Below are 142822 nucleotides of genomic sequence, written 5' to 3'. Positions count from 1 at the left end.
TGTGTGAGTGTGTATTGTGTGTTTGAGCGTATGTAGTGTGTGTTGGAGTGCCAGTGTATTATGTGTGAGTGTGTGGGTAGAGTCTAGTGAGTGTGCATAGAGCCAGTGCAAGAGCGATTAGAGTGAGCTATGTCAACAATCCAGTATATAAATACATATGCTGCGTGTACAATACAGTTTAACTAAAATACAATGTAAAGTAGTAGAAATACACTAAACAAATATATCAATGCAACTTGTAAAGTGTTAGTCCCATGTTTCATGGGCTGAAATAAAAGATCCCAGAAATGCTCCATACACAGAAAAATATAATTTCTCTGAAATTTTGTGCACAAATGTGTTTACATCCCTGTTAGTGATCATCTCTCATTTGCCAAGATAATCCATCCACCTGACAGGTGTGGCATATAAAGAAGCTGATTAAACAGTCATGATCATTACACAGGTGCACATTGTGTCGGTGAGAATAGAAGGCCCCTCTAAAATGTGTAGTTTTGCCACACAACACAATGCCACAGATGTCTCAAATTTTGAAGGAGTGTGCAATTGGCATGCTGACTGCAGGAATGTCCATCAGAGCTGTTTCCAGACAATTTAATGTTAATTTTTCTACCATAAGCCTCCGTCATTTTAGAGAATTTGGCAGTACATCCAAGCGGCCTCACAACCGCAGACCATGTGTAACCACACCACATCGGGCTTCTTCACCTACTGGATCGTCTGAGACCAGCCACCCAGACAGTTGATGAAACTGTGGGTTTGCACAACTGAAACATTTCCGCAGAAACCTTTTCAAGGAAAGCTGCATGCTCAACAGGGTCTTAACCTAAATGCAGTTTGGCGTTGTAACCGACTTCAGTGGGCAAATGCTCACCTTTGATGGTCACTAGCATGCTGTAGAAGTGTGCTCTTCACAGATGTATCCCGGGTTTCAACTGTACCGGGCAGGTGGCAGACAGCATGTATGGCGTCGTGTGGGAGAGCGGTTTGCTAATGTCAATGTTGTGAATAGACTGCTCTCTGGCCGTGCCGCTGCTCCAGTTTCAACAGTTCTGCCTGGGGCTATGGAACCCTGACCTGTTCACCGGACATGCTACCTGTCCCAGACCTGCTGTTTTCAACTCTCAAGAGACAGCAGGTAGAGACACTCTCAATGATTGGCTATGAAAAGCCAACTGACATTTACTCCTGAGGTGCTAACCTGTTGCACCCTCGACAACTACTGTGATTATTATTATTTGACCATGCTGGTCATTTATGAACATTTGAACATCTTGGCCATGTTCTGTTATAATCTCCACCCGGCACAGCCAGAAGAGGACTGGCCACCCCTCATAGCCTGGTTCCTCTCTAGGTTTCTTCATAGGTTTTGGCCTTTCTAGGGAGTTTTTCCTAGCCACTGTGCTTCTACACCTGCATTGCTTGCTGTTTGGGGTTTTAGGCTGGGTTTCTATACAGCACTTTGATATCAGCTGATGTAAGAAGGGCTATATAATTTTGGTGGCGGTGGGGTTATGGTATGGGCAGACATAAGCTATGGACAACAAACACAATTGCATTTTATTGATGGCAATTTGAATGCACAGAGATACCGTGACAAGATCCTGAGGCCCATTGTCATGCCATTCATCCGCCATCATCACTTTATGATAATGTACGGCCCCATGTCGCAAGGATCTGTTCACAGTTCCTGGAAGCTGAAAATGCCCCAGTTCTTCCATGGCCTGCATACTCACCAGGCATGTCACCCATTGAGCATGTTTGGGATGCTCTGGATTGATGTGTATGACAGCGTGTTCCAGTTCCCGCAAATATCCAGCAATTTCGCACAGCCATTGAAGAGGAGTGGGACAACATTCCACAAGCCACATTTAACAGCCTGACGAATTTTATGGAAGGAGATGTGTCGTGATGCATGAGACAAATGGTGGTCATACCAGATACTGACTGGTTTTCTGATCCACGCCCCTACCTTTGAGTTCAGGTATCTGTTGCATATCTGTACTCCCAGTCATGTGACCTTGACTTATTTCCCTCATAACTCCACCACCTTTAGACATGGAGGGACCATGAATAAGTTTGAGCAGACATGCCTGTTCTAAGTGGGAAAAGTATCTACTTTATTTTTTATGATAGAAATAATAGCATTCTTCATGAACTGTAAATATGTTGATAAGAACTATTGATAAGAGCTAGGTAAATTAGTAATCCATTTGGGGAAGGCGTTTCTAAATGCACATAGCAATGGCTTTAGATACTTTTTCCTTATGATCCCTGGTCAGGAATGTGAGACCAGCCATATGGACGCAAACTGAAAATCATATATCATATCAACGTGATATGTAATTGCTGCCCATTTTACACAGTGAAGTAGGCTATAAATAGTTGTGCCATTATTCCCGAATATGAATTGTCTCCCCTGATCATTTGCGTTGATGACAATTGGAGACCCAAGCTATAGGCTTCTTTAGAGCTGAACCTGCCAAATTGATGTTTGTGCTTCAGAACGTTTTATGTTCAGTATTAACCATTATCGGGAACCACCGTCAGTAGTACCCACACACATTTATAGCTGTCACTTTAATGTTAGTATTCTTCCATTTGTAGCTTACATTCGCCATCATTCCATTCCGTTAACCTTTCTTTCCTCTGTCAAGTCTGTGTAGTTGTTCCTGAGGGTTGCTAGCATTAGTGGATCATATTAGGCTAATGTTGTGCAATAATTTGTCGCCTTATTTGAATCATGGAACTCAGACCATATGTAGCACGTTTCATGATGACTGGACCGTTGTCATTCAACTGATGATTAGAAAGGATTCGGGTAGATTCCGACCAACCTCACTTCACTTTTCATTTTCTTAAACATGAGACACCAAACGCGTTCACTGGGACGGTTAACTCGGGGTTCCGATCTAGGTAATCGGCCTTCAGTTTTAGTGCCCCGCATTTTTGGAATAGCCTACAAAACTCACTACATCTTGACGCGCTGGTGCCTTTAGGGCAGTTTAGTACTCAAATGTTGAATTCAATGAATGAGAATCACAAATGTTTGGAATTTAATGTAAATAATTGTATTTGTGGTGTTAGAATCTGTATGGTTGAATCTGTAATTTGTAGTTTATTTTATTTGTATTGATCGTTTAGATTATGTTTGCATTGTTGTCTTCATGGCATCATTTTAAATGAGACCCTGGTCTCCTGAATTAATAAAACTGAAGTAAAAAAATCCCACTTGTGACATTGTAACGTGGCTCATCAAATCAAATCAAATTTTATAAATCACATACAAGTGATTAGCAGATGTTATTGCGGGTGTAGCAAAATGCTTGTGCTTCTAGCTCCAACAGTGCAGTAATATCTAGAAGTACTATCTAACAAATTACACAACATATACCCAATACACACAAGACTAAGATACAGTAGAATAGTAATGCGAGGTATGTCAACATTATTAAGTGAATGAGATACCGTGAATAGTATAGAAAACAGTATATACATAAACTCAGCAAAAAAATAAACATCTTTCAAAGATAATTCGTAAAAATCCAAATAACTACATTGTAAATGGTTTAAACACTGTTTCCCATGCTTGTTCAATGAACCATAAACATTTAATGAACATGCACCTGTGGAACGTCGTTAAGACACTAACAGCTTACAGATGGTAGGCAATTAAGGTCACAGTTATGAAAACTTTGGACACTAAAGAGACCTTTCTACTGACTCTGAAAAACACCAAAATAAAGATGCCCAGGGTCCCTGCTCATCTGCGTGAACGTGCCTTAGGCATGCTGCAAGGAGGCATGAGGACTGCAGACGTGGCCAGGGAAATAAATGGTCTGGGGCGGTGTGTCACAGCATCATCGGACTGATCTTGTTGTCATTGCAGGCAATCTCAACACTGTGCGTTACAGGGAAGACATACTCCTCCCTCATGTGGTACCCTTCCTGCAGGCTCATCCTGACATGACCCTCCAGCATGACAATGCCACCAGCCATACTGCTCATTCTGTGCATGATTTCCTGCATGACAGGAATATCAGTGTTCTGCCATGGCAAGTGAAGAGCCCAGATCTCAACCCCATTGAGCACATCTGGGACCCCTTGGATCGGAGGGTGAGGGCTAGGGCCATTCCCCCAGAGATGTCCGGGAACTTGCAGGTGCCTTGGTGGAAGAGTGGGGTAGCATCTCACGGCAAGAACTGGCAAATCTGGTGCAGTCCATGAGGAGAAGATGCACTGCAGTACTTAATGCAGATGGTGGCCACACCAGATACTGACTGTTACTTTTGATTTTGACCCCCCCCAAATATTTACATGTTAAATTTGCTGAAAATAAACACAGTTGACAGTGAGAGGTTTATGAGATGTGTTTTGCTGAGTTTATGAGATGAGTAACGCCAGATATGTAAATATTAAGTGGCTAGGATACCGAGAATAGCCTATAATACAGTATATACATATGAGATGAGTAATGCAAGATATGTAAACATTGCTAATTAAAGTGACAAATATAGCGAGGATCGTTACAATATGCTTTACATTCTATACCTATATCGTGAACAATCATTCACAATCCAATGCAATAGCCTAGTGATGTAAGCACCCAATTATATATGCTACATTTGTGCCTTCCTGACACATGCGCAGACAGAACCCCACAAACTCTACTGGATGTGGGTGCGTGCACGTCTCCTTCCTCTCATCCACCACAGCAGTGGCACCGTACTGCGCTTTAATGTGTGTGTCTGTTTGTCTCCAATGCGGTACTTCAAAGGTTAGCTAACGGGAAGATCATGCTCAACAATTAGTTCTAATTAAGCCGGTCATTGATGAGTCTACCACATGAGCCATAGGGACCGGATCCATAGAGTCTGGGGTTTTGTGTTCTGCAGAGCCAGATCTCGGGTTTGATGTTCAGCCCGAGGACACACTTTGATTATGTGATATGATTGCTGAGCCCCTGTGCCTTGAAATGGGGAATTGATAGGACACCTTTGTCTATATAAATGAATGTGAAAACCAGTCATTGTCTAGTTGACCATGAACGGATCAATTAAAGTGTGTTCATTTTAAGGATCACAAAACCACCCATACAGATAAATACTGACATATAGCTAAAATGTGGAGGGCAAATACAGTAGGCTATATCATGCAATTATGAAACATTATAGTGATTTTGGTCTCCTGATGAGACCGGCGATTAATTAAATTTAGGAACTGCATTAAATCCTGCTATGGAACATGGTCACCAGTTTCACGATGTGCCAGGGGCTTATAGCAAATGCCTATTCAAGTTCACAAGTAAACAGAGATCAAATGTCGTTCTCTCACTTTCCGTTTAGGCGTGCTGCTAGCAATCACACCCCCTTTGTCAGACTTTGTCAATTGGTCTTCATCGGCAATCAGCTTCACGTTGTGGCGAGCATACCGCTGAGCGCTTCTGTCTACATCTGGAACAATGGTCTCACAAATTATAGTTACAGTGGCCTGGTCCCATAGAATATCAGTCGCAACAGAGAATTTAACGTATAGAAAAAAAGTCAATATGGCAGCATAAGGGTATGTCACATGAATCAATGCATTTTAGGTGATATTTGCATGGCATGGGTATACCTTCCCTATAAAAACAAGATGAATGTAGCCTATCAATAAGTCGCAAAAAATGATATTGACATATTTTATTTACTTTTTCCAAATAAAACAATATATTATAATCACATACAGCTTGGTTCACCCCAGTCTACTCTAATCTCGTATAGACCTATAATGAAGTCATACTCTTCAATAAATGATTGACATACATAAATAATGTAATTACCGGATTGGCAACTAAGAGGCCATACCTGCAAGACGGAGTTTGATAGCCTACTCGGACATGGTGGCGCCGGGACATATCAACGAGGCTATTGAACATGTGAAAAAACACAACTGCAACATCTATTCATTTCAATTACACCGACTAAGTTTGTATCGTTCCGTTGAGGCCCCTTTACTTATGCAAATACAGTGGGGTGTCTCCTATATAGAGCGAAGTCCCGAGTCTAGAGGCCTACAACAGACCACCTGCGAGCTAACTAGAGCGCACGCCGCACACCATGGCGAAATTCTCAGTGGAATGGCTATCTCAACGTTTTTACACTTCAATGGAACAAGTGGACATCGAAGAAGGAAGACAACATGGCAGACATGGCATAACAAGGTCTCGAATGCCTTGTGTAGTTGTTCCTCGGCCTCATGTTCAGAAGTTATTTTCGTTCATAAGAGACGGTAGCAGCAACATTATGTACAAAATAAGTTAAAAAGTTACAAACAACGCAACGAAACTAACAAAAAACACAGAAGTGGTTAGGAATAGGCAAAATGTCAACCTTGTTCTCCGATGCCATCTTGCATACATCTGGGCTGTCTTGAAGAGACAGATTCTCCACAGAAAAGACACTAACCTTCACACATCTAGATGGCCGTGCGGGGTGGGTGTGGAGCCAGAGACAGCAGTGGGGTCAAACTGTAGAACACAGTTCCTACATTTGAATATACAAATGGATTTAAAAAAAACAGAACTACACTACATTTTATCTCTGGGACCCTCTGTCATGCCCTGGTCTATATCACCTGTCCTTGTGATTGTCTCCACCACCTCCAGGTGTCGCTTATTTCCCCCAGTGTTTTTTATCCTTGTGTTTCCTGCCTCTCTGTGCCAGTTCGTCTTGTATGTTTCCAAGTCAACCAGCGTTTTTCCCTTTCTCCTGCTTTTTGTATTCTCCTTTTTCTTGTCCTCCTGTTTTTGACCCTTGCCTGTTTCTGGACTTTGTACCCGCCTGCCTGACCATTCTGCCTGCCTTGACCATGAGCTTGTCTGCCACTCTGTACCTCCTGGACTCTTATCTGGTTTTGACCTTTTTTTGCCTGTTCATGACCATTCTCTTGTCTACCCCTTTGGATTAATAAACATTGTAAGACTTCAACCATCTGCCTCCTGTTTCTACATTTGGGTCTCGCCTTGTGCCTTGATACCCTCAGAGCAAGATTACTGAATTACATATTCAAGTACATTATTTACCTTCAGAGGTGAATATATCAAACCAGTTTCCATGATAAAAGTGATTTGTTGTTCTGCATTATCCTCATACAATAGCTTGGTATTCCTTTGCTGTAATAGCTAATGTAAATTAGACACTGCACTTAGATTAGCAAGGATTTATGCTTTCTGCCCATAAAATACATGTCTATTTCCCGTAAAGTTGGCTGTTGTTTACAATATCATTCTAGTCTCATTATCACATATTGAGCAACAACTGTCCCAGGTTAGGGACACCAATCCCGTAGAGTATAAGTATTCATACCCTTTACTCAGTACTTTGAAGCACCTTTGGCAGCGATTACAGCTTTGAGTCTTATTGGGTATAACGCTACAAGCTTGGCACACCTGTATTTGGGGAGTTTATCCCATTCTTCTCTGCAGTTCCACTCAAGCTTTGTCAGGTTGGATGGGGAGCGTTGTTGCACAGCTATTTTCAGGTCTCTCCAGAGATGGTCGATTGGGTTCAAGTCTGACTATGGCTGCGCCACCCAAGGATATTGATACTTGTCCTGAGCCTGCATTGTCTTGGCTGTGTGGTTAGGGTCGTTGTCCTGTTGGGAGGTGAACCTTTGCCCCGGTCTGAGATCCTGAGTGTTCTGGAGCAGGTTTTCATCAAGGATCTCTCTTACTTTGCTCCGTTCATCATTCACTCGATCCTTACTAGTCTCCCAGTCCCTGGCACTGAAAAACATCCCCACAGCATGATGCTGCCACCACCATGCAATCCTGTCTCGGAGCTCTACCGACAATTCCTTCGACCTCATGGCTTGGTTTTTGCACTGACATGCACTGTCAACTGTGGGACCTTGTATAGACAGGTGTGTGCCTTTCCAAATCATGTCCCATCAATGGAATTTACCACAGGTGGACTCCAATCCAGTTGTAGAAACATCTTAAGGATGATCAATGGAAACGGGATACACCTGAGCTCAATTTCGAGTCTCACAACAAAGGGTCTGAGTACTTGTGTAAATAATATATTTAAGTTTTTTGTATTTTTAATAACTGCAAACATTTCTAAAAATCTGTTTTCGCTTTGACGTTATGGGGTATTATGTGTAGATTGATGAGGTTTTAAAAATATATATTTTGGAATATGGCTGTAATGTAGTGAAATGTGGAAAAAGGGAAGTGGTAGAATACTTTCCGAATGCACTGTGCATATTGTAGTCTACATATGATGATATGGACAAGTGGGCAATCCTGCAAAATCACAGCTCTGGTATTGAGTCCCTGACTGTGCACTCAGTTAAACAAAGACACGTTGAGTTTCATGTTTCCAAACAATAGGCCTAAATTATATTTTTTGCATAAACCATTGATGGATCTGAGGGATACTGACACCTATTGCTGTTGGATATTGGGCCATTAAAGACAAGACTGGTATTGGGCTCTGCAAAAAAATCTCCTAAACAGTTTTCTATAGTTCAGCTTCTTGCATTCGTTTGGACTGGCACAGATAACAACCAATGAGTCAATCTTTTGTTCCTTTTCCCTTGTCTGTCGACAGAGTAACTATTTTTGTACATGACTAAAATGGCAATTGTGATCTGCAGATGAGAGTGGTGTTGCGGCACTCAAGGAATGGCTAGTTACTGAAAGTAACTTTGATTGACATTCATTCTCAGCCATAAAATATCATAGTATTGTATAGGCTAAATGGAAAGTGTAGGCCTTTATGTTAAAATAAAAGTGACTGTATTTGTATTGTTAGTTTTGATAAAATTGATTAGATACAATTGTGTTACGCACACATGCAGGGTTGGGTAGGTTACTTTCTAAATGTAATTCGTTACAGTACTAGTTACCTGTCCAAAATTGTAATCAGTAACCTAACTTTCAGATCACCCAAACTCAGTAACATAATCTGATTACATTCAGTTACTTTTGGATTACATTACCCTTAAGAGGAATTAGAAGACAAAAATGTATGTTATCAATTGACCGACATCTATTGCAGGATAAATCAATGTTAAAGTTCACATAGCTGGCCATGTATGGATGTACAATTTTACTTTATGGGCTGGTTATGTAGGCTTCTTCTAACTCATCGCTTTCTACTAAATATAATAATACGATTAAATTATATATTCACATTAAAAAACAGAATTCCCGACATCCCAATACATGTTATACCCCTTGATCTTCAAGAATTGGACTTGGAAATATGGAAGTATAGATTAGCCAAATTGTTTTACCTGAGCATAACCCCTAAACTAAGGGTTTATTAGCCAGCCCTACTTTGTTGTTTATGATTTTGTTGTCATGAATGACTAATTAGGCTCATTGATTCGAGTTGAAAAATAAATGCTGCGCTCATGGAATGGCAAGAAAAGTGCTATTTACATGTGAAAAATGAATGCTATATGCTGCATTTGCTATAGGCCCAGTGGCGACCCGTCATTCAGGGCCCCACCTATTTTGAGCCCCACAATTGTAGGTAAAGATTATACAAAAAATATATACTTTTTAATATATGTCACATATCAGTTTGCAAACAATGTAAAAAATAAAATGCCATTGAGTTAATAAAGCTTCATACAAACATGGTCTCTTTTTTTTGCTTTCTTGAGTAAGGCAGGTTTTTCAGCCTAGCTCAGTGCTTTCTGTGGTGGGGCTGGCCAGCAGAAAATACAGAGCGTTGTTTTTTGTCATGATTGGGTCAGTTTTTTGTCATGATTGGCTCTGTTTTCTGTCACCCCATTGTCTAAGGTTAGAGCTCAAAGAGTTAAATTAGAAGTGCCCATCCAAGAAGGCTCAAGGTCATTGGCCACAGAATGACATCAAATCACGTTATATCTACAGTAGCTTTGATTGGACTGGACATGTCAACATCACACTTTCACTATCTTAGCTAGCAAGCTAGCAGTCGTCACCATGAATCAAGTCGACAATCTACTGGAAAATAATTTTCAATCCTTGTCATATGAATAGAAATTAGAGATACTTCCAACTTCAACTGTGTGTGTGTATATATATATAAGTCCAATAATGGACTTATAATTGCAGATTGCCCCTTTTAAGTCTATCAAAAGTGTGTGGTTTGAGCATTGTCCATTAGGCCTATGGATTTTTTTATTTTATCAGCATTAATTAGATTGAGCAATAAAATCCCCACTTTTATTCCATATGCTGGGATCCGCACTATGCAGCTGTTGCAAGAGCGCATTTTTCACTGGCTGTCCACTGGTTTCAAAAACAACAATTGATAGGCAGCTTAAACTACTTGAATTCAACCATCATTGGGTTCAAATACACATTAAGATTTGTGAATAGCCGTCCACAACAACCACAATCCGTAAAGCGCAAATAGCTAAATGAGAGAGCAGCAGTGTGATTCAGATCCATGTGCTATGTAGACATCAATAATAAGTGATTTCCGTATCGACGTAGACCACACCACTGCTGTCATCCTCTCCTCCAAGCGTTAATTCAAGTTGGATAATCTTTGGAGGCCGACAGCAGTCACACCATTGGAAGACATAGCTTGGACTGTACCTTACAAAAGTCTATTCCTGCTCTTTTCCCATGATCCATCAAACACATTTGGTGTGTCATCATAGTGGTCTCTGACTTGTGGTAAGACTCGCTCAGGTGAAACTAATCTAAACTTCTGGATTTTTTCAATGCTGATTTGAATGTCACTGAGAAAACACAGAAGTGTCAAAGATTTTTTCCCCCAAACATCCTTTCTGAAGTTAAAAGTAATCCTCGAAATAATCAAGTTTTTCTAAAGTATCTGTAATCTGATTACAACATTATGCTGGTAACGTAACGGATACAGTTACCGTATTTTTCTATCAATCAATCAATCAATCAATCAAATGTATTTGTAAAGCCCTTTTACATCAGCCGATGTCACAAAGTCACTGTACAGAAGTGCTGTACAGAAACCCAGCCTAAAACCGCAAGCAATGCAGATGTAGAAGCACGTTGGCTAGGAATAACTCCCTAGAAAGGCCAGAACCTAGGAAGAAACCTAGAGAGGAACTAGGCTCTGAGGGGTGGCCAATCCTCTTCTGGCTGTGCCAGGTAGAGATTATAACAGAACATGGCCAAGATGTTCAAACGTTCAAAATAGATGCCAGCAGGGTCAAATAATAATAATCACAGTGGTTGTAGAGGGTGCAATATGTCAGCACGTCAGGAGTAAATGTCAGTTGGCTTTTCATAGCCGATCATTTAGAGCTAGAGACAGCAGCTGTGGTAGAGAGAATCCAAAACAGCAGGTCCGGGACAAGGTAGCACGTCCAGTGAATAGGTCAGGGTTCCATAGCCGCAGGCAGAACAGTTGAAACTGGAGCAGCAGCATGACCAGGTGGACTGGGGATGGCAAGGAGTCATCAGGCCAGGTAGTCCCGGGGCATGGTCCTAGGGTTCAGGTCCTCCAAGAGAAAGAATCAGAAAGAGAAAGAGAGAGAAAAGTAGAGGAAGCATACTTAAATTCACACAGGACCCCGGATAAGACTGGAGAAATACTCCAGATATAACAGACTGACTCTAGCCCCCCCGACACAAACTATTGCAGAATAAATAATCCCTTACACATAATCCATTACTCCCCAACCCTGCACACACGTTACAATATAGTAATGACAGATACTACAAACTGCCCTTCACCCCCCCAAGCAGGGACATGTTGACCACAATTTTACATAACTCATTGACAGATTAGTGCACAGCATTACACTGAATAAAATATATGGCAGTCCGTACTTCCCATCCACATGTATGAAGGCGTGCATTGGGCATGTTCGAATAACAACTATTTCAGGGATCCATAGTTAGGGAGTAATCAGACAATACATTGTAGTTAAAATACCACCATACCACCTTTGTACTTAAAGCATGCAGAAATGACCTTAAGGTTTTTAACATTGACATATTATTTGAGATTTCGAGGAATGGCAAGCCTTTTAAGGTCAAGGGCTTCGCAAAAGATGGTTTAGAGCCCAGTAAAGTCCCCCAGTTGTTATTCAAACATGCCTAATGTATGCCTTCATACATGTGGACGGGAAATAGGGATTACTGTACCTTTTTTTTCTTCAGGGAACAGTGAGTGGCAATCAGGTGAGGATGTGATAACTGCCCTGCTAAGAGCTCTGTGGCTGAGTGGCTGCAGACAGAGTGGAGCTGACAGGACTGAGGAGGGGCAAAATAAAAAGCCCAATGGCTCTTTGCTGCATAATGTGCACTTTTGTCCTTTTTCCATCATTCACTCTTCGATCTTATCCTAGGCTACAGATGCTCTGATACAGGAGACATTCTTCAAGTACAATCAAGTAGTTCCATCGGAATTATCAGAATCAAAAGGCAAGATTATTAGAACCCATGCATAGTTCTTAGGGCCTCGCATAGTTTTTAGAACTTCACATCATTTTGGCAAATCACTGAAATTCCTGTTTTGTGGGAAATGTGACTGATAAGATCAGAACCACACTATTTCAAACGTGTCTCTTTACCATTATCTCTTTATGTGGATATGCTTCCTAAAATCTCATAGGATTGAGGAAAAATGTTTCATTATTCAAGTGTAACCTTTCCATAGCTAAGCTAATGGGGGACTTTACTGGGATCTAAACCATCTTTTGCCAAGCCCTTGACCTTAAAAGGGTTGCCATTCTTTGAAATCTTGTTCGGTGAAATGTTCTCTTAAAAACCTCATATCGTAATTCCTGCATGCTTTAAATACAAGGTCGTATGGTGGTATTTAATTTTAAGTCATAGAATAACTTCAATGTAAATCTTTTAAAGATGTTATTATCACCAACTATTCATGGTCATTCAGTGTAAGGGATACATTTGTCCTATAATAGAAAGTAAGACAAACATTTGAAGATCATTAATGTTTATTTTTTTGATTTTTTTTACACACTTTGTTACTGAACAACAACAGACAGACAATTCCACCCGCTAGGTGGACAACAAACACTGCAAAACATGAATCAATATCAAAAGCCAGCAATACAGCAACAGCTTGGACAGCTACGAAATGTACATTATCATCATGCATTATGCATTATCATCATAAATAAAGGAGCCATCGGGACATTGTAAAATCCAGTCTCTCCTTACGAGGTATGGTCTCTCCACTGAGTTCAGGGTGTGGTCTTGTTGAGGTCCTCTAGATCGAGGTCCAAAATGGGGAAACAGGGAGAACTCAGGGCTGTGGTAGTTGAACAACCAGGGGTAGTTTGGTCGGTGAAATACCTCTGCAGCCCCATTTTCCCATGCCTTATGCCTCTTTAAAGCTAGATCTCAAAGCGGTATATGCATAGGAAAAAGGAACAGCGAGTGCAGATACCCCTCTCGAGTCCACTGCTCTGTGGACCTGGAAGGGAGAGACACGGACAACCTCACAGAATGAACACTTTGAATATTAAACCTTACACAATGGTATTTAAAGAAAAACATAAAAACAAGTGATTCCTATTTTATCATGTACAGCTGATTTTGCACAAGTAACATACTTTAGAATACACTAAACAATATTTTCAGGACTTCAATCATTTGGCTAAGACAATAACTGCAATTGACAAATTCTTACTTAAAAAAATGATTTGCTAAACAGAAAATGTGAAAAACATGAAAGAGACTTTATATTCTGCGTGAGCCTGTTTGAGGTTTTAGTTCTATAAAATGTATCATGTGAAGATCCTGTAAAAAAAAACGGACTTACCCTGTACAGCTCCAGAGTTGTCTCCCTAAACCCATCACCTACTGAGGGGCATTTATTCCTCCCCAGAGACCTTGAAGATGTTTGAGAAAGACGGAGTATCTGTTTTTTCGTTCTCTGTCAGCACTCAGCCCACCTCCTTGGTTTCAGGCCATGGCATAACATGCACTTGCAGGGGCCGGCGCAAAACCCTCTAAAAAAAACACAAAAAAAACATTAAAGTAACCAGCAACAGGCATGACAAAGCCTCAGTGTCTTGGCTAAGGTTGATTGGCTGTCGTTGCTCACTATTGTAGCGTAGGGTGAACTCGCTACATAATAAGCTGCCATCTTCTTCTCAGATGTCAACAGCACAGCGAGGAAAGAGGGAAAAAGTTAGTACACCTAGTTCCTACCGCGGAAAAGTTTCTTATCGGTTCAGGGTCTCTTTCTCTCCCTCTCCCAGGAGGGGCCCCATGCTTTAGCCTCCTCAAGGTCTTCAGACAAGGACTCTCAGGGTGTGCTGAAGTGAGACATTCACAAACACATGAGTGTGTGTTCACGCACCAACTTAGTACACACAAGCGTACACAGACACACACAGACAAATGTACACTCCAGCATACACAGACACACATGCATTGCACACGCACTGAGGCTCTCACGCACACACTGTAAAAGTGGGATGTTCTGGCACGCCAAGGCCAGAGGCCGGTACAAACCAGCTAGAAATTAAACTGTGTGAAACCACACGCCTCTTCTGATTTTCCACTAAGGGAGGTAGTCATGTATCATAGGAGTAAGTAAAGGAAGTCCTGTCATACATGGCCATATCCTTACATGACCATACACTTGCCTAACCAGTCCAGTAAAGTATGTCCAAGTTTAGCTTCTGAATCGCAGTGTGGGGAACTCTTTAGAATGAACTCTGTCAGACTAAGAACAGGGTTTAAACAGTTATGGGCATATCATGACTTGAAGTCAATATATTAAGGCCTATTGTAGTGATGTGTAGATTTATTTGATTTCACGGTGGACATTTGTGTGTATCATGACAAGCTGGGAAAATATCCCCATATAGAATAATACACCTACATTGTATCTGAACTTGTCAGATATGAATGTATCAGTCTACTCAGGAACTTAATAAGACCCATGATAAGACACATATACCATGTTGTGAAAACCAGTTGGCTGAACTCAATCTCCACCATCCGCAATGTTCAACCTTTGACACAGCTTTCCACAATCACCACTGGGGGGCAGCAGTTTCAAGCCCTGGATAACAGCATTGCTCTTATGCCGAGTGTTAAATTCTCTGGAAAAACTGCAGCGTTCCAGTTTTTTTTTTTTTTTTTTTTTTTAATCGCTAGGACCCATTTCTCAATACTTATGTCACTTTTTCAAAACTCTTCACACAGCGAGCACAACAGCAGTCTATCTGAGCTAAACTGTGGATCCTTTTTCATTGCACAAAATGCTTTCAATGACTACATCTTTCAAATTTCATGAATTCTTCTCTGATTCAGACACAACCACCACAAAAACTCTATGTACCTACATGCTAATTTGCACATGTTTACATACTCTTTTCAAAACTGTTAAACTTAAGTTCAAAACCTAACATAACACAACATTGAATAAGACAGCAATCTGCTACATTACATCTGCTCCAAACCCACTTGTGTGTAATTGTTTTTGCATTTAGGCTTAGGACCCAACGGTTACCTCCCATAAGCGGGAGAGGTAGGATTTTCACTGCTGTGCAGGAAACTGCAATCGTTGATATGGTCATCAGAAACAGTGGCATAAAACTCACAGAGAATCGGGACAGAGTGATGGCAGACAACATTACATTTGGAAATATTCACAATAATAAGCATAACAACTATTTCTAGAGTCCTGAAACAAAATCAGGTCAGGATGAAGCAGTTGTACACTGTCCCCTTTGACAGGAACTCTGAACGAGTCAAGCAACTCAGGAACCAATATGTCCAGGTAAGATGACTATAAAATACAGAACTGGTTTTGAACAAAACCAAACAGGGCAGAGGCACACAATGGCATGTTTTTAGGTATAATGTAAACTACTATAATAGCCTAACGCTTATGTTGCCTTGTGGATTTATTTTAGAGAGTCACGGAGATTGAAGCCAGGCAAACACCCCACATATTCATCTTTGTGGATGAGGCTGGTTTCAACTTGGCCAAAACATGGTGGCGAGGAATGAATGTGACTGGGAAAAGGAGCCACAGTGGATGTCCCGGGCCAGAAGGGTGCCAACATCACAATGTGTGCAGTAATATCCTCTGATGGATTGCTGTTACACAAACCGCTAATTGGGCCACCGAGTGTCTCATTTCATTCCTAGATGACCTCTATGGAAGGGTTGTGCCAGGTGAGGAAAGGGTTGCAGTGAGGCGAAATTGGCAAACGTTTGTAATTGTATGGGACAATGTGGCATTTCACCACTCCCGTGCAGTCACAGAATGGTATGCAGCCCATCCTAGGATGGTGTCACTTTTCCTCATGGTGGTGAAAGGTTTCTGGCCACCATCCACATGATCAAATGTACTCCTGGGCACAATGAATGCTGGATGCCTGGACATATCTGCAAAAGATTGCCAAGGAATGACCAGGCACGCCAAAAGATTATTTCCTAGGTGTATTGCCCAAGATGACATGTGATGTGGATGAGAACTTGTGGCCAAATGCAGAAGACAGGGTTGACTAGCATTGCTACTGTATCTGTATCGGTAGATGGTGTATATACAAATTCTTGTATTTTGGAATCCGTCAATGACAAAAAATGCCATAAAACATATTGAAGCATATTGCATCATGTCTGATTCATTCCTGTAACATATACTGCAGTGAATTCTAAACAGTAGAGAGGTTTCATTCTTGTTTTGTAAAGACATTTGACAAAAGAAAATATTGTGTATTGCTACCTGTTAGTGTTTTTTAGGTCATTGTTTTATGAGTGACAAAGTGTGCCTGTTGGGTGACAACCTTTGCTAGTGTTGTGGAAGAGTGTGTTGATTTGAGACATGTATGAAGTGTTTTGGTAGTTTTAGTGCATTTTGGATGTGAAATTAATTCCTGTGCCAAGCTGAAAGAGGTACACACCTTACCCTGCCTGCTCTGGGGAGTGAGCCACAAGGTAGGCCCCCCAGTGGGGTGGAGGGCAAGGTAGCCTAGAGGTTAGAGCATTGGACTAGTAACCGGAACGTTGCAAGTTCAAATCCCTGAGCTGACAAGGTACAAGTCTGTCATTCTGACCCTGAACAGGCAGTTAACCCACTGTTCCTAGGCTGTCCTTTAAAATAAGAATTTGTTCTTAACTGACTTGCCTAGTTAAATAAAGGTAAAAAAAGGAGACACCTGCAATAGCGCTTAGAGGGAAAAGTTGAGTGGACAGGGCCTAGGGTGCCTGAGTCAAACATTGTTCTTCTTGAAGTCTTGTTCAGAGAGAGAGAAATTGTACTCAGGTCAAAGATCAATAGGAGAACATTTCAACCTCTAACTTTAGGCTAAGCTTCTGTGATTAAGCTGAAACTCATGACCTCATGAAATTAAGTAAATTAGGGGTGGTAATGGGTTATAGCACAGTGTTCTCATAGCTCGGCCTTTCGAGTGAACCGTTCTTAAACTCATTATAGAGTCTGATGAATGGGTCACTGACTTAATATATTAATAATGTAGCTGCTTTCTTATAAATAATTGTCCTTTTTCATGACACTTCTCTGTTGGCCTCATTGTAGTTCATTGAATTTATGCCGCTAGCAGAAGCTTTTATCCAAAGCTACTTCCAGGAAAGTACATTTTTAATTTGTTATGTGATCCCGTGGGAATTGAACCGACAACCTTGCTAGGCCATGCTCTTACCAACTGAGCCACATTAGTTCACTTCATGTTGAAGTCAAAATAAGGCAATGTCTAACCCCTGGCTGTGTTCATGATATCAGCAACACTGTGATACTGTATACTCCCCTTGCTAACATTGCAGACAAGACATCCTTTCTTCCTGGCTGAGTTAATGTTACTACTTCTCACCCACAATACCCCTATTCCTTTTTCCTTCTCCTCCTCCGTTCCTCTCTTTCTTTACTTAACAAACATTGTTACCCAAGGCTGTAAGACACATTACATGTAATATTAATTTAACCAAAGGCCTTGCCTGAGGGCAAAATATTTGCAGGCCCTCATTTAGAAATGTCATGGTCAAGTTTGGTTTCTGGCTCATTCACTTGACCTTGGTCCTCACCACCACTACCAGACTAAACCAATTCCCTGTCTGTAGCCTATCGGTCCAACTGTGTTCAATTTGGTGGAGGATGTTGTGAAAGCAGCTCGGCGGCTTGCCTTTCTCATACTTCCTGCCCAAAGGTGGTTCAGACAGACAACACTTGTCAGTCACCAGTCAGACATTTAAATTTAGCCGCCTCCCTCCCGGGCAAATTAATTCTTCAAAAGGCAGTGGGTCCCCAGGTTTCACCTGGAGCACAAGGCTCGGTACACTGTCTATCTCCTCCCACTGTTCAACAATGCTGAGGAGTGCCTTGGCACCCCTGTGGCACATCAATCGGTCCCCATCCAAAACAAAAGACTCTCAGATGGAAACAGGAGCACACCGAATTATTCTGTATGACTTGAATAACATCTCAATTGTACTGTTCCGCATGGAATATGTCTGACGTTTTACAGCAAGAAATAAAATGTGGAGACAATTTGAATAGTCAACATCTTTATTATGTGATTGATAGCGGTGATTGCTGTATAAAAGTCACGTTGACCATAAAGTACATGTGAGGTTTTAGTCTCTTATCTAATGTATTATTCAATCAAAACTTGTGACCAGATTTCTGGAAGAACTCAATAGCATCGTCCTTCCTGTGCAGTGAGAAATTTTTTCAATTACACGACAGTTTTTGCTTCACACAGTAGACATATTTTTGAGGAGATTTAATCCAACATGCCTTTTTGCGATTGAACAAGAGCCTCCTATGCTATAGGGTGAGAGACGGGAACAACCTTGTCATGAGTGTAGCGAAGTGTGAACATGTGACTACTTGGTGTAAAATGATAGACAGTAGCCGGTCTACACCATCCCTTGGTTTACACAAGAGCAAAGGGAAGCTCCAAAATGCTTATACATTTTTATTTAACTAGGCAAGTTAGTTACAAATTCCTATTTACAATGGCGGTCTACCCGGGCCAAACCAGGACGACGCTGGGCCAATTGTGCACCGCCCTATGGAACTCCCAATCACTGCCGGATGTGATACAGCCTTGACGCTAACGCTAATGCTAATCCATAAGGTTCCCAACACAGGCCTACGAAATGAATGAGAACACAAACATACAAAAAACATACAATTACTCATCCCTTTTATTTGGGATGAGTAATTGTATGCCTACCTTCAAGAAGACACATTCATTCAACAAACAATTCTGGCACATGGCACCACAGGAGGCTCCCATATGAAAAGGCTTTCTTCCACTTCCCTTATAAAGGCTGGCCCAATACCTGAAACAGTGCCACCGCTGGTAGACCGCTCATGGTTCAACATGCTACATTGGCGTACTATCTAACTGAACGATAGATAGTTTGTGAAGGTATCCTATTACATCAGATTCACCATGACACCTGTGGGCCTGTGTTCCATCCTGTTCAACTAGACGAAATGGGTTGATCTTTGCTAGTAGCACTGTAATGCTACAATTAAAGCAAAAACACTAATTAATGAAATAGTGTTCATAAATCCTACAGTTAAGCTTGCTCTTTCCGCCTGTAAGCCTTTGACTAAGCGACATCATATTGCAAACACCCCTGTCCTTTGAGCGCTCATTTCCCTCTCCAACATCATTTTAATAGTACATTATTTAAATGTGTTCCGTTTCAGATGTGTTCAGTGCACTAAATGTATGTGAATTAAGACAACAGAACAATCAAGTGGTTGTTGGAAATATTTATCTCTCGGAGTGTATCCCTCTCTTCCCTCCTGCGCTGGGGTTGAAGAGGGGAGATGTGAAGCTCTCTCTCTCTCTCTCTATGAAATGCTTCCATCATTGGTGGGAACCTGGAGGTGGCAGAGATAAGGTGGTGCGGCTGGGTGGTCTCCAGGGAACAGGGCATCCTGGGACTCTGATACTGGTGGTGCATAGAGGTAGGCAGGCCCGGCTGGGTGGTGATACCATTCCCAAGTGTGTGCCTGTGTGTCTATGCGTGTGGGTACATAACATTATCAGGGCTGTTTCACAAAATAAGAGAGATCACTCTTGCAGTTCAGTTCATAACATGATTCCCTCCGCTTTCTGCGGCGCTGCACAGACTTGACATTGCCTTTCAAATCTGCTTTTGGATTGAGAAATTCAGTCCCATATCCTTGAAAATACACAACTGGCAGCAACTTGTGAACTTACATAACCAATCAAGGCTCGTCAAAGCATAGGTCAGGAAGACCCTGTACAGAGCAACCTCTCGAGGCCGGCCTCAGTGTGATGTTCTCTTTCAGTCTTTCTCAATAGCCTCGTTTATACCTGGCACTAACATATGTAGTGTCACTTGATCTTGTCCACATTGTGATTTTGCAAATGATTTGACAGATATTCTAAGACACATATTGATGCCATAAGTCAGTAGTGCTACCTGTCAATGATTTTGTAGGACGGGATAAAACGGTTTCACTGTCCAAATCCATCTACACTTAAGATATCCCAACACAACGGCTGCATTTACACAGGCAGCCCAATTCAGTTTTTTTGCCCAATCATTGGCAAAAGAGCTGATCTGATTTGTCAAAAAACTATTGATAGAAAAATATTTGAATTTAATTGTCTACACCTGTCCAAATATTTGGGCACAATTAGATTGTGGACAAAATCAGGATGCATGTTAGAACCAGGTATACATGGGGATAATGTTTAGTTCTTCACTGTGTCCACCACCTGTAAGGCATCTGAAAACCTGTCAAAAAACATTACTTTGATTTCAGATGCTTTCTCCCTTTCCAATGTTGTTAATGAGCTGTCAAATTACCACGTTTGAGCCACAGGCTACAGTTTCAGGCATGTGTGTGTTATTGCTCTACTACAGGGATAATCTAGTAAATTGAGCCGCGTGCTGATTTTGTCTTGAGCGGATTGTCAGGGGGGCGAAACATAATTACAAATAATTAGTTGACTGCAAATTCACCCCAAGAAGCCCAAAAAGGATTTAATATCTGACTAAAACATAATCATTTCAAACCTTGCTTACATTTGTATACGGTCACATATGTCTACCAAAACCTGCAACTGGAATGACTTCTTGCTTTGTTCATGAAAACCAACAAAAGTGTGCCTGTCTGTTTAGTTGATCTCGTATATCATATCCACAGTGTACTGTAGGTGGGAGGGCATCCACAGTGTAGGTGGGAGGCATTCACAGTGTAGGTGAAAGGCTTGGTGGAATTAACACCCTCCGTTGGAGGCTTCCTCTCTCTGACACATCCTCTCATTATTACATACAAGGCCTCCTGCTGGGGAGGCCAGGTGTTACTAGGGCTGTCACAGAGACACATCAAACAGAGGTACCCTCATCACTCACACACACACACACACACACACACACACACACACACACACACACACACACACACACACACACACACACACACTAATAGTATGAGGTGCTGGTAAGGACAGCTGCCATATCTTACTTATTCCATCAGTTCCCTTGGTTGGAGAAAAATGCAGTCTTCAACCAGCACATCCTAAAATAGGACCACAGATAATACTATTTTTTCTGTGTGTGCGTGCATGTGCGTGTTTTAGTGAGCGTGCATGCATGTGTACATGCAGACGTGCACATATGTATGTGCGTGTGTAACTTCTCAACCTGGCTGGATCAGGTTGAGAAGTCAGCAGCCTGCCAAGCGTATCTATTAATCAGAGGAGAGTAAAACAGAGGCTAACTTCAAACTCCCCGGCTGTCAGATGGGATAGGGCCCTGGATCAATGGTGTGATAAGCACAATTCTCTCCTCTTCTCAGCTCATAAAGAAGGGGAACAGCCTGTTTAACCACAGCTCAGCAATAAACAGTAAAGTCAGGCAGTGAGCTGTTTTTCTGTCTGAGCTCTCTTTTCTGGATTTTGATCATTAGCGGGTATCGTATTCTCGCTCTCTCTTGTTAAGGGAAAATAAATAAACATGAATATGGGTTGTAATTACAATGGTGTTTGTTCTTCATGGTTTGCCCTTTTCTTGTGGCAACCGGTCACAAATCTTGCTGCAATGATTGCACACTGATATTTCACCCAAATGATATGGGAGTTTATCAAAATTGGAATTGTTTTCCCAAATTCTTTGTGGGTCTGTGTAATCGGGGGGGGGAATATTTTGTCTCTAATATGGTCATACATTTGGCAGGAGGTTAGTAAATGCAGCTCAGTTTCCACCTCATTTTGTGGGCAGTGTGCACAGTCTGTCTTCTCTTTAGAGCCAGGTCTGCCTACAGCAGCCTTTCTCAATAGCAAGGCTATGCTCACTGAGTCTGTACATAGTTAAAGCTTTCCTTATTTTTCGGTTAGGCATAGTGTTTAGGGCCAAATAGCATTCTAGTTTGCTTAGTTTATTTGTTCATTTCTTCCAATGTGTCCAGTAATTATCTTTTGGCTTTCTCATGATTTGGTTGGGTCTAATTGTGTTGCTATCCTGGGGCTCTGTGGGGTCTCTGTGTTTAGGGGAGTCTTCTCCAAGTTCATCTCTCTGTAGGTGATGGCTTTGTTATGGAAGGATTGGGACTCACTTCCTTTTAGGTGGTTGTAGAAATTAATGTCTCTTTTCTGGATTTGGATAATTAACGGGTATTGGCTTGTCTCTCAGATCGTTCAGCTTTGTGGAACCTGTGGTGCTGATGTTTATGTATCATTTTGTGTGTGCTCTAGGGCAACAGTGTCTAGATTAAATTTGTATTTGTGGTCCTGGCCACTGGATCTTTTTTTGGAACACCATTATTTTTTGTCTAACTGAGATTGACTTAATCAGGGCCCAGGTCTGACAGAATATGTGCAGAAGATCTAGGTGCTGCTGTAGGCCCTCTTTGGCTGGGGACAGAAGCACCAGATCAGCAGGAAACAGTAGACATTTGACTTCAGATTCTAGTAGGGTGAGGCCCCCTGGCTCTGTAGACTGTTCTAGTGCCTTTGCCAATTCGTTGATATACTGTACCTGTCAAAATTTGACACACATACTCATTGCAGGGTTTTTCATTGACTGGTACTGTATATGTTGAAGAGGGTGGGGCTTAAACTCTGTTCCTGTCTCACCACAGCCAAGTGGAAAGAAATGTGTTTTTTTTGTTGCCAATTTTAACCGCACACTTGTTTGTGTACATGGATTTTATAATGTATGTTTTCCCCCCCCAACACCACTTTCCATCAATAAGTATGGCAGACCCTCATGCCAAATTGAGTCCAAAGCTTTTTTTAAATCAACAAAGCATGGGAAGACTTTGCCTTTGTCAATTAGGGTGTGCATGTTGAATACAGTATGTGCTCTGTCGTACAGTAATTTGGTAAAAAGCCCAATTGACATTTGCTCAGTACATTGTTTTCATTGAGGAAATGTACGAGTCTGCTTTTAATGATAATGCAGACGATCTTCCCAAGGATGCCGTTGACCCATATCCCCCGGTAGTTATTGGGGTCAAAGAAGTCCTTGATTCCAAATATTGGGAAATGCCAGAGCTAAGGACGATGTTAAAGAGTTTAAGTATAGCCAATTGGAATTTATGGTCTGTATATTTTATCATTTAATTTAGGAGACCATCAACACCACAGGCCTTCTTGGGTTGGAGGGTTAGTATTTTGTCATGTAGTTCATTCAATGTAATATTTACAATTCTATTTCTAAGAATTGTATTTGATCATGCATATGTGTTTGCTGTTTATTCTTTGTTATAGGGCTAAAAAGACTGGAGAAGTGGTTTATCAATACATCTACATTTGGATAGATAACTTTGAGTTGTTAGTTTAGTGTTTAGGTCAAATAAAGGACAGTGCTTCACTGGTTGCCCTTTTCTTGTGGCAGCAGGTTACAAATATTGCTGAAGCGATAGCACACTGTGGTATTTCACACAATAGATATGGAAGTTTATAAAAATATGAGTTTCTCAAATTCTTTGTGGATCTGTGTAATATGAGGGAAATAACCTCAGCAAAAAAGAAAACGTCCGTTTTTCAGGACCCTATCTTTCAAAGATAATTCGTAAAATCCAAATAACTTCACAGATCTTCATTCTAAAGGGTTTAAACACTGTTTGCTATGTATGTACCTCTGAAACAGTCGTTAAGACACTAGCAGCTTACAGACGCTAGGCAATTAAGGTCACAATTATGAAAATTTAGGACACTAAAGAGGCCTTTCTACTGACTCTGAAAAACACCAAAAGAAAGATGCCCAGGGTCCCTGCTCATCTGCATGAACGTGCCTTAGGCATGCTGCAAGGAGGCATGGGAACTGCAGATGTGGCCAGGGCAACGAATTGCAATGTCCGTACTGTGAGGAGCCTAAGACAGCGCTACAGGGAGACACGACAGACAGCTGATCGTACTCGTAGTGGCAGACCACGTGTAACAACACCTGCACAGAATCGGTACATCCGAACATCACACCTGCGGGACAGGTACTCGATGGCAACAAAAACTGCCCGAGTTAAACCAGACTGTCCGCAATAGGCAGAGAGAGGCTGGACTGAGGGCTTGTAGGCCTGTTGTAAAGGCAGGTCCTCACCAGACATCACCAGAACAACGTTGCCTAAGTGAAGAAATCTACCATTGCTGGACCAGACAGGACTGGCAAAAAGTGGTCTTTACTGACGAATCGCGTTTTTGTCTCACCATGGGTGATGGTTGGATTCGTGTTTATCTTCGAAGGAATGAGCGTTACACCGAGGCCTGTACTCTGGAGCGGGATCGATTTGGAGGTGGAGGGTCTGTCATGGTCTGGGGCGGTGTGTCACAGCATCATCGGACTGAGCTTGTCGTCATCGCAGGCAATCAACGCTGTGCATTACAGGGAAGACATCCTCCTCCCTCATGTGGTACCCTTCCTGCAGGCTCATCCTGACATGACCCTCCAGCATGACAATGCCACCAGCCATACTGCTCGTTCTGTGCATGATTTCCTGCAAGACAGGAGTCAGTGTTCTGCCATGGCCAGTGAAGAGCCTGGATCTCAATCCCAATGAGCACGTCTGGGACCAGTTGGATTGGAGGGTGAGTGCTAGGGCCATTCCCCCCAGAAATGTTTGGGAACTTGCCTTGGTGGAAGAGTGGGGTAACATCTCACAGCAAGAACTGTCAAATCTGGTGCAGTCCATGAGGAGGAGATGCACTGCAGTACTCAATGTAGCTGGTGGCCACTTGTTATGTTCATACAAATATTTACATATGTTAAGTTTGCTGAAAATAAACGCAGTTGACAGTGAGAGGACGTTTCTTTTTTTGCTGAGTGTATGTGTCTCTATGGTCATACATTTGACCATTTAATTTTGTTACTTTTCATTCTGATGAGCCAATGCAGAAAATTATATTTTGTAACATTCTCAAAATGTGTATGTGTGTGTGTGTGTGTGCGCACACACACTACGTTTAGTAACATAAAATGACAGCCTCCTTCTCCATGGTCTGACAAAACAACAGGGCAAATCAGTTTGTTTTGACAACACTCATGTCACTGGACACATTTTGGGCAATTTATTTTGGTCCTGTGTGGGTCAGTTGGTGGAGCATGGTGCTTGCAATGCTATGGTTGTGGTTTTGATTCCCACGGGGAAACAGTACAAAATAGTATATGAAAAAGCTATGCATGAGTGGAGATCTGAGAGCAGCAGGGTAGTAATCTGAAATGCAGTGGAAAAAAGGAAATCATACCTCTCGCATGAGAATGTTTCAACTTAATCAAGTGACTCCGTTCTAATAACGAAGCCAGCTCAGAACTCCCTTGATTTCTAGTCCAATACCAAAAGGTTGCAGTTGTAAATGAGAACTTGTTGTCAACTGGCCTACCTGGTTTAATAAAAGGTGAAATAAAAAAAATAAAAAAAAGTTAGAGGGCCCTCCTGTCCTGACTATAATTGCATCTACTACTGCATAATTAATGCCTCACTCCATAGGAATAGATACTTAGTCCAGCAAAGTAAAAAAGTATCCCCCGAATCCCTTTTACTTGTAGGTCTAACTCAAGGATTGTCAACCCGCTAATGTAAGTCACTCTGGATAAAAGTGTCTGCTAAATGACTGAACATTGAAACTGTTATTTTGTCATAGGAACAACAACGGGTGGCTTTGATGGCTACTGGCCCAGTTATAAAAGCAAACTGAGTTCCTTTCCTCCCATCAAGTTCAACATGTTCATCTTTTAGATGACCAATGTGGTCAATCAATGCTGGGTTGTGTTGACAGTGAAACCCACACTGAGATTCATTGTTGGTTGAAAACATGTCAGGGTACGTTTGATGTGTATGAGACCAAACTAGTGGGGGTTTGTTTGTATGATGTAAGTCCATGAATATCTAGATGTTTGTCTCATGTGCTTTAGTGGTTGTGTAATACAGTAGTCTTCTGTACTGAACTATTCTGCGCTGATCATTGCTAGGTTAATGCTAGGACACCCTCTTGTCATTTTAACCCTGATACATGGCTGTAGACTCCCATGGCTTCTAACAGGAGCGTCCATGGAGTCTACAGCCAGGTGTCAGTATTAGTGTTCTTTATGCCTGTGTAACACCTTTTATTTCCCTCCCTTTCTGTGAGAGTATAACCTTTTGTTCACTTGCCAATTTCCTGTCTCAAAACGTAGCGCTATGCCAACTAGTCCAGTGGATAAGTGACCAGCCTAGGAAAAACACTGACAGTTCACTTTAAAAATAAAAAGACTACATGGAGCCAAAAATGTTATCATATCATCCAAAAAGCATTGATGTTTCCTTTTGAACATAGTATATCTTCATACATTCGTACAAGAAGCAGGGGTCCACGTTTCTGGATAAGCTTAGTAATTGGAAAAACAACCATACAGAATCAGATATAAACAGAAAGCCGACCACATCTGACCCTGTTTACACCCAAGACGGTGTAATATCCAGACAGTGACTAACTAAATGTCATAAGGATGAAAATCGCAACCTAACCCTCACAGGCTTCAGCCAAAGAACCTAAAGAAAAGGAGAGTAGGAAAGAGATAGAAAACATATATATTGACAGAAAGGGAGGTAGAACTGGGGAGTGTCAGAGTAGAAGTGCTGAAATAGGATCAGGTCCCCCTTGTCCATGTAACCTTATTAATTGTGATCTTAAAAGAAAAACTGATCCTAAATCAGCTCTCCTACTCTGAGATACTTGATTCATAGGACCCTTGTTCTTCCCTACCCCTAAACCCATCATTCCCCTAGAACTCACTTCCCCTACCAGCTCAAAAAATAGGGTGTTTCTCAATATGCACACTACCGTGCTCCACACTCTCATGCTCCGAGTGCATTCTCCGGCCACATTCTCTTGAGCATGTTCTTGTCAGGACGAGTGTGTGGAGAATGATTCCTATGTTGTCGATGCAAAGAATAATTTGTTGGTCCGTGGTGTGTAAAGAGAAGCAACCAGACGCTGCTCTTGACACATTTACAAAATTGCTTATCCCAGTTACTAATAAGCATACACCCATTAAGAAAATGACTATAAAAAAGGTTAAATCCCCATGGATTGATGAGGAATTACATTTTTATGGTTGATAGGGATGAGGCAAAATAAATAGCAAATAAGTCTGGCTGCACAACCGTGCAAACATACTACAAATTGAGAAATCATGTGACTAAACTGAATAAAAAGAGGAAGAAATGACACTATGAAACAAAGAATGATTTTTTAAAAAGCTTTCGAGCACCTTAAAATGGAAATTTGGGAAATTCTTTTGAATTCTGTAAAGTGAGTGTGGAAGAAAAATATTGTTGTCTATCAATAATGACAAGCCACCGGGGTCTGAGAACTTGGATGGAAAATTACTGAGGATAATAGGGGACAATATTTCCACTCCTATTTTCCATATCTTCAATTTAAGCATACTAGAAAGTGTGTGCCCTCAAGCCTGGAGGAAAGCAAAATTCATTACCATACCTAAGAATAGTAAAGCCCCCTTTACTGGCTCAAATAGCCGACCAATCAGACTTAACAACCCTTAGTAAACTTTTTGAAAAAATTGTGTTTGACCAGATACAATGCTATTTTACGGTAAGTAAATTGACAGACTTTCAGCACGCTTATAGGGAAGGACATTCAATAAGCACAGCACTTACACAAATGACTTATGATTGGCTGAGAGAAATGAATGATAAAAAGATTGCCGGGGCTGTTTTGTTAGACTTCAGTGCAGCATTTGACATTATCGATCAGTTTGCTGCTGTATATATGTGTTATGTATGTGTTATGGCTTTACACCTGCTGCTATATTGTGGATAAAGAGTTACCAGTCAAACAAAACACAGAGGGTGTTCTTTAATGAAAGCCTATCCAACATAATCCAGGTAGAATCAGGAATTCCCCAGGGCAGCTGTCTAGGCCCTTTACATTTTTCAATCTTTACTAACGACATCTCACTGGCTTTGAGTAAAGCCACTGTGTATGTATGCGGATGACTCATCACTATACACATCAGCAACTACAGCGACTGAATTGACTGCAAAACTTAACCAACAGCTGCAGTTAGTTACAGAATGGGTGGCAAGAAATAAGTTAGTCCTAAATATTACAAGAACTAAAAACATTGTATTTGGGACAAATCCTTCATTAAACTGCATAATGTGGAAATTGAGCAAGTTGAGGTGACTAAACTGCTTGGAGCAACCCTGGATTGTAAACTGTCATGGTCAAAACATATTGATACAACAGTAGCTAAGATTGGGAGAAGTCTGTCCATAATAAAGCACTGTTTTGCCTTCTTAACAGCACTATCAACAAGGCAGGTCCTACAGGCCCTAGTTTTGTTGCACCTGGATTACTGTTCAGTTGTTTAGTCAGGTGCCACAAAGAGGGACTAAGGAAAATTGCAATTGGCTCAGAACAGGCCAGCACAACTGGCTCTTGGATGTACAGAGAGCTAACATTAATAATATGCATGTCAATCTCTCCTGGCTCAAAGTAAAGGAGAGTCTGACTTCATCACTACTTGTATTTGTGAGAGGTATTGACATGTTGAATGTACCGAGCTGTCTGTTTGAACTACTAGCACACAGTTTAGACACCCATGCATACCCCACAAGACATGCCACCAGCAGTCTCTTCACAGTCCCCAAGTCCAGAACAGACAATGGGAGGCGCACAGTACTACATAGAGCCATGACTACATGGAACTCTATTCCACATACGTAACTCATGCAAGCAGTAAAATTAGATGGGAAAAACCCATTAAAATACACCTTATGGAACAGCGGGGACTGTGAAACAACACAAACATATAGTATGCACAGACACATGCATACAAACACACAAAAATACGCACTATACACACACAAATTGATTTTGTATTGTAGATATGTGGTAGTAGAGTAAGGGCCTTAGGGCACACACTTAATGTGTTGTGAATGTATTGTAATGTTTCTACATTTTCTAACTGTCTTAATTTTGCTGGACCCCAGGAAGAGAAACTGCTGCCTTGGCAGCAGCTAATGGGGATCCATAATACATACAAATTCATAAAACAATACATTTGAGAAGCACTCACCTCTCCCTACTGTATTACCTCATGCTTCACCTTCCCATTCACAGAACCTTCTTCCAAGATATACACAAAGCAAACATTTTACTTCAGAATTATCAGTAAGATATGTGAATTCTAATAATCTAGCAAGCCAGTTAGTTAAACAGGCAAAAATAAGAACTAAATGTTATGCAAGGTAGATGTACATTTTCATGGGATAGCTACCATTTCTTTGTGGCTAGCTAGCCAGTTAGCCCTATTGACTTACTATGGACTTACCCAGTCGCTGAACCGTCTTCCAGCCAGGACAACAAAGCAAGATATACACAAAGCAACCGTTTTACTTCATAACTATCAGCTAGCTGTATGTGAATCATAACAATGTAGCTAACCAGACAATTTAACATGCAAAAATGACCTAAAACTGATATTATGCAAAATAGATGTCAATTCTTCGTTCTTCTTACAAATCTTTGTGGCTATCTGGCTAGCTAACAGTACTCGCAGCTAGCCCTATTGACTTATTATGGGCTTGCGATCTATAGTAGGCAGGTAAACATGCCAAAATAAACAGCATATTTTTATTAATGTATCAGAACAAAATATTGCAGTCAGGCAACAGATGTGTATAGGAAACATTTCGAAGTCGGAGTGTTTTTTCTCTCTTCAGCTCAAATAATGGGCACCTATGATTTTTTTTAATGTGGTTGCATCATATTTGTTTGCATACTTTCCGTTGAAGCTTGCATCGATGCATGCTTCAAAATATGAACAAAACGAGTACACATTCGAGAAGTGCCCTCCGTTTCACATACTTTGAATTGGACTTACAGTACCAGTCAAAAGTTGACATACTCAAAGGTTTTTCTTTATTTTTACTATTTTCTACATTGTAGAATAATAGTGAAGACATCAACAACTATGAAATAACACATATGCACACTCTTGGCATTCTCTCAACCAGATCTCCACACGCTATCAGTACACCCTTCCTGTTTGGAGTTCGCTCCGGTTATGTCCTAATGCAGATGTTGCTCCCAAAGTTTATGCCTGTCTTACAGGTCCCTGGCTTCTGAGCTGTTCCCCTTTCACACCTCCATTTCCTTTGCAACTGAGGTTGCATGGCCTTTGTCCGGTGTGCGCTTTACTTACATACACTACCATTCAAAAGTTTGGGGTCACTGTGAAATATCCTTGTTTTTTTAAAGAAAAGCACATTTTTTGTCCATTAAAATAACATCAAATTGATCAGAAATACAGTGTAGACATTGTTAATGCTGGAATATCTGGAATATCTACATTGGCGTACAGAGGCCCATTATCAACTCCTGTGTTCCAATGGCACAATGTGTTAACCAATCCAAGTTTATCACTTTTAAAGGCTAATTGATCATTAGAACATTGCAAAAAAGTTGTTAGCACAGCTGAAAACTGTTGTCCTGATTAAAGAAGCAATAAAACTGGCTTTATTTAGACTAGTTGAGTATCTGGAGTATAAGCCTTTGAGTTCGATTGCAAGCTCAAAATGGCCAGAAACAAAGTACTTTCTTCTGAAACTCGACAGTCTATTCTTGTTCTGAGAAATGAAGGTATTCCATGCAAGAAATTTCCAAGAAACTGAAGATCTTGTACAACGCTGTGTACCACTCCCTTCACACAACAGCGCAAACTGGCTATAACCAGAATAGGAAGAGTGGGAGGCCCTGGTGCACAACTGAGCAAGAGCCCATGAGCTCATGTTGGGCAACATTGAAGAGGGTGGCATTTTCTTAGCTAAAATGACCAAGATGCACCTCCAACAACATAAAAAACCTCACAATTCTACCCAAATACAATGAGAATTTCTCTCAACCAGTGACATATGGGCTTAAGTTGAACGCTGATGCCGTCCTGTGATAAGCAGTGCCCACCTCGTCAAAGGCACGGCCGCAAAAAAATACAGTATATACACACACAAAAGGTATGTGGACACCCCTTCAAATTAGTGGATTCATCTATTCCAGCCACACTTGTTGTTGACAGGTGTATACAATTAGAGGCACACAGCCATGAAATCTCCATAGACAAACATTAGCAGTAGAATGGCCTTAGTGAAGAGCTGAGTGACTTTCAACGTGGCACGGTCATAGGATGCCACCTTTCCAATAAGTCAGTTCGTCAAATTTCTGCCCTGCTAGAGCTGCCCCGGTGAACTGCGAGTGCTGTTATTGTGAAGTGGAAACTTCTAGGAGCAACAACAGCTTAGCCACAAAGTGGTAGGCCACACAACCTCACAGAATTGGACCGGTGTGTGCTGAAGTGCGTAGCGCATTAAAATCATCTGTCCTTGGTTACAAAGCTCACTCCCGAGTTCCATACTGCCTCTGGAAGCAACTTCAGCACAATAACTGTTCGTCGGGAGCTTCAATTAAATGGGTTTCCATGGCCAAGTAGTCGCACGCAAGCCTAAGATCACCATGCGCAATGCCAAGCGTTGGCTGGAGTGGTGTAAAGCTCGCCACCATTGAACTCTGGAGCAGTGGAAACACATTCTCTGGAGTGATGAATCATGTTTCACTATCTGGCAGTCCAACTGACAAATCAGGGTTTGGCAGATGCCAGGAAAACGCAACCTGGCTGAATGCATAGTGCCAACTGTAAAGTTTGGAGGAGGAATAATGTTTCTGTGCCTGTTTTTCATGGTTTGGGCTAGGCCCGTTATTTCCATTGAAGGGGAAAAACGCTACAGCATACAATGACATTCTAGATGATTCTGTGCTTGCAACTTTGTGGCAACAGTTTGGGGAAGGCCCTTTCCTGTTTCAGCATGACAATGCCCCCGTGGACAAAGCAAGGTCCATACAGAAATGGTTTGTCCAGGTCGGTGTGGAAGAACTAAACTGGCCTGCATAGAGCCCTGACCTCAACCCCATCGAACAGCTTTGGGATGAATTGGAACGCCGACTTTGAGCCAGGCCTAATAGCCCAGATCAGTGCCCGACTTCACGAATGCTCATGTAATGTATTTCGCTTGTCCATTCCCAGCGTGCCTTACAAGGGTGCTGTTGGAGAGACACATTGCTGCCACGATCCACCTGTTTTACAAACAGTGGGCCTAACGTGGATGGGAATTCAGGCAGACATGGTATGTAGGCAGACATGGTAGGCAACACCCCAGTAAGCACGCACTGAATGACGCCGACGTATTTTGGACATCTTTTTTTGGTACTGTCAGGACCAGCAGTTTTTTTTTTATGTAGTCCAGACTGTTCTGACATACTGCTCGTTCTGTGCATTATTTCCTGCCATGGCCAGCGAAGAGCCCAGATCTCAATCCCATTGAGCAAAGTCTGGGACCTGTTGGATCGGAGGGTGAAGGCTAGGGCCAGGGCCATTCCCCCCAGAAATGTCCAGGAACTTGCAGGTGCCTTGGTGGAATAGTGGGGTAACATCTCACAGCAAGAACCTGCAAATTTGGTGCAGTCCACGAGGAGGAGATGCACTGCAGTACTTAATGCAGCTGGTGGCCACACCAGATACTGACTGTTTCTTTTGATTTTGACCCCCCCCCCCTCCTCCTTTGTTCAGGGACACATTATTCCATTTCTGTTGGTCACGTCTGTGGAACTTGTTCAGTTTATGTTTGTTGTTGAATCGTATGTTCATAAATATTTCCACATGTTAAGTTTACTGAAAATAAATGCAGTTGACAGTGAGAGGACGGGATGTTTCTTTTTTTGCTGAGTTTAGTAACATCGACAGGGCTGTAGTGGAGCGGGTCGAGAGTTTCAAGTTCCTTGGTGTCCACATCACCAACGAACTATCATGGTCCAAACATACCAAGACAGTCGTGAAGAGGGCACGACAAAACCTTTTTCCTCTCAGGAGACACAGGATTTGGCATGGGTCCCCAGATCCTCAAAAGGTTCTACAACTGCACCATTGAGAGCAGCCTGACAGGTTGCATCACCGCCTGGTATGGCAACTGCTCGGCATCTGACCGTAAGGCGCTACAGAGGGTAGTGCGGATGGCCCAGTAAATCACTGGGAACAAGCAACCTATATAATAGGCAGTGTCAGAGGAAAGCCCATAAAATTCCAGTCACCCAAGTTATAGACTGTTTTCTCTGCTACTGCACGGCAAGCAGTACCGGAGCGCCATGTCTAGGACCAAAAGGCTCCTCAACAGCTTCTACCCCCAAGCCATAAGACTGCTGAACAATTAATAAAATCGCCACTGTACATTTTACATCGACCCCCCCATCATTTTGTACACTGCTGGTACTCACTGTTTATAATCTATACATAGTCACTTCACCCCCACCTACATGTACACATTACATCACCTAACCTGTACCCCCGCACACTGACTCGGTACCGGTGCCCCCTGTATATAGCCTCGGTATTATTATGCCTCGTTATTATTATGCCTCGTTATTGTTAATCCTATTGTGTCACTTTTTATTTGAGTCTACTTGGTAAATCTTTTCTTAACCAACAGTGCAGTTCAAGAAGAGTTAAGGGCTTGTAAGTAGGCATTTCACAGTAAAGTGTACACTTGTTGTATTTGGCACGTGAAAAATAAAATTAGATTTGATTGACATGGAGGTCATTCATTCACATGAAGGACACGGCACTATTAGACTTGTATCATGCATTTACAGTGTGGCGGTAGGTGTGCAAACAGCTTAGCTAGCAGTGAACGCTACCTTGCCGTTGATTCAATGGTAAGTACTATACATGCATCACAATTCAGGAACCTCTAATTACACTGGCGGTGGACAGTGGAAGGTATAGATTTATTTTAAACATCCAGTGCTAATTAATTTGCATCAATAACTTTTGTACCTTTTCATGTCACCCGGATTTACCAAGCATTTGCAACAGGTAAAAAGTTTAGAACAAAATTAAGAACAAAAAAAGTACATTTAAAAAGTTAGAATAAAGAATACTAGATTAAACATGTAAATATAGTTTCATGTTTAAGATTTGTTTAGGTGTTAAATCCCTTCCAAAAACCAGACACGTTCTATATCTGGACCTTAGTATTGAACGACTACAGACCTCGTACAGTAGCATTTTGCTGTGAGACATCACAAAAAAAATGGTCTGTTAAAAGTGATCTTCACACTCTGGAACCAGTATATTCCCTAAGTGTGACACAGCGAGTGTGTGTCTACAGTCAGAAATGGGGGTGCTGCGCCGGTGCTGGAAGGTCTGGAAGCATGTACACACGGCTGAGATGGCTCTGTGACCTGGACAGCACATCCCTGTAAGGAAGGATGGGGATTTTCTGGCAGGTGACCAGACACATGACACACACAGGATGGGGCAGGACTTGGCAATGGTCACATCCCTGTCACAGCCTCTTAACCTGCACATACTTATAAAGGTAGAAACCTCGAAAGAGCATGTCCAGACACATCGCCTCATGTTATTCTTGAAGGACCTATATGCCCCCTAGTGAATACAAAACAAAGGGTATTAACAGACCTGGGCCTGTCACGCTAAATAGTGTCCACTTGCCAAAATGTGTCCACCCCTGCATCACAATGGGATTAGATTAGCGTCCGTTGCTAGAATTTGGCAAATTCTGCCTGGGCTATGTAATGACAGAAAAAAATCTATAGTATTCGTTGCCATGTTCTGAGGTGCATGGAGACCGAGGCACATGCAGTCAAAAGACAACGGTAAAATGTATGCGATCAAAGTTACAGGTTATTTACGAGTTGTTTTAGCTTTCAATCTTACCGATTATTGTTGGATGAAGTACTAAACATGATCCATGCGTTGTTATTGATGTTTGGAAAAGTGGTCTTACCTCAACCTTCAAATCATCAAATCAAATTTTATTTGTCACATACACATGGTTAGCAGATGTTAATGCGAGTGTAGCGAAATGCTTGTGCTTCTAGTTCCGACAATGCAGTAATAACGAGCAAGTAATCTAACTAACAATTCCAAAAAAACTACTGTCTTATACACAGTGTAAGGGGATAAAGAATATGTACATAAGGATATATGAATGAGTGATGGTACAGAGCAGCATAGGCAAGATACAGTAGATGATATCGAGTACAGTATATACATATGAGATAAGTATGTAAACCAAGTGGCATAGTTAAAGTGGCTAGTGATACATGTATTACATAAGGATGTAGTCGATGATATAGAGTACAGTATCAACGTATGCATATGAGATGAACAATGTAGGGTAAGTAACATTATATAAGGTAGCATTGTTTAAAGTGGCTAGTGATATATTTACATAATTTCCCATCAATTCCCATGATTAAAGTGGCTGGAGTAGAGTCAGTGTCATTGACAGTGTGTTGGCAGTAGCCACTCAATGTTAGTGGTGGCTGTTTAACAGTCTGATGGCCTTGAGATAGAAGCTGTTTTTCAGTCTCTCGGTCCCAGCTTTGATGCACCTGTACTGACCTCGCCTTCTGGATGACAGCGGGGTGAACAGGCAGTGGCTCGGGTGGTTGATGTCCTTGATGATCTTTATGGCCTTCCTGTAGCATCGGGTGGTGTAGGTGTCCTGGAGGGCAGGTAGTTTGCCCCCGGTGATGCGTTGTGCAGACCTCACTACCCTCTGGAGAGCCTTACGGTTGAGGGCGGTGCAGTTGCCATACCAGGCGGTGATACAGCCCGCCAGGATGCTCTCGATTGTGCATCTGTAGAAGTTTGTGAGTGCTTTTGGTGACAAGCCGAATTTCTTCAGCCTCCTGAGGTTGAAGAGGCGCTGCTGCGCCTTCCTCACGATGCTGTCTGTGTGAGTGGACCAATTCAGTTTGTCTGTGATGTGTATGCCGAGGAACTTAAAACTTGCTACCCTCTCCACTACTGTTCCATCGATGTGGATGGGGGTGTTCCCTCTGCTGTTTCCTGAAGTCCACAATCATCTCCTTAGTTTTGTTGACGTTGAGTGTGAGGTTATTTTCCTGACACCACACTCCGAGGGCCCTCACCTCCTCCCTGTAGGCCGTCTCGTCGTTGTTGGTAATCAAGCCTACCACTGTTGTGTCGTCCGCAAACTTGATGATTGAGTTGGAGGCGTGCATGGCCACGCAGTCGTGTGTGAACAGGGAGTACAGGAGAGGGCTCAGAACGCACCCTTGTGGGGCCCCAGTGTTGAGGATCAGCGGGGAGGAGATGTTGTTGCCTACCCTCACCACCTGGGGGCGGCCCGTCAGGAAGTCCAGTACCCAGTTGCACAGGGCGGGGTCGAGACCCAGGGTCTCGAGCTTGATGACGAGCTTGGAGGGTACTATGGTGTTGAATGCCGAGCTGTAGTCAATGAACAGCATTCTCACATAGGTATTCCTCTTGTCCAGATGGGTTAGGGCAGTGTGCAGTGTGGTTGAGATTGCATCGTCTGTGGACCTATTTGGGCGGTAAGCAAATTGGAGTGGGTCAAGGGTGTCAGGTAGGGTGGAGGTGATATGGTCCTTGACTAGTCTCTCAAAGCACTTCATGATGACGGATGTGAGTGCTACGGGCGGTAGTCGTTTAGCTCAGTTACCTTAGCTTTCTTGGGAACAGGAACAATGGTGGCCCTCTTGAAGCATGTGGGAACAGCAGACTGGTATAGGGATTGATTGAATATGTCCGTAAACACACCGGCCAGCTGGTCTGCGCATGCTCTGAGGGCGCGGCTGGGGATGCCGTCTGGGCCTGCAGCCTTGCGAGGGTTAACACGTCTAAATGTCTTACTCACTTCGGCTGCAGTGAAGGAGAGACCGCATGTTTCCGTTGCAGGCCGTGTCAGTGGCACTGTATTGTCCTCAAAGCGGGCAAAAAGTTATTTAGTAGCCTGGGAGCAAGACATCCTGGTCCGTGACTGGGCTGGATTTCTTCCTGTAGTCCGTGATTGACTGTAGACCCTGCCACATGCCTCTTGTGTCTGAGCCGTTGAATTGAGATTCTACTTTGTCTCTGTACTGGCGCTTAGCTTGTTTGATAGCCTTGCGGAGGGAATAGCTGCACTGTTTGTATTCAGTCATGTTACCAGACACCTTGCCCTGATTAAAAGCAGTGGTTCGTGCCTTCAGTTTCACACGAATGCTGCCATCAATCCACGGTTTCTGGTTAGGGAATGTTTTAATCGTTGCTATGGGAACGACATCTTCAACGCACGTTCTAATGAACTCGCACACCGAATCAGCGTATTCGTCAATGTTGTTGTCTGACGCAATATGAAACATCTCCCAGTCCACGTGATGGAAGCAGTCTTGGAGTGTGGAGTCAGCTTGGTCGGACCAGCGTTGGACAGACCTCAGCGTGGGAGCTTCTTGTTTTAGTTTCTGTCTGTAGGCAGGGATCAACAAAATGGAGTCGTGGTCAGCTTTTCGAAAGGGGGCGGGGCAGGGCCTTATATGCGTCGCGGAAGTTAGAGTAACAATGATCCAGGGTCTTTCCACCCCTGGTTGCGCAATCGATATGCTGATAAAATTTAGGGAGTCTTGTTTTCAGATTAGCCTTGTTAAAATCCCCAGCTACAATGAATGCAGCCTCCGGATAAATCGTTTCCAGTTTGCAGAGAGTTAAATAAAGTTCGTTCAGAGCCATCGATGTGTCTGCTTGGGGGGGATATATACGGCTGTGATTATAATCGAAGAGAATTCTCTTGGTAGATAATGCAGTCTACATTTGATTGTGAGGAATTCTAAATCAGGTGAACAGAAGGATTTGAGTTCCTGTATGTTTCTTTCATCACACCATGTCACGTTGGCCATAAGGCATACGCCCCCGCCCGTCTTCTTACCAGAAAGATGTTTGTTTCTGTCGGCGCGATGCGTGGAGAAACCCGCTGGCTGCACCGTTTCAGATTGCGTCTCTCCAGTTAGCCATGTTTCCGTGAAGCAGAGAACGTTACAGTCTCTGATGTCCCTCTGGAATGCTACCCTTGCTCGGATTTCATCAACCTTGTTGTCAAGAGACTGGACATTGGCAAGAAGAATGCTAGGGAGTGGTGCACGATGTGCCCGTCTCCGGAGTCTGACCAGAAGACCGCTTCGTTTCCCTCTTTTTCTGAGTCGTTTTTTTTTTGGTCGCTGCATGTGATCCACTCCGTTACACTGGTTGTAAGGCAGAACACAGGATCCGCATCGCGAAAAACATATTCTTGGTCGTACTGATGGTGAGTTGACGCTGATCTTATATTCAGTAGTTCTTCTCGGCTGTATGTAATGAAACCTAAGATGACCTGGGGTACTAGTGTGAGAAATAACACGTAAAAAAACAAAAAACTGCATAGTTTCCTAGGAACGCGAAGCGAGGCGGCCATCTCTGTCGGCGCCGGATGTGATATAGGTAGTATGAGCATGCTGCAAACGTTGGATGCAAACACTACTGCGAGGTAAGACCACTTTTCCAAATCTCTTTATTTAGCTCGCTAACGAGCTACCATCTATTTTGTATTGTGTTATTTGTTTTTGTAGAAAATCAGTTGAGTTAAATAGCTAAGGCTCATTACTGTAATAAATTACTTTAGTAACACTACCATCTCCTCTAAAACAAAAGAGCATGCATCATTACACCTTATAACAGTCAAAACAGCTGACATAACTTGTCAATATTGTCATAACACTATCATGACACACATTCAGAAGTGTGACATTCGCATTATTTTATGACTGTTATGGCACCTACATAAGCACAACCATATAATTAGGAATTAGAATACTAGAATGGACATGAACCTTCTTATGGGATAAAGATCAGCCATTTTTGTCAGGGAGTTGGTCAAACCATGGTTTGCCCGTGCTGTGATAAGATCGTGTAAAATAATGAATTTGAGGAATTTATCTGCACTGTATGTTTGTTAGGCAGCAAGCTCCATACATTTTTCAAGTGAACTGCCAATATGCCAACATTCCACTCAAACAATGCAGTCAATCCACAGCCATACACTGGCTGAAATCAGTTGATGATTGACAGGACTTAAACAAGTTGTAAATGCAACAAGTTCTGATATCGTATCATATAATAGCACCTACAGCTTTACAAGAAAACACCTTGATATTTATGGTCTGTTTACACATATTTTAGAGGCCATTTATACAGAACGTGAATAAAACCTGTATAAACTATGTTTAGAATTATATGACAATATTTTAGGTTGACAATAATTATATTACACCATTTCTGATAAATCACATGCCTTTTATTTTCCTGCATAAGTCAAATCAGGATTCTGCCTCTACTGCCATTCATTCCAATTAGACTTGTTTGGATTTCTCTTCGACCAATGTGGCTGACATTTTTCACTTCATTCTGGAACTTTGAGGGTTTGTTGATGACATAGTTTGGGAGGTAGCCTAGTGGTTAGTGCGTTGGGCCAGTAACCGAAAGGTTGCTAGATCGAATCCCTGAGCTGACAAGTTAAAAATCTGTCGTTCTGCCCCTGAACAAGGTTGTTAACCCACTGTTCCTAGGCCGTCGCTGTAATTAAGAATTTGTTCTTTACTTAACTAGGCAAGTAAGTTAAGGTTAAATAAATGTAATAGGATCTCTATGGTCAAAACCCACATGAACACCACCCACTAAAAAAGGCTTCCGAAAAGGTGTTTCAGGAAACCGATCCACAAAGTTTCAACATCATTATGTAGATCATTTTATGAACATGAACACTGATTTCAAATTTGCACATTACATATTATAAATCAAAGGTAACATTTCTAAATCATACCGCATTTTGGGTAATTCCCCTAGCAACAGAGGTTGCTAGGTTACATCTTGGTTACAATTTTTACACAGATTCCATTCTCTATGCGTGCAGAAAGCAACATGTAGTAGGTGACAGTGATATATTTGTGGTTTTGGCTCTGTACACCAGCACTGTCATTTCAAATCCATTCTATTCTTATTGTAAATAAAAGTAGAATATGTTTCTAAATACTTCTACGTTTAATGTGGATTTTACCATGACTACGGATACTCCTGAATGAACTGTGAATAATGATGAGAGGAAGTTAGACGCACAAATATCATACACCCCAAAAATGCTAACCTCCCCTGTCATTGTAGTGGTGAGAAGTTAACATGTCTTGGGGGTATGATATTTGTGCGTCTAACTTTCTCATCATTATTCACGATTCATTCAGGACTATACGTAATCATGATCGCATCCACAGTAATATAGAGGTTTTTAGAAACATACTGGATTCTTCTTTAGAAAAAAAAAGTGACTCAAATGACACACTACATTATTTACCATGAGTTTCTATTAGGCACAAAATAATCTGAAACAACCAAAAGAGCAAATGCATCCAACAGACGTGAAGATTCACGTGTAGATTAACCTCATTGTGTAATTTCAAATCCAAAGTGACGTAGTACAGCGCCAAAACAACAAAACATTTTCACTGTCCAAATACTTGGAGCTCGCTGTATGTACCGGACGAATCCTGAAATAATACACGATAAGAAGCTATTGACACGTGCTAAATAGATTTTTCTCAGATGCTAGAACAGCGCTTTATGTAGCTGTCGGGAATGTTTTGAGCGCTGTGTTAGCTAGCAAAGTTGTGCTGTCTTTAGTTTGGCAAGCTATAGGCTAATTACATCTGCCAAAACATCTTCTATTAACTGAGAAAACCACTACAAAAGGTTCAAACATATTTCCTCGTTGAGGGGCTCATCTGGATCAATGAAAGACCGATAAAAAGGCAAGGACGAAAATCAAAACGCACAAATCGTTTTGTGTTCTGTACGTCAGTGTACGTCAAAAAGTAACCGACGTGCAACGTTGGAACGTTTATATTAACCATCGAAATTACAGCGCATTTTTAGGTGGTTTCGAAAACAGAAAGTAACCAAGGTGAAACTACCTCAAATGCGCTGTTATTTCGATGCTTAATATCATGACTTTGATTAAAGATTTTTTTAAATGTTAAACTTTTACAAGTTTGGAATCAGACAGTGTTACTGTTCATAACATTATCTACATAATGTTGTTTAAATTTCGCAGTTCCGTTTTTTGGGTCATGGAAAAACACAGTTTTGGTAGGTGGCCCTTGGACTATTGTGTCAGTCATCATCAGTCACAAAGAGGGTGTCTTGTCCTGCTCCCAAATACTTCTCCTGCATTCATCCCAATCATCAGCAACAGAGCATTGGGTAGGTACAATTCTGACACCAATGTGTGTGCAACTGCAATGGTAATAATATGGCTAATGGTTTGCCTTGAGTGGTGGGTTTTGACACCCTTATGTAGGTGTCATAACTAGCCATAAAATAACTCAATACATGTAACAGGTCTAAATGTAGGTGTCATGACAGTGTTATGACAAGTTATGTCAGCTCTTATGACATGGTTATGACATGGTTATTAGATGTTATGACACTATAATTAAAGTAAAGTGCTACCGCTGAGTTTATAGAGTATTCTGATAGCCTGTGCTAGATGGAGCCGTAGAACAAAAGTACGGTTGAATAAACTACTATGAGACATCAATAAAACATAATACAGTATCAGTAAATAGGATATGGTAAGACGGAGTGTGAAAACATTGCTTGTATCGAACTTCATATTTTAGTGTGGACAGACCAACACACCCCTACTGCTGGCAAGGGATAAAGCCGGCAGCATTGGTGTCTGTCCCCCCCAGGAGAACGGGAGCACTCTTTTAGCATCTGACAGAGCCACCAGACAGAAGGGAGATCACATAAGCACCAGTGGTCTCTCCAGACAGGCAGCCTTGGCTGCTGTTTAAAGCCTAATCAATGAGGAAACATGACCTGTGACAATCTGAAATGTGCCGATCTCTGTGGCATGGAATGGCAAGTGATCTGACAGAAAGGTTCTAAGAAAACACAAAGTGTCCATCCATAATAACCAGAGATAATCATGATGAAAATAGTAATGTGTTTCTCTGCTGTTTATGTTGAATAATCACACTTGTGAAACGGCATCTTACATACAGCACAACTCCTGTGAGAACTGCTACAGTAAGCATATGATTTACTGGCTGCTTCTACAGCCTAATCAAACCGTTGAACACTGAACAGTGGGAAAATACAGGAAGAGCTCTTTGACTTCAGCTTGCTGACTCTTGTGATTCGGCCCCTTTTGCTGCAGGCACTACCTTCAACGTCCAAATCCATTAGTGATTTCTGTACTACTAAAGCGGCGCTCGAGGGAAACCATTTCCCTGCATTAATGTCCTTCTTCCACCGCAGCGAATCAAACTCTTAGCCTAATGCCTCAGTCTACCTTAGCATGCTCTCTAAATAACTCAGGTTAGGAGCTGGAGAGCAGCACAAAGAACCAAGGTAGAAAAAGATCCCATTCCAGCGTTACATTTTTAAAGCAAAACAATTTATTATCAAGTACAGTAATATCAAACAAAAGTTAAAATCAGGTTCACAAATGAGTTTTTCCACAATCCGCATCGCTTCACTTTTGGCAGGTACAGTACAGAGAATGACTTCAATCTTGGGGATTTTTCCATGTTAGTTTGTAAGTTCTTGCTTTGTAAATGTGGAACTGCTCTGCTGACACCAGAGCAGAGTAAAAGGCGATTGACAGGGGTGTTTGGGTGTCAGAGTTCGTAAAGTGCTTCTCCCCCTATAACACTGGTCATTCAGTCCTTGAACAGTCATATGTGGGCCAGGGAGAACTAGTCCTCATAGGTAGAGGGGTGAACTGCCTTACTGCCAGTCAAAGGAGCGCTTCACCAGCCGGTAGAAGTTATGGTTGTGCTCCCGGAGGTAGGAGCGTAGCTGCTGCAGCACGGTACCATTGACGGCAGGGTGGGGACGCCCTTTGGACTCGTGCAGGCAGCGCTCTCGCCCTTCACTCCGGATGCAGTAGAACCCCTTGGTCTGGTTGAAGTAGAAGTTGGAGGACATTATCCTGGGGGGCAGGTTGAGAAAACGCTCCACCTTCTGTAGCTCAGGTAACGGGTCCCGGATCAAAGTATCCCCATCCACGATGTGGATCTGCTCTAGGGGGAAATAGCGCAACCAGTTGCTCATGTGCATGTCGTAGAGGCTCCGCTGGATGGCCTTATAGCGGGTATTGAGGGCTCCGCTGCGCACCAGCAGGTTCTCAATGGCCTGCACTGGCTTGTGGTTCTCCAGGCGGTTGAAGTAGACCTGGGTGTAGTCTGAGATGACACGTTCAGTTGGGTCCCGCAAGATCAGCAGCAGCTTGATGGAGGAGTTCATGGCACGGATGCGTTTTGGCGCCAAGGCAGAGGTGAAGTAGCCTGGTGTCTTCTCAACTGTGATCTGGTGTGGGTAGGAATATGGCATCAGCTCACGGTACCAGTCAAATCCCTTAGCGTAGTTCTCGTCCCAGTCAAAAAAGTGTACCTCTGTGGCAGCGGCAGCGACCTCAGGGTGGATGTCTAGCATTTCCAGCAGGGCTCGTGTGCCGCCTTTACGCACCCCAATGATGATGCTGTGGGGGGCACATTTACTAGTCCCCAGGGGTGGAGACAGAGTGTCATTAGCTGTGAATCCAGGGCCTAGATCCAAACTCTGAACAAAATCTGGTGGGGCAGCATATGCTTGGAGAACCAGGAGGAGCACTGCTACCAGCAAGCAGGCCATGGTGAGGGAGGGTGATGAGAAGATGGTCAGAGAGGGAGGAGATCAGAGAGGGATGTCCTGTTGTTTAGCTGTGGATCAGAGCCATCTCTCGGAGATCAAAAGATGACAGGAAAGGAGAAGGGAGCGGTTTTCGTCTGCCATTGAACATCAGAAGAAGGATGAGGAGGAGAAACCACAGCCAGTCCGAAGCACATCTGGAGAGACAGAAGACAAGAAGAAAAGAAATGGACTTAGATTTGCCCATCTGAATAGCTAACATAGGCCCAAAGCACGTTCTTATTTTATCTGACAAAGCTTTCTAGTAATTCATAGAATGTATGTCTGACTCAAGTGTTTCGTCTCCTTCGGTTGTCATTATTCGTCTCTCATTTTGTCCTTCTATCTCCCTCTCAGATCTCTCCTTCCCATATGAAGAATCACTTACGTTTAATTCTATGCTGTAATTTCACAGGAATATACTTTTTTTTGCTCATTACAAAATGTGTGCCAGATATGTGAGAGCGGGCCAAAACAGAGGTCACACTACTTCATCTTGTTTTACCGGGTCATAATCCTCACTCAAATCAATACAGTTAACATCCACCCTGGAACATTTCAATCCAAAACAGCAGAGGTATGTTTTAAGGACACAGTGTGGCTGTAGAAATAAGAGGAGTTTTCCGTTCTGGATAACTTAGATTTCCATTACACGTGAAGCAAGATCAAAAGCAAGGCCAAGTGAAGGACGTTATGTATTGGGACAAAGTAGCCTTAGTGGGTTTCCGTAGCCTTAGTTCTAACGCTAAGTACCATGGGCATTGAAGTGGGCTGTTGAGAGTAGACTTCCTGAAGTAATGTAAGATGCACAACTCCAGTACATACCCTCGTTGCATCTAAAACGATTTCTCCATCCCCATTCCCGCATGAGTCTAAAGTTAATCTGAAGAGTCAATATACAAAAGGTAGGACTAGGATTTAAAATACTGGATATACTGAACAGTTGAATCCTTCTGACCTTAAGTCATCTCAAATAGTTAAGAGGAAAACATTTCTCCATGACAGTCAAAATAACTGCTCTGCTGCATAAACATCCAACAAAAACCAAAAAGGTCAAGGTAAGGCTCTATAAATATGACTTTATTATTTCCACTTTGCTGTTTCCCAATATTAAATCAACCACTACCATGATTGAATAAACAGAAAGCTATTGCTAAGGAACAACAGTAGTCACAGCTCACTCTGGATGAAGCCTCCCACTCCCTAAACAGCAGAGGACAAATCTGTTCCCCACTTCCCAGAGGGTTGTCTGTTCCCACGGTGCCACTACCAGCCTCCCCCGCTCTCTAATCAGGTCTTCCCATTGCGACTGAAGGGAGTGATACCTGGACCGCCATAAAGCTCTAATCTCTGGCCAGGGGGTCCAGGGGGCTGTGGATGTTAAGTATGGGGCTAAGGATGGGGATAGAGGGGCTAGGTAGCTGTGGGTATGGGAATAAGGCTGGGGGCTCGGCCAAGATGTGGAGTTGAGGGCTTGGTATAAGGTCTGGGGCTGGGGTCAAGTATGAGGGCTGGGGCATGGACTAGGTATGGGGGCTAGGGCTATAGGGGATGCAGCCCTGGGGGCTGGACCATACCAGAAGCACTGTGGATAAAGAAAAGGTGCTCTACTGTGAATGTCTGCGCAGGGAGCCACTTACGCGCTGTGACAGGCACTCCTGCCTGTCAGCGCTTCCATGGCAGAGAGCTGCCAAGTCCAATGCTAACAGCTAGGCAGCCAGGCGACCTTCCTGTCTTATCCAATTCCCCTCACTCCCTCAGCACACCGCCACCTGGAATGAGCCATTGTTTCACATCCCGCTGAGCCGCATTGCTTTATTCAAAGGTTTGATGCATATCTTCAGGTTTTCATTCATCACACAGCCAGCCCGGCACAGTATCTCAGCATCTGGCAGAGCCTTTAACTAAAAATATTGGACTATTGGAGATAGAAACGGAATACCGACAGATTACAGACAAGAGACTGGCAATATATTTAGTCCAGAACTAAGTAAGAGGTCACATTGCAGTTGGCTGAATAAAACAAGATATTGAATACACTTACCATTTTTTATTTTTTTATTTTTACAAAGACATGAAATCAGAATGCCCATTAACACCTGCATGCTTTACATCTGCAATCATTTAGCTATGCCTACCTACGACTATCACAATCGTGGCGCTGCGCTGATCTTCTGTGATGACATTTTACAGTTTGTCAGTGGCTGCAGAGACTGTGGCTTATTACCTCATAGCATTATCACGGAGAGCCTGAGCCAGTGTAGCTCATGGTTCGACCAGATTATTCATCATCCTAGGAGGCACAGAGGGAGAAGCCACAGATTTCCTGTTCCACAGGAACCCAACTCCCACTAATTACAGCCAGCTATATCTAACGCATGGTCTAGAATAGATCCCGACCGATATGTGATTTTGGGGTTCAATACCAATTTTAGGGAGTCAAAAGTCACCTCTATTTTTACATAAATTGAGCTCCAAATGATTAAAATACATATACATGATTAGGCCCGGCTCACAGTCAGCGTTCCAGTACATCCCAAAGGTGTTGAGGTCAGGGCTCTGCAGGCCAGTCAAGTTCTTCCACACCATTTCTGTATGGACCTCTGTGCACAGGGGCACTGCCAAGCTGAAACAGGAAAGGGCCTTCCCCAAACTGTTGCCACCAAGTTGGAAGCACAGAACCGTCTAGAATGTCACTAATTTGAAGGGGTGTCCACATACTTTTGCATGTACAGTATAGTGTACTCTAAATGATGATTTCAATAATATCATTATTTAAAACATTTTATTTGTGGTTTACAGGATATACACCAAAAATAAACTACATCCTCTATAAATATGACAGTTCAAGTTTAGTGCACCTTCTTAGGTACAACTTAAAGATGTGTCTTTCTGTGGTAGTGGATAAGAAATATCCAAAAGTCTTTGTGCTAAACCACCACAAGGGTTGGTTGGCTGAATGAATTAAACTTTGTCTCAAAGTAAATCTGCACTGCTCACAAATAAGCATAAGCATTGAAATGCAGTAACATGGCGTTCATAACAGGTGTCAGCATTTGCCTTGAGTAGATCTCCTACAGTTTTCAAAACAGCCAAAGGTCATGTAAACACAGTGGCGTGTATTCACATGAATGCCAAGGGAAGCCAGGCTTCTCCAAAAAAATTGACCAAGAAAAACAAAAGAAACATACAAAATAATGTATTTCGTCTATCTGTGTTTCATACATTTCATTCAATTTGCAAGAGGCTGAATGTACCCCACTGGAGAAAGCATCCAGGCTAACGAAACAACACCCCTCTGTCTCAGTATGTGTAGCATATGTATCTGATGCTGTCTGGCCAAAAAGAGTATGACATTGTTGCCGTCCATAGCATTGAATTCAAGGGAAGCCAGCGAGCATTTGACCTCCCTTGATAAAAAAATAAAATAAAATAACAGCCAATCAGCGTTGGGGCAAACAGAGTGTGAATTCAGCTGTGAATGGTCCTGGCGCACAAAAAAAAAGAAACTGTCAAGGGAAGCCAGTTTGGATTCAGACCAATGACATATCAGAAGTCAAATGTCATTAACAGAAAAAAACGTGAATTGTTGCATCTCGTTGTGTCTTTGTCCACCGGTGGCTAGCTAGAAAAAAATTGTCCCTTTCCTAAATTTGGCATGGATGGAGATACGGATTTGGACTTGTGGTTCTACTTAATTCTCCGTACTTGAACTTATGTTGATTGGACTAAATTGTTTTTGGTATCTTTTATTTGTCACTGTATGAGACTAAGCAATAGTTGTTTAGTAGTCTGAAAGTGTTGGAAACATTACCTTACTTGACCTCCAGCATGGTCAAGCAACTGTTTGTTACATGCAAAATGTTTTGTGGACTTCACCAGACAGATGTTTCTCTCCAGTTTTGTAATGAAACACATGTGTGGTTGAATTTATTCTGCCACTGTGTCTTCTTATTGTCTCCACCTTAGGCCTGTATATCACGGTGTCAAGGCATATGAACAAATAGCTTGTACTATGGCTTTTTTATGGCTTGGCTTCCCCAGTGATTTTACCCATGCTCCGCCACTGTGTAAACTGTGTAAACAAAGACTTTATGGCAACCTTGCAATGAGAGGGTCAGTGCGATGCGGGATCCTTGGGATGAACCAGAAACCCTTACCCTAAACTCTAAACTTAACGCCTACACTAAACTTAACCCTTACCTAACCTTAACTATTTTAAAAAGTAAACTTAAAATGGGGTAACGTTACGAACGTCCCAAGGATTCCACATAGCACAGACCATGAGAGTATGCTATGACAAGCTAGCGGTTCATTACGACAATGTTTTCTTACAGAACCCATATTTACTGTACATTACACTGTTATTCAACACAAAATGTATTGGCTATACATTTTAACTTCAAATGAAGTGTTGATGACTGAAAATATTTATGCAGGCAAATGCTTGCCACACTCCTTTAAGTCACATGTTCTAATTATGCTAGCTAATTTCCGCCCAACATCGGAATAACTTCGGACACTCTAGCAGTTAGAGGTTTAAATCATTTATGCATGTTAGGTTTTGAAAAAAGTTATATATATATATACACATTTTGTGGGAAACGCTGTATATTGTCAAATTCGACTGCATGACAGACCACACATTTAATATCCAACTTTTTACCTCTGAAATATATTTTTTCTAAACCGCTTATCAAAAAGCTGATAGTAGTATTTCCACTGAAATGTCAAAACATGCTAATTGCTAACCCGTTGATGGCTTGATCACAAGATAACACTGTTGAAAGTAATATATTTCTTAAATATGCCGATAATATTAGGTGCAATGCTAGCTAGCTACTTGTCTCATCCTGAATGCAAGCACATGGCCTCAATAATAGATCTGCGCCAACTGCTTTTTGCAGATTGCATATTTTGGAACAAACTAAATAAGCACACTAGCTATATGTCCAAACAGTGCTCTTTTTGTATCATGGTCGAGTGTTCACTTTGGCGCCAGTTCAGTGTTGGCACATAAGGAGCACAGATTGCTAGCTAGCGAAGCTAACTACCTTGCTGGCTAGCTAGCCAGTTAACGTTAACTAAGTGAGAATGTGATGAGGACAGGGCTGCTTGCTTGGTGAAGTGTACTTTTCACTATTTACTTAATGGCTGTGGCAAGCTACTCACCGTCAAACCACCATGCCTAATCTCTCTCACGCTGTGACCTAGTGCTGAATGATGTTCAATGAGCAGCTCGTAGAGCGCCATTTTCGGGCAACCATTGAAAATGTCAAAAAATTACCGCAAATGAGCAAACATTTGTTTATTCTATGTATATTGGTGCTTTTTCTGTGGAATAAAGCGGGATACAAATATGTCTCATTCATATTATGAATGAACCAACACAAAAACATCCTATGGCGTTCTGCATTAGCATCAAACAGCCCCCGTGATATGCAGCTGTTCAGGGAAGCTAGAAACCATTATACACAGGCAGTTAGAAAAGCCAAGGCTAGCTTTTTCAAGCAGAAATTTGCTTCCTGCAACACTAACTCAAAAAAGTTCTGGGACACTGTAAAGTCCATGGAGAATAAGAACACCTCCTCCCAGCTGCCCACTGCACTGAAGATAGGAAACACTGTCACCACTGATAAATCCACCATAATTGAGAATTTCAAAAGCATTTTTCTACGGCTGGCCATGCTTTCCACCTGGCTACTCCTACCCCAGTCAACAGCACTGCACCCCCAACAGCAACTCGCCCAAGCCTTCCCCATTTCTCCTTCTCCCAAATCCATTCAGCTGATGTTCTGAAAGAGCTGCAAAATCTGGACCCCTACAAATCAGCCGGGCTAGACAATCTGGACCCTTTCTTTCTAAAATTATCTGCCGAAATTGTTGCCACCCCTATTACTAGCCTATTCAACCTCTCTTTCGTGTCGTCTGAGATTCCCAAAGATTGGAAAGCAGCTGTAGTCATCCCCCTCTTCAAAGGGGGGGACACTCTTGACCCAAACTGCTACCGACCTATATCTATCCTACTGTGCCTTTCTAAGGTCTTCGAAAGCCAAGTCAACAAACAGATTACCGACCATTTCAAATCTCACCATACCTTCTCTGCTATGCAATCTGGTTTCAGAGCTGGTCATGGGTGCACCTCAGCCACGCTCAAGGTCCTAAACGATATCTTAACCGCCATCGATAAGAAACATTACTGTGCAGCCGTATTCATTGATCTGGCCAAGGCTTTCGACTCTGTCAATCACCACATCCTCATCGGCAGACTCGACAGCCTTGGTTTCTCAAATGATTGCCTCGCCTGGTTCACCAACTACTTCTCTGATAGAGTTCAGTGTGTCAAATCGGAGGGTCTGCTGTCCGGACCTCTGGCAGTCTCTATGGGGGTGCCACAGGGTTCAATTCTTGGACCGACTCTCTTCTCTGTATACATCAATGAGGTCGCTCTTGCTGCTGGTGAGTCTCTGATCCACCTCTACGCAGACGACATCATTCTGTATACTTCCGGCCCTTCTTTGGACACTGTGTTAACAACCCTCCAGGCAAGCTTCAATGCCATACAACTCTCCTTCCGTGGCCTCCAATTGCTCTTAAATACAAGTAAAACTAAAAGCATGCTCTTCAACCGATCGCTACCTCCGCCTGTCCAACATCACTACTCTGGACGGCTCTGACTTAGAATACGTGGACAACTACAAATACTTAGGTGTCTGGTTAGACTGTAAACTCTCCTTCCAGACCCATATCAAACATCTCCAATCCAAAGTTAAATCTAGAATTGGCTTCCTATTTCGCAACAAAGCATCCTTCACTCATGCTGCCAAACATACCCTTGTGAAACTGACCATCCTACCAATCCTCGACTTTGGCGATGTCATTTACAAAATAGCCTCCAATACCCTACTCAACAAATTGGATGCAGTCTATCACAGTGCAATCCGTTTTGTCACCAAAGCCCCATATACTACCCACCATTGCGACCTGTACGCTCTCGTTGGCTGGCCCTCGCTTCATACTCGTCGCCAAACCTACTGGCTCCATGTCATCTACAAGACCCTGCTAGGTAAAGTCCCCCTTATCTCAGCTCGCTGGTCACCATAGCATCTCCCACCTGTAGCACACGCTCCAGCAGGTATATCTCTCTAGTCACCCCCAAAACCAATTCTTTCCTTGGCCGCCTCTCCTTCCAGTTCTCTGCTGCCAATGACTGGAACGAACTACAAAAATCTCTGAAACTGGAAACACTTATCTCCCTCACTAGCTTTAAGCACCAACTGTCAGAGCAGCTCACAGATTACTGCACCTGTACATAGCCCACCTATAATTTAGCCCAAACAACTACCTCTTTCCCAACTGTATTTAATTTAAATTTATTTATTTATTTTGCTCCTTTGCACCCCATTATTTTTATTTCTACTTTGCACATTCTTCCATTGCAAAACTACCATTCCAGTGTTTTACTTGCTATATTGTATTTACTTTGCCACCATGGCCTTTTTTGCCTTTACCTCCCTTCTCACCTCATTTGCTCACATTGTATATAGACTTGTTTATACTGTATGTTTGTTTTACTCCATGTGTAACTCTGTCGTTGTATCTGTCGAACTGCTTTGCTTTATCTTGGCCAGGTCGCAATTGTAAATGAGAACTTGTTCTCAACTTGCCTACCTGGTTAAATAAAGGTAAAATAAAAAAATAAAAATTCAGTGGTTTCCCATTCTGTCTCATGTGGCGAGCAGCAGGTATTGTACTGCAAAGTTTGTTTTCCTAAAGAGTAACTTTCATCTCAAACCAGATGTTTTAGGCTTAGTGAAATACGTCAATTCTGGTCTGTACTTTGACAGTTCGTTACAAAAGCGATATATATATATTAGTAGTAAATCTAGCTCTTTTTGCACATAGTGGTTCAACTCTACCATTGAAATTGGGATGTAGAGGTGCCTCTACGTTATTTCAAGGGAGGGGTTTGGTAATACACTTCTAGATGTGCTGGGCGGTACCGCCTCAAGACTTACTATGAAAGCAGGTGACAGCGCGCCTTAACGCCTTACTGACGTTACATCAAATTAAAAAAGGCATTAAGGCACATTTCCACATCACCAAGTTCAACAATTTTGCTTAATGTTTGTGTTTTACACAACAACAAAAAAAACATGCAGGCTTGTGTTGATTATCTACATTTATATTCGTAGCAACGTTATCATAACAATAAATAGATGACAATGGTGATCATTGCAACACACTCCATTCCCCCCCTTCACTGCTATGACTGATGGTGGCCCAATCCTCTAAACAAATTGGGTTATAGTTCATAGGTTGTGAGTTCGAATCCCACAAGGGGATTTTTTTAAACCCTTTATTCACAATATTCATCCCGTGCCCACACACTTCTGAATCTTAAAAGTGAAAGCATACCTGTGAGAGGGGTTACAGTGGTAGTAGGAGGTTTTTATACAGTTCCCAAAACCAATCTGAGTTAATTTGACCAGTGGAAAAATAGCTACTGCGTCAATACAGCAATGTTGGATGGATTGAATTTAGCCCCAAATTTTCATTTCAAAGTGATGATTGTAATTTTCTTCCCAACACAATACACGCGAGTCCACATTTAAAAAATATAAAAAATCTGCAAGAAAGCAGCAGAGAAATATGCGAGCTCTAGTGGACAGGGCATTTTCTTCTGACCAATCGAGGTGTTTTCACGTTTCATAGGGTTCCGGTCTAGAAGCACGCGGTGCTAAATATGGATAGAATTTGTAAAAATGACTATCTAGCTCAATGATATTGACAGAATTTGAAAGCTACAACAAGGCATTAGTGAGGAAGACAAAGGGAAGAATTAAAGTGAGCGTTTCCAGCTAGCTAGCTAGCATTAGAGCTTTCAGGCTAGTCTATCTAGTGGTTCTTACGTTGTGTAACAGAGCAATAGGTCTAGCTATGTACTTGTCATTTGGTTGAGTCTAACATTAATTTAGAAAAGTGTCTAGTTAGCAAGCTGAGATCAACGTTAGCTAGCTTGCTAATAATGTTTTGAGGAGAACAGACTAGCTCCCTGTAGAATCAAGACAAGAGGGGATGGCAAGAACGTGAGATGTGCAGTTGCTTCATCTGGCTGAAGCAGTGCCCAGACGAGATGAGACAGAGTTACTTGCTACAGAGATCGAATCAGAGATCTCACCTTTTTATCTTGATTAGCTAGTGAGATTTCAATGTCGAACCAATACAATGATATTCATTAATATTGGCTTGCTATGTGAACTGCTTTTTCTGAAAATGTCCATCTCAGGGCCGGCCCTCCAATTAGGCAAGACTAGGCAATTGCTTATGGCGGCATTTGAATTTGGGGCGGCATTTTGGAAATTGGCTGCCGCCCTCCGGCGCTTCTGATCGGCTACTACACCGCCAGCGGCGCCCCAGCCGCCAGCTCATAGCTGTTGCTGCAGTTCCCACCATCACCCCATTCCCGCTTCACCCGATGTTCCTTCCCATTATCCTTGGTAGCTATGGTTGTGTGTGTTTTTATGAGATTATCCAATTATGAAACATTAATAAAAATAAATCTACCAATTAAACTATTGTATTGTTTTTTTAATGTTTATGTGTGAGGAAGATGATTATTGATTAAGGCAGAAGCCTAGCATAGCCTGTTAACATTAGCTAGCTACTAGTGGAAATAATATCTGCTAATAGTAAGCTATAGAGATTTGCAACCAAATTAGCTACCATGTCTAAGAGACAAAAACTAAATCAGGAAGCGAATATATATATTTTTTAACTAATGAGAAAAGAGGCACAATCTCTAAACCAAAGTGATTCGCTGCATGCAGTAAAGTTCATCAGCCAGTGTGAAGAACAACATGACTCCGAGGACAGGCCGTTCAATCACCAAGACGGACGAGCCACCGTACAATGGTTCTCGCAGCGAACCGGAGGAGTCCGAGCCAGCCTCCAACTGCTCTTAAACGCTAGTAAAACCAAATGCATGCTTTTCAACCGTTCGCTGCCTGCACCCGCACACCTGACCAGCATGTATGGTTCCGACCTTGAATTTGTGGACATTTATAAGTACCTAGGTGTCTGGCTAGACTGTAAACTCTCCTTCCAGAATCATATCAAACATCTCCAATCGAAAATCAAATGAAGAGTCGGCTTTCTATTCCGCAACAAAGCCTCCTTCACTCACGCCGCCAAACTTACCCTAGTAAAAATGACTATCCTACCGATCCTCGACGATGTCATCTACAAAATTGCTTCCAACACTCTACTCAGCAAACTGGATGCAGTTTATCACAGTGCCATCCGTTTTGTCACTAAAGCACCTTATACCACCCACCACTGCGACTTGTATGCTCTAGTCGGCTGGCCCTCGCTACATATTCGTCGCCAGACCCACTGGCTCCAGGTCATCTACAAGTCCATGCTAGGTAAAGCTCCGCCTTATCTCAGTTCACTGGTCACGATGGCAACACCCATCCGTAGCACGCGCTCCAGCAGGTGTATCTCACTGATCATCCCTAAAGCCAACACCTCATTTGGCCGCCTTTCTTTCCAGTTCTCTGCTGCCTGTGACTGGAACGAATTGCAAAAATCGCTGAAGTTGGAGACTTTTATCTCCCTCACCAACTTCAAACATCTGCTATCTGAGCAGCTAACCGAACGCTGCAGCTTTACATAGTCTATCGGTAAATAGCCCACCCATTTTTACCTACCTACTTTTCTGCTCTTTTGCACACCAATATCTCTACCTGTACATGACCATCTGATCATTTATCACTCCAGTGTTAATCTGCAAAATTGTAATTAGCCGCCTACCTCCTCATGCCTTTTGCACACAATGTATATAGACTTCCTTTTTTTCTACTGTGTTATTGACTTGTTAATTGTTTACTCCATGTGTAACTCTGTGCTGTCTGTTCACACTGCTATGCTTTATCTTGGCCAGGTCGCAGTTGCAAATGAGAACTTGTTCTCAACTAGCCTACCTGGTTAAATAAAGGTGAAATATATATTTTTTTAAAATCCACTTCCACTGATGATGACAGCTCTCTGGGTGGACAAGAACAGTTGGTTGCACCAGGCCAAGCCACACATCCAAACAATGCCAGCAGAAAACCTACTATCTGGGACCCGATGACATTGGTGCTGCTGCTGTAGGATATCAATCCGAGGGCCTTTTTTCAGCCAATGCTGCGCGCACTCGCTGAACCTGGTTCTCTCTGATGCAGCATCGTGTTGCTTGGCGGCTGAGTTAACGGCTGAGTTTAAAACACCTTGGCGGTGGCTGAGTTAACACATTTTTATCCAGACCTACACACCGCTGGGATGTGCTGAAAGGGAACGTGAAAGATAGCATGAAACAATTTCACAGTGAAATCCTTTAGCACCACAAGATGGGAGAGCCGTGCATTACAAAATCAACTTCCAAGAAGCAGTGCATGCTTTTGCTGCCAGGATGGCCAGACAAGTCAACTTGTCTTTGAAAAGGTAAGAATTGATCATAAACTCGCAATAATTCTATCACAGAGTAATTTTTAAGATGACTCTTAAAGCACTCCATCACTCTCCTTCTTGGTCAAACAGCCCTTACACAGCCTGGAGGTGTGTTGTGTCATTGTCCCATTGAAAAACAAAATGATCATCCCATCTGGTTTGTGCTTAGTGGGACTGTGTGTCGCTGCAGAATGCTGTGGTAGCCATGCTGGTTAAGTGTGCCTTGAATTCTAAATAAATCACAGACAATGTCACCAGCAAAGCACCCCCACATAATCACACCTCCTCCATGCTTCACGGTAGGAACCACACATGCGGAGATCATCCATTCACCTACTCTGTGTCTCACAAAGACAAGGAGGTTGGAACCAAAAAACTCAAATTTGGACTAATCAGACCAAAGGACAGACTTCCACCAGTTTAATGTCCACTGATAGTGTTTAGTATTTTTATTGGTGTCCTTTAGTGGTGGTTTCTTTGCAGCAATTCGACCATGAAGGCCTGATTCACACAGTCTCTTCTGAACAGTCGATGTTGAGATGCATCTGTTACTTGAACTCTGAAGCATTTATTTTGGCTGCAATTTCTGAGGCTGGTAACTAATGGACTTATCCTCTGCAGCAGAGGCAACTGAGTCTTCATTTCCTATGGTGGTCCTCATGAGAGCTGTGGCTTCACGGTTTTTGCGACTGCACTTGAAGAAACTTTCAAAGTCCTTGAAATTTTCCACATTGACTGGCTTTCATGTCTTAAAGTAATGATGGACTGACGTTTCTCTGCTTATCTGCATTTGCCATACTATGGACGTGGTCTTTTACCAAATAGGGTTATCTTCTGTATACCACCACTACCTTGTCACAACACAACTGATTGGCTCAAACGCATTAAGAACCATATAAATTCCACCACTTCACTAGGCACACTTGTTAATTGAAATGCATTCAAGGTGACTTCCTCACGAAGCTTGTTGAGAGAATTCCAAGAGTGTGCAAAGCAGTCATCAAGGCAAAGGGTGGCTACTTTGAAGAACCTTAAATATATTTTGATTTGTTTAACATTGGTTACTACATTATTCCATATGTGTTATTTCATAGTTTTGATGTCTTCACTATCAATCCACAATGTAGCAAATAGTAAAAATAAAGAAAAACCTTGAATGAGTAGGTGTGTACAAACTTTTGACGGGTACTCTATGTGCATGCACGCATGAACATCTTGTATGGGCCTAATCATAGAATCAGAGCCTAATTCTTCCTATTCAAAAACATGGTAGGCCTACCTGTTTGACAAACTCATGCACATCATCTGTATCCGTGTTTCATTCCATAGTATGTTTTAATACATTTGTACTACATTGCTATCTGTCTCAAATCATCAGCATGAAGAACACTGAATTCTGTCATGTGGACTGAATTGTCATTCATATAATGTTGTGCCTCTGTTTCATATCTGCTAAGCACACCTCTGCTAGCTACACAGCCACTGCCTCAGAGTGGTTGGGTAAGCTCCTTCCTGGCTGGCTGTGTCCAGAGGTGACATTGGACAGGGCCATGCTGTCGGGTCAACTTCTCTTATCCAGACCCGTATTCACAAAGTGTCTTAGAGTAGGAGTGCTGATCTAGGATCAGTGTTTAATTGTATATCATATTGACTGGTGGAACCTGACCCTAGATCAGCACTCCTACTCGTGGCACATTTCCATCCAGGATTTAACTGGAGTTCTACCCAAGAGGCTCAGACTTTTTTGTTTCCATCTATGCAGGCTGGCACCCGTGTGTCACTGGGCCATGGCTCCAGCAGACCTGCTGTCACTTGGGCCAAAGTCAAGCCAGTGGTACTTTTCAGCTGGCGTTTACATAACAATGGCTAAAAGTGAACTTTAATATCTTCTCACAAAACAGCTGTTTAAATCAAATCTGGATTATGCCGAAGTTGTTGATTCTGCTCTTCACAAGTCCTCGGTGCCAGCCTTAGCTACGGAAACTATTTCCCTAGTATAACATATGGGTCTAAACAGAGTTACACTAGTGTATGAGTCGAAAAGCAGCACTGGACCCTTGTTCTTACCAGATGCTGTTGAGAATTAAGAAGAGCTGGATGACGATGTAACCGAAGGGCAGGATGCCCCCCTCCTTGTCAATGGGAGCATGCCTAAGATCTCACATTACCCCAGGGCCAATATTCACAAAGCATCCAATGCTGCTTTTTGACTAACAGTGTTACCCCAGCGTATACACCCTTGTGTTATACTGGGGAAATCGTTTCCATAGCTAGTGCTGGCAGTGAGGACTTGTGAAGAGCAGAATCATCAACCTCTGCATAAATCAAAACAGCTGCTTTGTGGGAAGATGTTCAAGTTCACAGTTAGCCATTGTTAGGTAAATGCAGGCTGAAAAGTACCAGCGGCCTGACTTTGACTGCAAGTGAGAGCAGGTCCGCTAGAGCCATGGTTTAGTGAGACACCATGGTTTAGTGAGACACGGTTCAGACCACGTAGATGGAAAGAGAAAAGTCTGAGCCTTTTAGGTAACACACTGAGGTAAATCATATATGGAAATAGGGCACATAAGTAGAAGTGCTGATCTAGGGTCAGGTTGCACCAGGCAAAATCATTTTAGGATCTAAAATTAAAAACTGATCCTAGATCAGCACTCTGTGTGAACTCTTTGTGAATACTGGTCCAGATGAGACAAGTTGACCCTAGACCCCTGGCACAAGCTATTGCAGAATAATTACTGGGGACTGAAACAGGGGAGTTGGGAGACACTGTGGCCCTGTCCAATGTCACCCCTGGACAGGGCCAGCCATGAAGGAGCTTACTCAACCACTGAGGCAGTGGCTGTGCGGCAAGCAGAGCCAGACGTGTGCTTAGCATATATGATAGAGACACAACATTATTTGAATGACAATTCAAACAGAAATCAGTATCCTTCATGCTGATGATTTGTAAAATTTGAGACAGAGAACAATGCAGTACAAATACATTAAAACATACTTTGCAATGTAACACAGATAGATGTGCATTAGGTGGTTTAAAATAATACAATTATTACAGATAGGTACAGTGGTTCTTCCTTTAAAAGTTGCTTCACGTTATTTAAGTGTCAGCCATTGTTGCCATTAATGCTAGTTTGACCACCAGAGGGCATCTTTGAGAACCATTTGACTTTTGAATTTTTTGTATTGGCTGTACTAGAGAATTTAAAACCTTTTTTGTAAGAACATAGTATATGGGATTGATTTTAAGAAACGTAGCTTAATTAATTTGGTGTTTCTATTCCAAAAAAAAGTCAACAGTCAGGCGCTGTACAACGTGACCGTTCGGGAGTAGGCTACTAAGAGCAAAATAATACTAACATTTCCACACCCTAATTGTAGGCTAACCAATACCCAAACAGAGATTAATTGAAAATATATTTTTTATTGATTTATCAAGACCAGTCCGAAACGGTGCTGAAATAGTTGACCACACGAGGGTAGGCTATTGCTTCAAATCCTATAACAATTGGATGACGTTGGGTGTTTCAGTAAGCAAAATTTGTTGCCTTCATTAGCCTACTTTATTCTGAAAAATTCATCTGTAACTTGAGAAACTGACGATACAACACAACACATACATTGATCTCAGCAAGGTTTTACTCAAGGTCATGGAGCTGAGGGAAAGTGCAACTAAAATGTAGCTGAGATGTACTGTACAGTAGTTGAAATAAACATTTGCATTTTGAAAGTATTTATCATTATTTTATTAACGAAAGCATAAAGATGTTGAACAACAGATACTTAAGCATCAAATGGGGCGGCAGGGTGGCCTAGTGGTTAGAGCGTTGGACTAGTAACCGGAAGGTTGCAAGTTCAAACCCCCGAGCTGACAAGGTACAAATCTGTCATTCTGCCCCTGAACAGGCAGTTAACCCACTGTTCCTAGGCTGTCATTGAAAATAAGAATTTGTTCTTAACTGACTTGCCTAGTTAAATAAAAGGTAAAAAAATAAAAAAAATAAAAAGCGAGTTGGGGGGGATTTTCACAACCACAGGAGCCGGGCTATTGGCTATAAAGCCAGTTGGTTATTTATAATTATTTATGTTTTTAGAGGGAGAGAAACCAAAAGCCCTCCGTGCCTATATATAAGAAAAATTATCATATTTGTCAGTACACATGTCAAGTGAGATACCCCATTCTATTTACCCAAGTTCTCTTGTTAGCTTCAGAACTAACCAACAGTTTTTGTTGTTGTTGCCTGATGCAGGACTCTAGCGCCAGAGGAGAGACTCAGACTGAAAACTCCTCCAATAATTGCCAGTTTAGACTACCGATAGATCAGCATTCTAACTCTCCCTTGTGATAGTGTGGTGAAATGACAGAAGAATGCCACCATCTACCACAAATGGTTGCGGCATAAACTCTAACTTTTAGAGGAATAACCACTGTAGCGCTATCCACGCTTTACCTGAAAACGTTTCTGATATTATAGCTAGCTAGTTGGTTGAAAAAAAGCAGCTCATATAGCAAACCAATAAAATGAATAACATTGCATTGGTTCAACATTGACAGAGGTTAATCAAGATTTTTTTTTTTTTATAAAAAAAGTGAGATCTCTCAGATTCTTTCTCTGTAGCAGGTAGCTCATCTCATCTGGGCACTGCGTCAGCCAGATGAAGCAACTGCACATTTAATGTTCTTCCCCATCCCCTCTAGTCTTGATGCTACAGGGAGCTAGCCTGTTCTCCTCAAAAACATTATTAGCAACATAGCTAACATTAGCCATCTTGAGCACAGATCTCAGCTTGCTAAATAGCTAAGTCAACCAACTACACACCACATATACACAGAGCAAAGAATTATTTTCTAAACTAATTTGTCTCAACCAAATGACATGTACATAGCTGGACCTATTGCGCTGTTACACAACATAAGAACCACTAGATACAGGCTAGCCAGAAATCTGTGATACTAGTCTGCTTAGCTAGCTAGACACAATGTCAATATAAATTAGGCAATATAAATTAGAATTTTAGCAACCAGGAAATGGAGTGATTTCTGCATATTGCACCTTTAAAGGGATACTTTGAGATTTTGGCAGAGGACCTTTATCTACTTCTCTAGAGTCAGATGAACTAGTGGATACAATTTGTATGTCTGTGTCCAGTATGATGGATGTTAGAGGTAGTTTCGTGAGCCAATGCTAACTAGCGCAATGACTGGAAGTCTATAGGTATCTACTAGCATGCTAGCAAATACCCATAGACTTCGTCATTGCGCTAATGCTAGTTAGAAACACCCATCAAAATACCCGAAGTATCTCTGGGGTATTACTATTCATATGTAGGTATGCAGATATACCCTTTTCAATGCAAAGACTAATCGAACAGTGGAATCTGACTGGAATGGGATCAAGGACCTCATTGTTGTGGTTCCGGAGCCATCTTGGAGCAGAGATATGGATAGCTTCTCTGAATAGTAAAGTTTGTGGACTTTGTATTGTTAAGTCTGCAGCAAAGCAAAGTCTTATTAGGGCAGAGCATCCTGTGTTGGACATACAGTGGCTGAACAGAGAGTGATATGGGGAAACGCTCTGTAACACACTGCTAGACTGACTTACACTGTACATTTTCCTTTACTAGCCCTCGGCCTGGTTCCACGGGGGCTTGTTACAGTGTTGAGCAGTGGCCTAGCGGAGTGGACCCCAGCTGATTATAGATAGGTGGGACTGAAGTCCAATCAAGCGCACCACAGTGAGGTAAGGCCATGGAGCTAGCCTTCTTCATAACTCCATCTTTCTCCCCCTCTTTATCTCATTCATTTTGTCATCACACTGTCACCTGCATAGGGAGTATTTGTATTCGGGAGTATTAGACCTCAAACCCACTGCCCCTTTACCTAGAGTAAAAGAAGAAAGACATCCTCAGCTTTCTCTATATTTCAAACACCCTCTTTTTCTCCCTCTCAAATGCCTGATGGCCGGGTTCAAACACATCACACAATGCCTTTATCTGAGCGATAAAATGCAGTCCTTGACCTCAACTGTCTATTTTCAATTGCTGTCGCTCCCTCTGTCTCCCCTCTTCGGTCCGTCTATCCCATACTTTAACTGCATAAACAGGGTGGAACAAATTTGACTCCACTCCAGTTATCCTTCCCACACTCTTTCACAAACTCTGAGACCATATCAACAGTATGGCTTTTAAATAATGGATACATTATTTCCAGAGCGATCACTGGGTATAATAAACAAATTCTCTATGACTTCCCTAGCTTAAATTGTATGTTGTAGAACAAATAATATTCTCACACACACACACAAACCGAATGTGTTCCATTATATGAATCATATCTTTAAAAAAAATATATATATAAAAAACACTTACATTGGCAGGCAAATCTACTTTGTTCTGCCAGTGATGTAACAAATTCCTCCTAAACTGGGTACAAAACATTATTCAAAGTACAATGAATAATTCAGTTGTTTTATTTTCCAGGTTTATGACACATTTTCATTTGGATATGGTATTGTAAGGAAGGACTTAAAAAGCACTTCATGAAACATAGGACTTACTCCTATGTAGGTCCCTCGTCTCCACACTAAGAGTTAACACTACCATTTAAGGAGAGTTATCAAAAAAAATACATGCGGATACAAATCTCACTGAGCACAGACATCAATTCAACACTGGTTCAACGCAATTTTATTGAAATTACAATATTGATTCAACCAGTGTGTGCCCAAATGGGATATTACCGAAGTGTTAAGCTGCAAATTTCACATGTCTCGTACCACTTTCTCATACCACCTACTGTGCGTAGGTAGCGTACGAGAATAGCCTACCTCCAGATTTACCCTCCTAAGAGTAAAAGAATGTAAACAGCTCTGTTTTCTTCCGTTTGGTGCCTAATGAACAGTGCATTCGGAAAGTATTCAGACCCCTTACCTTTTCCCACGTTACATCATTCTAAAATGGATTAAATGTTGTTGTTTTTTAAAATCCTCAACCTACACACAGTACTCCATGAGAAAACAAAAAAATTGACATTTTTGCAAATGTAATAAAAATAAAAAACAGAAATAACTTACTTGCATAAGTATTCAGACCCTTTGCTATGAAACTCGAAATTGAGCTCCGGTGCATCCCGTTTCCATTGATCATACCTAAGATGTTTCTACAACTTGGAGTCCACCTGTGGTAAATTCAATTGATGGGACATGATTTGGAAAGGCACATGCCTGTCTACAAGGTCCCACAGTTGACAGTGCATGTCAGAGCAAAAACCAAGCAATGAGCTCGAAGGAATTGTCTGTAGAGCTCCGAGACAGGATTGTGTGGAGGCACAGATCTGGGGAAGGGTACTAAAACATTTCTGCAGCATTAAAAGGTCCCCATGAACACAATGGTCACCATCATTCTTAAATGGAAGAAGTTTGGAACCACCAAGCCTCTTCCTAGAGCTGGCCACCCGGCCAAACTGAGAAATCGGGGGAGAAGGGCCTTGGTCAGGGAGGTGACCAAGAACCTGAGGGTCACTCTGACAGAGCTCCAGAGTTCCTCTGAGGAGATGGTTGTCCTTCTGGAAGGTTCTCCCATCTCTGCAGCACTCCACCAATCAGGCCTTTATGGCAGAGTGGCCAGATGGAAGCTACTCCTCAGTAAAGGCACATGAGAGACCGCTTGGAGTTTGCCAAAAGGCACTTTAAGGACTCGCTGGTCTGATGAAACCAAGATTGAACTCTTTGGCCTGAATGCCAAGTGTCATGTCTGGAAGAAACCTGGCACCATCCCTATGGTGAAGCATGGTGGTGGCAGCAGCATCATGCTGTGGGGATGTTTTTCAGTGGCAGCGACTGGGAGACTAGTCAGGATTTAGGGAAAGATTAACTGAGCGAAGTACAGAGAGATCCTTGATGAAAACCTGCTCCAGAGGGCTCAGGACCTCAGACTGGGGCAAAGGTTCCCCTTCCAAAAGGACAACAACTCTAAGCACACAGCCAAGAAAACGCAGGAGTGGCTTCGGGGACAAGTCTCTGAATGTCCTTGAGTGGCCCAGCCAGAGTCCGGACTTGAACCCCAAAATCTCTCGAGAGATCTGAAAATCCCATCCAACATGACAGAGCTTGAGAGGATCTGCAGATAAGAAAGTGAGAACCTCCCCAAATACAGGTGTGCCAAGCTTGTAGCGTCATACCCAAGAAGACTCGAGAATGTAATCGCTGTCAAAGGTGCTTCAACAAAGTACTGAGTAAAGGGTCTGAATACTTAGGTAAATGTGATATTTCAGTTTATTTTTAAAACATTTGCAAACATTTCCAAAAGCCTGTTTTTGCTTTGTCATTATGGGGTATTTCGTGTAGATTGGTGAATAAATGTTTTTTTTTTTAGAATAAGGCTGTAACTTAACAAAATGTGGAAAAGGACGAGGGGTCTGAATACTTTCCGAATGCACTGTAGCTTTGTTAGCCTTTGTAATTCTAAAATATGGTAGCGTTCATAAGGGCATGAAATCAGCAGAAGGCAAAGCAGGTTGATGTACTCAGAGTGGATTTATTCACAGGTCTTGGTGATCCAATAAGGTGAAAGCGCCATATCATACAAAATATTAAAGTAGAATTATCATTTTCTGTTATTCAACATTCTGACTCCAAAGCATGGAGCGTAGGCCACGTAGCCTATTTCTGTGTGTACTGGAGGCGCGCACGCTCCTATTATGCACAACAAAAATGACAGACAGGAATTACGCAGCATTCAAAACAACTGGGAACTCTGAAAAACACGAGGTCAAATCATGACGTCAGTGATCTTCAGGTCGTAGCATTAGAAAGTGGCCTGAGTTGGAATTTCGAGTTGGATGACCGTTCAAAAGCGATTTTTCCCAAGTTCCCAGTTGTTACGAACACACTAAAGTCAGAGATTTCTGAGTTCCCAGTTTTCAGATGTTTTGAACACGGAAACAGACAGTGAACTACGACATAACCCAGGAAAGGGAAATATGAAGGAAACCAGACATTGAGTTCAATAAACAGAACTTCTACCTCATTAGTCTTTGTGAACATTCATGTGCACTATACATATCGTGCCCACTCAGAGGGTAACATATTGACCACACCGTTCGCATTACGTGCGCTGCATAATAAAATGTACACAGACGTTATTCAACAACTTAATCCAAACTGCTCTCGTGCATCAATGAGTGTCTGCGTAGCCAGGCGGTAAAATAGATCTTAGTTCTATTTGACGCGTTGCAAGTCCCGCCTCTCCCATCTCCTCATTGGTTTTTAGGAGCATATACCCACATGGGTGAATGAAAGATGAACTGAGGTCCACACTCCAGTCCAGTTGGTGGTGGTAATGCACCCTAAAGTTGGTTGCAAACCATCATATAAAGTTCAAAGAAAGACTGAAGGAGGAGAGATTACTAGAAACTAACTTGGTTTACCCTTTTGTCTGTGGATTAATTGTCAAAGTAGAGGACCATGCAAATTTCAGGTAAAATAAAAATGGTTTGCTATAAAATGAAAATGTATCGTAGGCCTACCAAACACTAAACGGAAATGTCTACGTGTTCCGATAAACGGTACGGGATGGAATGACAAAATGCTAACAATTATTGTAGTAATAGATGGAATATAGATTTACCAAGTATGGCCTATGCATTTAGATGTGTGAAAGCAACAGCAAACTTTTCAACAAGAGAAAAAAAAAGTACTCTCCGCCCCTATGGTGTGTCTTCACCACAGTAATAATTCATTTTAACAACAAATTACAAAGTAAATTATACATTTCAAGAAATTGTTACATACCAAAAGACCAGTAGGCCTATGCTAGTAACTGTTACCCCATTGCTGGTGAGCTTGCAAAGTAAACAGTTCATATTCTTGAGCACCAATTTTGGAGACGCACATTTATTTATCATGGCAATCCTCTCCCTCTAAAATGTGATGTTTGCGCTGCACACCATCCTATAGCTGTACAGCAAATCAGCAATCTGTTCACTAGCTCACCTGACCTGTGTTGATTGACAGTTTGCTTGTCCAATCTGAGTGCAGTGTGTGTTTCACTAGGCAATCTGTTGCAGGTTTGGGCGATGCTGTGGCTACGATCTCTGGCGGCATGTAAGGTAATCCAAGTAGACTCAGTGCCACAAAATTAGTGACAAAACATTACAAAACCTGGCCAGATAATTTCAAGTCATCCGTCTCAAGTCAAAGTCAAGTCCCGAGTCTCCAAGTCAAGTGAATTTATATTCTGTCAAGTCGAGTCCCAGGTAATTAAATGTGTGACTTGAGTCAGACTCGAGTCCACAACTCTGTTTACTTGATATTGCTACATTGCCAGTAATGATGCATGTTTAAGAATACAGTAAAACCCAATTAACAGAGTTCTGTGTAAAAAAGGCCACATTAATTTCAATGTTTAAAAAGGCTTCGTGTCACTCCACCATTCCTCCCATAATAGCGCTCTATTTTTAAGAAAATGATTAAGCGCCAGAGAAAGAGTACATTTTCATAGGAAGTACAGACCTGTTCAACAGGCCAGGTACTTGAGACATTCCTTGAATACATTTTTTTGCAAGCAGCATATATTCAAAAGGTCACACAAGGCGCTTAAGAGATAAGGGAGGTAGGTAGGAGACTGCTGCTCTCTCATCAACATCATCACATTGGAGTTGGACAATGTATACCTACAGGGCAACAAATAAACCTTTGGTCATTTATACCCACCCCTGTCATTCACCATTATGTGAAACCTGGCTTATCAGACTAGCACTAATTCAGAAAGACCCAAAAACTCAAACAACTAACTTGATCCCAGTCTTCAAGTTTCACCCCTCTGAAGCAACCGGTATCTTAAGTCCTTCTCTTGATGAACACAGAACACACACAAATAGAATGAATAGATTATATTTCTATGGCACCACATACATCAGACTTCCCACACCATATGCTGAATTGTGAATGATAATGGCGATGGTAGAAAATCTGGTTTGGGCTGAAATTGGCGAGCTGTTGGCAGCGCTAGCTTGGAAAAAACTATTTGGCTATTTCTGGAGCGTGTGAGTAAGGCAATGACCTAATCCAAACCCACTTGTCAGCCGAGGCATTCATTATGGGATGGCGAGAGTGGGTAATCTGCCATTAACTGGTACACTCAGATACACGTCCTCAGCGCAGACACTAATTGTGGCGTTTTAACTCTAATCTTTTGCTCTGCTCTTTGTTCGGTTCACTACAATGGACTTTACTGTTGAGAGCAACATCTCACAATTAGACACCTGTCTACCATCCACCATCTGTAGATAGCAGCACTTGGCTGGTTCTCAGTGTGTGTGTGTGTGTGTGTACATGCGTTTGCCCACAACATAGATCCATGATGATCCATCTAAATGCCAGAAGGCAGTTGTAGGGATAGTCTACAGCACATTAAGGTGCACAGTATTCCCAAATGAGCATGCCCCCAGCGAGCACTAACCTTTTGTGGGTTTGGAAACTGACTAGATACCCTGGCAGCCAATATGACCCAACATATCCATGCCATCGAATCATCCCTTACCAGTGGTGTAAAGTACATAAGTAGTACTATAAATTAGTTTAACATAAGTAGATTTTTGGGTGTATCTGTATTTTACTATTTATATTTTTGACAACTTTTACTCTATTACATTCCTAAAGAAAATAAATGTCATTTCTACTCCATACATTTTCCCTGACACCCTAATGTACTTGTTACATTTTGAATGCTTAGCAGGACAAGAAACTAGCCCAATTCACTCACTTATCAAGCGAAAAAAAACGTGGTCATCCCTACTGCATCTGATCTGGCGGACTCACTAAACACAAATGCTTTGTTTGTAAATGATGTCTGAGTGTTGGAGTAAACCCCTGGATATCTGTAAATAAAAATACCAAGAAAACCGTACCGCCCGGTATGCTTCATATAAGGAATCTGAAATTATTTGTACTTCTAGTTTTGATACTGAAGTATATTTAAAACCAAATACTTTTAAATTCACTCAAGTATTTTACTGGGTGACTTTCACTTGAGTCGTTTTCTATTAACGTTTTACTTTTACTCAAGTAGGAAAATTGGGTACTTTCCACCACTGTCCCTTACTGTAAAACAATGGATATATAGGATAAACAGATGGAAATGGATGATCGGTCTACCCTGCATCACATAGAATATGTATGCTGTACCATATACTCCCAAAGTTGTTTTGACATTTGTCAAATGTCTGACGATTTACATTTAACATCAACTGACATAAACCACATTTCCATCCACAGATTTTATGCGAGTCACGTCATACCATATAAAAAAAAAAAAATCACGACCGCTGATGGAAACAGGAAGTTTCAGTACAATTTTATAAAATGCGACTCAATTTGTTCGTTCAACACGATGGGATCTTGTTGGATCGGTAAAATTAATTATGCGAGACATGGCAGTGGAAAAATCTTTATGCGTAAATATTGATATAATAATCATCATATCAAAGACAACTTGGAGTCATGCTATGATATGGTGTGTGGTCCTCCCACTACAACTCGTGAAAGCATGCAGTTTATTAGGCTAAAGATTAAATAAATTATGATGAACTTCACAGGGTGGTGAAAATCATTCTGGTGACGAGGATCTTATTCTGGTGACATGATGATTGATGCTTGACTGCAGTTTGAGAAAAAAAAAATCTTGCTTTATCCATAATAATCTCATTATGTAGATTAGCCTACCCCCACTTGTATCTGTGAGCTGTTGGCTAGAGCACCCATGCCAAGACCAGAGTCGGCACATTTGCAATTGAACAAATCAAATCCAATTTTATTTGTCACATACACATGGTTAGCAGATGTTAATGGGAGTGTAGCGAAATGCTTGTGCTTCTAGTTCCGACAATGCAGTAATAACCAACAAGTAATCTAACTAACAATTCCAAAACTACTGTCTTATACACACACAAGTGTAAGGGGATAAAGAATATGTACATAAAGATATATGAATGAGTGATGGTACAGAGCGGCATAGGCAAGATAGAGTAGATAGTATCGAGTACAGTATATACATATGAGATGAGTATGTAAACAAAGTGGCATAGTTAAAGTGGCTAGTGATGCATGTATTACATAAAGATGCAATAGATGATATAGAGTACAGTATATACGTATACATATGAGATGAATAATGTAGGGTATGTAAACATTATATTAGGTAGCATTGTTTAAAGTGGCTAGTGATATATTTTACATAATTTCCCATCAATTCCCATTATTAAAGTGGCTGGAGTTGAGTCAGTGTGTTGGCAGCAGCCACTCAAATGTTAGTGGTGGCTGTTTAACAGTCTGATGGCCTTGAGATAGAAGCTGTTTTTCAGTCTTCTGTCCCAGCTTTGATGCACCTGTACTGACCTCGCCTTCTGGATGATAGCGGGGTGAACAGGCAGTGGCTCGGGTGGTTGTTGTCCTTGATGATCTTTATGGCCTTCCTGTAACATCGGGTGGTGTAGGTGTCCTGGAGGGCAGGTAGTTTGCCCCCGGTGATGCGTTGTGCAGACCTCACTACCCTCTGGAGAGCCTTACGGTTGTGGGCAGAGCAGTTGCCGTACCAGGCGGTGATACAGCCCGCCAGGGTGCTCTCGATTGTGCATCTGTAGAAGTTTCTGAGTGCTTTTGGTGACAAGCCGAATTTCTTCAGCCTCCTGAGGAAATGACAATGCTGAGCCTAACAAGTACTGACATTCCGAATAGATAAGTAAATGTCTGAACGGAAGGGCAGTCAGATGGAAACACACACATCACGGGTCATAAACATAAGCAACCATAAGCGCCTTCTTCACGATGCTGTCTGTGTGGGTGGACCAATTCAGTTTGTCTGTGATGTGTATGCCGAGGAACTTAACTTGCTACCCTCTCCACTACTGTTCCATCGATGTGGATAGGGGGCCGTTCCCTCTGATGTTTCCTGAAGTCCACAATCATCTCCTTAGTTTTGTTGACGTTGAGTGTGAGGTTATTTTCCTGACACCACACTCCGAGGGCCCTCACCTCCTCCCTGTAGGCCGTCTCGTCGTTGTTGGTAATCAAGCCTACCACTGTTGTGTCGTCGGTTTGTGACAAAACTATTGGTTGAATTGAAAATACTTTGAACTTTAGACTTTTATTGGGTACAATTGCAAATGTGTAAGTGAAAAAGTACATTTAGAATTAGCATATTTGCATGAAAAATCTGTCACCAATTAGATGGAAACCTAGCTATGGTTTAAATTCCCTGGAGGCATTCTGGCAGTCAAAACAGGCCGATTTACTCAACACCCCTGGATTGGTAGATGCAGCTATCAGAACCCACGCAGACGCACTCATGGAATCTGTCTACAGTCAGTCAGACATAATAGTGACGGTGAGGAAAGGCTCCAATAAGAGTGGCCAGATGAGCTTCATTCTACCAGACAGTTCTGATAAAACATTCCGGTCAGACGAAGACGCAAGCATAGACAAAGATACAAGAAAAAGGCACACAGAGACAAAGACAGAGACACAAGCACGTAAACACAAACACACCATATCGCACCATGCATCTTTAGGTCTTTTCAAAAGAGTCTGATCTCCAATTTGAGGTTCTCATATCGTAAATTGGTCCAAAGTTCTCTGAAAGTTAATTTTAAAAATCTGAGTCGCAGACATGCACTCGCTCTCCCTACTTAATTAAAAACATACATTTCAGCTTAATCGCTCCTTCCCCTTGTTCATTCTCTGGAAGGCTGAGCCAGGCTCTCTCTCTCCAGACCACTGGAGGCTGCTGAGGGGAGGACGGTTCATAATAACGGCTGGAACGAAGCGAATGGAATAGCATCAAACCATGTGTTTGACGCATTTGATGCCATTCCACTTACTCCGCCCCAGCCATTACCACGAGCCCGTCCTCCCCAATTAAGGTGCCACCAATCTCCTGTGCTCCAGACTCTCCAGGCCTCCCACAAGCTGCAATACGCACATTCATTCTGGATGAATTACTTCATCAAATAAAAAGCAGGGCATCTTGTGATGAACTTCGGGGATACTCTTCATCTTTGGTGAATAGTTTAATGAGGGGACTATAGCAGGGCCTGTTTAGTGCTGACAAAGATTTCAAAGCAGCAGGAAATCACAGAAGAAAAAAAAGAGTAAGAATCATTTAGCGAATGCGTTTCGTTTTTTGTTTATCCTCCATCCAACGGACTCTGTTCATAAGCTGCACAGAGCAGGAGTATGTGGAGCCATTCTGTGTCGATCTCAGAGTAGGAGTGCTGATGTAGAATCTGTGCCAGTATCTATAAATGCTCTTAGAGTAGGAGTGCCGATCTAGAATCTGTTTTGCCTTGGGGATCATAATGCCTAAGATTATATGGACATGTAGCACTCCTACTCTGTGACAAGGGCCCTTCTCTCCTGTCCATATACTGTATTGTTCATTAGGATTAAAATTAAATACTGATCCTGACAAGCTTTATGAATACAGGCCCTGAACTCGCCAACTCTGTGTATGTTCTGGAGTTGCTACTTCCTCAACACAGCTCACATGTACCATTCTGGAAGGTAGGCCTACCAAATTCTCTAGAGGGGTAACCAGTAACCACAGACAGCCATAACTTCTGATCGTCTACAACGTTACAGCTGGTATACGTCTGTGTTCTCCACATATTAGACTCCGTTCCCTGCTCTGGCACAATGGAGTTCTATTGGACGACATACACAGTGCAGTCCCGCCAGAGTTTGCGTCATGACAAATATGTACATAGCAGGCAATGCAGACAAACATTTCTTGGGTTTGGAGCTGGCCCTTCTGTGATCCGATGCCGAATGCCAAGCACTAAAGCACTTCGACTGCTGCTGCAGCTGGGATCTCCATTGGATCCAAAGCATTTTCCAGTTTTCCACAGAGTGTTAGGACACACTGCACTAGATACCTATCTGTAAACCATTCTAGCCTAGACTGTGAGATATGCAGATCAAAAGTGCTATGGATTGGTATGGACATCGGCACTGGAAGCTCATTTGCACATTGCATGAGATCAAGGTCACGCGCTAAAACAAATGTTCACAAGACGATCCCAGTGCCGAGTTCCCAGAAGTAATAGTTGTTGCACTACTACATGCATGCTGTCTTTTGTCCTATATTTATATTGTATTATATATATTTTATCCCAGGCCCCCGTCCCCGCAGTAGGCCTTTTGGTAGGCCGTCATTGTAAGTAAGAATTTGTTCTTAACTGACTTACCAAGTTAAATTTAAGGTTAAATAAAAATAAAATATTGATTGTAACCTAATTACTCAGCTCTTATGTAGGTAAAGGTGGATAAGGTCAAGTCTGTCTGTGCATAACCTAACGTAGCAGGCGTAAAATAAATGCATGAAACTAGATCCTCGACTATTGGTCTTGAGGAGAAAAACTGGTCGGGGGAGGTTCTTTTTAGCACTGTTCAGTTAATACAGGAAATGTGGAGGAGGAGTTAAGATGGAGTGTCACCTTTTTAACGTTTAAAAGCGTCTCTTTCCATTTCCCTTGAAAACCAGAACATCCGGTTGTTGGGGACACGGCAGAGGCAAGTCTGTGCATAATGTACAGTACCAGTCAAAAGTTGACACCAACTCACTGCAGGGTTTTTCTTTATTTTTCTATTTTCTACACTGTAGAATAATAGTGAAGACATCAAAAGTATGAAATAACATATGGAAACACTGAGTAACCAAAAAAAAAGTGTTAAACAAATCAAAGTATGTTATATTTGAGATTCTTCAAAGTAGCCACCCTTTGCCTTGATGACAGCTTTGCACATTGGCATTCTCTCAACCAGCTTCATGAGGTAGTCACCTGGAATCCATTTCAATTAACAGGTGTGCCTTGTTAATTTTTGGTATTTATGTCCTTCTTAATGAGTTTGAGCCAATCAGTTGTGTTTTGACAGGGTAGAGTTGGTATAGAGAAGATAGCCCTATTTGGTAAAATACCAAGTCCATATTACAGAAATAACAGCTCAAATAAGCAGAGAGAAATAACAGTCCATCATTACTTTAAGACATGAAGGTCAGTCAATCCGGAAATTTCAAGAACTTTGAACTTTTCTTCAAGTGCAGTCGTAACAAACCATGAAGCGCTATGATGAAACTGGCTCTCATGAGGACCGCCTAAGGAAAGGAAGACCCAAGTTCATTAGAGTTACCAGCCTCAAAAATTGCAGACCAAATAAATGCTTCAGAGTTCAAGTAACAGACACATCTCAACATCAACTGTTCAGAGGAGACTGTGTGAATCAGGCCATGGTCGAATTTCTGCAAAGAAACCACTACCAAAGGACATCAATAATAAGAGGTGACTTGCTTAGGCCAGGAAATACGAGCAATGGACATTAGACTGGTGGAAATCGTTAATTTGGTCGGATTAGTCCAAATTTGAGATTGTTGGTTCCAACTGACGTGTCTCTGAGACGCAGAGTAGGTGTATGGATGATCTCCGCATGTGTTGTTCCCACCGTGAAGCATGGAGGTGGTGGTGTGTTGGTGCTTTGCTGGTGACACTGCCAGGGATTTATTTAGAATTCAAGGCACACTTAACCAGCATTGCTACCACAGCGATACGCCATCCCATCTGATTTGTGCTTAGTGGGACTATCATTTGTTTTTCAACAGTACAATGACCAAACTCACCTCCAGGCAGTGTAAGGGCTATTTGACCAAGAAGGAGTGATGGAGGGCTGAATCAGATAACCTGTCCTCCACAATCACCTGACCTCAACCCAATTGAGATGGTTTGGGATTAGTTGAATCGCAGAGTGAAGGAAAAGCAGCCAACAAGTGCCCAGAATATGTGGAACTCCTTTAAGACAGTTGGAAAAGTATTCCATGTGAAGCTGGTTGAGAGAATGCCAAAAGTGTGCAAAGCTGGATCAAGGCAAAGGTTGGCTACTTTCAAATCTAAAATATATTTTGATTTTAGATTTGGTTCCTATAGGATTCCAATCCATATAGTATTCCATGTGTGTTATTTCATAGTTTTGATGTTCACTATTATTCTACAACGTAGAACATTGTCAAAATAAATAAAAAGCCTTGAATGAGCCAGTGTGTCCAAACTTTTGACTGGTAGTGTATGCGTTTGTTCAGCTGCTGTCTGAACACACTTTGTATCCCTTCGGAAGCTAAACTTTCTGCAGTATCCTTGTAATTTCCCCACTCGTAAACGGAATAGATCGGAGGGGAAATGTTTATCTATAATGAAAATCTCTAGCTCCATTTCCCTACATCACAGCTCTGGCTCTACAGCAGAGAGGAGATGAGTGCTAGAGATATCTGATTGGGCAGATGTAAACAGCATCTGAGCTTAGTATTCCCTAGTAGTGAGCTGGGCTAGATTATTCCCAGCATGTCCTTCCCCTGCGATGCCCACGATGCTGCACCCCAGTGCCCATCTCCACCGAATGGCAACGTTGCTCCAGAATCTGCCTTCAGCAGAGCGCTCGACCAGCGTTTAACCTCAGCGAGACATTGGCAAAGATGCATGGCAGATCTATTGGTTCTCTCACATTCTCAGCTCCTAATACTTCCTCTTTCGTTCTCCGTTGGGACAGTGTTTTAAGGGAGGTTTTGGGAGTGTGAAAAACAATCTAGCACTTTACTTAGAGGGTATCTAGGAGGTGGCCATGTCATCAGTTGAAATCAGTGCAGGGTGAACAGCAGAAAACAGCTGAAGGTGTGAAAACTCATGGTAATTATTTCTGACTCAAAGTAAACTTTATACCCAAGAGGGAATTAGCTATCTGATGTGATTTAAAAACATAAAAGGCTGTCGTAGAGGAAATTACAGTGATTGTTTGTATAGTATACTGTCTGACAGAATCACCTTATAACTGTGTAATCAGGAATTGCTTGGGGCGGGATATCTTTTACAATAAACGGCCTTCTGTTGCTGGTTGTCTATTATGCCAGAGCTACAAGTCCATGTTATAGTTATCCAAGCCCCAGAACTCTCACTTTCCTTTCTATGCTATTTGAGCAACCCAAAGCAATACATTTGCAAACATACAAACATGTCCATAATAATATTGCTTAAGAACAGTGCAAAAGCTCATCATTTGTAAACTTTACCATAAAGTACATGTGAAGACACAATAGTTGGCCCGGAGTCAAAGTTAAATAATCAGCACACAAGTATTTTTGAGATGCCTTATCATAACTGTAATGACTTTATCGTCCTAACTTCTCTGTCACTTTCATCTGTGCCTCTTGTTCTGCTCTGCCCATGAATAAGTCATCAGGGCCTTTGGCTTATTGCTCATCGTTCCGCCGCCTCCGTGGCCCTGTAAAACCAACTGAAGTGTTTATGGGAGATAAGAGGCGATGAAGGTCGCATGCCCAATAACACCTTTTTATCACTCCACGTTCTACTGCGAGACATTTTACTTGAGAGCCCACACTGAAGATGAATCTTTAATTAGAGAAGTTTCTGGACCCAACATAAGAGGCATAGCAGGCAAATAAAAACAGCCATTGAAAAGGGCAGCATCTGAAGGATCTCGTTGGCCTGGTCTGGCGATGTGCTGCGTCTGCCAGCCTCAATGGAGAGATAGGAGCTCTGTAACCTCACAGCAATATCTGTAAAAATTATTTTATATATATATTTTTGGGGAGAAGCATGGTAATCTTTTCTGCAACGCTTGAATGTCATGATTGTCTAGACTTCAGAATTGTATCGGAATGAGTTCAGTTTTAATCAATTTTCTTTATCTGCTCAAGTCATTCTACACGTCTGTCAAATTAGTGACAATGGCATTCATTTAGTCTGCTCTCATTCCCCGCTTGTCTAACACTACCCAGAGAGCAGAAAAGGCTTACGAATGGAGGAAAAAACATGTACTGTATATTTTAAGGTTACTCTTGACATGAATGTGCCTTGTTGGTCATGGTGACCATACTGAGGACACAGATGAGATGACAACAAATGCCATGACAACTACTCAGATTTCATGCAAACAAAAAAAACATTTACCAAGCCTTGGATCACCACCAACATAACAGCCAAGCCTAGGATTCCATTAAAAAAATGTCACCACCATACATGACCAGACAGACAGACTCCAAAACATCTGGCACAAACATCCTCGCTTTCTAGCCACGCTGCACCAAGTCGTCCCTCTTGACATCCTATAATACTCAACGTTTGATGATATTCGACAGAAATTTAAAAAATGGTTGGAATCATAGGCCATTCTATTGCAACTCCATACAAATGTTACCTTTCAGAGATCTGACTAGGAGTTAGTTAAAAATTATAATTAGCAAAGCACAACTTTCACCACTAAAATAATGACTGGCGCTCCTATTCCCAGGTGTCTGAATAATCACTGGCGAAAAAAATTGACTGAATTACTTACTCTACCAGAGTGAGGAAGAGCGATTGTGGCCTTGATTGCATAATATACCAAACTCCATAATTATCTCCACTCCACAGTGAATATGTAGTAGTCAAGGGGACTTATATGGTTTGTGTTCGTCCCTATGACTGTTCAAAGCATGATCATCATCTGTAGAAGACTTCATGACAAAACAAAACCTGTAATAAAAGGACTAATTGCCTTTGATCTTATCACAACCATCCCAATGTTATTTTTGAACACCTACAGTGGCAAGAAAAAGTATGTGAACTCTTTGGAATAACCTGGAATTCTGCAATAATTGGTCCTAAAATTTGATCTGAACTTCATCTAGGTCACAACAAGACATACACAGTCTGCTTAAACTTAAACACACAAACAATTGAACATTTTCACGTGTCTTTATTGAACACACTGTGTAAACATTCACAGTGCAGGGTGGAAAAAGTATGTGAAACCTTGGGTTTTAATAACTGGTTGACCCTACTTTGGCAGCAACAACCTCAACCAAATAAATGTTCTCTGTAGTTGCGGATCAGACCTGCACGACGGTCAGGAGGAATTTTGGACCATTCCTCTTTACAAATCTGTTCCAGTTCAGTAGTATTCTTGGGATGTCTGGTATGAACTGCTCATCTCAAGTCGGGTTGAGGTCAGGACTCTGACACTCCAGAAGACTTATTTTTTTCTGTTGAAGCCATTCTGTTCTGATTTACTTCAATTGGCGGACAGATAGCCTTACTACTTAAGAAATCCTGCAAAATGTCTTGATAAACTTGGGAATTCATTTTTCTGTCAATGATAGCAAGCTGTCCAGGCTCTGAGGCAGCAAAGCAGCGCCAAACCATGATGCTCCCTCCACCATACTTTACAGTTGGGATGAGGTTTGGTGTGCTGTGCCTTTTTTTCTCCACACAGTGTTGAGTTCCTTCCAAACAACTCAACTGTAGTTTCATCTGTCCACAGAATATTTTGCCAGTAGCGCTGTGGAACATCCAGATGCTCTTTTGCGAACTCCAGACGTGCAGCAATGTTTTTTTTGACAGCAGTGGTTTCTTCTGTGGTGTCCTCCCATGAACATCATTCTTGTTTAGTGTTTTACGTATCGTAGACTAGTCTAGAGATGTTAGCATGTTCCAGAGATTTCTGTAAGTCTTTAGCTAACACTAGGATTCTTCTTAACCTCATTGAGCAATTCGGCGCTGTGCTCTTGCAGTCATATTTGCAGGACAGCCACTCCTAGGGAGAGTAGCAACAGTGCTGAACTTTCTCCATTTATATACAAGGCTTTTAGAGATACTTGTATAACCCTTTCCAGCTTTATGCAAGTCAACAATTCTTAATCTTGGGTCTTCTGAGATCTTTTGTTCGAGGCATGGTTCACATCAGGCAACGCATCTTGTGAATAGCAAACTACATTTTTTTGTGTGTGTTTTTATAGGGCAGGGCAGCTCTAACCAACATCTCCAATCTCGTCTCATTGATTGTACTCCAGGTTAGCTGACTTCTGACTCCAATTAGCTTTTGAAAAAAATCATTAAATCAAATCAAATGTATTTATATAGCCCTTCGTACATCAGCTGATATCTCAAAGTGCTGTACAGAAACCCAGCCTAAAACCCCAAACAGCAAGCAATGCAGGTGTAGAAGCACGGTGGCTAGGAAAAACTCCCTAGAAAGGCCAAAACCTAGGAAGAAACCTAGAGAGGAACCAGGCTATGTGGGGTGGCCAGTCCTCTTCTGGCTGTGCCGGGTGGAGATTATAACAGAACATGGCCAAGATGTTCAAATGTTCATAAATGACCAGCATGGTCGAATAATAATAAGGCAGAACAGTTGAAACTGGAGCAGCAGCACAGTCAGGTGGAAGTTGAAACTGGAGCAGCAGCATGGCCAGATGGACTGGGGACAGCAATTAGCCTACTTTTTCCAAACACTGTGAATGTTTAAATGATGTATTCAATTTAGACAAGAAAGAACACAATAATGTGTTTAGTTTAAGCAGACTGTCGGTTGTTGTGACCAATTTTCGCGTAAATCCAGAATTCCAAAGGATTCACATAATTTACTCATACACAGTGGCAAGAAAAAGTATCAAGTAGGCCTATGCCCCATAGAACTGCGTAACGTTCAAACTCAAACAAGTTCACATGCCACAGGTCTAAAAACAATAGGAAAGACAACAATAGCCTGGTGGGAACTGGGGAAAGGATTTTTAATGCGGTTCTCTTCTTCACAGACTCTCTTATAAACCACAAACGAGCCATTCTGCAGTTACTTTAGGCTCAGGGGGATTCTTCCTGGTTCGCCTGATTATATCTATCACAAGCAGGCACCAAATCTATATCGGTATTTAACAAAGATTAGCTTTACATTGATGATTAACCTTTAGTAATCCTGTGGGCACATGGAGAATAGCTCCACTTGTCGTTTACAAGAGCCTCACTAAAGGAGCTGCATGATCGTTCTGGGAAAATGGAGGCTCAGCAAGCAAATGAGGCAGCAGCATTATCTGTAAATGCCGCTCCAGTGGATAATGAAGACGAATCTTCAGAATGGAGATGAGATTATGAGATCCTCTCATAATGATTAAGAACAGAAGTTTATTTTTTTTGTTGTCTAGCATTGTGTATCTTTTAATAAAACTTCTACTACATCCCCTGACAAAAATTGCACCCCTCGTCTCACCAAGGAGCATGATTAACATCAGGGAATGAATGCCTGCCATTGTTTATACGGCTACATCAGTGACTAAACATCGGCCATAACATGAGTAATTTCTCCGTATTTCCTGTAACTCAGATTGGGGAGGTGATGGTTTAATTTGCTGGGCAATGAGTCTCCCCCTGTGGCGTTTGCTTTGCCTGCCACAGCTACAATCTGCAGCCTCTTGTATACAACGTACTGGACTACATGCTGTATACACTTCTCTCAACCACAGGACACAACATATTGAAGTCTGCGTCAACAAGGTACAGCCCTGGCATTGAATGTGCAATGATCAAATATAACAGTGATGCCCGGGAGCACAAGTGGTGGGGAGAGAAAGGCATAGCCCAAGGCTAAGACGGAGCTGTCCATACAAAACCACAGCAAGTGACAAGTCTTTCAGGACCAGGGAGAGCACCAAGTCAGTAGTATTTTTAGACTGTCACTCTGGCAAAGGGTAAACAGTTTGAAGCCACAAAGCCTACAGTAAGCTACTTTACAGGATACTTTCTCACCCTGTGCACCCCTATCAACTGGTATCTCTCGTAAGCTGTGTAAAAGCAATACTTCCAACACACTCCATACAAGTTTCAATTATCCATTAATTTTAATTTGAGGCCTTTATATACAGAAGGATTGCCCAATATGGCTTCAGCAATGTCATTGTCCTGATTTTTGTCTGCCCCTCTCCCAATTGCACGGTCACTACCCCATACTGTGCCACAATTCGGACTTCAATGACAGGGCGCACACAACTACAAGCCATTCATAAGAGCATTGCATGCATGTGGTCTGGATTGCCCTTTAGTTGACTGACCTTTTCACCTACATCAACCCCAATAAATGCATAGAAAGACATTTTCAGTCAAACTCAAATATTTTATTCAAGTGTCAAATGCCGCTCGTGTGAAACAGTAGAAATGATTGACAACAGCTTGAGGCACTAAACCAACAGTTGCTATGACGCTGTCTAACAAAATGCATAATATGTGCATAAAGTGACCCTCCTTATCCCCTTGTCAAAGCGCCAAGACAAATGAATGAACTCATCTTAAAATCTCCTTAGAGTAAAAAAAAAAAAAAGCCTCTGTGCCGAGCCCATTTACATATTTAAATTAAAATAACTTCGCTAAATTATTTCTTAAAATATTCTACTCTGAGGCAGAGACACAAAATAGGGGCATATTTTATAAACACGAGAACAGTCAGATCACTAAATAAAAAATATTATCTTACAGCCTCCAGTACAAGGTATGTCTAGAATCTACTCTGTAACACACACACATTCCATATGGAAAAACATATATACACTGCTCAAAAAAATAAAGGGAACACTAAAATAACACATCCTAGATCTGAATGAATGAAATATTCTTATTAAATACTTTTTTCTTTACACAGTTGAATGTGCTGACAACAAAATCACAAAAATATTATCAATGGAAATCAAATTTATCAACCCATGGAGGTCTGGATTTGGAGTCATACTCAAAATTAAAGTGGAAAACCACACTACTGATCCAACTTTGATGTAATGTCCTTAAAACAAGTCAAAATGAGGCTCAGTGTGTGTGGCCGCCACGTGCCTGTATGACCTCCCTACAACGCCTGGGCATGCTCCTGATGAGGTGGCGGATGGTCTCCTGAGGGATCTCCTCCCAGACCTGGACTAAAGCATCCGCCAACTCCTGGACAGTCTGTGGTGCAACGTGGCACCATCCACGTTGGTGGATGGAGAGAGACATGATGTCCCAGATGTGCTCAATTGGATTCAGGTCTGGGGAACGGGCTGGCCAGTCCATAGCATCAATGCCTTCCTCTTGCAGGAACTGCTGACACACTCCAGCCACATGAGGTCTAGCATTGTCTTGCATTAGGAGGAACCCAGGGCCAACCGCACCAGCATATGGTCTCACAAGGGGTCTTAGGACCTCATCTCGGTACCTAATGGCAGTCAGGCTACCTCTGGCGAGCACATGGAGGGCTGTGCGGCCCCCCAAAGAAATGCCACCCCACACCATGACTGACCCACCGCCAAACCGGTCATGCTGGAGGATGTTGCAGGCAGCAGAACGTTCTCCACGGCGTCTCCAGACTGTCACGTCTGTCACATGTGCTCAGTGTGAACCTGCTTTCATCTGTGAAGAGCACAGGGCGCCAGTGGCGAATTTGCCAATCTTGGTGTTCTCTGGCAAATGCCAAACATCCTGCACGGTGTTGGGCTGTAAGCACAACCCCCACCTGTGGACGTCGGGCCCTCATACCACCCTCATGGAGTCTGTTTCTGACCGTTTGAGCAGACACATGCACATTTGTGGCCTGCTGGAGGTCATTTTGCAGGGCTCTGGCAGTGCTCCTCCTTGCACAAAGGCGGAGGTAGCGGTCCTGCTGCTGAGTTGTTGCCCTCCTACGGCCTCCTCCACGTCTCCTGATGTACTGGCCTGTCTCCTGGTAGCGCCTCCATGCTCTGGACTCTACGCCGACAGACACAGCAAACCTTCTTGCCACAGCTCACATTGATGTGCCATCCTGGATGAGCTGCACTACCTGAGCCACTTGTGTAGTATGTAGACTCGGTCTCATGCTACCACTAGAGTGAAAGCACCGCCAGCATTCAAAAATGACCAAAACATCAGCCAGGAAGCATAGGAACTGAGAAGTGGTCTGTGGTCACCACCTGCAGAACCACTCCTTTATTGGGGGTGTCTTGCTAATTGCCTATAATTTCCACCTGTTGTCTATTCCATTTGAACAACCGCATGTGAAATTTATAATTAATTTAATATATATATAAAAATAACAAACAGTTTATTAGGCCATGTGGCCGTGGCTTGTATATAAATCAGGGAGACAGGCATCGAGGCATTCAGCTACTGTTCGATTGAATGTTGGAACTAGCAAAACTAGCGACCTATGTGACATGATCGTCGGTGCCAGGGGCGGATCCGGTATCTCAGAAATGGGCGCCCTCCTGGGCTTTTCACGCGCGACAGTGTTTAGAATGGCATGACAAACAAAAAAACATCTAGTCAGCGGCAGTCCTGTGGGCGAAAACAACTAGTTGATAAGAGGTCGAAGGAGAATTGTGCAAGCTGACAGGCTGGCCACAAACAGAGCAGTAAAACTGTGGTGTGCAGAACGGCATCTCGGAAGGCACAACACGTCAATCCTTGTCACGGATGGGTAATTGCAGCAGACGACCACACCGGCTTCCACTCCTAAAGGATAAAAACAAGATGAAGCAGCTCCAGAGGGCACACAATCAACAACAATTGACAGTTGAGGATTGGAAAAACATTGCTTGGAAAATGACAACGAGTTCAGTTTACTTGAGTGGCTTGCGTAGTCCCCAGACCTTATGCGCGATGCCATCGCATCAGCATGTACCAACATCCCTGTGGAACGTTTGACACCTTGCAGAATGCCCTGAAGAATTCAGGCTGTACTGGAGGGAAAGGGGTCCGACCCAGTACTAGATAGGTGTACCTAATAAACTGGGCTGTGAGTGTATATTTTATCATGTATGTACATGTATTCACATATGTAAATGACAAAATATCCAAATGTATAGTTAAGCCTTATATGTACTTATATTAAAAAATATCTACAAAAATATAGGAACATAAAAAAAGATTCTTCAAAGTAGCCACCCTTTGGCTTGATGACAGCTTTGCACACTTTTGGCATTCTCTCAACCAGCTTCAACTGGAATGCTTTTCCAACAGTTTTGAAGCAGTTCCCACATATGCTGAGCAGTTGTTGGCTGCTTTTCCTTCACTCTGTGGTCCAACTCATAGCAAACTATTGATTGGTACTGTATATTTAATTGAAATATATTCCAATATATACTTTTTTCATATGAGACACACACACACACACACACACACACACTACCACTACTCCAAACACACAACAAAAATGCACATTAACAAATAACATTGAAACAGAAGACCAGAACCCTGCTGACATCCAGACAACCCCCCTCTCCACATAACAGGGCTAAGATCGCTCAAAACTGGATCCCTGCCAATAAATGTGACAGAAATCACAAGGTATGGCTGCAACATAAATAGGTTTGTATATGACACAATACCCATTAATGAGGGATCTGTTAACATGTGCATACTCACCTGACAGAGGAAGGTAGGGAGGGAACAAAAGGTAATGAATAAAAAGACGCCAGTCATCAAGAAGGGGAAGGATAAATCTACTTCATAACACATGGAAATTATGGCGCCTGCCTCTCTCCTCTGAACCCGATTAAAAAATGCCCCATAAAATCTATTCTGAATTAGGTGTCAGAGCCTCTTCCTGTCTACTGCGCTCCCACCCACTCCCTCTATCCCATTATTCTAAAATGACAGCAAATTGAGCAGAACAAAGCTCATTGTCTGGTAGCATGGATGGTAGAATGTATCTAGGAAACCTCATCAAATTCCCGTGCCTTTAATAAGGCTTTGCTCAGGCAAGAGTTTAGACTCTGCGCTTTCGATGCCATAGCATCGCAGCTTAAATATTGCTTTTTCATATGGGTGTTTCCCGGTTACTGATGCAAAGGCAGGCAGGGAGGCAGATTGGGATCAGCCAGTGAGATTTACAGTAGGCTAGGTAGCTTTATGATCCACAAAACCCTGCCATACTCATGAATAATGAATTCTGTACAAATATGCAAATATGAAATTAGCCTAGTTATGCCCCTGTACTGTAACGCATCTATTATTTATGAGCCCCTGATAGGAAGAAAAAAGGCCTGGCAGCTAACTTCATACAGTAGTCTCCACACAGTCACTAGCTAACTCGTGTCATGGAAGGGGGTAGAATAAAAGGGGAGGTGGCTCCACATTCTTCGGTTACACCGCACTAGATCGCTGAAGATGTGCGGAATTAGCATTGGGTTCCACCACCATGCTCAATTGCCAAGCTTTACATTTTATTTATTTATTTAACCTTAAAATTTAACTAGGCAAGTCAGTTTAGAACAAACTCTTATTTGCAATGACAGCCTACCCTAACCTGGATGACTCTGGGCCAATTGTGCACCGCCCTTTGGGGCTCCAAATCACGGCCAGTTGTGATAGAGCCTGGAATCGAACCAGGGTCTCTAGTGACGCCTCTAGCACTGAGATGCAGTGCCTTAGACCGCTGCGCCACTCGGTAGCCCAAAACCTCAAGCTACTTAAAATAACAATGGCATCGGTAGGATTTGGAAGCCTATATGATAGCGGGAATGAGCATGAAGTAGTTAACCCCCTGATTCTCCCCAATGGCTAATATAAAGTGTTTGTGTGATCAGTAATCAGTCCACAGGGGACAGAAATTAAGATTCTATATGCATGCAGAAAATAGGTCTCTGTACTGCATAAGACCATCATAATGTAGGCCGGTGATCAAAACTTCCTGTTGACTAATAGTCCTATAATGATTGGTACAGTATGTACTGTATGTAGAGCCACAATCAGCACAACAAGGTCCCACCAGTAGTACAGGATGTTACTTGGTCTACGAGAGGTTGAAATCACAGACCTTATGCGGCTACTGCCATATGCAGCACAGGCCAAAAGCACAATGAATGAGTCACCATGGCCCTGTGATGAGCAACACAATCATTAGCTTCAATCAAAGTAAATCGTTGAAGACATATGACAGCTTAGATTTGAGAGGAAATCTGACATAGGATACCTGTCCTCTTGCCATGGCAACAGAACAGGCCACGCCCCCACTCCATCTCTCTCTAAATGGCCAAATTAGGACGATAGGCCTGCTTCTAACTGGAGAATATGAATTAACTCAAGATATTAGGTTTGGAAATTGAATCTGGCACACATTACTACTGAAAACGCTGCTGCTTTCATGATAGCTACTCCACCTCCTGAGGGAGAATCCAAAAATGTTTTCCCATAAAAGAAATGTGGAATACATTTACATGTTTAAAAATGTTCCCTCCGCTGGTATGCTTCTTCTTTTAATTGAGCAAACATAACCTCATCTAATATTAATATCATTCTTGTGCTGTCTTATTGGTGTTGATGAAGAAAACTTGAAAAAGATACTGGCAATTCCACGGTAACGGAATTACGTTATGACGCCGATTTTGTCCTTAAAATGTATGCCAAAAAACAACATTGATTTCAAAGTTTAATAAATCACACAACTCTATGGACAAGTACTACTTTTAACAGTTTACACTGAACATTTTACTAAAACACATTTACTGGAAGAACAGTGCAGATGCAAAGTTTGGTAACCGAATTTTGGTAAAATTTTGTGACCATGTTTATTAATTATGGATACGAATGTCATTCTCTTCATGGTGATGTATTCTAAATGGGTACACAAAAGCAATATCCTCCATTGCAAATTTCTGTATCATTCTACACACGGATTATTATTTTAATGAGCTCCGCCACCGAACAAGACAAAATTTGGTTGTCTGGGCCGGACCAAATCTTTAATTTTGGTCCGGTCCATTTAACTGAGTTGACCCTTTATTTTTGCACACTGATATATATAATATCTATATCAATTCTGTGTGAAATTTGGACATGTGTATATATATATATATAAATAATAGAACTATACCGTTTTCTCTGCTTCCACACGACAAGTGGTACCGGTGCATAAAGTCAGACATCAACAGGCTCCAGAACAGCTTCTATCCCCAAACCATAAACTGCTAAATAGCTATATGGACTATCTGAGTTGACCCTTTATTTTTGCACTCACAAGACTGTACACACTCATGCACACTGACACACACAACATGCACACTAGTGGTGCGCGGGTCAGCTGTTTGTTCACACGCACCCGCAATTGCTAATAACCCATCAGAAACTTCCCGACTATATGTGAAAAAGTGAAAGGCCCGCACCCCAACCCTAACCTTCAAATACAGAAAATGCGCTATAGTCTTCAGTCAAAGATGGCAGAACTAGGGCCTCCAGAGTGGCGCATCGTCACTACAGACCCAGAGATGATCGCAATAACTTTGTGAAAACACTATGATAGCTGTGCATGTGTTCTGTGTGAGAGAGATGATAAATCAATAATTTGTAGAAAAGATTGTCATCATGTCAACATTGTGTCATGTTGTGTCTGTGTGTGTGTGACATCTTAAGCTAGCCTAATACTTGAAACGTGTACACCCCAATATGGATGTGAAGTGTTCCTTGAGTCCTCAGGGATAATTGTATTTGACTATACATTTTGCCTATCCCTCAACAATCATTCTAACGTTACAACTCTTAGCTGCCTTTTTCAAATCTTAATTATTTTTTTGCAGGAATCTTCTAGTTTGGAAGGAAGGAAGGAGTAGGGAACAAAGGGAAGGAGTACACAAGTTATCCAGCCTGCTGACTAAGAAATGTAAATAGACAGCAAAACATAGGCTCTCTCTCTCTCTCTCCATCCCTCTCCGTATGTCTGCCTGACTGCCAGATTGCTGAGGGGCAACATAGTCAAATGTACTTGCTAGGCTAAGTTCAACATAGTGAAGACCTTAGGTAATGGTTAATCATGAGTCGTCTCTGTCTATACAGTTCCTGAAACATGTCAATGACCTGATGCATGGCCTCTACATCAATGCTTGGCCACCCACTCAGTTACCAGTGAGAGAGCAGAATCAACACTCCTTAAATCCATAGTCAAGTTGTGTGCAAATTGTTTTTGTTCCTGTTTGATACTCTGATCTTTCAATGTGTATTGATTCCAACTGGCCAGCTTTGTAAGAGCTAGGTTTGTACTAGCTTTGCCGATGACCATTTACCATTTTTTTTTCTCATCATGAGTTCTCACCGAGACTGGATTTCCCTAGAGACATGCTATTCAGCTGCCCATGATTGTCTGATGTTACACTCTTAGGGAGTGAACGTTATTGATAATAAATGGTTACATGGAGAGAGAAAAAAATTAATAAAAAAAAAAAAAAATTGGGACCTTTGAAATAAATGGTTGACCCTCCTTTCAGCAATAATATATTAATATATATATATATAAATAAATATATAAATAAATATAAATAAATATAAATAAAATAAATATATATATATATTTTACCTAACCCCTCCATAAAAGCTTTTTTTTTTTAAAGCAGAGAACATGTCTACTGTTAAGCCTCACTTCTTGGACAGACTAGAGCTTTTGATATGCAGTTTTAGAAACTGTTCTTCATCCTGTAAAAATTACATGATATTCATGGAATTTTGATAGGGCTGCGGGCCAGAAGGTTGTAGGTTCGCAGACTACCGTGGACAAGAGTAGGGGTGGAAAGATCTCCTTTATAGTAAAAGCATTGCATGAACCTATCATATTTGCAGGTCCAAGAAAAAAAATTGCCTTTCAAAAACATTTCATGCAATTGTATGTCACTTAAAAAATTTTAATTAGACCATACAAATTACAGGCCTGTGTTTTCATCTTATATATTTCTCCAATGCCAAATTAGTGTGTATTGCAATGAAACTGTCCCCATTTGCAAATAATACAATCTGAGAATGGGCGTACAACAATGAAAATCTAGCGACCCAAAAGGTTGTGAGTTTGAATCTCATCACGGACAACTTTAGCATTTTAGCAACTTTCCAAATACTTAGCATGTTAGCTAACCCTTCAACCTATATCCTAAACTAACACTGGTCTGTGCGCAAGATTTCAGCATTTTCTGTACTTATTTTTGGAAGAAGCCTAACTCCACCTGAACTCCCACAGTAGGCCTACACATCACAGCCATTGGTTTGGCAGCAAACAAAAACTTATTTGATCTGCAAGAGCAAAGCTGGCCGAGGCTCAGGGTTGGAATATTCATTGCCGTGTGTAGTACAGCCTAGTTTTATTTACACCATCCCAGCAGCCATCTTAGAAATATAACTTTGCCCTGTGCTTCTCCGAGCACGCACTTCGTAGCCTATAGCCTGCTACCATCCTCTTATCACTTCACCAAATCTTTCCCAAACATTACATTTCTGGCCCTCCATTCTCTTTATTTTCAACTGACCTTTCACTGCTTTTCTCTTATTGTATTAAACTCCAACATTGTCCTTTTTGCCTACGTGGATTGACATTACCCTAGTCAAAAACTCCTATAGGATTAGCAATTTTTCCAATAGAATTGTATAGGATTCTTACAATCCTATAGGATTTTGTGTAATCTCTACAGAATCCTATTAGGATACTTTTTTTCCTATTGGAAATCGAAAGTAATCATATAGGATTCTCGTAGTCCTATAGGAATTTGTGTCACTTATCAGAATCCTTTTGGACTACTTTTTTCCCTTATTGGAAATCAAAAGTAATCCGATTATAATCCGTTTTGTAGGATTTTGACACCCCAATTTGAATCCATTAAATTATAGTTAATCATCATTAGTTCCAGTCCAATAAAACAATGAACTTGATCAGAAACCATTCAATATTTATTTCTGTCCCTTAAAAGAAAGCCTGTCCCTTAAAAATGGACTGAAGACGTCACAGCTAGCACGAGCTCAGTGTTAATTATTATTAATTAATTAATTAACTCCCAAGTTCAGCTCGCCACCTGGGGCTGTGCAGAGAATCTCCGGTTTTCAAACATTATTATTCAAACTGTTTTATCCTTCACTGCTCGTGAACTCAAGAACAGTATTTGTTTCCTTATGTTTGCTGACAAAATTGTCAATGTTTCAGTAATATTTTCATCATTACATTACATTACATTACGTTTTTATGACTATTGTTAGCCACATTTTTCCTGTCAGCTGACTAAGTTGTAGTCTTTTGTATGTCCTTTGAATCACTGTATTGTTATAGCAGTTTATAAATATGTTTTATTCTTTGTTATTGCTTAATATACACTGAGTATCCAAAACATTAAGAAAACCTGCTCTTTCCATGACAGACTAACCAGGTGAAAGCCATTCTCCCTTATTGATGTCACTTGTTAAATCCACTTGAACCTGTCTCCTCCCCTTCAACACTGGTTGAAGAATGATTGTTAAGCCTTGAGACAAGGATTGTTTGTGTGTGCCATGGGCAAGACCAAATCTGTATGTGCCTTTGAATGGGGCATGGTAGTATGTGCCAGGTGCACCAATTTGTTAAGAACTGCAACGCTGCCAGGTTTTTCAAGTTCAACAGTTTCCTGAGTATCAAGAATGGGCCACCACCCAAAGGATATTCAGCCAACTTGACAACGGTGGGAAGCATGGGAGTCAACATGGGCCATCATCCATGTGGAATGCTTGACACCTAGAGTCCATGCCCCAACAAATTGAGGCTGTTCTGAGGGCAAATTTTCTGAATATTAGGAAGGTGTTCCTAATGTTTGGTATACTCAATGGATATCACTGGTTAGTTCACAACTTGTAGCAGACAGCCAGGTACACTTTGGATTGTTGCATTGTGCTTCAAGTGGGTCACCATCGCGGAAAGTTAAACGCAACACTATTTTGTTATTTACTCATAGATGTACATTTGAAATCAGAGCAGGGGCAAACATTTGGGGTGTATGCACTGTTTAAACTAACTCTAATCAAAGTCAACACTGAATCTGCAAATTTTTTACATCCATGGTTAAAAAGACAATTTGCTGAAGACATTCATACAAGTTCCAGAATGTCGGATGGAAGTTGAGGCGCTGCCGAAACGGGAAAGGAAACAAAATTGCTTTGATATTTAACTCCAACAAATCACAACCTGCTATAGGATATCAAGTGACAAAGGATGGCTGTTATTTGAGTGATAGTTCGACTATAGGTGTGAGGTCAGCGACTTCTATACAGAGAACACCCCTGCCATTTGAGTTTGAAAATGATAGTAGAATTCTAAGTCCGACAGCAAGTGTGACAAAACCAACAGTACACCACCAATGATATTGATCTGATTTAAGCAATCAATTTTGTAATTACTATAAAACATTTAAAGTAACATCACTAATCTGAGGTAAAAAGCATGTGCAATTACCCTCAATTTGATGTGGTCAAATCATGAAGATGTGTAATGTAGTAACACATACTGTCGACGTACAGGAAATTACTGCAATATAAAATTTAATATGTAAAAATCAAAATCAACATTTCAATTTAGGCTGATAAAGTACACATACAGTACCAGTCAAAAGTTTGGCCACATTCAAGGGTTTTTCTTTATTTGTACTATTATCTACATTGTACAATAATAGTGAAGACATCAAAACTATGAAAAAACACATATGGAATCATGCAGTAACCAAAAAAAAGTGTTACACAAATCAAAACATATTTGCCTTGACAGCTTTGCACACTCTTGCCATTCTCTCAACCAGCTCACATGGAATGCTTTTCCAACTGTCTTGAAGGAGTTCCCACATATGCTGAGCACTTAATGGCTTATTTTCTTTCACTCTGTGGTCCAACTCAACCCAAACCATCTCAATTGGGTTGTTGGGTGATTGTGGAGGCCAGGTCATCTCATGCAGCACTCCATCACTCTCCTTCTATGTCAAATAGCCCTTACACAGCCTGGAGAGGAGTTGGGTCATTGTTCTGTTGAAAAACAAAATGATAGTGGACTAAGCACCAGCCAGATGGGATGATATATCTGAAGAATGCTGTGGTAGCCATGCTGGTTAAGTGTGCCTTGAATTCGAAATAAATATGGACACTAAATCTCACAGCTAAATATGGCACAGAAACCTGAACATTTATGTTCAAACGTAAAGACCAGTAAACTGAGGAACATCCTCCGGAGCGCAATCTCCATATCTTTGCCTACTCACACCAGTGAAACTCCCTGAGGTTTTCAACCTAATTTGCAGTATGGATAATATAAAATCCTATCACATTTTGGAACCAGTCCTATTGGACTCCATAGGCTAACATCTTATAGGATAGGTTCCGAAATCTGACAGGATTTTTATATTAGATTTTTTTGACTAGGGTAACTTTCTGCCCGTTCCCAAAAGCATTTGGCGATTGCCGTGTAGGCTATTTGGCAAGCGCACAGTTAGGCCCTAAAGCTTAGGCTTATGCACTAATGCCAGATAGGTTTTTCTTCCATTATTTTAGGCTAAAATAATGGAAGAAAAACCTCAATGTGGCCGACAGATATAAATTATAAATTGCACACGAATGATAAATCCATGAATGTAAGGTATTGTTTTCTCTTTATTCAAGCCACCCTCCATCCACACAATATTTATTTACCCTAAGCCCTGTGGATATAACCGCAGGTCAACCCACGCATCACTAATGCACACACATTATCATCATATACACTGCTGCTACTCTGTTGATCATATATCCTGATGCCTAGTCACCATACCCCATTACACATCTACCTCCCACTCCAGTATCCCTGCACATTGTAAATATGGTATTGGAACTGACCCTATATAGCCTATAGCTTCTTACTTCCACTGTATTGGACTCTACCGTAATGTACTGTCCAAACTTGTTAAACATAAACGTCTATGATTGGTTCAGATTTGGTCCGGACAATTTGGAAACATATTTTCGAGGTTTAATCACTTAATTCATAAACTAAATTGATCTACCTTTACTTATTACTTCTGTAAACTCATGAAGAGAAATGAGAAAATGTCGTAAACAGTCGGGTTAGGGCAGTGTACACTTTGCCCTCAATTCTATTGTGGGCAGTCGGTGGGGGGACTTTTTGCTATGAGCATGGCCTTATTTCTATTACAGCATACTGAATGACCGTCATTCATATTCCATTCACCCAGCCCAATGTAACATCGAGAAGTTTAGGCTATTACATACATTTTCCCTATACCCTTCATGAGGTCGCTACAACCTAGCAAATGAATTAGACTATAACATAGGTGAGAGAAAAATGTGCTAAATAAAAAAGGTGACACACTCTTGCCATGAGATTCACTCATGAGATTTTCTGGATTCTCCCAAGCTGTTTAAAAAGCAGTCAATTTAGTGTATGTAAACTTCTGACCCACTGGAATTGTTATTATATTAAATAATTAAGTTAAATAATCTGTCCGTAAAACAATTGTTGGAAAAATGACTTGTGTCGAAAGAAATGCACACCTATGTAGGCGAGGTGCTGGCTAGCGGAGTAGAATACACAAAAATAAGTGAGAGCCTGATGTACAGCTTGTTTGTCGAAACGTTGGACATAAATATTGGGGATTTGTAATAAAGATTGAGATTAGACTAAAATGTGGGTAATTGGATGCTTAAATGCAAAAATAAGACTGTATGGTTGCATAGGTTCAATTAAACATGAAAAGGGAGAGACAGACTTCTGTTCTAAAAGGACCCAATGGATGGCCAGGCCTATACTTTAAACTACACATTTTAGTTAGCAGCTGTTAGTATCTAATCTTCTGGATCCCTTAATTATATATTTCCATAGAGATATGACACATTATTTAACGTGTATTTCAGACATATCAAGATACAGAGAAGAGGGTCCTGTACAGCCGTGTGAAAACATTTCCAAAAACTAGAAACATCAAGGAAGATCAATGGAAACAGGACGCACTTGAGCTCAATTTGAAGTCTCATAGCAAAGGGTCTTAATACTTAAAGTAAATAAGGAATCATATGTAATACATTCGCAAAAATTCAAAAAACCTGTTTTCGCTTTGTCATTGATGAGGAAATAGCCAGCCAAACAAATATTTAATCAATTTTAGAATAAGGTTGTAATGTAACAAAATGTGGGAAAAGTCAAGGGATCTGAATATTTCTGAATGCATTGCATGTCCAGCTGAAACTGGGTCTGGGTGCGTAATTAACTCACGTGTGCCTAAACTTTTATTTATTTTAATATTTATAATTTGTTTTATTATTATTGTATATTATTATTGTTGTAATAATTAAGCATTTTAAACCAGTTCATTAAATATGCAAAAAAAGTGTTTCGTTTCATTTTGTTGAGACATTTGTTGGCTAAATTAAGTTTGAACTTCCCCAAACTGTTTCCACAAAGTTGGAAGCACAGCATGGTCTAGATTGTCATTGTATGCTGTCGCTTTAAGATTTCCCTTCACTGAGCATGGTTCTAGGAAAAGTCAGATCCAAGATTGCGTAGCTGTCGGACGTGTGTTTTCTTTGTCTTGTCCCATTCCGTGTATATATCGTTTTCTCCGTTAGTATTTTAATCTCACTTTCCATCTATGGACGGAATACACTCTTGCAACCCGCCTTACCCAATGTGGTACAGATCTGCCATTTTTATACTTTAGAATCGGAACCCCCATCAGGAGCTAGCCAGCTAACTAGTTACTAGCTAGTAGTCAGTTCGTCACTGCTAGCAGTCCTCACCGTTAACGCTGACATCAGCCAGCCTCAACCCAGTCAATTCCTGCCAGTCTGCACAGCGAGACATCAACCTAGAGCATGTAGGACTGCTTTTTCTCTACCACATCTCCGGATTCCTACCGCAAACTCTGAACCTTTACATCGGATCATTGCAGCTAGCTAGCTGCTATCCGAGTGCCTACTCCTGGCTAACGTCTCAGTCCCGAAGCAAGCACCAGTTAGCCTGGAGCTAGGCCCATCTCCCAGCTAGCCAAAGAGGTCCACCATCCAATTCTTGGGCTACAATACCTCTTTTGCCAATTGGCCTGGACCCTTTACTGCTGACATGGAGCCCCGTCAATCCATCACGACTGGTCTGCCGACGTAACCGTCCGAGGTGGTTTCAACAGGCTCTACCGATGAGACGTCGCTGGATGCCCATCTGCTAGCCCCAGCCCTCTAGCTGTCTGAATCGCCGTGTCTCCAGCTCGCCTAGCATAGTAGCGAATACGGAATTGGCTCCCTGACTCATCTAGTGCTTCTCGTTGGACCCTCATCTGGCTTAACTGGTGCCCCTAGAGACAAAAACCTCTCATCGTCACTCAATCACTCCTAGGTTTTACCTCCAATGTACTCACATTCTACTCTGCCCTTGTCTGTATATTATGCCTTGAATCTATTCTTCCGCACCCAGAAATCTGCTCCTTTTACTCTTTGTTCCGAACGCACTAGACCACCAGTTCTTATAGCCTTCAGCCGTACCCTTATCCTACTCTGTAGAGTTTAACCCAGGCCCTGCAGCCACCAGCACCGCTCCCATTACCCAGGCACTCTAATTTGTTGACTTCAGTAACCGTAAAAGCCTTGGTTTCATGGATGTTAACATTAGAAGGCTCCTCCCTAAGTTGTATTCACTGCTTTAGCACACTCCGCCAACCCTGATGTCCTAGCCATGTCTGAATCATGGCTTAGGAAGGCCACCAAAAATCCTGAAATTTTCATCCTTAACTATGGTATCTTCCGACAAGATAAAACTGCCAAAGGGGGCGGAGTTGCAATCTACTGCAGAGATAGTATGACAGAACTCTGCAGGCTATCCAGGTCTGTGCCCAAACAATTCAAGCTTCTACTATTAAAAATCCACCTTTACAGAAACAAGTCTCTCACCGTTGCCACTTGTTATAGACCCCCTTCAGCCCCCACTGTATGTGAATTGTTTGCCCCCCATCTATCTTCAGAGTTCATACTGTTAGGGGACCAAAACTGGGATATACTTAACACCCCGGCTGTCCTACAATCTAAGCTAGAAGCAGGCAATCGCACAAAAATTATGAACCAACCAGGTACAACTCTAAATCTGTAACTATGGCCACCCTCTTAGATATCATCCTGATCAACTTGCCCTCTACATACACCTCTGCTGTCTACAACCCTTGATCTAAGCTATCACCACCTCATTGCCCGCGTGGATGGGTCCGCGGTCAAACAACCACCCCTCATCACTGTCAAATGCTCCCTAAAACACTTCAGTGAGCAGGCCTTTCTAAAATCGACCTGGCCCGGGTATCCTGGAAGGATACTGACCGCATCCTGTCAGTAGAGGATGCTCGCTTGCTCTTTAAAAGTGCTTTCCTTGCAATCTTAAATAGGCATGCTTAATTTTTTTTTTAAATGTAGAACTAAGAACAGATGGTTCACTCCAGACTTGACTGCCCTTGACCAGCACAAAAACATCCTGTGGCATTCTGCATTAGCATCGAATAGCCACCGCGATATGCAACTTTTCACAGAAGTCAGGAACCAATAGTCAGTTAGCTTTCCTAAGGCTAGCTTTTTTAAACAGAAATGGATTCCTGTATCACTAATTCCAAAAGGTTTTGGTGGAGGGGGTTGGACAGCCCAGAGACTAAAATCCACGATAATCGATCATTTCAATAAGCATTTTTCTACGGCTGGCCATGCTTTCCACCTGGCTACCCCTACCCCGCCCGGCCAACAGCTCAGTACCCCCTGCAGCAACTTGCCTATGCCCATGTCCCCCCCCCAAAAAAAAACCAGACAGCTGATATTCTGAAAGAGCTGCAAGATCTGGATCCCTACAAATCAGCTGGGCTAGACAATCTGCATCCTTTCTTTCTAAAATTATGTGCCAAACTTTTTGCAATCCCTATTACTAGCCTGTTCAACCTCTTTCGTATTGTCTGAGATCCCAAAAGGTTGGAAAGCTGCTACGGTCATCCCCAGCTTCAAAAGTGGAGACACTCTAGACCCAAACTGTAATAGACCTATATCCATCCTGCCTTTCTAAAATCTTCAAAAAGCAAAGTTAACAAACAGACCATTTCGAATCCCACTGCACCTTCTTTACATAAACAATCTGGTTTCCGAGCTGGTCATGGGTGCACCTCAGCCACGCCCAGGTCCTAAACGATATCATAGCTACCATCGATAAAAGACAGTACTGTGCAGCCTTCATCGACCTGGCCAAGGCTTTCGACTCTCAATCACCACATTCTTATCGGCTTATCGAACTTTAAGCATGAGCTGTCAGAGCAGCTTACCGATCACTGTACCTGTACACAGCCAATCTGGAAATAGCACACCCAGCTGCCTCATTCCCATATTGTTATTTATCCTCTCTCTTTTGCAGCCCAGTATCTATACTTGCACATCATCATCTATCACTCCAGTATTAAATGCTAAATTGTAATTATTTTGCTCTTGGTATGATGACAATTCAAGGCTTGAAAATTCTGTAAGTCATGATTCAACGTATTGTTTCGCCTGTAGGCATTTTTCTCTGCCCAATACACCTGAATCTGCCTTCACATCAGTGTCAGGTTTTTTTTGTAACTGGAAAAAGGTGCCGTTTAAAGATTCTGGGTTTAAGCTCCATTTGAAGGCAGAGCATCACATCAATGCTAGGTATGCTTGGAATCACCATAAAAGGGCTATTGACAGCAACTCAATGTTAGATGTCATACATGAGGACCGGAAAAAGGAGGAAAACATTACTTACATTAAAACAATTGCAGATGTGCTCCTATTAACAGTCACTCAACATATAGCGCAGAGGAGGTCATCGAGAGTCTGATGACTCTCATGAGGGTCATCTTTTGACAATATTAGAAGAAATAGCAAAGCATGACCCTCTCATAGAGAAAAGGATGAATGCATGTGGCAATGCTACAGTGGCTTGCAAAAGTATTCACCCCCCTTGGCTTTTTTCTATTTTGTTGCCTTACAACCTGGAATTAAAATATATTTTTTGGGGGGGCTTGCATCATTTGATTTACACAACATGCCTACCACTTTGAAGATGCAAAACATTTATTGTGAAACAAGAAATAAGACAAAACAAACTTGAGCGTGATTTACTATTCATCCCCACAAAGTCAATAGTTTGTAGAGCCACATATTGCAGAAATTACAGCTGCAAGTCTCTTGGTGTGGCACATCTAGTCACTGGGATTTTTGCCCATTCTTCATGGCAAAACTGCTCCAGCTCCTTCAAGTTGGATGAGTTCCATTCCATTGTACAGCAATCTTTAAGTCATACCACAGATTCTCAATTGGATTGAGGTCTGGGCTTTGACTAGGCCATTCCAAGACATTTAAATGTTTCCCCTTAAACCACTTGAGTGTTGCTTTAGCAGTATGCTGTTGCGGATGAATCAGAATTAGTTGGGTAACAGATAATTAAGATGCTTTATTTGCATAATATGCTTATGTGAGATACTTGTCATTAGAATGTATCCTTTTGGACTAGAGTGTTGGCAGTTGCACTTTTCCCTCAGCTGGGGCTCAGTCACTTGGGACCCAGAGAGGGGAGAGGTCAGGCTTGTCTTTCACATGTCCCTGGTGCTATGCAGAATATCAGAAAGGAAAGAGAACAGAATGGAACATTGTCTTCATAATTGAATGTGTCTTTACCTATTCTTAAACCATGTGAAGGGATGGCATGATTAATGGGGAACCAATTACTTGTCTCCACAATGTCTGTGCGCCAGTCACTCCCTCCTTTTCCCATTGGGGGGGAGGTGTATGGCAGTGTCTGGAAACATTGTATGTCCTCTTTGATCTTACACTTATCCTGGGACAGTATGACCTAGAGGCTCACTCCCCTCAGTGAGCTTGTCCAGGAGTGGGGTCAATATGGGGTTTACTTGAGATGGGAGCATCTAGAGTTGATAATTGATATGCCATTGGATGAGTTGGTGTTTTTGTACTATGAAGTACCAGGACGAGATTAGAAACTCGTCTGAGGGACCAAACGGAACGATAATTTATATAGCGAATGTTACCTGGCTAAGGGATACTCCTTTTTCAAGAAGAAGTATTTCTTTGTAAACAGTTCCTAAGATCTATCTTGGCTATAAAAGATCTTTGTACTTTCCTGTTGGTACTTCTCAACGGTTCATTAGAAATAGTGAATTGTTGGAAGTCAAATGCTAAAGCTTATTATTATTAAAAAGATGTAGTTTAAACTACAACTCTGACTGGTGTGTAGTTTGTAACTCTCCTCATTTGGTAAAACAGAAATATGCCACCACAACGCTCAGGATTATTGTCCTGCTGGGAGGTGAACCTCCGTCCCAGTCTCAAATCTCTGGAAGACTGAAACAGGTTTCCCTCAAGAATTTCATCTGACCAGAGTACCTTCTTCCATTTGTTTCGGGAGTCTCATACATGCCTTTTGACAAACACCAAATGTTTTTTGCTTATTTCTTTCTTTAAGCAATGGCTTTTTTATGGCCACTCTTCTGTAAAGCCCAGCTCTGTAGTGTCTGGCTTAAAGTGGTCCTATGGATAGATACTCCAATCTACGCTGTGGCGCTTTGCTTCTCCTTCAGGGTTATCTTTGGTCTCTTTGTTGACTCTGGTTAATGCCCTCCTTGCCTGGTCTGTGTGTTTTGGTGGGCAGCCCTCTCTTGGCAGGTTTGTTGTGGTGCCATATTCTTTCAATTTTTTAATAATGGATTTAAAATGGTGCTCCGTTGGATGTTCAAAGTTTCAGATATTTTTTTATAACCCAAACGCTGATCTGTACTTCTCCACAACTTTGAGAGCTCCTTGGTCTTCATGGTGTCGTTTGCTTGGTGGTACCCCTTGCTTCGTGGTGTTGCAGACACTGCGGCCTTTCAGAACAGATAAACACACACAGATCATGTGACACTTAAAGTCCACCTGTGTGCAATCTAACTAATTATGTGACTTCTGAAGGCAATTGGTTGCACCAGATCTTAATTTAGGAGCTTCATAGCAAAGATGGTGAATACATATGCACCCACCACTTCTTATTTAAACAAGTTATCTTTCCCATTTCACTTCACCAATTTAAACTACTTTGTGTATGTTCAATACATTAAATCCAAATAAAACTCTACATAAATTACAGGTTGTAATGCAACAAAATAGGAAAAACGCCAAGGGGGATGAATACTTTTGCAAGGCACTAAGTACACAAGCCACCAAATCCAGAACAAGGTTATTGTGGGCTTAGCTGAGATGGCACAAAGTGAAATGAGCAAAATAAAAGAAAGTGACATTTTTTAGTGTAATTGCAGATAAAACCAAAGATTTAAAGAAAACATTTCTTTAGTTGAGGTACTATTACAATGGGGCCATCCGCAAAAGCTTTTTACACTTTCAGTCAGCTGAAAGCTTAGATGCAGCAGGTGTCACAAAAATGATAATTGATTGCCTTCAAAAACATGGACTGGACTACAGAGATAATCTTGTGGGGAAAGGCTATGACAGTGCATCCGTCATGAGCAGAAAGCATTCTGGTGTGTCTGCACAGATTAAAATAGTGCAATTTGCATTTTATGTGCACTGTAATGCACATTGTTTGAATTCGATTCTTGTCAATGCTGTAAAATCAGTGCCTGAGGCAGGTAACTTCTTTAGCTCTCCTGCAGAAGCCCTATTGCTCTCCTGCAGAAGCTTTATAAAACGTATCTGGCTCGTACATTCATCAAGAGGCTCGCAGTTCAGAAAGAGCTGTATCCATAGCAGCAGCCCAGGGAACAATAAGACTTACGGATGTAAGGGGTGGCATGTAGATACAGTGGAAGTCATTAGTTTACATTCACTGGAATCATTCAAACTCGTTTTTCAACCACTCCACAAATTTATTGTTAACAAACTATAGTTTTGGCTAGTCGGTTAGGACATTACTTTGTGCATGACAAGCAATTTTTCCAACAATTGTTTACTGAGATTATTTCACTGTATCACAATTCCAGTGGGTCAGACGTTTACATACACTAAGTTAACTGAGCCTTTAAACAGCTTGGAAATTTTCTGAAAATGTCATGGCTTTAGAAGCTACCGATAGGCTAATTGACATCATTTGAGTAAATTGGAGGTGTACCTGTGGATGTATTTCGGGAACTACCTTCAAACTCAGTGCCTCCTGGCTTGACATCATGGGAAAAAAATCAACTGAAGGTACCACGCTCATCTGTACAAACAATAGTATAAACACCACGGGACCACGCAGCTGTCATACGGCTCAGGAAGGAGATGCATTCTGTCTCCTAGAGATGAATGTAGTTTGGTGTGAAACATGCAAATCAATCCTAGAACAACAGCAAAGGACCATGTGAAGATGCTGGAGGACACAGGTACAAAAGTATCTATATCCACAGTAAAACGAGTCCTATATCGACATAACCTGAAAGGCCGCTCAGCAAGAAAGGAGGAACTTCTCCAAAACCACCATAAAAAAGCCAGACTATGGTTTGCAACTGCACATGGGGACACAGATCATACTTTTGGGAGAAATGTCCTCTGGTCTGATGAAACTAAAATAGAACCGTTTTGCCATAATGACCATCGTTATGTTTGGCTGAAAAAGTGGGAGGCTTGCAAGCCGAAGAACACCATCCCAACCGTCAAGCACAGGGGTGGCAGCATCATGTTGTGGGGGTGCTTTGCTGCAGGAGGGATTTGTGCACTTCACAAAATAGATGGCATCATGGGGCAGGAAAATTACATGGATATATTGAAGAAACATCAGTCAGGAAGTTAAAGCTTGGTCACATATGGGTCTTCCAAATGGACAATGACCCCAAGCATACTTCCGAAGTTGTGGAAAATGGCTTATGGACAACAAAGTCAAGGTATTGGAATGGCCATCAAAAAGCCCTGACCTCAATCCTATGGAAAATGTGTGGGCAGAACTGAAAAAGCGTGTGCGAGCAAGGAGGCCTACAAACCTGACTCAGTTACAACAGCTCTGTCAGGAGGCCAAAATTCACCCAACTTATTGTGGGAAGCTTGTGGAAGGCTACCTGAAACATTTGACGTTTAAGGCAATACACCCAATTAGTATTTGGTAGCATGTAAACTTCTGACCCACTGGGAATGTGATGAAAGAAATCTTTCTACACTTTTTCTGACATTTCACATTAAAATAAAGTGGTGATCCTAACTGACCTAACACAGGGAATGTTTACGAGGATTAAATGTCAGGAATTGTGAAAAACTGAGTTTAAATGTATTTCACTAAGGTGTATGTAAACTTCTGACTTTAACTGTACATGGCATGCCGTAATCTGAGGGACAGGCGTCCAGCAGTTCTGAGAGTGCTACAGGATATCACACCTGAAAATAGTGGTGATAGAACGCCCCTTGCCTCCACTGATCTTTCTCAGATCGAAATGTAAATCTTAGGGCTTTTGGTTACCTTTTGTAAAGTGCTTAGTGATGGCAAATGTCTTTCTGGCATCCAATCAAGCTCTCTTGACCTAGCAAGGGTTGTGGATCTAGTAGGTCCCCTTATAGACATTACAGGACTACAGAAGTGAGGGTTATTTTGGATAACTATGGAAAGAGGTTGAAGAGATTGTACACTTATTTTGCAGTGCTCTGCAAAGTGTGTAAAAGATAACCTAAAAAAACGATTTCACGACTCATTGATAAGCACTGTAGGACAGAAATGGTGAACATCAGGTGCTTGACGGTCTCAGCTGAGCTGCAGAGGCATTTTTCAAAGAACTGCGAGAACGCAAGGGGTCCAAAGTCTCTCAACCCAAAGAGTACAACATTCTTGAATGAGAATCCTCCGTTTGCCTTTGCTCAGACCTTTGAGTAAGATTGAGGACCTCAAACATGAGGTTCATCAAACCAAGCAGCTTCTTGATTGGAGAAAGAAAAGTGGAAAGGGACAGACCGTCTACTTTCCTGGACTTCGTTGTGTTTCTAGAACCTTATAAAGGAGGTCTTCCATGAGCTATTTCGACTTTAAGATCTGTTACACCAGTCAGCAGTGCTTCTTGCGAGAGAAACTTCTCAGCTTTATAACTGAGGTTAGGTCAGGTCACCTAGGAATTCTCAGTGTTGAGTCGAGGAGGGAACGCTCTCTCAACATGGATGAGGTTGTGAACATTTTGCCAGTTGTCACCAGAACCGCAGAATTATGCTGTTTTAAATCTACCTAGGATAATTTGGCACCTAATCATGACCAGAGGGACTGCCAAAAACCTGCACTGTGTACTAGCTAGTACACTGACATTCTGGATTTATCATTTTAAAGGGTAACATGTCACACAGATTTAATTTGGTCTTGATTAGGTCAATTCTAAATCTTTTCTTTGCTATTAGCTAACACACACAAAAGTTTGTAATATTGATTGACACCAAAATCATTTTTAAAAGTCGATTTTTGCCTGATACCTGGCATGTCAAATTGTCAATACACTTTTTTGTAAATAAACTATGCAATTTCTCCTTGGTGCTTGAGCTTTATTTTCTGAAAATGTTTTGGATGTTCAACACTAAAAGACACAGATGATATATTCATGAAAACAGAGTGACCCAAGTCTCTCCAGTATGTGAGAGAGAGAAATTGAGCTGCAGTTCCGAGGAAGAGACACTGACTAACTAGTACGTTAAAGAATTCTAGTGAAGTAACCCTTTTGGACCACACCATCTGCCACATTGAAGCACTCTGGGTTAAGTGAATTATCACTTCTACCTCTAATCAGCAATCATAGGATTCATTCATGCTCTTTAGATGCCAGGTTAAGGTTAAATCAAATCAAATTTTATTTGTCACATACACATGGTTAGCAGATGTTAATGCGAGTGTAGCGAAATGCTTGTGCTTCTAGTTCCGACAATGCAGTAATAACCAACAAGTAATCTAACTAACAATTCCAAAACTACTGTCTTATACACAGTGTAAGGGGATAAAGAATATGTACATAAGGATATATGAATGAGTGATGGTACAGAGCAGCATAGGCAAGATACAGTAGATGGTATCGAGTACAGTATATACATATGAGATGAGTATGTAAACAAAGTGGCATAGTTAAAGTGGCTAGTGATACATGTATTACATAAGGATGCAGTTGATGATAGAGTACAGTATATACGTATGCATATGAGATGAATAATGTAGGGTAAGTAACATTATATAAGGTAGCATTGTTTAAAGTGGCTAGTGATATATTTACATCATTTCCCATCAATTCCCATTATTAAAGTGGCTGGAGTTGAGTCAGTGTGTTGGCAGCAGCCACTCAAATGTTAGTGGTGGCTGTTTAACAGTCTGATGGCCTTGAGATAGAAGCTGTTTTTCAGTCTCTCGGTCCCAGGTTTGATGCACCTGTACTGACCTCGCCTTCTGGATGATAGCGGGGTGAACAGGCAGTGGCTCGGGTGGTTGATGTCCTTGATGATCTTTATGGCCTTCCTGTAACATCGGGTGGTGTAGGTGTCCTGGAGGGCAGGTAGTTTGCCCCCGGTGATATGTTGTGCAGACCTCACTACCCTCTGGAGAGCCTTACGGTTGAGGGCGGAGCAGTTGCCGTACCAGGCGGTGATACAGCCCGCCAGGATGCTCTCGATTGTGCATCTGTAGAAGTTGAAGCTGTCTTCAACCAAGATCTCAGCGATCACTGCCTCATTGCCTGCATCCGTAATGGGTCAGCGGTCAAACGACCTCCACTCATCACTGTAAAACGCTCCCTGAAACACTTCTGCGAGCAGGCCTTTCTAATCGACCTGGCCGGGGTATCCTGGAAGGATATTGATCTCATCCCGTCAGTAGAGGATGCCTGGATATTTTTTTTAAATGCCTTCCTAACCATCTTAAATAAACATGCCCCATTCAAGAAATTTAGAACCAGGAACAGATATAGCCCTTGGTTCTCCCCAGACCTGACTGCCCTTAACCAACACAAAAACATCCTATGGCGTTCTGCATTAGCATCGAACAGCCCCGTGATATGCAGCTGTTCAGGGAAGCTAGAAACCATTATACACAGGCAGTTAGAAAAGCCAAGGCTAGCTTTTTCAAGCAGAAATTTGCTTCCTGCAACACTAACTCAAAAAGTTCTGGGACACTGTAAAGTCCATGGAGAATAAGAACACCTCCTCCCAGCTGCCCACTGCACTGAAGATAGGAAACACTGTCACCAATGATAAATCCACCATAATTGAGAATTTCAATAAGCATTTTTCTACAGCTGGCCATGCTTTCCACCTGGCTACTCCTACCCCGGACAACAGCACTGCACCCCCAACAGCAACTCGCCCAAACCTTCCCCATTTCTCCTTCTCCCAAATCCATTCAGCTGATGTTCTGAAAGAGCTGCAAAATCTGGACCCCTACAAAATCAGCCGGGCTAGACAATCTGGACCCTTTCTTTCTAAAATTATCTGCCGAAATTGTTGCCACCCCTATTACTAGCCTGTTCAACCTCTCTTTCGTGTCGTCTGAGATTCCCAAAGATTGGAAAGCAGCTGCGGTCATCCCCCTCTTCAAAGGGGGGACACTCTTGACCCAAACTGCTACAGACCTATATCTATCCTACCGTGCCTTTCTAAGGTCTTCGAAAGCCAAGTCAACAAACAGATTACCGACCATTTCGAATCTCACCATACCTTCTCTGCTATGCAATCTGGTTTCAGAGCTGGTCATGGGTGCACCTCAGCCACGCTCAAGGTCCTAAACGATATCTTAACCGCCATCGATAAGAAACATTACTGTGCAGCCGTATTCATTGATCTGGCCAAGGCTTTCGACTCTGTCAATCACCACATCCTCATCGGCAGACTCGACAGCCTTGGTTTCTCAAATAATTGCCTCGCCTGGTTCACCAACTACTTCTCTGATAGAGTTCAGTGTGTCAAATCGGAGGGTCTGCTGTCCGGACCTCTGGCAGTCTCTATGGGGGTGCCACAGGGTTCAATTCTTGGACCGACTCTCTTCTCTGTATACATCAATGAGGTCGCTCTTGCTGCTGGTGAGTCCCTGATCCACCTCTACGCAGACGACACCATTCTGTATACTTCCGGCCCTTCTTTGGACACTGTGTTAACAACCCTCCAGGCAAGCTTCAATGCCATACAACTCTCCTTCCGTGGCCTCCAATTGCTCTTAAATACAAGTAAGACTAAATGCATGCTCTTCAACCGATCGCTACCTGCACCTACTCGCCTGTCCAACATCACTACTCTGGACGGCTCTGACTTAGAATACGTGGACAACTACAAATACTTAGGTGTCTGGTTAGACTGTAAACTCTCCTTCCAGACCCATATCAAACATCTCCAATCCAAAGTTAAATCTAGAATTGGCTTCCTATTTCGCAACAAAGCATCCTTCACTCATGCTGCCAAACATACCCTTGTAAAACTGACCATCCTACCAATCCTCGACTTTGGCGATGTCATTTACAAAATAGCCTCCAATACCCTACTCAACAAATTGGATGCAGTCTATCACAGTGCAATCCGTTTTATCACCAAAGCCCCATATACTACCCACCATTGCAACCTGTACGCTCTCGTTGGCTGGCCCTCGCTTCATACTCGTCGCCAAACCCACTGGCTCCATGTCATCTACAAGACCCTGCTAGGTAAAGTCCCCCCTTATCTCAGCTCGCTGGTCACCATAGCATCTCCCACCTGTAGCACACGCTCCAGCAGGTATATCTCTCTAGTCACCCCCAAAACCAATTCTTTCTTTGGCCGCCTCTCCTTCCAGTTCTCTGCTGCCAATGACTGGAACGAACTACAAAAATCTCTGAAACTGGAAACACTTATCTCCCTCACTAGCTTTAAGCACCAACTGTCAGAGCAGCTCACAGATTACTGCACCTGTACATAGCCCACCTATAATTTAGCCCAAACAACTACCTCTTTCCCAACTGTATTTAATTTTTATTTATTTATTTATTTTGCTCCTTTGCACCCCATTATTTTTATTTCTACTTTGCACATTCGTCCATTGCAAAACTACCATTCCAGTGTTTTACTTGCTATATTGTATTTACTTTGCCACCATGGCCTTTTTTGCCTTTACCTCCCTTCTCACCTCATTTGCTCACATTGTATATAGACTTGTTTATACTGTATTATTGACTGTATGTTTGTTTTACTCCATGTGTAACTCTGTGTCGTTGTATCTGTCGAACTGCTTTGCTTTATCTTGGCCAGGTCGCAATTGTAAATGAGAACTTGTTCTCAACTTGCCTACCTGGTTAAATAAAGGTAAAATAAAAAAATAAAAATAAAAAGTTTGTGAGTGCTTTTGGTGACAAGCCGAATTTCTTCAGCCTCCTGAGGTTGAAGAGGCGCTGCTGCGCCTTCTTCACGATGCGGTCTGTGTGAGTGGACCAATTCAGTTTGTCTGTGATGTGTATGCCGAGGAACTTAAAACTTGCTACCCTCTCCACTACTGTTCCATCGATGTGGATAGGGGGGTGTTCCCTCTGCTGTTTCCTGAAGTCCACAATCATCTCCTTAGTTTTGTTGACACACCAATTTTCTGTCATGGTCTATGGACCCCCTGAAGCAGTCTTGACCACCCCCTGGCCATCCCATGTATAAAACTCTAGTTTCAGTCAAGTTCTTCCACACCGATCTCCACAAACCATTTCTGTATGGACCTCACTTCGTGCACAGGGGCATTGTCGTGTTGAAAACAGGAAAGGGCCTTCCCCAAACAGTTGCCACAAAGTTGGAAGCACAGAATGTCATTGTATGCTGTAGTGTTAGTTCCAGTGATGGGAAATCTTAAGGGACATAGACCGAACCATGAAAAACAGCCCTTGGCCATTATTCCTCTTCCACCAAACTTTACAGGTGGGACTATGCATTTGGGCAGGTAGCGTTCTGCTGGCATCCACCAAACCCAGTTGTCTGTCGGATTGCATTTCCACTGCTCCAGAGTCCAATGGCGGCAAGCTTTACACCACTCCAGCCGACACTTGGCATTGCACATGGCATTCTTAGGCTTGTGTGCAGCTGCATGGCCACGGAAACCCATTTAAAACCTCTACAGGATCGGTGTCCCCCCACAGGACGTTTGAGCTAACGTAGGCTAATGTGATTAGTATGAGGTTGTAAGTACAAAAAAAAAAAAAAAAAAAAAAAAAAAAAAAATCGCAGGACAGACATCTGATATGGGTAGAACGCTTAAATTCTTGTTAAATCTAACTGCACTGTCCAATTTACATTAGCTATTACAGTGAAATAATACCATGCTATTGTTTGTGGAAAGTCAGAGCCCTTTGGTAAAGCCATTCTACTGCCAAAGTTTGTCTATGGAGATTGCATGACTGTGTGCTCGATTTTATACACCTTTCAGGAACAGGTGAGGCTGAAATAGCCAAATCCACTAATTTGAAGCTGTGTCCACATACTTTTGTATATATAATGTACATGGTTTTTTAAATAAGGCACAGGGCAAGGTTTATTAAAATCTTAGAAGGCAGAAAAGTATCTAACTACATTTAAGTGTTGATATCAGTTGGCAGGGATCTTTAACATGATTGTGTTTATGTATTTAACACATTTAAAAATACAGATATTTTCTAAGACCCTTTTCCCATCTGTTTGACAAGAAATCAAAGCCTTTGTTTATTCCTATTTTTTTGGATGGAAAATGGTTGAAATAAATATATATATATATATATATATATTTCTGAAAAATATGGACTCAGATTTAATTTGATACCCAATTTGACATGCTCCTATTAACTTCACAATTTGGTGATCGTGAGTCCTTTTACATGGAAATTACCATACTTTAGATCTAGTGAAACGGAATACAGTAACATGAAAAACACTCAAACCCTGAGATTACGTTTAGTACACCAGAGATGCCTTCACTCTCAATATCCCCCTCTCTGCATTGCTGGTTATTTGGTAGGAGTATTTTCTCCAATGACCTATTTTGGCATTGCTTGCTTGTGCATTAGCCAAGTCTCTGTAGACTGCATTTGGCCAACCATGTGTTAATGTGACATCCTGACACAGTGGGCTTTAGGCTGTCCCTTGTGTGTTGTAGGCCAGATCACAGTAACATACTGTTGGTAATAACTGAATTCCAAATAGACCCTAGCCCATCCGATTTGGAATTCAGCATCTGAATCAGTCACCCTTCAGCTATTCACCCCACTTACCATTCCCTCTGCCTACCCTGTCCTTGGCTACTATAGAAAAAAGAAAGCAAACAAATAAACGTGACAATGATTCAACAATGAACCATTCGTGGTAAATCAGTGAAGTATGAAGATAATGATCTGAGCCCTCCCCCTACGGCCCCGCCGACCCTCCATTCTGAGTGATTGTCCATGTGGCAAAGCCTAGTCTTCTCTGACCTGCTAGAGTTTCAGGGAGCTACTAACAATCCTCTCATAGTAGTTATATTACAATACCTTGTGTGTTATAAACTGTCAATGGAAATGGACACTGTCTTTTTAAGTCATACAGGACTGGATTGCAGTTTTATATCATCTGGCTGAAGCGTTGGATCTTAATGAAGACTTGCTTTTATCAAAACAGAAGTGTGTATTTTACCTTTCCAAAATAAAGCTGCATTAAAATAAGTCTACACCAGGGATGAGCAACTGATAGCTCCCTTTTGTATGCCCGTGGATCAATATTTTTTATATACATTACCAGTCAATAGATTTAGAACACCTTCTCAATCAAGGGTTTCTTTATTTTTACTATTTTCTACATCGTAGAATAGTGAAGACATCAAAACTATGAAATAACACATGGGAATCATGTAGTAACCAAAAAAGTTATATAAATAATATCTATTTCAAATAGCCACCTTTTGCCTTGATGACAGCTTTGCACACGCTTGGCATTCTCTCAACCAGCTTCACCTGGAATGCTTTTCCATCAGTCTTAAAAGGAGTTCTCAAATATGCCGAGCACTTGTTGGCTGATTTTCTTTCACTCTTTGGTCCGACTCATCCCAAACCATCTCAATTTTGCGACCTGCGTCCAGGACAGTGGAGACAGGTGGTACAAGGGGACACCAGCTTCCTGGACCCAAGAAACATGTCGGCAACTCTGGTTGCCCTAGACATATGCAACAACCTCAAGGTTTACTTCCTCACACCAGCTGGTCGAGTGTCTTTTCAGGATGCTGCTATAACGTGTGGCACACTACAGTACATGTTTAAATGTTGGAGTGTGGTTTGTAAAGCATGTGCGCACATGTTCTCTTCCTCTGGTTGATGACTGTTTATATGTCATGTGAGCTACACACTTGCTTTTGCCGTTTTTCTTATTCACACTTTACAAAATCACAAGACTACTATAATTACAGTCACACCAAAGGATTCTCAACCGTCTTCCTCTTTCAGCCACTGGAGCTGGGTCTGGGAGATGGGGCGGAGGTTGATGAAGTTGCAGGGCAGAGAGCAAGCCTTGACGGTGCGTTGGTGAGAAGGGCTCGGGCATTGGGGAGAGGGGCCGGGGAGGTGATGAACCAGACCGGGGAAAATAATGAACCACCAGTAGACAGGCACTCGCCGCTCAGCTCTGTCTCTGGGCTGTCCAAAAACACAACCCCCCCCCCCCTGCAGATGGTGAATACATTGCGAGCAATCTTACACCACATGCATGGGCTCCTTTAAGTTAAAATGCTTACTCAAAAGAACTGATTTCGTAAACATCGCAATCTAATTAGCACACACCACAGGTGTCACCTTAATTGGGGCTTGTGTTAATGGCTGGAGCGGAATTAGTGGAATAGTATCAAATACAGCAAACACATGGTTTAATTACATTCCATTTGCTCCGTTCCAGCTATTATTATGAGCCGTCCTCCCCTCAGCAGCCTCCACTTGCACACACAGTTTTCAAATGTTTGAACTAGCCCTGCTAATCATTATGATAATATAGGCACTGAATATTTCCCACTCACAATTTCTTCCATCCAGAAAACTGATTTCACATGTTCTAACTAGGTCTACTTATCACACACACAACAAAAGAACTAGGCTGCATGACAAGAGTACATACCGTATCTGGCATATTGGTGTCTGATGATGTTTCAGGTAAACACGAAGCCAATCAAGTTGTCAAAAAAAAAATCTGTGGGACTCAAACACCAGTGGCATTCCCTATCATCTCCTTCACCCTTTTCAGAATGCGAACATATCAGTCCCGAATCTTTCTCCATACTTTCTTGATCTCACGATGGGTGTTCAAATTTCATATCCTCTCCAGCTGTTGTCTTTTGCGTGCATGGCCGAATACAACCACATCTAAGGTATTGTTTAATCCTACTAGCTCGCGCAGACGCTCCTCAAAACTGGACATCGACAATTGCGCTCATAGCAAATCTTGAAATAAATATTGCAAGAAGTAGCATGTCCCACATTGTTTGCGTGTTTATACCAGAAGAGATACTGGAAAATGTGATGTAAACATAGATATGGGGCTTCTGTTGCAAAACTCACTTTCCAGGTAGAAAAAGATAATCTAATTCAAATGCTGGAACGTATTACAAGGAGACGCACGCCACTTGTGACTAAAAACTATATTACATCATTTAAAATCGGCCTTGACCCAACCTGTTTCCCGAAACCTAACTTTAACCTCTAAACAGGGGTGATAGTAGATTTCTTCTGGGTATGGGACCTTGTGTGCACATACTTGCATGAAAACATTTTATGGGCCTAATCATAGAATTACATATAGAATTCCTATTAATTTACATCTCTAGAGGTGTAGTAGTAAAGATTTGTCATTTAAGTTAAAATATATTACCTTTTAATCTGACTTGTGCTGCATGAACACAGTCAAACTATAGGATACGAATGAATAAATATTAACCTATTTTTCTGGAATTTGTCTTTCAGCAAACCTGCCTCTCCTCCACCAGTACATGATCCAGTAAAAATGGAAGAGGCTCTAGAGTCTAGACAATCCTATCCAGCAATCAGGGCTGTGTATGAAAATACAAACATTTGCATCAACATGCCCACACGATGAGACTGAGCATTTCAATGACAAAAGCAGGCTCAGGGAAATAAATTATTTTTCATTTAAAAAAAAGAAAAAAAGTGTTTAGAGTGATTTAAAAATACAATTGAAAACACTGCATGTGGGCTTTAAATTCCAGGATGTCATACTCATTTCGACTTTTCATTTAGTAGAATTCGCTGCACATTATTGAGGAAGAGAACTCTCAGAGAGAGTTTCTAAACCCAGAGAGCCAACATTACGAGACTTCCGGGAATGGCTATGATTCAGACTCTGCATACCAGACCAGGGAGTGGGGTATGAAAAGTAAATGAGAGAAGTAAACAAATTAGTTGTTAAATTTTCCCTAAGTCTAAAGGTACAACCTAGATTCGAGCCAATGTTAAGTAGCTGAACATGTTACTTACTCCAACCTTGTGACAAAGTCATTTTTGTCAAAAACAACTTCATATCGAAGGACTGTCTTTGATTTGATGGCCTACACATGCTCAGTTCGGCACAAGACGACGGTTAGAACTGATGTGTTTTGTTTCTGCGCATGACATCGCTTACAAGCGTGATCGTCGATTCCTATTGGAGAAGCAGGTTTCTACATACAGTTGAAGTCAGCACTTAGCCAAATACATTTAAACTCAGTTGCAAAATTCCTGACATTTAATCCTAATAACAATTCCCTGTTTTACGGCAGTTAGAATCACCATTTTATTTTAAGAATGTGAAATGTCAGGATAATAGTAGAGAGAAAGATTTTTCAGCTTTTATTTCTTTCATCACATTCCCAGTGGGTCAGAAGTGTACATACACTCAATTAGTATTTGGTAGCATTGCCTTGATATTGTTTAACTTGGGTCAAACGTTTCAGGTAGCCTTCCACAAGCTTCCCACAATAAGTTGGATGAATTTTGGCCCATTCCTCCTGACAGAGCTGGTGTAACTGAGTCAGGTTTGTAGGCCTCCTTGCTTGCACACGTTTTTTTCAGTTCTGCCCACAACTATTCTATAGGTTTGAGGTCAGGGCTTTGTGATGGCCATTCCAATACATTGTCTTTAAGCCATTTTGCCACAACTTTGGAAGTATGCTTGGGGTCATTGTCCATTTGGAAAACCCATTTGCGACCAAGCTTTAACATGTCTGATGTCTTGAGATGTTACTTCAATATATCTACAATTTTTCCTCCCTCATGATGCCATCTATTTTGTGAAGTGCACCAATCCCTCCTGCAGCAAAGCACCCCCACAAGATGCTGCCACCCCTGTGCTTCACAGTTGGGATGGTGTTCCTCGGCTTGCAAGCATCCCCCTTTTACAGCCAAACATAACGATGGTCATTATGGCCAAACGGTTCTATTTTAGTGTCATCAGACCAGAGGACATTTCTCCAAAAAGTGTCCCCATGTGCAGTTGCAAACTGTAGTCTGGATTTTTTATGGCGGTTTTGGAGCAGTGGCTTCTTCCTTTCTGAGCGGCCTTTCAGGTTGTCGATATAGGACTCATTTTACTGTGGATATAGATACTTTTGTACCCGTTTCCTCCAGCATCTTCACAAGGTGCTTTTCAGTGGTTCTGGGATTGACTAGCACTTTTCAGACAAAAGTATGTTAATTTCTAGGAGACAGAACTCATCTCCTTCCTGAGCGATATGACGGCTGCGTCATCCCATGGTGTTTATACTTGCATACTATTGTTTGTACAGATAAACGTGGTACCTTCAGGCATTTGGAAATTGCTCCCAAGGATGAACCAGACTTGTGGAGGTCTACAATTTTTTTTCTGAGGTCTTGGCTGATTTCTTTTGATTTTCCCATGATGTCAAGCAAAGAGTCACTGAGTTTGAAGGTAGGCCTTGAAATACATCCACAGGTACACCTCCAATTGACTCAAATGATGTCAATTAGCCTATCAGAAGCTTCTAAAGCCATCACATCATGTTCTGGAATTTTCCAAGCTGGTTAAAGGCACAGTCAAGTTAGTGTATGTAAACGTCTGATCCACTGGAATTGTGATAGTGAATTATATGTGAAATAGTCTGTCTGTCTGTAAACAATTGCTGGAAAAATAACTTGTGTCATGCAAAGTAGATGTCCTAACAGACTTGCCAAAACTATATTTTTTTAACAAGAAATTTGTGGAGTGGTTGAAAAATGAGTTTTAATGACTCCAACCTAAGTGAATGTAAACTTCCGACTTAGTGTGTAGTACGATTAGTACACAGTTTTAGTAAGTAGTAGGCAAGAAAGATTTCAGACAAGGCCAATCAAAAGGCTACTTTTGCACATTCGTCAACTAAAAATAATTCCAGCATCCAAACAATGCACTGTGCACCTGCCATTTGATTAATGTAAAGATACATCTGTTACGAATGGTGGCGACGCGTAATTATTTTGTTGTTGCCTGTTTTGCATGTTATTTTGGCATTAATTCCAGTCACATATCAGTTTGCAAACAATGTAAAAACAGTGTTCCATCACTCATGGGGACAATACGTCACCGCAGAATCTACAGGGAGAGCAAGGCAGTTCAAGCTCCCTTGGGTGCTGTCATAGATTTACATTAGAAGTGCCCATCCAAGAAGGTTCAAGGTCATTGGCCACAGATAAATGATGTCAAATCACATTATATCTACCGTAGCTTTGATTGGACTGATCATGTCAACATCATATTTTCTAAATCTTAGCCATCAAGCTCGACAAGCAGTCATCATTGTGAATCAAGTCGACAATCTACTGGCAAATCCTTTTCAATCCTTGTCATATTAAGAGAAATTATAGATATCGGTGCTCATCGTGATTGAACATTAACATTACACAGCAAGTTGGAAATCGCAAATTCAACAATGAGTAGTATGGAAGGAATCTGTGGCGAACTGCAAGCGTTGCAAAGCAATCACTATTTTGCTTCCCCTGCCTGCTATTCGGTGGAAAGGGTGTGAAGTCTGGGTTTAAGGATTTAAAACACCGGTCTGAAAAGGTCTCTTTTCCAAGCTTAAAAGGGTAAACATTTACTCTCACACACAGTCACCCTGGCCCAGAAAAGGTTGAATATACTGGCCATGTTGTCAATCCAGCATGATTTCTGCCGTGTTCAATACAACTGGAAACTGGGGGCGAGCTCCGAATTGGAAATTAAGTTTTGAACAGTCATGCAACTCGAAATTCCAAGTTGGTAACTCGGACCTCTTTCTATTGGCTCTGACCTGAAGATCACTGACGTCATGATTCGACTTTGTTTTTCCCAAGTTCCCAGTTGTCTTGAAAGCACCATAAATACAGAGAATGCCAGATTCTGATAACCAAATAGCATTTTTTTTACCCCTTTTTCTCAACGATTTCTGTGGTATCCAATTGGTAGTTGCAGTCTTGTCCCATCGCTGCAACTCCCCGTACGGACTCGGGAGAGGCGAAGGTCGAGAGCCGTCCATCCTCCGAAACACAACCCAGCCACAATGCCCGCTTAACCCGGAAGCCAGCTGCACCATTGTGTCGGAGGAAACACCCTACACCTGGCGACCATGTCAGTGTGCATTGCGCCAGGCCCATCACAAGAGTGCGCGAAGGGACAAGAACATACCTGCTGGCCAAACCCTCCCCTAACCCTTGAGGACGCTGGGCCAATTGTGCACTGCCCCATGAGTCTTACAGTTGTGGCAGGCTGCGACAGAGCCTAGACTCGAACCAGGATCTCTAGTTGCACAGTGATGCAGTGACTTAGACCACTGCAAAACTTGGGAGGCCCCCTGATGAGAAAACTTGCACACAATGACCGCCGCACCACATTCCTGTTCAATTGAGCACAGCACAGCAAGGTGAGTCCAAAAATGTCTAGTATGCTGCTGCATAAATTATATAATATACCAGTGAGATATGTATACTGTCTCTAAGAAAGCAATACTATGTGTATGTTGTGTAGTAAGCTGTTAATAGCCCATGTGTCTCATCCTAAAACGTTGGTCCCTTTCTCCCTCAGAACTTAACCTACTGTTCTGACTTGGTGGTGCACATGTAGCCTATAGCCTGTTTTATAGAAATGTCATCATTGAATATTGTAAAAGCTTTCTTTGTCTGCTTATATGCCCCTTTTATTTATCCTATGGTCCTGACTTGGTGTACACGGATAATACTGTAAGAAGGCCCATGTTCTGAATTCTGCCACTGTATATTTCAAAGCTGCTGAACTAAGTTATATTGACTAAGTCCATCTTAGCTCGCTCATTAATGTCTTAATCGAAATCACGGATTGCCTCTTATCTACTAATAGTTCCCTTATGCCATAGTTTGTACATCAATTGTTATAGGCCTATTGCTTATATACTACTGCAGGCAACTCAGTATCTTATTCATCATCTGACACAATCTTGGAATTATTTTGTTGTTAAGAGGAGGAGATACTATATAAATGTTTTGTAAACATGATTGCCAGAGACAAGTCTCTTCCCAAATATTTGTTGTCGACAAAAAGTCAATTAATAGACCGACCTGATTCCGGTTAATATAGCGAGGGTTGTTTTGTTTGCGCATTGCACTGTCTGGCAGCATCATTAAATAGTACCTGCAATACAGTAGTCTCAACGTCAACAGTGAAGAGGCGACTCCGGGATGCTGACCTTCTAGGCAGAGTTGAAAAGAAAATCCATCTCTCAGACTGGCCAGTAAGAAGAAAAGATTAAGATGGTCAAAAGAACACAGACACTGGACAGAGGAACTCAGCCTAGAAGGCCAGCATCCCGGAGTCGCTGCTTCACTGTTGACGTTGAGACTCGTATTTTGCAAGTACTATTTAATGAAGCTGCCAGTTGAGGACTTGTGAGGCGTCGGCTTCTCAAAATAGCCAATGTACTTGTCCTCTTCCTCAGTTGTGCACCGGGGCGTCCCACTCTTTCTATTCTGCTTAGAGCCAGTTTGCCCTGTGCTGTGAAGGAAGTTGAACACAGCGTTGTACGAGATCTTCAGTTTCTTGGCAATTTCTCGCATAGAATAGCCTTCATTTCTCCGAACAAGAATAGACTGATGAGTTTCAGGAGAAAGTTGTGTTTCTGGACATTTTTTAACCTGTAATCAAACCCACAAATGCTGATGCTACAGATAATTAATAAGTCTAAATAAGGCCAGTTTTATTGCTTCTTTAATTAGAACAACAGTTTTCAGCTGTGCTAACAAATTGCAAAAGGGTTTTCTAATAATAAATTAGCCTTTTAAAATAATAAACTTGGATTAGCTAACACAATGTGCCATTGGAACACAGAAGTGATGGTTGCTGATATTGGGCCTCTACGATTATGTAGGTATTCCATAAATCTGCCGTTTCCAGCTGCAACAGTCAATGTCTATACTGTATTTCTGATCAATTTCATGTTATTTTAAGGGACAATTGTTTTTGCTTTTCTTTCAAAAACAAGGACATTTTTAAGTGACCCCAAACTTTTGAACAGTAGTGTATATAAAAGTGGATCCTCACGATTGTATTTTCCTTTTTAGACCACATAGGCCTAATAATAATAAATTACTTCAAATGGTGGGCTAACAGAGTCACTCTCTCTCATATTTTGGCATTCGTTATTATTTCAAGAGAATGAGGTTCTAATTGACTTACTGTAAACAAATCCACAAGTCAACATTAGTAAGGAAACCCTCCATGGGTGCTGAAAGGAAAGCTCTGCTATTGGGACAGCTTTATGTAGGCACTAACAGTTTGGGGCAACATGTGTCCAAGTTATAGTCAAATCAAATTTTATTTGTCACATGCGCAAAATAAAACAGGTGCTTACTTAAAAGCACTTAACCAACAATGCAATTAAGAAAAATAAGTGTTAAGTAAAAAACTTTTTTTAAGCAACTTGGTTTGAAGAAATCAACTGTGGGAGCAATTATTAGGAAATGGAAGACATACAAGACCACTGATAATCTCCCTCGATCTGGGGCTCCACGCAAGATCTCACCCCGGGGGGTCAAAATGATCACAAGAACGGTGAGCAAAAATCCCAGAACCACACAGGGGGACCTAGTGAATGACCTGCAGAGAGCTGGGACCAAAGTAACAAAGCCTACCATCAGTAACACACTACACCGCCAGGGACTCAAATCCTGCAGTGCCAGACGTGTCCCCCTGCTTAAGCCAGTACATGTCCATGGCCGTCTGAAGCTTGCTAGAGAGCATTTGGATGATCCAGAAGAAGATTGGGAGAATGTCATATGGTCAGATGAAACCAAAATATAACTTTTTGGTAAAAACTCAACTCGTTGTGTTTGGAGGACAAAGAATGCTGAGTTGCATCCAAAGAACACCATACCTACTGTGAAGCATGGGGGTGGAAACATCATGCCTTGGGGCTGTTTTTCTGCAAAGGGACCAGGACGACTGATCCGTGTAAAGGAAAGAATGAATGGGGCCATGTATCGTGAGATTTTGAGTGAACACCTCCTTCCATCAGCAAGGGCATTGAAGATGAAACGTGGCTGGGTCTTTCAGCATGACAATGATCCCAAACACACCGCCCGGGCAACGAAGGAGTGGCTTCGTAAGAAGCATTTCAAGGTCCTGGAGTGGCCTAGCCAGTCTCCAGATCTCAACCCCATAGAAAATCTTTGGAGGGAGTTGAAAGTCCGTGTTGCCCAGCAACAGCCCCAAAACATCACTGCTCTAGAGGAGATCTGCATGGAGGAATGGGCCAAAATACCAGCAACAGTGTGTGAAAACCTTGAAGACTTACAGAAAACATTTGACCTCTGTCATTGCCAACAAAGGGTATATAACAAAGTATTGAGAAACTTTTGTTATTGACCACATACTTATTTTCCACCATAATTTGCAAATAAATTCATTAAAAATCCTACAATGTGATTTTCTGGAATTTTTTTCTCATTTTGTCTGTCATAGTTGAAGTGTACCTATGATGAAAATTACAGGCCTCTCATCTTTTTAAGTAGGAGAACCTGCACAATTGGTGGCTGACTAAATACTTTTTTGCCCCACTGTAGTCTGTGCGGGGGAACCGGTTAGTTGAGGTCATTTGCACATGTAGGTTATTAAAGTGACTATGCATAGATAATTAAAAGAGTATCAGAGGTGTAAAAGAGGTGGTGGTGGGGGGGGGTAATGCAAATAGTCTGGGTAGCCATTTGTTTAGCTGTTCAAGAGACTTATGCCTAGAAGCTGTTAAGAAGCCTTTTGGACCTAGACTTGGCACTCCGGTACCGCATACAGAGAGAATAGTCTGACTAGGGTGGCTGGAGTCTTTTTGGGCCTTCCTCTGATACCGCCTGGTAGAGAGGTCCTGGATAGCAGGAATCTTGGCCCCAGTGATTTACTGGGTAGTAAGCATTACCCTCTGTAGAGCCTTGCGGTCGGGAGGCCAAGCAGTTTCCATACCAGGCAGTGATGCAACCAGTCAGGATGCTCTCGATTGTGCAGTTTTAGAACCTTTTTTGGATCTGAGGACCCATGCCAAATCTTTTTAGTCTTCTGAGAGGGAAAAGGCTTTGTTGTGCCCTCTTCACAACTCTCTTGTTTGTAAGTTTGTATCATGAGAGTTTGTTGTTGAAATTCATTGGTGTCCACTTCAAGCTCTCAACCTACTCCACTACAGCCCCGTCAATGAGAATGGGGGCATGCTCGGTCCTCCTTTTCCTGTAGTCCACAATCATCTCCTTTGTCTTGATCACGTTGAGGGAGAAGTTGTAGTCCTGACATCATATGAGCAGGTCTCTGACCTCCTCCCTACATGATGTCCCATCGTTGTTGGTGATCAGTCTTACCACTGTTGTATCATCAGCAAACTCGTTGAGTTTGGTCTTAGTGCCAGCATCGGTTTGTTGTGGTAAATAGACAGCTACGAAGAATATAGATGAAGACTCTTGGTTAATAGTGTAGTCTACAGCTTATCATGAGATACTCTACCTCGGGTGAGCAAAACCTCAAGACTTCCTTAAATGTTGTGCACCAGCTGTCTTACCAGAGACTGGTGTTCTTTTTGAAAAAGCAAAAAAGCGTAAAACCCGCAAACTGTATGTTATTCGTTTCATTGTTCAGCCATAACTTGGTGAAACATAAGATATTACAGTTTAATGTCCCAATGGTAGGATATACGTTCTGGTAGTTTGTCCATTTTATTATCCAATGATTGTACGTTGGCTAATAGGACCGATGGTAAAGACAGATTACCCATTCGCCGTCGGATCCTTACAAGGCACCCAGACATACATCCCCTATTTCTCCATCTCTTTCTCCTGCGACTGACGGGGATGTGGGCCTTGTCAGGTGTCTGGAGTAAATCCTTCACATGCGACTTGTTAAAGCAAAAATATTTTTCCAGTACAGGGTGAGTAATCGCTGTCCTGATATCTAGAAGCACTTTTCGGGTCATAAGAGACGGTGGCAGAAACATTACGTACAAAGTAAGTTACAAATAACATGAAAAAAAAAAACACACAATAGCACAATTGGTTACAGGACTGTAAAATGGCAGCCATCTCCTCCAGCACTATTATAAGTGCAGTTAATGTATTGTTTAGTGTTGTGTAGTGGCTTCGGTGGCATGCATCCAAAACATTTGTGAGTTTGCCCCACCAAGTTTTATATGCCAAAATTGCCAATGGTTACGAAACACCTAAAAGTCTAATGACATTCAGCAAGTGTAGCCTGTGTCTACCTACGCACGTCGGTCTCAGCCACTCATCTCTGCCTCATCTCTAGTAAAAAAAAATGGCAGTGTTCTCATCGATCTACACACAATTTTGGAGCTTAAACCACCCGTTTTCAAGTCCATTCGCTCATTTTTCATGCAACTGACATGCAGTAATGACAAGTAATAGTGTAATAGCATACAGTTTTCTTGGCATTTTGTTTAATATAGTGTTGGCTCATGTTTGAACCAGTGTGTTGTACCCCCACTATTTATTTTGTCAGTATGCCGTACCGGACCAGCTTACTTTCACAGACCGGCTTACACTGCCACTAACCCTAAACCCTAGCTTAGCTAATGATAGCCACCTAGCTAACGTTAGCTACAACAAATTCGTAACATATCATACATTATTGCAAATGTTTAACATATTTTATGAATTGGAATTCGTAACATGCACTACATGGCTGCACATAAGCCTAAGATTACCATGCGCAATGCCAAGTGTCAGCTGGAGTGGTGTAAAGCTCACTGTCATTGGACTCCGGAGCAATGGAAACTGGTCCTCTGGAGTGATGAATCACGCTCCACAATCTGGCTGGATGAATCTGGGTTTGACAGGTGTCAGGAGAATGCTACCTGCCCGAATGCATAGTGCCAACTGTAAAGTTTGGTGGAGGAGAAATAATGGTCTGGGGCTGTTTTTCATGGTTTGGGCTAGGCCACTTAGTTCCAGTGACAAGAAATAATGCTACAGCATACAATGACATTCTAGACAATTCTGTGTTTCCAACTTTGTGGCAACAGTTTAGGGAAGGCCCTTTCCTGTTTCAGCATGACAATGCCCCCCTGCACAAAGCAAGTTCCAAACAGAAATGGTTTGTTGAGATCGGTGTGGAAGAACTTGACTGGCCGGCACAGAGCACTGACTTCCACCCCATCTAAAACTTTAGGTATCGCAGACTGCGAGCCAGGTCTAATCGCCCAACATCAGCACGTGACCTCACTAATGCTTGTGGCTGAATGGAAGCAAGTCCCCGCAGCAATGTTCCAACATCTAGTTGTTCCTGTTATAGAAGCAAAGGGGGTGAGGGGACCAACTCCATATTTATGCCCATGATTTTTGTAATGAGATGTTCGACGAGCAGTTGTCGCCATACTTTTGGCCGTGTAATGTCTCACACGAATTTCAGGACAATAAATACATATCAAAAGAAGCTTAACTATATCATAAACAATGGAGGGATATGAATGCATTTTAATATGTTACATTGACCCCTGAGCCCAGGTTGCAATTGAGAACACAAGAGGCCCTCCTAAAGGGGGAAAGAGAAATACCACTTCCCCAGAAAAACTGCTGATGGATTTCTGTGATTCAAGGCTCAAATCGCTGACACAGACATGACTATTTACCACTTAATGCCCCAATTATCGATGTAAGTGAAAAATCAGCGGCAGTGCAAAATCAGATCTGGTGTCTTCAAAGTTGAACTCCATTGTTTTTTAAGACGCAAATGAAAAAAGGCCTCAGTTTACATCAACATGTATTAAATAATTTCTATGGAGCCAATATCCACTGTCTGTGATTAAAGTTACAGTGTGTCATAGGCTATGTGCACTCCAGAATGGCTGGGATTAAATAAATAGAGAATTAGGCATGGATATAAAATAGTTGATGTGCATAAATGATGTAGAGCTTTCCTATTAATATAATTAATATGGAATATTAAGTGTGCAAACATGTTCTTATCTTTGAACATGACAGAAGATAACGTTATATTGAAACCAGATAAATGCTAGATTGGTAATGGATCGAAAGCCATTCAAATTGTCCAACGAGGAACAATGGTAGATTACCAGAATATGACTTTACATATTTAACAAAAAACTCGGACATACATTGAGCTGGAACTTCTCCTGGCTGATCCAAAAACCAGAAAGAATACTATTTCAGAATGCAATCACAGAGCAATAAGCCTGCGTCGCAAATGAAGAGAAAGAGAGAGAACGAGAGAGAGATATTCGACTAGAATGTACGGAGAAGTAGACTACGTCCTGGGAGACAAAATCTGGTTACCTTGCATGAGGTCGGTGATAGTTTTGGAATCTCCGGGAGTCATCGGTCTGGCTTGAGTTCAGTCGCAGATGAACCAAAGGATCGCACTTTTAAGCCCAGCAGTCGAATCTAAAGATATAACTGTCACCCTTTCGCTCTCACTGAAGCGCACACCCGGAGCATCAGCCACTCTCATCACTAATTGATTTGAAGCCAGACATGGTGCAAACAGAGCCCTGATTTTATTTTTCAAAGAGCTTGGTTTGACTCCATCCCCTCTGCTTAGCAGCCACAAACACAGCACTCTATCGGAACGTGCTAAGATTTGTGCCTAGCGCTGCCTTGAGTAGCACTGTGGAAGGAGGAGTCTTGTCAGGTGACCAGGTGAATCGCTGTTGTAGCCTACCAATTCAAAGTTGCTATCTTTCAGAGGAGGCTGGTATGGTGAGCTATAGGAGGACGGGCTCATTGTAATGGCTGGAATGTTATGATGGAATGGAGTCAAACATGTCGTTTCCATATGTTTGATGCATTCCATTAACTCCATTCCAGCCATTACAATGAGCCCGTCCTCCTATAGCTCCTTCCAACAGCCATTCCTCTATCTTCATAAATGTAAACCATTTAGTCTACTATTAGGAGCTCTGAAGTTGAACTCATATATTATTGTAGGCTACTTAATAATGGGAATATACAGATTTTAGGCTACATTTTTCACTCTAGCTAAAGCGTAGCCCAATATGTACTCTTAAGGAGCCTAATGTTACCGTTACTCTTTAAAGTCCCAGGATCTTATACAGTATGGTATTTTCAGAGGTAGACTGGCGCTGGCAGCCAAAACAGCCAAATACTAAAAAAGGTAGGGGTGTGGATCATAAAACCAGTCGGTATCTGGTGTGACCACAATTTGCCTCGTGAAGCACGACGCATCTCCTTCACATAGAGTTGATCATGCTGTTGATTGTGGCCTGTGGAATGTTGTCCCACTCCTCTTCAATGGTTGTGCGAAGTTGCTGGATATTGGCGGGAACTGGAACACGCTCCCGTACACGTCCATCCAGAGCATACCAAACATGCTCAGTGGGTGACATGCCCGGTGAGCACGCAGACAATGGAAGAACTGGGACATTTTCAGCTTCCAGAAATCGTGTACAAATCCTTGCGACATGGGGCCGTGCATTTTCATGCTGCAACATGAGGTGATGGCGGCGGATGAATGGCACGACAATGGGTCTCAGGATCTTGTCTCAATACCTCTTTGCATTCAAATTGCCATCGATAAAATGCAATTTTGTTTGCTGTCCGTAGTTTATGCCTGCCCATACCAAAACCCCCTGGGATGCTCTGTTTACAATGTTAACATCAGCAAACCGCTTGCCCATATGATGCCATACACGTGGTCTGCGGTTGTGAGGCCGGTTGGACGTACTGCCAAATTCTCTAAAACGACATTGGAGGCGTCTCATAGCTCTGGTGGACATTCCTGCAGTCAATATGCGAATTACACGCTCCATCAAATCTTTTGAAATCTGTGGTATTGTACTGTGTGACAAAACTGCACATTTTAGAGTGGCCTTTTATTGTCCCCAGCACAAGATGCACCTGTGTAATGATAATATTGTTTAATCAGCTCCTTGCTATGCTACATCTGTCAGATGGATGGATTATCTTGGAGAAATAAGCTTTTTGTGTGTGTATGGAAGATTTCTGGGACTGTTTATTTTAGCTCATGAAACATGAGACCAACACTTTACATGTTGCTTTTATATTTTTGTTCAGTGTAAATTATTTCACAAACGCAAAATACGCACTTACTGGACATCATTTTAACTGGCTTTATCACAGTTGCAGTAGACAGTATTTTTCAGTGACAACACGTTTCTGGCTGTCTTCTTCCGTTACACATAGGGGTTCAGAGCATGCTAGATAGCTAATTAGCACAGGTGGTCCCTGTTTTCCGTCTGTCTCCCGTAAACATGTGCTGTAACATGTAGATATGGCCGTGTGGGAACTCTAAACCTAACCCCATGAAGGAGCGTATCAATTTAACGTTTTTAAATTGTTTTAATTGTTTCTGGCTGATACGAAAGATAAGGTCCTTATGCTTGTAAAATCTTACTGCAAGTGACGCATGTTAATGTTCAGACCAAGCGTCAGGGCTCTAAAATAAATTCTCCCGTACAGAAGACGCCTTCGTCCAATGACTCTTATGTGTAACGTAATGGAACTGACAGTCATGATCAAGGGCTAGCCAAAGCCATGATAGAAGTCATTGGCATCCCAATTTAATGAAGTGAATATGCATATTGGATATTGTACAGTATACATTGCAGGCTAGTAGGCCTGTGCCCGGAGCTTCATTGATCGAGTTGCATCTCTGATAAACAGATTTTACACTATGGGCAAGATGTATGTAAGGTGTCAGTCATTTCAACTCTAACGTGATGCGTCTGTTTCATTCAGAGTAGCCTATGATTATTGTGGCTTTTTTTTGTTAACTTCATATAGTGCTGTCTATTAAAACATCCGGTAGTGACGGATGTTTTGGTCTGTCTTCCCGTTCATCTCGGGTGTTTGTTGTTAGAGTCAAGTGTTTGTGCAAAATGTGACTCTGTGAAAAAATGTTGAACGAGTCATCAAGCATACGTTGAAGTGTTGAGATGGTAAGGAATGATTTATCCCTTCTCAGTCGATAGCGAAAGTGTCTCATTTGAAAACATCTGTAAGCTATTTCAATAGAGGGAGTCAAACACGCCTGGACTCCATCGCCTGCGGTTATACTGTCCTTTCCTCAAGTGTAACAACGACTTCCAGCTTGACGGCACATTCACCACAGTCACGGCCTACTACATTCACATTCAATATCGGCCTACTAACTTGAACCTAGTAAAAAATGTGTCACAATACTTGGCTAGCCCTGCAGCCTCCTCTGAGAGACAAAGAGAGGGCAAACAGGGGGCACATCTACTTTCACTATAGGCCTACTAACTTGAACCTACTAAAACATATGTGTCATAATACTTGGCTAGCCCTGCTGCCTCTTCTGAGAGTCAAAGAGAGGGCAAACAGGGGGCACATCTATATTTCAGCAGCTCTGTGCCGACAGAAAAAACATCCACGTAAGTATTTGATTTTTTAAAATTGCATGATGTTTGTAATGCTAAAGACAGGAGCGCCAGACAGACTTCTCTCAGCTCTGACACTGGTTGATAGTGAGAGCTGTAAAAGCTATGTGCAGACTATGATAAAAACATCAAGTGAAATGTTATTTTGAGCAGTGTTGATTTGCACAGTCACCTCTCTGGGTCCAGGGGATTCATTCAGCTGAACATATGGCTTCCAAAAGGGTTCTTTGGCTGTACCCATAGGATAACAATTTTTAGTTCCAAGTAAAACCCTTTTTGGTTCCAGGTAGAACCATTTTGAGTTCCATGTAGAACCCTCTGCAGAAAGGGTTGTACATGGAACCCAAAGGGGTTCTAGCTGGAACCAAAAGAGTTCTCGCTGCAACCAAAAATGTTTCTTCAAAGGGTTCTCCTATGGGGACAGCCAAAGAACCCTTTAAGGTTCTAGATAGCACCTTTTGTTCTAAGTGTATGATTTAAAGAGGTGACACTTTGAAAAATATTTATTGCAATCTTTCATCCCTGCTCAGTCCAATAGTGACATATTTCTAAGTGACCATCAAAGGAATAATATTGATTTCCAAATATGTCATCTTTGAGTGATTACCAAAATTGCATCAATAATATCTTGATTAATAATGATATATTATTTTGAGGAATCACTTGTAGTCATGGAATTGATCAAAGTTGGCTGTAGTCTAATCATTGTGTTATCTGATTGGATGAGGTTGTAAGTGTCTCTGTTGTGTGCTGGTGCTTCTGTCATCTCCTTCCCTAGCAGGGCGACAACAGGATCATTGTCCTGGGCTGGTGAAGACTCCAGCTGATATATTTTTCATTAAGCAGACAAAGTCAGCCAGAGTTTCAGAATACTTGTAGGAATACATCCGCTTGTAATAATACGGTTCCATCAAAATACGGTATGAAAAGGTAAAGATGTCCTTACGGCTGAAGGAACCTCTTTAGGTCAGTGTTTAGGCTTTTAGGTGGACTCTGATTTCCTGAACAGTTATTTTGGTTGTGACATGGCTGCGTAACGCTACTGACACCATGGCAAATGTTACATTGTCACACATCTGTAAATGTCAACAAGTGGGTATATGGTGATGAGGATTATCAGTTTCATAGCAATAGCTGTGAATTAATCTGGGTCCATTGACAGTCTGCAGACACACTACAACAACTTGACCCCTGTCATGACTGGCCTGTTTGGGTCAGGTTACTGTGGATCATTGACCTACAGAGACATCTTACTCCCACCAGAGAGGGAGAGGTATAGAGGATTGATTGGGGGGTTATGACACCTCACGCCCATTGTAAATCTTAAGGCAGCAGACAAAATCCTTAGTCCTCTCAGTTGTGAAGGATTGGAATGTTTGTGTGGGCCTATGGAGAATCTACCTCAGATCAGTAACATGCAATAAATTGACTTTGGGACAATATATTTCATCAGACAAAATGGTATATGAAAATTAATGTTTTTGTTATGTTATTAAAAGTTAAATGACAACATTATAACGAAAACATTGTAACTGTCCAGATCAAAGAGAATGTTTTTGTTAAAGTGAACTGTGAATTTAGTTGTCTAAACTGGATCAGAGTAAAATCTTGACGCCTTGTCTCGTTACTAGATACGCCCCAGAGACTATGCCATGAAGACGGAAACACCCATTTCTACCCTGGGGTATAAAAAATGAGAGTTAAGAATTTACAATTCAGACTAGATGACCATGTGCTGCAGCCAAGGTCTACAATTAGTCGCAACCCCAAAACGCAACACAAGGTTGAAGAAGACAAAGGAACCTCTTAACAATCAATGCTACGGTCGAGTACCTGTATCTGTATCTCTTAGGGGTTCCTCAGTCTCTTCCTCTTGGCCTTTCGGCCGACAAGTCCCCACAGGAGGGTGCAGATGCTCCCCACGCACTTGGCAGGGATCAACTTGACAAAAATCGTCAAAAACTTCAGCATCTTTGACCCCATTCCAGGAAAGCCAAACGACACCGAGACATTCTTAGCAGACATTGAGGACACCTTGGATGGCTAACCAAACGCTACGAATGCCGACAGACTCTACCTGTTGAAGCAAACGTCCAACAGACACGTGACAAGGTTCATCCGTCTACAAGAGCAACACATGCAAAACGAATGCGCTAAACTTGCAACGGTTTGAAAATAGAATTCAGTCGTTCTGCAACTCGCAAACACGACAGCTCGTTGGCTAACAATATCAAACAAGCTCGAAATTAACACCCACAAGTCCACTATCATAGGCTTCGTTCAGCTTACTTTGGCATGCTCACTGAAACAGAAACCATTCTGTCAAACATTTCTCCCAACTTCATGAACTACTTGGGCCTTACTGCCCACGTTGGTTTGCCGATCTTGACACTCCGAGAGCTTGCGAGCACAACCTTTGAAGCATCGCAAGCAAGCTGGGCTCTTAGCCCAGACAGCTCAGTTTTCGAACTTGGGAGGGAACAATCACTCCAATTGGAAGGTGCGGCATCAGGGAAAGGTGCAGTAAAAGATGATGCACAAAGGGGGTGGCTACCAAGTAACCACCACACCGATAACCACCGCAGTAACAATAGCTATGATGAACATCTCCAACCTAACAGGTCCCGTAGAGATCAAACTGGCCGCTACATCCCTGCACCTAACCCGTACAAAGGGTTAGGACACAAGGGTAACAAGTAAACCTCTTGAAGCTAGGGGGCACTATTTTTATTTTTGGAAAAATAACGTTCCCAAAGTAAACTGCCTATTTCTCAGGACCAAATGCTAGAATATGCATATAATTGACAGCTTAGGATAGAAAACACTAAAGTTTCCAAATCTGTAAAAATATTGTCTGTGAGTATAACAGAACTGATATTGCAGGAAAAAGCCTGAGAAAAATCCAATCAGGAAGTGACTCTTATTTTTAAATCCCTGTCTTTCTATGCATCCCTATTGCCCATTGAAAGGGATATCAACCAGATTCCTTTTTCTGTGGCTTCGCTAAGGTGTCTACAGCCTTTAGACGTAGTTTTAGGCCTTTATTTTGAAGAAAGAGCGTAAACGTCCACATTGCGTAAGTGGTCAGTTGTTGGCTCTCAGTGTGATTTTTGCGCAAAACAGAGAGGTAGCCATTTTTCCTCCCGGTCCTAGTGAAAAGCCAACTGTCCCGGTTGATATATTATCGAATAGATATTTGAAAAACACCTTGAGGATTGATTATAAAAAATTTTTTGCCATGTTTCTGTCGATATTATGGATATAATTTGGAATTTTTGTCTGCGTTGTCGTGATCGCTATTTCCGGTGGATTCCTAGCCATAACGCATCAAACTAATGGAGGTATTTGGATATAAAAAAATATCTTTATGGAACAAAAGGAACATTTGCTGTCTAACTGGGAGTCTCGTGAGTGAAAACATCCGAAGCTCATCAAATGTAAACGATTAATTTGATTGCTTTTCTCATTTTCGTGACCAAGTTACCTGCCGCTAGGTATACATAATGTTTTGCTAGTATATCGATACATTTACACTAACGCTTGTATTGTTTTCGCTGTAAAGCATCATTTCAAAATCTGAGATGACAGGGTGATTAACAAAAGGCTAAGCTGTGTTTCGCTATATTTCACTTGTGATTTCATGAATATGAATATTTTCTAGTAAGATTATTTGACCGTTGCGCTATGCTATTTAGCGTAGTTGATGACAATTATCCCGGATCCGGGATGGGTGGTTCCAAGGGCAACAAAGTGTTCAACAAATATCTAAATATCATCAACATTCCCATTACCCCCGCCCTCACTCAGGGACCGCTCGTTCTAGACAGAAGCCCGTAGGTTTTGTCTAAAGACTTTGATACGGATGTGGTACGCAGAAGGTAAGCAGTGTTGCAGCAGAATATTCCTCTCCCGTTCCGATAGAGGTGGGCCACGAAGGTGGTTCATCTGTTTTGAAAATCGGCACAGATAATTAACCACTCCGTTCTTCCAACCCCACTGTACTTTGTTGGGGATATGAGAGAAAAAAAAACTCGAACAGGCCACACCTTAAAGCAGTCTTGGAGGACTGTGATGCTCTGATAGATTCGGAGTTGAAAATTTCCCTCATATCTGAAACTTTGCTGAATGAACTCAAAAGAGCAGTGGACCCAGAAAAACGTTGGTTCGATACGGAATGTTGCGACACAAAACTTTGAGGTTTTACTCAAGCTACCTCGCCTCTAACCAAGCGTCTCCTAATTAAACTAAACTTCGAAAGCGTATCACTGATCCACCCTGTGTACATGACTAGCATTGACACCAAACGGATGCCGATTGGGATAGATTTAATTGACCGTTTGGTACCACTGATGGATTGGAAAACCAACCAAGTCTGGTCACAAATAACTATGCCAACTCCGTTGGCTTCACCGCATTCTTCCAAGGCTACCTGCCATACATTGTGCAATGACGTGGGTTCGACGTCAGCAACTGACGCCACCCGGTGAATTTCGTTATGAGTCAAGGTGACAAGTTCAACTCAGAACATAACCTTACATGAGGTTGTCCTCTTTGGCTTGGGTGATTCACCAGCCGGCACATACTGCCCTCCTCTGATAGGTGGTGTGTGCCTAAACGGTACTATGGTTGAGGATGCCATACTGGCAACCTGGTCGGAAAAATCCGCAGTCAGTTTGGAAATGTTCAACTCAATTTCAAAAATGGCTAACTGCCATTCCTTGTTTCGTAAACGTTCAAATTGCCACTGTTAACAACTCCCCAGGTGACACTCACTATAGCGGTGTGTGCACTATCAATCTGAAGTGGAACCAAGGAAGTATCTCACTACCAACTGCTTGTCGTGGACCTCCCACATAAAATACAGTCATGGCAAAAAGTTTTGAGAATGACACAAATATACATTTTCACAACGTTTGCTGCTTCAGTGTCTTTGGATATGTTTGTCAGATGTTACTATGGAATTCTAAAGTATAATTACAAGCATTTCATAAGTGTCAAAGGCTTTTATTGACAATTATATGAAGTTGATGCAAAGAGTCAATATTTGCAGTGTTGACCCTCCTTTTTCAAATCCTCTGCAATCTGTCCTGGCATGCTGTCAATTAACTTCTGGGCCACATCCTGACTGATGGCATCCCATTCTTGCATAATCAATGCTTGGAATTTGTCAGCATTTGTGGGGTTTTGTTTGTCCACCCACCTCTTGAGGATTGACCACAAGTTCTCAGTGGGATTAAGGTCTGGGTAGTTTCCTGGCCATGGACCCAGAATATCAATGTTTTGTTCCCAGAGCTACTTAGTTATCACTTTTGCCTTATGGCAAGGTGCTCCATCGTGCTGGAAAAGGCATTGTTCATCACCAAACTGTTCCTGGATGGTTGGGAGAAGTTGCTCTCGGAGGATGTGTTGGTACCATTCTTTATTCATGGCTGTGTTCGTAGGCAAAATTGTTAGTGAGCCACATCCCTTGGCTGAGAAGCAACCCCACACATGAATGGTCTCAGGATGCTTTACTGTTGGCATGACACAGGACTGTGGTAGTGCTCACCTTGTCTTTTCCGGACAAGCTTTTTCTGGATGCCTCAAACAATCGGAAAGGGGATTCATCAGAGAAAATGACTTTACCCCAGTCCTCAGCAGTCCAATCACAGTACCTTTGCAGAATATTAGTCTGTCCCTGATGTTTTTCCTGGAGAAAAATGGCTTCTTTGCTGCCCTTCTTGACACCAGGCCATCCTCCAAAAGTCATCGCCTCACTGTGCGTGCAGATGCACTCACACCTGCCTGCTGTCATTCCTGAGCAAGCTCTGTACTGGTGGTGCCCCGATCCCGCAGCTGAATCAACTTTAGGAGACGGTCCTGGCGCTTGCTGGACTTTCTTGGGCGCCCTGAAGCCTTCTTCACAACAATTGAACCACTCTCCTTGAAGTTCTTGATGATCCGATAAATGGTTGATTTAGGTACAATATTACTGGCAGCAATATCCTTGCCTGTGAAGCCCTTTTTGTGCAAAGCAATGATGACGGCACATGTTTCTTTCCAGGTAACCATGGTTGACAGAGGAAGAACAATGATTCCAAGCACCACCCTCCTTTTGAAGCTTCCAGTCCGTTATTCAAACTCAATCAGCATGACAGATTGATCTCCAGCCTTGTCCTCGTCAACACTTACACCTGTGTTAACGAGAGAATCACTGACATGATGTCAGTTGGTTCTTTTGTGGCAGGGTTGAAATGCAGTGGGAATGTTTTTGGGGGATTCAGTTCATTTGCATAACAAAGAGGGACTTTGCAATTAATTGCAATTCATCTGATCAATCTTCATAACATTCTGGAGTATATGCAAATTGCCATCATACAAATGGAGGCAGCAGACTTTGTGAAAATTTATATTTTTGTCTTTCTCAAACATTTTGGCCACGACTGTAGTCTGATCTATTGTGTTTTTGTAACCCACACCACTGTTGATGGTGGCCATGAGTATAATTTGACATTTTACATTTTAGTAATTTAGCAGACGCTTTTATCCAGATCAACCTACAGTTAGTGCATTCATCTTAATAATTCTTAGGGCTAGGCCCCTTTTTTCTCAATTTCCGTCTGAATGATGTGCCCAAAGTAAACTGCCTGTTGCTCAGGCCCTGAAGCCAGGATATGCATATAATTGGTACCATTGGAAAGACAACACGTTGAAGTTTGTAATAATAATGTAGGAGAGTATAACACAATAGATATGGTAGGACAAAATCTAAAGAAAAAACAACCAGATTTTTTTTTGAGAGAGACCATCCTCTTAGAATGGCAAGAATAAGGTCATACTGAGAATTAGCTCCCTGGATGAAATTCCTATGGCTTCCACATGGTGTCAGCAGTCCATGTTCACTGTTTCAGGCTTGTAACTTAAACAAATATATATATATCAGTTTTAGTACAGGGACACAGTCTTGGAAATGCGTTTTTTCGCACACGATGAAGACAGGACGCACCTGCTAAAATCGGTTTCCAATTGCACATACTTCTTCCCATAAGAAATATTATAGTTTGATTACATTTTAGGGTATCTGAGGAGTAAATAGAAATGTATTTTGACTTGTTGAAACAAAGTTTAGGGGTGGATTTTCGCATTGCATGTTGAACGAGTGGATTACTCAAATCAATGGTGCCAACTAAACAGACCTTTTGGGATATAAAGAAGGGTTTTATCTAACAAAATGACACTACATGTTATAGCTGGGACCCTTTGGATGACAAATCAGAGGAAGATTTTTAAAAAGTAAGTGAATATTTAATTGCTATTTCTGAATTTATGAAACCTGTGCTGGTGTAAAAATATTTTGATTTGGGGCGCAGTCCTCAAACAATCACATGGCATGTTTTCGCTGTAATAGCTACTGTAAATCGGACAGTGCAGTTAGATTAACAAGAATTTAAGCACTCAACCGATATTAGAGACTTATATGTACCTAAATGCTTAATATCCATAATTTGTATGATCATTTATTTGAATTGCGTGCCCTCCTGCTTCAGTGGAAGTTTTCCCGCTAGCGGGACGCCTAGGCTTAAGAAGTTTGATAGCTAGGTGGGACAACCACATATCACAGTCATGGTAAATACATTTTTCCTCAATAAAGTATCTATCAGCAAAGTCAGAGCTAAGGGGAAGAAGGTGTAAGAAGGGTGTTCGAGGGGGGTTCTATGGGATTATTTAAGATACTCTTTGAAGATATAGTTTCGGAAGATGGGAAGGGACTCTGCTGTCCTAGCTTCAGGGGGAAGCTGGTTCCACCATTGGGGTGCCAGGAAAGAGAAGAGCTTGGACTGGGCTGAGCGGGAGCTGCCCTCCCATATGGGTTGGTGTGGGATGGCAAAGAGACCAGAGGTGACAGAAAAGAATGCTCGGGTTGGGGTGAAGGGTTTGATCATAGCCTGAAAGTAGGGAGGGGATGTTCATCTTGCTGCTCCAAGTACCCATGGTCTTTTAGTGTATGCAAGCTTCGACTGGAAGCCAGTGGAGTTTGCAGAGGAGCGGGGAGACATGGGAGAACTTAGGAAGGTTGAACACCAGGGGAGCTGCAGCGTTCAGGATAAGTTATAGGAGTTTGATGGCACAAGCGAGGAGCCCAGACAACAGTGAGTTGCAGTAGTCCAGACAGGAAATGACAAGTGCCTGGATTAGGACCTGCGCCCCTTCCTGTGTGAGGAACCTTTAGGAGCGAGTTACTGCTTTGATGTTTGCAGTGAACGACAGTGTGTTGTCCAGGGTCTCGCTAAGGTTCTTTGCACTCTGGGAGGGTGACACCGTGGAGTTGTAAACCGTGATGGAGTAGTCTTCCCCATGAGGAAGAGCAGCTCTGTCTTGTCAAGGTTGAGCTTGAGCTGGTGGGCCGACATCCAAGCTGAGATATCTGCTAGGCACCCAGTGATGCGTGTTGCCACCTGGATGTCAGAAGGGGCGAAAGAGAAAATAAGTTGAGTGCCATCCATATAGCAATGATAGGAGAGAACATGTGAGGATATGATGGAGCCGAGTGACTTGGTATATAAAGAGAAGAGGGCCTAGAACCGAGCCCTGGGGGACACCAGTCATGAGAGTACGTAGTGCACCACCCTCGAACACCATGTCACCTGGTAGGAGCAGCCTGTCAGGTGGGATGCAATCCAAGAGTGTGCAGAGCCTGGGACACCCAACCCTGAGAGGGTGGAGAGGAGGATCTGATGGTTCATGCTGTCGAATGCAGCAGATGAGAACAGAGAATAGATATTTAGCTTCAGTAGTGCCGAGAGCCTCCGTGATACAAAGAAGAGCAGTCTCGGTTGAGTGTCCCGTCTTCAAGCCTGACTGGTTAGGGTCAAGAAGATTGTTCTGAGAGAGATAACGAGAGAGTTGGTCAGAGATTGCTTGCTCAAGTGTTTTGGAAAGAAAATAAAGAAGGGATACTGGTTTGTAGTTTTTGATGTTGGTCAATTGTTGTTTTTTTGAGGAGGGGAGCAACTCAGGCCCATTTGAAGTCAGAGGGGATGCAGCAAGTGGTCAGGAGTGAGTTGATGAGGGAAGTGAGAAATGGGTGAAGGTCACCAGAGATTGATCTGGAGAAGGGAGGAGGGGATGGGATCGAGCGGGCATTTTATCAGGCGGCCAGACCTCACTAGTTGCAGGATTTCATCTGGAAAGAGAGGGGAAAAAGAGGTCAAGGCATATCAAATCAAATCAAATTTTATTGGTCACATACACATGGTTAGCAGATTTTATTGCAAGAGCAGCGAAATGCTTATTCGTAAAAACCCAGCCCTTTCACACACCACCGGCTATAGAGCTCATTCTGACTGCGAAAAACGAACATTTTGGACATACCCCTGGACCTATAGCACTACCACCAGCGCTTAGATTTATCATTGTGTTAGGTTTGCTAAAATATAGCCACAGATCGAACAATGAGTCAAATGTTTCATTGGATGTATAAATGTGAAGCTTCCGGTTGGCGTTTCCACTTACTACCAAATATGGTGATAAGAGAGAAGCCCAGTGGCTGGCAGTGGGAGAAGATGGAGCGAGATGGATTTTCTTATTGATGAAATATTATTGATGAAATATTTGATCTCCATACAGTTTTCTTTTTCCAAAACTAGAATCTGCATCTAACAGAGTGGAATGTGTTTTGTAGACTTTACCCTTTGAAAGTTTCAAAAGATTGTGTTGTTTAGGAGTGCAGTGGTGAATGTAGATATTGCACACTTCACAGAGTAGGCGTTCCCTAACGGAAATATGTAAATAATGCTAGAATACACCAATAGGATCTCACTAGCTCGTTTTTGGCTCTGCCCATTTCCTCTATTGTTCTACCCACTATGAATAATTTTTCGCCCATTGGAAATGACAGGCTATGTTCAATATTGGGTTAGTTAGAAAAATCTTTGATAGAGCCCTATGTGTGTACATTTTGATAAAACACTCAGTATAAAAGTAGGATCACATACAGTGGGGTCCGAAAGTATTGAGACCCCTGATAAAGATGAGCAATAATGACTGCATAAAATAAATAATTCAAATACCGAGCTACATTGTATGCCACATTTTTAGGGGAAATTATATTATTTTATACTAATACATTGAACAAAGATATAAAAGCAACATGCAACAATTTCAACAATATTTCTGAGTTACAGTTCATATAAGGTAATCAGTCAATTGAAATGAAATCATTAGGCCCTAATCGATGGATTTCACATGACTGGGAATATAGATATGCATCTGTTGGTCACAGATACCTTAAAAGAGGTAGGGAAGTGGATCAGAAAACCAGTTAGTATCTTCTGTGACCACCATTTGCCTCATTGCAGCGTGACGCATCTCATTCGCATAGAGTTGATCAGGCTGTTGATTGTGACCTGTGGAATGTTTTCCCACTACTCTTCAATGGCTGTGCGAAGTTGCTGGATATTGGCGGGAACTGGAACACGCTGTCGTACACGTCGATCTGGGTCATCCCAAACATGCCCAATGGGTGACAGGTCTAGTGAGTATGGAAAGAACTGGGACATTTTCAGCTTCCAGGAATTGTGTACAGATCCTCACGACATGGGGCAGTGCATTATCATGCCGAAACATGAGGTGATTGCTGCGAATGAATGGCACAACAATGGGCCTCAGGATCTCATCATGGTATTTCTGTGCATTCAAATTGCCATTGATAAAATGCAATTGTGTTTGTTGTCCAAAGCTTATGCCTGCCCATACCACAACCCCACCGTCACCATGGGGCAGTCTATTCACAACATTGACATCAGCAAACCACTCGCCCACACGACGCCACACACACTGTCTGCCATCTGCCCAGTACAGTTTCAACCGGGATTCATCTGTGAAAGAGCACACTTCTTCAGCATGCCAGTGGCCATCGAAGGTGAGCATTTGCCCTCTGAAGTCAGTTATGACGCCGAACTGTAGTCAGGTCAAGACCCTGGTGAGGATGACAAGCATGAAGATGAGCATCCATGAGACGGTTTCTGACAGATTGTGCAGAAAGTCTTCGGTTGTGCAAACCCACAATTTCATCAGCTGTCCAGGTGGCTGGTCTCAGACGATTCCGCATGTGAAGTAGCCCGAATGTGGAGGTCCTGGGCAGACGTGGTTAATCGTGGTCTGTGGTTGTGAGGCCGGTTGGATGTACTGCCAAATTCTCTAAAACAACGTTTTAGAGAAATTAAATGAACATTCAATTCTCTGGCAGCAGTTCTGGTGGACATTCCTGCAGTCCTGTTATGGCTAACACTTTCATTTTTATAGTTACTTTTATAGTAATTGTTCTTAATTTATTAACCTTGAGATTGGGAAACGTGCTTGTTATGAAGTTGAACATGTGCTCTTCATGACAGAATGTTTCATTTAGGTGAAATAAATAGTTTGTTTTTTTAACAAAATCACACTACCTAAACGGCACTCTATTCATAGAATGACCCTACTTGTCTTCTATTTTACCGTGGCCAATTAGCACCTTTTCCTATCTCTGTTTTCACCTCTCTGCCACTTTAAGCTAATTGCCAATTAATTCACACATGTTTTCTGGTTAACCTATTAATTCATCTCAAACAATCTGATCATTAGTTCAAAGTAAGCTGATGCCTGTCTCAACTCTTGGTTGTATAGTACACAGTTTTATGCAAATACTCCAACAAGTGAAGACATTTTAGCAGCACAAGAACAAGTTCAGAGATAAAAACAGAACCAAAAAAAGAACAAAACTTAAAGCCTTCAAACTGTATTTCCCTGTACTTGCTCTCAATACTCCTATATTTGAACTGAGGTGGATGCAATTGAGGTGGATGCAATGTCAGTTTCATTGACATTGTCTAGGTGTACTGTTACTTACAGAATCACTTCTGTTTACCCTTAGGATACTTCTAAAATAGCATTCCATTTCCCTGCTTCACATATTAATGTGACTTCATCTGCAGAGTGCACACAGCACAATCTCTCCCCTTTAGCCAGAGCCACACACATGCATGTATGTGCGCATGCACACACACACACATAATATACCACTTCATGATAGAATCATGGGAGGCAGAGGCATCATGCTCATAGGGGGCACAGGGGCACGTGCTCCCTCAGATTTTTCCTGTTTAAAAATATTTAAAATTAATCATTATATTTTGTTTCTCTGTAATACTACTGGGCACCTAGCAATTGTATTAAATTGGCTTTAGCTAGCCCAGATAGGTTCACAACAACATAACTAGCTACCAAGAAGCCATTTTAGGCAATCAATTAAGTTAGAGTAGCTAGCCTGCCTAACTATCTTAGCTGGCATGCCTGCTGGCAAGGTTGGTAGACTTTAGAAAAGCAAGCAATTACAAAATGGCAAGGTTGCTCGACTTTAGAAAAGCAAGCAATTACAAAACCATCAAGACTCACATTCCTTTCAATATTTTACCCAGATTATAGCAGAGACGCAGATAAACTTATTTTGTTTCTTTAAAAAAAAGAACCACCAGTCAAGACGATACAGCTCAAGAGGTATGCTTGGATGTGCAGAATAATAAACCTATTTTTTTACATAGAATTAAGCATAATGATTATGGCTCTATATTGCCGGAAAAGGTTTTTAGCTTTAGATAGATACAAAACAGTGGAAGCAGTGTACGTGTTGAGTTAAAAGAGTCAATGCAGATAGTACGGGTAGCTATTGGTTAACTATTTAACTAACTATTTAGCAGTCTTATGGCTAGGGGTAGAAGCTGTCCAGGGTCCTGTTGGTTCCAGACTTGGTGCATCGGTACCACTTGCCATGCGGTAGCAGAGAGAACAAACAATTTATGACTTGGATGGCTGGTGTCTTTAACAATTTTTAGGGCCTTCTTCTGGTATAGAGGTTCTGGATGGCAGGAAGCTCGGCCCCAGTAATGTACTGGGCTGCACGCATTACCCTCTGTTGTGCCTTGCGGTCAGCTGCCAAGCAATTGCCATACTAAACTGTGATGCAGCAAGTCAAGATGGATATCAATGGTGCATTTGTCGAACTTCTTGAGGATCTGAGGGCCCATGCCGAAACCTTTCAGACTCCCGAGGGAGAAGAGGCATTGTCGTGCCTCCTGGACGGTAGCGTCCCACCTGGCCAACATCCAGTGAAATTGCAGAGAGCGAAATTCAAAAATACTTAATTCAATTATTTAACATTCTTGAAAATATATGCGTTATACATCAAAATAAAGTTTAACTTCTTGTTAATCCAGCCGCTGTGTCAGATTTCAAAAAGGCTTTACGGCAATTATCCGAGGACAGCGCCCAGCACACGGAACATTACATACACTTACCAGCCAAGTAGATTAACAAAAGTCAGAATTAGCAATAAAATGTATCACTTACCTTTGATGATCTTCGTATGGTTGCACTCACAAGACTCCCTGTTACACAATAAATGTTTGTTTTGTTCGATAAAGTCCCTTTTTATATCCAAAAACCTCTGTTTTGTTGGCACGTTTTGTTCAGTAATCCAATAGCTCAAGGTCAGTCACAACAGGCAGACGGAAAATCCAAATAGTATCCGTAAAGTTCGTAGAAACATGTCAAACAATGTTTATAATCAATCCTCAGGTTGTTTTTGGCCGATAATATTTCAACCGGACAATAGTGTCGTCAATATAAAAGAAAAACAAGAAAGGCGCACGACCGAGAGCGACTTCCCAGTGCCCACTCACTCAAAGTGGTTTTACTCCCTAATTTTCCAGAATACAAGCCTGAAACAATTTCGAAAGACTGTTGACATCTAGTGGAAGCCATAGGAAGTGCAATTTAAGTCCTAAGTCATGGGATACTGTATAGGCAGGCAGTCAATGGGAAAACTACAAACATTTAAAAAATCCCACTTCCTGGATGGATTTTTCTCAGGTTTTCGCCTGCCAAATTTCACCTACAAATGACATGCATATCCTAGCTTCTGGGCCTGAGAAACAGGCAGTTTACTCTGGGCATGCTTTTCATCCGGAGGTGAAAATAGTGCCTCCTACCCTAGTGAGGTTTTAACATACAGAGTTTGATTAACACTGAGGAACTTGAAGCTCTTAACCCATTCCACTACAGCTAACCTAATCCATGTGCCCAAGAATGCCAATGTAACCTGTCTAAATGGCTATAGTCATGAAATGCCTTGAAAGGCTGGTAATGGCTCACATCAACACCATCACCCCAGACACCTTGAACCCACTCCAATTCCTCTACTGCCCCAACAAATCAATAGATGATGATTTGATGCAATGTACAGTTCAGGAGTAAATTAACAAGTCACATAAGTTGCACAGACTCACTCTGTCTGCAATAATAGTGTTCAAGCCTTATTCAGCCCTGCCTTACAGAGGTAATCTCAAAACACAAAGCCCCTATTGTGGAGTTACACACAGACTATACAAGTAGTGAGTGGAGTTACAAACAGACTATCTGCAAAGAAAATCGTATTAGACTTGCCGTAATGCTGGCTAGCTTATTAGCTCGATTTGGCCCTACCCCCACGCCAAACTAGTTAGCTTTGCCAGCTAACGACTCAGAATATTGACCATACTCACCCCTGGATGTGCCAATTGCCAACAACTGACCCAGAAAAATCGCTGAATTGGAGGGTAGAGTGTCTATTCTTCATCAGATTAAAGAAGATGAACAGCTGATTGACTCTTTGCTTGATTCCGCCAAAAATGTGGTGAACGAAGCCACTTGCCCATGGCTTGTCACCACGGCCTCGGAAGAACCTGCAACTGTGAGACATACTTTGATCCCGCTAGAAGAGCCTTGACCATTACCGGGAGCTTTTCTCAAGCACCCGGTTTGCTCCACTCCCTCTGCTCCGCCTCAGGAGTCATGGATTTCTGTACGGAAACCAAAAAAACCTTGGCAGGAAAATGCCAAGGCAAAGTGATGCCTTGGAACTGGGAAACAGATACCGGGTATTGGAAGAGTCGGAGGTTTCTGCTGCTGGCCCCAAAGGAACAAACAACTCTGCCTGGAAACAAGTGGATCCCCTGCCATCTAAACAATTTACAACGAAACAGCCCTACAACTATAACTCAAGAGAGACACACAACTTAAATGTTTTACCAAGCAGCAGTCCCATTGTCCTTATTGTGGACTCATCCATGATCCATAATGTTTCTATTAGGAAAGCAGAGACCATCTGTTACATGGGTGCCCGGATCAAGGACACTGACTGTATGATTCCGCTACTCATTAGTGAACACCCGACTGCTTCAACTATTACTGTCCATGTAGGGTAAATTATATTAACCTACAGCAATCTGAGCAACTTCTAAAGGACTTTAAATCACTGATTCATACAAAACTTAAATCAGGTAAACAATACATTATTTCAGGTCCACTCCCGTTTCCACACTCTACGGATAAGCATTTCAGTAGTATACACCAGCTACACATCTGGCCTAAAGGTTATTGTTGTTCAATAAGCATACAATATGTGGACAATTTTACAGCTTTTCTACATTGACCGAATTGATGAATTACTGAATAGGTATGGTACAAGAATTCTCTCCTCAAACCTGGCTCTCACTATAGCCTCATACAGAGCATGTGAGAATTGACAATATATAGCCATGGGGGTTGATACTCGGAATTGGTCGATTCCCCATCAGACTTTACTCATTGTTCCCCCCACAGCTTTATACAGCTCTACAGGTGCTGCTAACATGGATGAAACTTTTGATGGACTTTATGTTATTGTTACACTATTGTCAAGGTACCGTGTTGCCACTTCCTCGCACAGGCAGAGGGGTATTGTTAGAAGTAATCTCGTCTCCATCCAACTCAGGCCTGTCAGTAGCTACACGAGGAAGCGTCGCTCATCTAACATTACCTTGAATGTTCCATCTGATATGAGCTCTCGAAACAGTGGCCTTGGAATTATTCATTTGAATGCTAGAAACTTGATCCAAAAGTTTGATTTTATTGAAATACTGGTCTCACAATCACATGCTGACATATTGATTATATCTAAATCCCGGCTCTGTGTCTCTGTTCCAGGCTCAGATGTTCTGTTAGCTGGGTATAATATCTACAGAGCAGACAGAGTGGGTAGAGGTGGAGGTATTGCCATATATGTTAAATGCAACCTAGATGTCACTGTGTCCATTTCAAATTCTGTTCCGAAACAGTATGAATGCTTAGTTCTAAATGTGGTCCTTGGCCATAATGTACTATTAATGCTAGTGGGAGTTTATCACCCTCCCTCAGCTCCGGTATCTGCTCTATGCAAATTGGTTAAGTTTATGTCTAATTATTCAAACTCTGAATTATTGATTATCGGAGATCTCAATCTGGACTGGCTGATGCCAGCATCATTTAAATTAAAAGACATTTGTAACGAGCTAAATCTTACTCAACTAATAACTATACCTACCTGTCCTAATCCAGAAGACCCGAAGAAATCTACAATAATAGACCTTATCTTAACAAATACACCTTACAAATACATAGCTAGTGACCACTGCCCTATTGCATGTATAAGAGATACTAGGCTAAAAAAAACACTGACCCTAATATAATTCTAAAGAGAAACTATAAACACTTCTCAGAGCAAGCCTTTATCCCATGACCTTTATTACTCAGAGCTTTTATCCATAAACTGCATAAAGGACCCAATTTTAGCACTCTTTCTTTTCATAAATTTTTACCTCCATGGCTGATTAACACGCCCCGTTAAAGCGACTTCAAAAATCAAACTAATCCTTGGTTCTTCTCTGATTTGAAAATCCTTTACCTGCAAAAGAATCCAGCATGGGCCTTGGTGAGGAAAACTGGTGAAACAGCTGATTGGCTGCTTTAAGGCAATTGAGAAATAAATGGACCGGAGGAATAAAAAAGGTCAAATCTAGGTATTTTATTGACGCTATGACAGTCTGCTGGTGATCCCTCTAAATTCTGGAAAACTGTTAACTCACTTAAACGAGGAAACTCCTTGTCACGTTCTGACCTTAGTTCTTTTGTTATATGTCTTTGTTTTAGTATGGTCAGGGCGTGAGTTGGGTGGGTTGTTTTTTGTTCTTTTTTCTATGATTTGTGATTTCTGTGTTTGGCCTGGTATGGTTCTCAATTAGAGGCAGCTGTCAATCGTTGTCCCTGATTGAGAACCATACTTAGGTAGCCTGGTTTCACTTTTGAGTTGTGGGTGCTTGTTTCCTGTTTAGTGTTTTTGACTTTCACCTTACGGGACTGTTCGTTTGTTATTTATTGTTTTGTTCCGTGTTCTAGTACGTTATTAAAAGCTATGAACACTTACCATGCTGCGCATTGGTCCGATCTCTCCTACTCCTCCTCAGGGGAAGAAGACGAGCGTTCCACTCCTCGACTTCCCTGCCGAAGCAAATTACATCAGAATCTGGGATCATCAGTGACCGAACTGAAATGAATGAGGTTTTTAATAAGCACTTTAGTTCTGCTGGTTTTCTTTTTGAAAGAAAAAATGACCAACATTATCCTGACCGGTCTATTGTTTCAGCCCCTCTGCCTTCATCTGATGTGGAAAACAGTGAGCCGGTTTAAAATTTTCAAAAAGTCACAGAAGACGAGGTCTTATCTGCACTATCTACTATAGATTCTAAGAAATCGTTAGGCGCTGACAATCTGGATCCATATTTACTCAAGTGTGCGGCACCTATTTTTTATTTATTTTTTTATTTTTTTATTTCACCTTTATTTAACCAGGTAGGCAAGTTGAGAAAAAGTTCTCATTTACAATTGCGACCTGGCCAAGATAAAGCAAAGCAGTTCGACACATACAACGACACAGAGTTACACATGGAGTAAAACACACAGTAATAATACAGTAGAAACAAGTCTATATACGATGTGAGCAAATGAGGTGAGATAATGGAGGTAAAGGCAAAAAAAAGGCCACGGTGGCAAAGTAAATACATGGTAGAATGGAATGGTAGATTTGCAGTGGAAGAATGTGCAAAGTAGAAATAAAGATAATGGGGTGCAAAGGAGCAAAATAAATAAATAAAATAAAATAAATACAGTAGGGAAAGAGGTAGTTGTTTGGGCTAAATTATAGGTGGGCTATGTACAGGTGCAGTAATCTGTGAGCTGCTCTTACAGCTGGTGCTTAAAGCTAGTGAGGGAGATAAGTGTTTCCAGTTTCAGAGATTTTTGTGGTTTGTTCCAGTCATTGGCAGCAGAGAACTGGAAGGAGAGGCGGCCAAAGAAATAATTGGTTTTGGGGGTGACCAGAGAGATATACCTGCTGGAGCACGTGCTACAGGTGGGTGATGCTATGGTGACCAGCGAGCTGAGATAAGGGGGGACTTTACCTAGTAGGGTCTTTTAGATGACATGGAGCCAGTGGGTTTGGCGACGAGTATGAAGCGAGGGCCAGCCAACGAGAGCGTACAGGTCGCAATGGTGGGTAGTATAGGGGGCTTTGGTGACAAAACGGATGGCACTGTGATAGACTGCATCCAATTTGTTGAGTAGGGTATTATTGCTAGTGCAGTGACACATATCTTTAGTCAAACATTAGTCGTAAGAAAACAGTAGTCGTAAAACAGCTTTTGTTTTACCATTCCTCAAGGGAGGTGATGGTAGTGAATTGGATAATTATCGGCCCATCTCTAAGCTCTCCTGTTTGGCTAAAATTCTAGAGTCATTGGTGAATAGGCAACTACAATCATTTTTAACTATTAACAATACTTTTTCTATCAATCAATCTGGCTTCAGACCTAAACATAGTACCACTACGGCCACTGTACGTGTTGTAAATGATATTACTAATGCCCAAGATAATAGAAAGTACTGTGACCCCTTGTTCATAGATTTGTCTAAAGCTTTTGACACTGTAGACCATGCGATACTTTTGGGTAAGCTGTCGTTAATAGGACTGGGATCGGATGCCTGTTGTTGGTTTCATGAC

General features: G+C 41.9%; 1 protein-coding gene and 1 long non-coding RNA gene across 2 annotated transcripts; both read right to left on the bottom strand.

The window, feature by feature from the left end:
• Window positions 1-12915: 12915 nt before the first annotated feature.
• Window positions 12916-14087, bottom strand: LOC121847464. The gene is made up of 2 exons (XR_006084324.1): window positions 13764-14087; window positions 12916-13415 (listed from the first exon to the last, which is right to left on the bottom strand). It is a non-coding gene; the product is annotated as an uncharacterized LOC121847464 (long non-coding RNA).
• Window positions 14088-40406: 26319 nt separating this feature from the next.
• LOC112252994 (heparan sulfate glucosamine 3-O-sulfotransferase 1-like) lies at window positions 40407-121152 on the bottom strand. The gene is made up of 2 exons (XM_024424837.2): window positions 120815-121152; window positions 40407-44211 (listed from the first exon to the last, which is right to left on the bottom strand). Exon 2 carries the CDS (start codon window positions 44015-44017, stop codon window positions 43112-43114), a length of 906 nt encoding a protein of 301 aa, XP_024280605.1. The 5' UTR covers window positions 44018-44211; window positions 120815-121152; the 3' UTR covers window positions 40407-43111.
• Window positions 121153-142822: the final 21670 nt, after the last annotated feature.

Source organism: Oncorhynchus tshawytscha, linkage group LG01, assembly GCF_018296145.1.
Source record: "Oncorhynchus tshawytscha isolate Ot180627B linkage group LG01, Otsh_v2.0, whole genome shotgun sequence".
NCBI lineage: Eukaryota > Metazoa > Chordata > Actinopteri > Salmoniformes > Salmonidae > Oncorhynchus > Oncorhynchus tshawytscha.
Note: the sequence above shows the minus strand (reverse complement) of the source record. Positions and strands in the feature narration are given on the sequence as shown.

What these genes read in the sequence shown, in the direction of transcription:
- LOC112252994 (XM_024424837.2), bottom strand. Translation starts at nt 44,017, where the DNA reads ATGGCCTGCTTGCTGGTAGCAGTGCTCCTCCTGGTTCTCCAAGCATAT.